Genomic DNA, 144,179 nt, shown 5'->3' with positions numbered 1-144,179 from the left:
GTTTTAAGATAAGCTCCTTTCGGACCCGATCTGATGAGAAATGAGTTCAAAATCAATGTAAATTCGAGGTGGGGTAATATCAGCTGGGATGAACTCCCTCAAGTAGAGGAGGTCGGCAATGCGTCAGACAATGAGAGCGCGGAGGACGAACATCGTGGAAATCAGTTCAAACGGTGTCTTTATCTATGAAAAGTGAGGTCACTTTTTAAGACCATTGTGGCTGAGGAGTTTGAATAATTGAAGATATTAGTCGCAAAACGAATTTTCGAGAAAGCTACTTGAAATAGAATCTCATCCCTGGGAATAAGCCAAGCCCCATCGACCTAACCTATATCTATGGGTACGGTCCAAGGTTTACGCGTCTATTTACGGAAACGCCGCAGCCGATTAAATTATTACTTGCCTTCCGAAACTGTACGTTCCGGATTCTGCTCGCACATACCCGGTTTATATACCGTATTTGTACCTAGTTTCTCTTACGATAGCGGCGTAGCGACATGAACTCGGATACGATTTTGTCTCCTGCGAATTCGAGAACAGGTCGACGGTCTATTTTTACATGTTGACATATTTACATGTCTCCTGACATTTCATTTAACTTTAAATTACCCGCAGCGTTTGAAAATTGAAACAATTTTGAAGGTGCTAGAAACAAGCGTCCTGAATTTATCATTAGATACCCGTAAATTATTCCACCTGGGCACCACGATGTCCAAGTGAAGTTGTAAAAAAATTAATAAAATAGTATTGTAATTAGCCGAAGGGTTTAAAGTATGATCCCGTAATTTTTATAACGTCATTTTACTCCTTTCAGACCGTGAAAGCCGAAACTCGGCGGAATTACTAAATCCTGTCCGCAAAGCCACGAAATAGGGATCTTCTACAAAGGATGCAGTCCGGGCGTTGCGTCGCGACGCCAAGTCGCGCGTATCGGCGTCGAGACGCCGTGGCACTCGTGACGGAAATACCTCAGGGCTACCCTTTAACGAAATGGTTCAACGATCCGGCAGGACTCGTCTCCACCTTGCGGAATGCACCGCCAAGACATTTCCGTCAAGACATTCGTTTGATGGAAGGCATGCATAATCGTAGATTAAAAGAGGTGTCTCACACTTTTGAACAAATAATCGCCAACGAGCCGTAAAATGTCCCTCGTTCCCGAACCTTCAAATGAAATTCATCCCAAAATAACCATTCCATCAACTTTTCAAAAAGATATTTCGTGCACAGCAATACACGTCCTTTACCGACGTTTCTCCATAACGCCTTCCCCATACTTCACTTTAGCGTCAAATATCTTATTTAAGAGCACTGCAAAGCAAGGTACGAGTAAGGACCTTAAATCCCACCGACAATACAGTCCCTAGTTAAAATTCAGGTATACATAATCGCGCAAAAACTGGAAACTATCTAACCAACTTACCTTATAATTAATACAAAGTTGTGGAAGATAACGCATGTCAACCATTTTTTCTTTGTAATCATACGTAATACAATACCGGGTCACCGTGCCACGTGATTTCAAAGGTCATAGACCCTGTCCGAGAGAAGTCAACCTTACCACCCACGTATACGTCGCCACTATATCAGGGGAAGAGAACCCCAAAACGCGCCTCGGCACGTGGTGCGGGTTCGTTTCGTCCAGAGTGCGCAATGGCTTAACGCGGACCGCAGCGCGTTAATCCGAAATCCAAGTCGAAGGCGACGAACCCGGGGGTTCCCACGGGTCGGTAAGCGCGAGTCGGATCGCGTCGGTAAAGCAGTCCGTCTGGCGCAGAGTCGGCAGGGGTCGGGGTCGGGGTCGGGGTGTCGCGAGGTGTCGGGTGCCCGGTCCTGCGCGGCGCGCGCAGCCTCCCGGCCCTCCCCCCTCTCCCCGGCAGGGCGCCGCAGACCGGCGCGCACCCCTCGCGCAGCCCTCGCCGGTAGTGCGAGCCAGGCCGCCGCCATAGCCGCTCCCGGGCGAACCGAGAAACCGGAAATCGCTCCCGGCACGCGTCCTCTCGGTTCGAACGCTTCGCCGGAAGCGCCCGTCGCGCCTCCTGGCGGGCCACGGTGCTCCGACCAGCGTTCCGGTCGTTCGCGATTCCGGCGCGCCGATCTCGCGCCCTACGCCTCTCGGGAACGACGCCGGCCGGTACGCGCTTCCGGCTCCGGTCTCGGCCGATCGGAAGTCGCGCCCGACACGTGCCGCCCTTCTCAGGGTCAAGGCCGGGGCTCGCAGGAGGCGGTGCACCCGTCTAGTCGAGAGGGAGAGGGGTTAGGAACGCGGAGAGAGGTATACGAGCGCGCTCTCATTGGCCAGAGGCCTTCGACCCGGCACGCGAAAAACACTCCACGTCGTCGGTTAACTTTCCGGTGGACGAGATGCCAGTCCCTGTTGCCAGCCCCATGCCGACACGTCGCGGAGGCGAGAGCTCGCTCCTGAGGTCCGGCCGCGCCGACGGCTGCAGTGAGAGTGCCAGCCGGAGCTACGCGTAAGTGCGCCGCGCCGCGCCGTGCTCGGCCACGACCGGAGCCATTTTCTCAACCCCAACGACGGAAGCTCCTGGTGGACGAGAGCTTCCAAGAGAACTTCCTCGAGCTCCCAGAAGAAGGGTCCGTTTGCTGTCCTCGCGCCTCTTGGATACCGCAGTGAATCGCGGAGAGGGTCCTCGTCGGACGGAACTCCTGCCGGAAGCTGAAGATCGACGCTCTCTGGATTTTGAAAGAACGTGAGTGGTGGAGGTATTATTTACTTTTTGCTTCGGGACTAAGCCCGACTGTCTTCGGACTAAAGGAACGGACCTGAGGAGGTGTTAGGTTCCGACCTAACCGTCACTATTATAATATTAATTCTTAGATTAGTATACATATCTAGGGCCTGGGTAGATGTGTTTTGCGACGTGCAACCCCAATGAATGGTTGCATACCATAATTGACTCATTTATTAGAACACAGGTATGAATTCAAGGACGTTATGTATATAACTATCGTAACCGTCTTAGACTTCGTTTTCGTCCTTGCGAAACGAGCTGACAGATGTTGTTTATTTCTCGAAGTATAATTCCTACACGTATAATTTTATCGTAAAAATTGGGAAAAAATGGGTCAATGCGAACCTTCCGAACTTCGGTAAACTGCCAAGGAAACTTTGAGGCTAAGGGTTGATTCGCCAGTTCAAACGCGCAAACCACATTTTTCACATTTCTCACATCTTTTAAATTTATCTAACTTTAACTTTACGAGTTGAACGACCTACGTCGCGTATACGCCGTAAATAACAATCACCGTAGAAAGGGAAAATATCGACCCACTGTCATTACCTTCATGAGCTGAACATTTTCTAACACGAGAACACTACAAGGATTTGATTTTCATTTAGTTTTATAATTCTATCAACTCAATATTCTTAACTATCCGACTTTTTAATTTCAACATTTCCCTCAATTCCTTCCACGAATAAAAGCAATCAAGATGTAGAATTTTTCTTTCCAATATTAAATTCTTCTATCCAAAAGTAGTTTATCTTCCGCATAAGTATCTTTTTAACGCAGCCACATTTCGCAAAACTGCATAATTTATTAAAAATTAATTGATTACGAAGAAATGAATAATTTTTTATAAAACTGCTAAGATAACTTCTCTTGACTGTAAAAGACATTGATGACAATTCGACCCTTATCTACTTACCGCTTACTCTATTAAGTAATCCATTTATCAACGTATTCCCTAGTCGATTAATCTTTTATGACCGATACGAAAATAATTCATATTACCGACGTGTTTTCTTTATTAAATTCTACGCTAAATATCCCTAAATATATATGTGCACTGTACACGTATATGTACCGTGGAGGTAAAGTGTAGTAACCAATATTGGCAAAAGTTAGATTCATGATGATTTATTAGACTCCACGATATGGATATACATAAATACTTAAACAAAAATTGGTAACCAGCCTCTGCAACGCTCTACTTTTCTGTCTTTCGGTGAAATTGACTCTCTCTCTCTCTCTCCCTCTTTTGATGGGACAGTCCGCGCTTTGGGCGACCAGGTAATTTCGCGGTATTTTCGAACGGAATTTCTTGTTAGAGGGGACGCGAGGTCAAATTACATTCGGATGAAAGATGAAAGCCAACGACGGGCGCACGCCGGTGGCAAGACTCGTTCGGGCGTGAGTACACTCGCGCGCACACCTGCGCACACGTGCGTGTCAATCTGCTTTTCGATAATGTCGCATCCCATCTTTTGATTTGTATCTTTAACAGCGTCTCACGCCTGCCCACCCTCGAAAGGGATGAAAGAGGAAAACGCGACCGGACGTCCGACAACTTCGATTACCTCGAATGTAATAAGCAGGTTGCTTGCAGAATTGCATTTGGCTCGAAACTCTGCCGAGTTTCTTGGTGTAATGGAGTTTTGCTTGATCATGCGTGCGCTTTTTGATAATATCGCGTTCCGTCTGTTAATTTGTATCTTTAACTCCGATTTACGTCTGCCCATCCTCGAAAGGTGAAAATGTGACCAGAAGTACGACGACTTCGATTACCTCGTATTTAATAAACATGTTTCTTGCATAATAGAACTTAGAACATCTAATTGTAGGCTTTAATGGGTTTGAGGTAGTACAAAGACAGGTACCGGAGTTGAAATTTTGATCCTACTTGGAACCTCTAATTGTAGACCTTAAATAAGTTCCGAGATAATGCACAAAGGGATAACTTCTGTACAATGAAAGTCCCACTTTAAACTTTAAAAGTTGCGGAGATGCCAATCTCTTCTGTTTACAGACAGTAGGACTTAATCCGTATTAATTCGGGCACAAGAGCAAAAGGAGGACTGAATAAGCGAAACGGAATATCAGAACTGAGCTTACTTGGATTACCCAATTCCAAAGTGGGTCCAAAACTTTACCTCGGACAGTCAACCATTCCTTTCATGGAAACTAAAGAGGATGTTCAAATCGTCCTCGTTGAAAAAAAAAAAAAAGGAAAAAATCCGATATATCTATTCGATGCAATTTGTCCTCGCTTCCCCTTAAAAATTCGCTGCGTTTGTGATCCAGACAGTGGGTCGTAAAAATGGCGGATGCCCTCCTCTTTTCCGTGTAATGGGAGCGCGCTAACGTCATACGTATATAATAAAACGCACACGGGGATGCGCACACGCACTCGGCCAGAGGGTCTGGTCCGGGCGATCGGCGAAATCCGGTGGGATCGATACTAGCGATATATTTACGAGCTAAAACACCATAAACGGCAGACCCGCCTCCTCTCGCGTCGAAGTTTAATCGGGATAACGGAGACGCGAGATATATAGCGAAGTTGCGCGGCTCGTCGAGCTTTACCGTCGTCGGATAGCGTCGGCCTTCCGGTTTATTCCTGGAGTAGAGTCGATACGCCAAGTACTCGCGTTAACTCGCGCCCGCGTGGGAATTAAGCCCGTCGTCTACGGCGACGGCGACGACGTACGTGCGCGCGTCGATATTTCGCCACAAAAGACCGTCGAGGCGTGTATATGACAAAAAGTGAGGCTTTTTTCCCAACGAGAAGCTCGAAGTTCCCTAGCCCCCCTCTCCGTTGCTCCCTACCTCGAGCGAGTTTTCAACGTTATTCCTCTGAAATGGAAGAAATTCGAGCGCGAGTAATTTGCTTACTTTAGACGGATTCTGTACCGGCGGGAGGGGGATGGATTTTGCGTGGATTTCCCTGCTTTCGGCGTTTTCCTTTTCCTTCTCGGTTCGCTTTTATTACACTTCTTTTTTTCTTCTTTTTTCTTCTTTATTCTGTACAGAGCGCCTCAAAGGTAAAGGCAATTTCTGGATGTGTCTGAAAAGGCATTAAGAATTCGAGGTAACTTTAACGCCGCGTCTTTTGACGCGGACGCGCCTTGCCATCGATTAGGGGAATTTAATGTTAATGCGGAATGATTTCCGATGCCGCGAATGGGGTTGACGGACGACGGGAGTCGAATGAAAGTCTTCGATATGGGGGTTGGCGCGGCCATTTAATCGCTCCATTTTGCGGTTAATTGGATACGCGTTTTTACGGGGCGTTTAACGATTGAGCTAAAGAATGGTTAATACTCGTAAACGGAAGTTTCTGGGCGACGACAGAGAAGAATAACATTAAATGTGTCTTTTTATTTGACAATTTATCCCGCGAAAGGGGAATAACCCTGCAAAATTCATGTTACGATATTTCAATCACCCAACGAGTAAAAACGTTTGATGTCTCATTAATTCCCGATTTTCCAACTTTATCACAGCAGAGAATGCTAACGAGATTATTTTGAACACTCGAAACGTAGGGCTGTTTACCCGAGTCTAAATTTTGATCTCACTTGGAACGTCTAATTGTAAGGGTTTTAAATAAATGTTGAGGTATCATAAAGCCCTACTTTCGATCTTAAAAGTGACGGTTACTTCATTTCTCTTCATGCAGGCCCAAAAATAGGAGTTAATTCGCATTAAATTCGAGGTCTCGAAAATAGTACTTAATTTGAAATACATCCGACAGTGGGCTGACTTTGATAATGCAAATTCTAAGGGTTAAAATTTCGGCTCGGATAACAGCCGCATCTGATACCGCATCCGATACCCACCGCTCGTCTCGATTCCGGAGGTGGTAAAATTCACGGACGCGGAACCCGTCGTAAGCCCCTGCACTCGTGTGCGGAATACGTCGCAGAGCGGAGGAGAAGCTCCCCATAAAGCTCGTCGTCGAGCGGGCCCTCTCGTATTCGCTTATCGGCGGTGCCGTCTCTTATCGGGAAGGGATTCGGCGGGTCAATGCAGGGCGATCGGGACTCCGGGAAAAGTTCCACCCTGAGAAGTCACCCCCCTCGTGTAAACGCGAAACTGAAGCAGAAGAGGAAAAGCCCGGAGCAAGACGATGATCGGAAACGCGCGACGCGGGAAGGACGCGGCGGAGACGCAGCTGAACGGACGCGGCGCACCGCCCGAGACAAATAGTCCCCTTGTAGCGGGCGGCCACCCCCGTTTCCGCACCTTTCGGATTTACCGCCCTGTGTACAGTGCATAAATCGAGCAGGGCTCGAGGACAACGGCTCTGGGCACTTCGATTCCCGCGACCGACCGATTCGGATTTACGAGAGGATCTCTCTCGGTACCTTTGTGTACGTACTGCATGTACGCGGCCCATTCCGGTGGCTTCCTCGTATTACGCTCTACCGCGCGGAAGGGTGCAACTGTTGCGGCGAAAAGTTTCACGATTGAAGATCACTTGGACGGCACCAAAGCGTAAAGGAAGTAAGCGCGAACGGAAGTAACGGCGTGACCGATGAGAGGGAAATGGGGAATGTCGTAAGGATTTATTTAGGATTTTTAAGAAAGACGCCCGTATGCGCGATCACTTATCGCAGCCAGATTATAGAACGGGGGTCCATTAGAATCTTTCATCTGTTTTTTTTTCTTTTTTTTTTCCTTTCCTTAATTAGATTCTTTTCGTGCAGTCGGTCGAACGATGGAGGTCTCTAGGGTCACGGAGAATCTTCTCATAATCGTCACCCTTAAAAGGGGGAAAAGAAACCGTGGCCGGAAGTCGAGCGATCCCCCCGCGATAAGCGTACCGTGAAATCCCGTTCCGTAATCCCGGGGGAGCGTTTTCGGAGCGGCCCCTCTCGGCGGGGAGCAAAGTGGCTTCCGAAAATCGGATCCACCTGGGGGCGACCTCGTCAAATTCCGGGATTCGATCCCCGCGACCTAATAAGCGGCGGGCTCGCCATTCCCTGGGTTTCCCCTCCCCGGGGCATTTATCTCCTCCCCCCCTCGGCCTCAACATTGGCCCTTTTACGGCCAAATACCCGGAGAAGGACCTCGCGGAAGGACCTCCGCCCTTAATTAGTCCTCTCCCGTCCATTCTCCTCGCCTCCACCTTCCTCGTCTCCTACGTCCCCGTCTCTCTCGGAAGTTTATCCGTTCCTCCCTCGACTTTAAGGGGGAACCGTTTTGGCCCTCCTAATGGCGCCTCCTCGGAGGCGCGAAACTGCCGTCGATTGTTTCGCGATTTACAGGGAGGTACGTACTTAACCTCCTCGGATTTACCCCTCCGGGGGTCCATTCGCAGCCATCGGACCTAACCGAATCGTCTTTCGAATTTCACCAGGATAATTCCCAGCGAAACTTCGGATTTCTGACGAGCTATCTCCTCTCGCTCGGCTCGAATCGCCGAATTATACTTGTGGACCGGAGATGGAGGTTTTACTGTTTCGTCGCTTCCATTAGGTCGAGTCGTTTCCCCCTCGGCGGTCGCTTTGACGAAAAAATTCCACCCTTTATTCGGCCCATCAATCGATCGAATTGCGAGGGATCGAAGACTCGATCAACGCGTTCGCGCGATTCGAAATCTTCCCCGATACCGATGAATATGCAAGCGCCCGTTGAAAGTTTCGAGCACCCTGCAATTTCCCTCCAATTCTCCACTCGCAATCTGTTCGGGTCCGTCTGTGGAACTTTACTCGTATAATGATCAGTGCTCGACTTGTTAGGACGTAACCCTTTGACTGGTCCTAGGAAAGTCGGGTTCCCTCTCGCGCAGGGAATAGACGTAGAAAACACGGGGAACATGATGGAATAATGCGGGATTCCGATAAATATGGAGATTTCCTTATTCTATCGAGGAATATTTTCTATAATTTATACATAGGTCGGGAGCAATTCTACGCCACTGTTTCTTCGAGGAAATTAATAAATTAACGAAGATGGTGCGTGGCCACCAGGCGTGATGGAAGTGAGACTTCGATTTTTAATTTTTTATCTCACTTCGAGTGCCGTTAATTAACCGATTGTGAGACGCACTGGCGTTAACAAAAACTTCTCTAAATTAACCGGATGCCAATACGAAGATGGATATAGACGGTAATTAATGATGAAAATTTTTAAATAATCGTTCCACTTTTCGTTACGCTTTCATTTCTTAACTTGTTACCTGTAAAAAATTATGACATGTGAAAATATATTGAATTCACTCTTTTTTTTTTTTTTAATTGTAAGAGGTTAATACGCAAACTTATCCCACCGTGGGGTATGGAGTGTCACTTTAAAAAATACGAACGATGGACTAGTGTCAAATAAAAATGATGTAAAAATTTACGGAGAGAGGTGGATTTTTTTTTTAATTTTGGACCCCTTCCCTGTGGTGACCCGTCTCAATTGAAAGGTCCCCCGCACCCCTGGGCGGTATATATGTCCTCGATAAATAAGCAAGGAGTACCGAGTCCATTGTTCTCGGTAACGGAGGCACCGCGCACGTAACGAGACGCCTTTCTCTCCCCTGTTCTCCTTTCTCTCCCTCGAAAGATCCTCCCTCGCGTCCAGAAGAAACGAGATCGTCCCCGATGTTGTCTCGGCTTTCGGGACGCAGCTTCCGGTTACGGGAAAGCTCCTCGGCCATCTTGGCCCTCCGGAAGGCGGCACTTCCGCGCGGATTTAACACGGCGATACTTTAGCGGGCAAACAAGGCCGCGACGTGCTGCTTTCTCACGGAGAACATTTACCTGGGGTTCATTTTTTTTTCTCTCGCTCTTTTCACCGGTTCCTTTCCGGGACGAGATTTTTATCCGAGTCGACTCGGGTGTCCTCGTCCTTTTATCTTGTCCTTATTCTAATCGGTTCTTCCTTTGTATCTGCATTTATATCGAGTGCTCGGTTCAGAAGAACAAGACCGAGGATATATCTCAGACAGCAAATAATTATATTAATGAACGAAATGTGTTAGGAATTTTTTGAGTACCGATATTCGATTCTATTCGTCTGAATTTCTGTTCGGGCTGTATGCATATTTTTATTGAGATCGTAACTCGTGCGTCGAAGAAGCTTAATAATTGTTTCCAAGTGATAGCTCTCGTGACCAAAATGATATTAAAGTAGATACGCCGAGAGCTATTAAAATTGTCGGTATTCCAGCGATATACATACAGAGATTCCGGGAAAGATGGGGCTTTTATATCCCGATTACCCGGAGATATTGCAGCCATTTTCTTTGACCTGATTCCCGGGCAATATTGGAGATTTAGAAACCGATCGGGAAAATCGATCTCACCGATGATTTAACTCGCAAGTAAATCCAAGAAATTCGCAACGCGACAAGTAAGTGCCAAGGGGCTTACACATCGGGGAACAAATACGATCGGGTTGGGCGGAAAGACCGGTGATAACTGCGATAAATCTGCACCGAGACTTTCCGGTTCTTTCTCTCTTAGGGGCGCCTCGACGCATAATTTCCCGACCCTGAAAGTAGGACGCAGCCCGCCTTCGACTCCGGGGAAACACATATTTTTCGAGACTTTTTGATCGGCCCGTTCGGCTATGTATGTCGGGCAGGACCGGCTGCGGAATTAACGCCAGTCCATCAAACGCGCGGAGAAAAGTGTACGACGAAACTCGTGATTGATCACTCGCAGAGGGGCCCTCGAGAGTGCCTTCGCTGAGGAGCAAATAGTCCAGTAGAGAAGGTGCTCGTTGCGCCAGACGTGGAAACGACCGACCGATGGAATATTTTAATGTTAACCCACGATTACAACGAACGGTCCTGACTAATTCAGTTAACATTATACTTTGCGTTTAACGACCCTATATTATCCACGCGGCTCAGAAAACGCATATATAATCATGTACGTACATTGGGGAAAAAAAAAAAAAAACTGAACCAAAGAACCGTTTCTTTAAATAGTACCAAAGAAATATTTCCCTCATTTAATCAGTAATTATTTGACTGAAATAAATTCAAATAAATTGATACAATTCTGAAGAAATCTCGCATCCGATTTATTCGAGTTTATTTGAGACTGGTGATTATCCCTCGAATTAACAAAATATTCCTTTGGGATTATTCAAAAATATGTTTTTCTGGTTTAAGGACACTGCTTTTTTCTCAGTTTACCTATGCTTGAAGAAAGTCATTTTGGTAAACTGAACTTTTTTCTAAGGGCGCCTATATCGAGAACCATGGAATATAATTATAAACTGCGGATCTGTAGGTGAATTTTATTCTTCATAAATGGCATAATTCCGATATGAAATCGGTATACAGAGAGGCTATCCTATGATTCCATGGCTATACTTGTTTTCGAGGGGGATGGAATAATAGTGAGGTAAATCGCAACTGAGACGATATTTTTAGAGAAAATCCGGATCCCTAGATAACGCACGAATTCCCCCAGAGGTATGGGAGTGAAATACGGTGGGGTAGATTATTAACTAATAAATAACGAATGGGCTGCAAGCCGTTAGAATTAATGAGCTGCGTGCCGGGGCTGACTCGCGTTAAGTAAGTGCACATTTACGGTGCTTTCTTCGATGAGGAAAGAAAGAGAGCCTGAGAAAGTAAATAAAGTGGTCCCTTTTTCTCGCTCGGGGGGGGGGTTTGCGCTTTCGCCCGGACGGAAATTACAGCACGGCGGGGGAGGTCACGATAAAGGATGAAAAATGGAGATATTCGACGGAAATTCGGACTCGCGGAGTTCCCTTATGGTTTGTTTGTCGGTTCCCGGACCTTACTCAAAAGTTTGCGCGTTCGTTCTTTCGCCGCGTTTTCAAATTCTCTCTGCAAAGTGCTCTTGGAAAACAAACCGGTGTGGTACATTTTCGGATTATTTTTTGCTCATTTTCTTGAGTCTCCTCAGACGTTACCAGCGGCGCGACTGTTAAAAGCCTTTAAGTGGAACAACCGTAACGTAGGTCAGGCATATGTTACGCGCAGCTTGCCGGAATCTTAAACAGCAAGGGGAAACTTCGCTGAGGCGACTCACTTAGGCAAATGCAGTTTCCTAATAGGTTTGTTATTTAGAAGCGTTTCACGAGACGCGAGGAACCCCGGAGAATACGTAACAACTGTACTAATAAAAAGGTGCCTCGTCGATACATCCGCGACAACGCGGATTAGAATTTTGTGATTACGTAGGTACAGGAGTTCGCGTTTTCGGTTTCATGAACGGTCCCCAAATGTCCTGAGAAGGAATAAGTAATCAACGTGACCTTGGTCCTGAAGGTCTTTTCAAGTCGATCCTTTTTCAAGCTTCGAGTTAGCTTAAAGCGAAACACTTGATGGAGGCATCGAGTTTAGTTAGTTTAGTTTTTTGTTTTAGGTTTTTAGTTTACGGGAAAATATAACTTAAGAATGAATATTTTTGGAGAGATCCAGAAGGTGCGAAATGCAATGCGCTGATCAAAACGAAGAAATGTTTAAATGCAAAGCGTCACGGAGGAACAACAAACTTTCTCGTTTAATATCGACAGGTGGGTGTTTGTTTAAAGTTTCGGTTATTCTAGCTATAGGTACGTTAAGGGACTTTTAAGATATCTCGATTTTTCAAAGCGAATGTCAGAAACTCTTGATAACGTTATCACGGTAACTTTGACTGTTTCTTTTTTCTTTTTCTTTTTCTTTTTTGCAGTTGATTACGGGAGTTACATTGGTCGGCCGACGTTTGAGAAAGCGTTACTCTCTGCCGGAGCACGGTGAGGCTTCAAAGTCAATAGGCAACTTCATATTCAGGCCCGGAGTTCCTCCCAAGATATATTCTAGGAAGGAATCATGCTCGGTCTTCCGACTAGTTCGGCGCCGTCGGTGGTCTCGATTCCCAGAGATTTTCCCAGCTTGAATGCGTTTTCCCGAGGCGTGTAGGTAATGGCCCGGGGATTTATGGCGGAGCCACTCTGATGGATGGCACCCCGGAACAAACCTGCAAACTCGGTGACACATCCGACATGACCGCGTACCCAATTGCGCCGACCAGGCCGGTGCTCACCAGAAATGGGCAAAACTTAGCTCGGCAAGTTTGCTTTATCGACTTGTTTCGCCGTCGCTCCCGATCGCGATTAACAAATGGCCGACGCTGACCGATATATCCCGATCGTGGATTGAAACCAACATTTATATAGCCATCGTGTACCAAAGTCGTTGAGCATATACAGAATTACCTTCGATGATTTCTCTGTGCACGATTACCATAAGTTCTGCCCTCGATCAATCTACTCAGCGGGTGTTGGGAATAAATTAGTGAAAAGTTTGTGGAATAAGAGAAAGCGTCGCACCGAAGCGGATCTCGCGTGACGGCATTTGAAATGGATGCCAAGACCCGGGAAGGACGAGACTACTCTTTTTATGGCCCTTTCTTCGTCCTTCCCTCGAGGCATCGGAGAAAGCACGCGATGCCGGGCGGATACTCTGTCGGCACTTTCACCGAAGATAGTTACTCTCTTGGGACCATCTCCAAAATGTATTATATCGTCCTTACCCCATCGCCGCGAGCGTTGGTCCTCGGTCCTGCGTTTCTACGATATTAATAAACCCCAGAAAATTCTAGCCGCTGAATGGCTTACTTAATTAAAGAAAGAGGACCAACCTGTTGAACACTATTAAATAAAAAAAAATATATATATACTGCGACGAAATTTACCGGTCCTTTAAATTAGTATATGGAATCGAGAATTTACATCCCTCGCCAAAAGAACTGCAAAGCCTAAAAGTCAAAGCTGGGCATGTCTGATAACCGCGTATGTTGATTAGTACAATGGCGTCTTTTATCGCTTAAAGTAAGGGGTAAGACCTGACTCGTTTGTTTCATTTCTGTGCTGTAAGTTTTTGGCAAGCAGTGCACATTGACGCGACTTAGAAATTCATTTTTTTTTTTTCTTTTATCCAGTCTGAAAAATCGGAAACAAGGAACGGAAGGAACCGGTCCCGGGGAGTCAATAGTGAGCGAAAAGTGATTTCCAAAGGAAAATCCTAGTCATAGGCTCGAGTTTGTAGTCGAATGCGAGGCACATGACATCGCTCTCAACCAAGAAGTCAGGACCGTGGAAATCGTCGTTTCCGCTGCCGGCAACAAAGCCTCGTGAATCCAGAACATGACGGCTCTCCTGCCGTCCTTGTTCAGATCCAGTGTGCAAACGTTCGAGAGACAATCGTCGTCTTCGTTCGACGGAACTAGCACCGATGCAAACGGCTTTGTCCTGGGGAGGGTCGTAAAATCCCCGGGTTCATGGTTCGGGACGCTGCGGAACCTTGAAGAGTGTTAAAAGTGATTGAACTAAGCTATATGCATGGGAGTGAAATTTCGTAGATCCTGCTTTTCTCGCATTTTCTCCCCTGTCGATAGCGTCGATCGAACGATACCTATGAGGGGATTTTATTTTCGAGAGAGCACAAATTCTTGGATATGATAGCCGAAATTTCTCGGGTTTGACATTAGGTCCATGACGTTATTATCTCCTATTAAGTAGAGCGGATTTTTTATGGAGGATTTGGTTTCACGATGGCAATGTCAATTGTTGGAGTAAATTTGTCGATATAGACTGAGAAAATGTATATGCAATTTCTTTAAGGTGAATACATGGTTGTTTCGATTTCGCGGATTATTGTTGGGATGATTATTAAAAATTATAATTGAGGGATATTTTCGGGCATTCTTCTGGAAGTCATTGTCCCTTTCTCTAAGTAGATTCATTGGAATGTTATGGTCGAAAGTCCTTTTAATCTTAAATGATCCTTCGAGCCTATTTTTGTCCCTCCTATTCTCTTGCTCCTCCACCTGACATTCCCCATCTAGCACTTTTCGCTCCACTTGGAAAATAATCCGTTTTTGGATGGATCTCCGGTGTAGTTTATCGGCCCTCGTGACAGCTCGTCTTCGGAGAGATCCTCTCATTTCTCATCGTTCGAATTGTCGTATAGATTGAAATTCAATCCGAACCTTTGGCGCGATCGCTGCGAATCGATATTCGGGGTGGACTGCCGAGGACAAATGTCCTTCATCCCTGCTGATTCTGGTATAAAAGGTCCTGCTCGGGATATACCTTTGCAGACATAATGGAATGCTTATTCGAAGTGGACTTGTGTTAATAATTTCCAAGGCAACTATATGCAAAGTACATGAAAACACCGTATCGTCAAATTGTCTAAATCCATTGATAATCAATATCTAATTTCTTTAAGAAATGAAGATAAACATTTCTTAGAAACCGTCGTAAGGGTTGAGATTTGAACTTTCTTGCAATCTAATCAATTTATTTAAACCTGCCGATTTACCACATTTATTTACGGTTAATGTCTCACGGGATTATAAGCTAGCTGTACATCCTTTCCGATTCGCCTTGAACCGATTAAGAAGTTCTTATTTTATTATTACTTCACAGAGATACTACCTGTGCTATATGTATACTATTTTCATAAAATCATGGAAACATCAAGCCGAAAAATTAGTCATAGATCATTCAATTTCCTCCGCTCCTTCAGATGCTTTTATTGAAAGAGTGTATAGTAGTCTCCTAGGATGTCCTTGTACAAGTTGGCCCCGAAGTAGATTCTATCTTTCCACAAATCCTTCTCCATCTCTAATTTTGGGTTGATGTTGAGGTAATTATCCTCTTTGCCGAGAGGTTCCCAATTGACTGTCACATCATCATCGAGCTTCGACGTCGGGTTCCTGTCGAAGGGCTTTTCAAATTAATTATTCTCCAGGAATTCTTCCTCCTCGCGTAACATAGGAAAGTACTTACCCGTCCTTAGCGAAGTTCGTCCAAAGTTTCGTCAGGATGTTCGTCATCTTATCCTGCACACTTCCCGGCTCCGGTATATTCATGCCGATATTCGTATAAAACTCGAAGCTCAACTCGTCCCCGTACGTGGCTCCTGTATCTGCGACATGATAATTATAGAGTCTCACGAAGAACATTTAACTCCATTTTTCGAAGTCAGAGCAAAGAGTTGTCTAAATTCATATCTAGGAAAAGAAAAAAAAAAAAGAACTCACCTCCGGAAACATTGAAAAGTGTCCTCATCAAATTGTACGGTGACTCGAATGTGAAAATATACTCGTAAACCGGATAAGTGTTGCGATATGAAATGATTTTTAGAGGAAATATAATCCCGTGAGTGAACCCCATGTCAGTCACCAGCTGAAAATTTGGTAAAATATCAGATTGTCTGCAGAATTATCGAACATGAAAATAATCTTATAAATCGAAGGGAATTTCACCATTACGTTAACGTACATAAATGATCTTATTTCAAAATTACAAGACGAAGGATTATATTACATTAAAAAAAAAAAATACGCCTTGTATATTATTCTTATTATATTGCGTCGAAAACCCTTAAATGAAGCACTTCACACGTAGAAAGCTGCGATGAAGCTTGCGTGCATTCAAGGTTAATTGAGTGTGTGTGTGTATATATATGCATTCAAGTATGACACGGGATGTTCATGAATATGCAGCACTTCCTTTCGAGTACGTTTAATATGTGCAGCGAGTTCGTCGACGCGGTGCATGGTTTATACCTACTTGATCGAAGCCATTGTCGTTATCGGTACTGATATCTTTTCCGTTAAGATAGAAATTCCTCAAGGACTCACTGACTTCCTTGATTCGGGCGGGATCGGTAATATTCAGAGGCCACGGGATGAACTCCTCAAAATGCTGGTTTACGTAGTCAGTATATCTAGACAATCCTGTAATAAATTAATTGGCAGATATTTCGTGAATGAAAAATCGGGGTTTAGGCACCCTGTCATTTGATAGAGATTAAATTGTTTGTTTACTGCTTGTGAATATCTTTCCTTCGTTGAGCACCATTCCCCCGATCAAAGGAACGTCGGCGATTTTTCCTGATTTCAGGATCTGCCAAGGATCGTCTGGTAAAAATACGTCTTGTCCAACGTCCGGCTCCACGGAAGGAACGAAGGGGAAAATTTTGCCGTTCGAGGTTTTCTGACAATGTGAAAAGGCATCAGATCATTTCTTTGTTGTCGTTTAGTTGCCTTTTTACGTAATCTTGTTATGCTATTTGACTCGAGACTTTTGAGTGCAGTTGAATCATAAATGGAAGATCCGGTTTGTGCATCTACTTCAAGATCAGAACGACATTCAGGCAGCAATGCATGGCGGCGGAAGTTCCTTCACAGTTGCAGCAGATTTTTGCAACGAAACGAACCACGCCTTAATGAACAATTTTAATTATTTCCAGAAAACATTCTCAGCATGAAATTTTTCCGTGAACGTATGGATAAATATAAAGAGCGTTTATGGGAAAAAAAAATGGCGAAGGACGTTTCGAGCAGGGAGAAACGGCGAAAACCTCGGCTCATGGAAGTTCGTGCCCTGTTTAGTCCTGGAAACGGGCATACCTTCGGGTCCAGCAGTCCTTGGCAGGCAAGGACAATATCCGTGGAAGGAACCTCGACGAGTTTGCTGAGAAGTTCGGTACTGTCGGTGGCCTCGATTCCCAGAGCGTTTGCCAGGCGGAAAACATCCTCTCGGGGCGTGTGGGAAAGGGTCCAAGGATTTACGGCCGAGCCGCTCTGCAGAATGGCACCCTTGAAGAGACCTGCGGAGCCCCTCCAGGTTACCGGCGCCCCTCGGAGGAAGGACCCTCCCCTTCGACCTTACCTTCGGACATGGGGGAGAGAAGGTGGTACATGACCGAGGCCCCACCGGCACCCTGGCCTGCGATCGTCACCCTGTGGGCACATCCTCCGAAGTGCACTATGTTGTCCCTGACCCACTTCAGCGCCATCACCTGGTCCTTGAGACCGGCGTTTCCTGGCGCGACCTTGTCGCCGGTGTTCAGGAATCCTGGAGATTGCAGATCGAAATCAGCCGACCTGGAGCTAAGACTTGCGATACAAAAAATTTGTATTTATCTCGAACAAGAAAAAAAAAGACATTCTTTTTCTCGAAAGATGAAATTTCACGAACATCGCGTTCATCCTTAGCGCCTCCATAATCACATGTTAAAGTTTCAGGATAATTCGGTGCACCCAATTTGGAGGAAAGTTTTTGACGTTTTTATATATATAGAATGACCCTTTTGTATCACCTTACGACCTCCACGTTTACGTGGTTTGAGACGATTCGGTTATTCCCAATTCAGAGAAAAATGTCATAATCGACATCCTTCTAACGCCACTTTCGTATCACCTTGAGGTCTGTAGTAGGACCTCCGTTGTATTGAAATTACCATTATTTCGATTATCTCGTACACATTTAAGATCTACAATTTGTTTCTAAGGAAGATGAACATTTCGATTAGGGTACCCAGAACGCCGAGGCGAAAGTTTAGAGTGACGAGCACCACGTCGTGCTCCACCAGGAAGTCCGGCCCATACAAGAGGTCGTCAGCTGAGCCTCGGGTGAAAACTCCCCCGTAGATCCAGACTATAACGGCCCTTTTGGCATCCTTATTGAGATCCGGGGTGTACACGTTCAGGAAGAGGCAATCTTCGTCTCCCACGACCATCTGCTTTATCAAACAATAGCTCATGCAGCTGGACCCGTGTTTCGTGGCGTCGTGCACCCCTGTCCAAGGCTCAGCGGGTTGCGGGTCCTTTTTTAAATGAAAAGGAGACATTCAATTAGAATTAATTGAAAGATCAGGAACAAAGCTATTTTTTATACTGCGCATCCCACGCCGCAGATCTGTCGGGCCTGCAATTAAAGAGGAAATTTGAAAAAGACTTCCTGGAGGAGGGGTACCTGGAACTTGTTAATCCCCACGTTGGGCTTTGCATAGGGAATGCCTTTGAAGCTGTAGTAGGGCACATCGTGCCAATTTGTTTTCGTCCTGAGCCCTCTCAGGGTCCCCTGAGGGATGTCCAGCAGGACCTCCTCTGTGGCCAACGTCGTCTGGACAGACCACCAGACCAACAGGACTTGCACCAGCCACATTTTCACTGTTTCCAATGTCAGGCTGTTACCTTCATTTTATACCGACCCGTGAGCAATCTCGCAAACGATAATGACAGGAAGTTATGAAATGGACATCTCGCGTGACGTCCACTCTGATTTTTTCTTCAAACGGCCGGAATGCATTAATGGTCTGTTAAAACTGGTCCGTTTTTTAAATTCGGAAATTAATTTATCCAGGACAGCTGATAGCGTTTAGATGGTAGTGAGCTGTGTTAAGCATCGGATTTCTTTCGTTGTCTTTAATTAACTGTAAATCGGAAGCGAGAAAATTGGACTCGGAACTAATGGCAAGCGTGACGGTACTTCGGATTTGTCGCTCCTAATTAAATTTTCTTTTTTTTTTCAGATTTTACGAGAGTCACGACGAATAACTCCTCGGGAGTTTCCCGTTCATTTCTTACCGGCGTCGCTTATGTTTGACGGTCGACGAATTCAATGGATGAAAAATGTACCGCCTGCTTGACATACTTTCCTAGAATAATGTATTCCGATATTTGCAATGAGCTCGCCTCGCAGTCCTCGTTATTTAAGGTGCGCGATAACGCCGTGACGGAGATTGACAAAACCCGGAGAGTCAATAATTGGAAATATAAATTATTTTTCTCCGAAAACCGTAAGAAGTTCGGAAATAAGACACGGAAAATAGTAGTCAGGGGAATTGAATCGTACTGGACTTTAATAAACAATTTTATCTACAGGTGCATATGGAATTACTAGTAAAAAATTGCCAAAGTCTTGAATTTTCTAAGCGACGCGTTTAATGAACCGAAACCGTGAACTCTCAAACAATAACAAGTTTTCAGTCTCAATTATGTTAAAGGAAACGTTGATTTTTTATAGGAGATTGTATATTTTCTACACTTGATAACGTGTCGGTTGCAAAGTCACGTTTCATATTGTATCATAATGATAATGGACCTCCCATTGTGAACACAACGTTTATGCGCTATTATGCGGAAGTCGGTAATAATCTTCAACAATTTCCCGGCCACTGGTATTTCAATAATATTGACAAAACAAATTACAGTGATTTATGAAAATTCCCATGTCAATTAGATATCCCCTCTTGACGTTACCGCAGCCATTTTCTCCGTAATTTCTGTTCGAACGTACTCTTATAGAGTACGAAATTTGGAATAGTTTGTGTTAAAAAGTGTTGGTTGCACGAGGGATTTTTAATGTCTTAGAGACGATGTTAAAAAGTTCTGCAATAGATGATAATATGATTGTCTGTTAATGGATCTTGAATAATGCGAGATTCTTCGGCTTCTCGAGCAGAAAGGGGAGTTAAGCTCCCCTGATTAGGCGAAGAGGAAATAATGAATATGAGAGTGCGAGGGAAGGCCAGGAATAAATAAATTAATTAAAATAGAGGCGCATACGTGTATATACATCGCGGTCAACTCGGGGCAAGTTTCTTGACCTCGCGAAGTAAACCACTCTTAATTTCCCGAAGAGGGGAACTTCTTCGAGTTCGTCCAACTCGGTCAGCGATCCCGGGAATGACAGAGAAGTGGGGAGGGAAGGATAGGGAGGATAACGATGTCGTCAAAATTCCTTGAGAGAGGGTGGAACTGGGTTCTCGTCGTGACCGCAAGGTGGAATCCGAGCCGTTTATAAAGAGCCGCGAAAATCCTATATCTTCACGGCCGAATTTAACTAATCTCCTAAATCATTTAAAATGGTGCAAAGAACTTCATAACATTTTATTCAGCCGCGGACTACAAGAAATGGAGGGTAAAAAATATCTCAATGAAAAATCAATATGCACCACTAACAGGGTTGAACGCAAGGTGGAATCCCGATCCGTTTCCAAAAAAAAAAAGAAACAACGCGAAAATCCTATACCTACACGCCCGAATTTCTTTAATAGTTTCTTAAATCATTTCGAAGGGTGCAAAGATCTCCGTAACATTTTATTCCGTCGCAGATTCCTTGAAACAGGGGGTGAAAAATGTTTCAACCAGAAATCAGGGCGCACCATTATGACAGGGTCATTCGGTTTATTATTCACGGCGGGAAATTACCCCAAATTCGGCCCCTTAAATTTAGACTCGCCTTGGAAATAAAGTGAGCCCTCGAAAGGCAATTTCCACGGACGGCGCGGGCCCAAAATTGTCGAACCACAATTTATACGCCCGACCGGCACGGTTGTAATTTCGGCGAGCAGAAAGACCGTGAATTTATCGTTGCGGCTCGATGGCGACGTGTTATAGGCCCGATGGAAATCCGGTGAAACTCGACAACATATATATGTATATACATATACATGTATCCTTTTTTTTTGTTTCATCTGCAGGCTCGTATCAGAGATTTGTACGTGGCGGGAACAAAATCAAATCCCCTCCCCCCCAAGCGAGGGTTGGGGTCGGATAACGAGATGGAAAAACTCGCGAAAGGTGCTCAAAACTGGGTGCGTATTTTTTTCCTTGTTTATTTATTTTTTTTAACTTTTTCTTCCGAGATAGTTTGTTGACGGACCGCTTTGTTGACGGCGAATCGACGTTACGATAAGGGAGGTTAACCTTTAAGAGGCGATAGATAAAAGTGAGGAGGGGATATCGGGCTCAAATGAGCGGGGGAATTTTCCGCGGCCTCGAGGGCAGGAATCTCCCTTTCTCGGATTTTCGTTATTTCTTCCTCCACTTGGCAGTCTCTCTTCCACCGTCGACATGAAAGGAGCCACCCCCGGTATACTCGCGTCTCGATGCGAGAGCCAAGAGTCGTTTGAAGTCTCGCCTCGAAGCTGCTCTCGGCATTATGTAAATCTCGCGATAATTTGGAACATTCCTCCCCCGTTTTGCGCCCTCCACCCTCTTTCCCCCTCTTTCTCGCGAGCGGCCGCCCGTGCAGCGCGGTATTACACGAGGAGAGAAGGAGAGATAGATAAGGCAGATAGGGGGGTTGAGAGAGTACGTACGTGTGTCGGAAAGAGAGAGATCCCCTTCTGTACTCGAAAGTGCGTGGACGCGTCTCAGAAAATTCCGAAAGGATTCCCTCGGGCTCCCGCGGAATTCCGAGACGCTTTTCAGGATGTCCGATAGAAATTCCTCGTCGTCGCAAACCGCTCCCGAGAGTCCGGCCTGGTGCGGTTTCCGCCCCGTTGGCACATGAATATTTTTAAATTTGAACCTGCCTTTGCCAGGAATTTATGCATTTTTCAGGGGGGTTTGCGACCCCCCTTCTGGCGCCTGGCTGGGTGGGATTAAAAGTTTTCGGATTAAAAAGAAAAACAAAAACGAAGAATGGGAATAATGGAAGCAGGTGTTCTCGATTAATGGGAATTTTGAGGTAGCCCTGAATTTATGAGATATTTGTTTATCCACTTCGGGGCTTGACGATTTTTCTCCGTGAGTGATGTCCTCTTTGAACGTTTAGGAATTTTTCAGAAAGGGCAGGCTCCGATAAATATTCTTCCGCGAATCGTGGTAGTCTCTTTGGGGTCTCTCTGGTCTTTGATGGCCAGCTGAACCGCTGATAGTGTCCTACAAAGTTGCTCGTAGAGCCGCTGATAGCGCATCGTTGCACTTTCGCGATGTGCAGTGCGGTCAGCTGTGCGCCGAGGCTTTCGGTTCGACCAAGAAGAAACGTCATTTCACGGAGCATTTTCCACGGCTCTAAACGGATTTCCGGGGAGCGCTTTTCAGAATCTGGGTTAATAATTTCCCCTTGTAATCCCCCCCTCAGGCGGTGATACCGAATACGTGGTCTGTAAGCTCACCGGAGCGGTCCACCTCGGTAATTTTACCTCGGGTAAACAGTTCCGCTTTTTGCCCCGGCATTAGACGGAGTCCCTCCACTTCTTTCCCACCTTGTAATCGTACCCTCGCTTCCCCCTTGGAATTCCGCCGTTGCCTTCGCTCCCCCTCTCCGGGCGATCTTCATAATTTTCCGCCCCTGTTGATTATCTGAAATTCCGCTCTGATTCCCTAGGGCCCTCTTGCTCGCGATAACTTTTTCTCCCATCCCTTATCCGCTGACAGTCCCTGATGTGCCGACTCACCCCTTCACGAAATATCCGTACGCTGTAATAAGGGAATTTTCTTGCGCCCTGGCTCGAGGCTACGACCACCCATTTGGGAAACGAGTGGTACTCCCCGAGAAGATCTTCACTGACTGATTCCGAATTTCTTAATTATGGGGAAATCGTTTGTTCAGGTACCGTCCCTTTTTGCATGTACCTGTAAACATTGTTAAATAAATTAATGGATATATATGTGGTACTCGGAAACGCACCGGGGTCAAATAAGGGATCAAATACCAAAAATATCGCATTACACCTGTGAACCATTGAACCCTCCGGGACTGTGCCGAACCAGCCAGCAAATACACCGGTGGTACACCGTTGGTACACTCCGGTACACCGCTGGTACACCCGTTACACACCTGTGGTGCACCTTTGGTACACCCTTGACGCACCTGTGGTGCACCTGCGGCGCGTCAGGTCGCTCGTCAGCAAGTACCCCCAAAAGGCTCCGGCTTGGCCCTGAAGTGGACATCCACCCCCACCGAGGGAGGATCCAACATTCGAATCCTGATGGTCTAATTTCGTTTCGGGAACCCGACGAACCCCAAAGCCTGCCGTTGACGCCTCGACTCGCGTGTCAAAGTCGGGCCGAATTCGGCGACCCGAGAAATGGAAAGCTCTCGGGGAAAATTCCTCATCCCTCCCCCTGGAACACCTGACGGGCTTCTCAAAGAGAGAGGAACGCCGGAGATTATCGCCGGGGGGAGTTCCAATTTAAGCCTTTTCGAGGCCCACCCTTCCGGATGGCGAGGCGCGGCGATCCTCCTTGGTGATAACCGCATTGACGCTTCTTGAGGAATCTGCAATGATAAATCTTCCCTGGGGGGCACATCTATTTAGACGAGTTTTCATTTTCACATTTCGGTACTTGTACATACCTATGTATGATATATTATACGCGTAACGTTTACCAGTGGATAATTGAGGGTGATAAATCATTCCCACATAACGCAGTTACGTAAGGATAATGTGATCGTTAGACGTGTACGTAAAATTTAAATTATTGTTATTTAATATCACTTGTACCTGTTGAATAATTTTATTTTTGTATATCGTGTTATTTCAAGGTTATGTGACTGTAAAATAAGAAGCTTGGGGGGTTTGATGTACGGAATAAGTAGGCAGAAATTGTGTAGAAATAATTTCGTGAATTTTCGCTTTACGTTGCTGCCGAGGGTCGGTGGGTGATTGACGACATTCGCCGATTTCGATCATTCACCGTATCGGGTAGAAGGTGCAACTTCGGTGATAGATGTTGTACTTAGGAACGATAAAGTTCGTATAAATGTATATCCAGTTTGACCTTGTTTCCACACCTATTTGAGCACCTCGTGCAAAAGTGCGCAAATACGAGTCGCTCCAAAGGAAAACTCGGGAATAAGGCCAAACTGGATGTGTACCTTCGGGAACTTGTTTAATTGTTTTTAAGTGCCGAATGGGTTTTCAAATACCTTCCCTTAAGTTACGGTACGGCTATCCGCGAAGGAAGAAGGAAAATTCACCGTCACTTAACATGTAACGAAATAAACGAGAAAAAAAAAACATGGTGAGGGAATATTCCATGACGACGTTTTGTTGTGGCGCGAACCGGAACTGTGTACAATAACGTTTCTATTCGAACCCGATAGTCGACGTTGGACCGGAAGTCGATGCCACGCTACAATGGAAATTCTTGAGTTGAATTGGATCTGTATCGAATGATACCATTGCAAAAGGTCAAGCCAATTGGAGGCTTTAAGGAAAGCCCCTCATCCTCGCACTCCAATTGTGCCAATAACACGCGTCGGGCGCGTCGTCGTGTCGCACCCCCGCTCCTCTTTTTTTCTCACCCTTCTTTTTTTTTTACTCCCTTTTATTCCGGCCAATCAGTTTCCGCCATTCGATCCCCCCCGCCGATTGAGCGGCGTCGCGACTCGCGATCACCGACGATTCACGTGCCATTCGTCGAGGGGCTTCGAGGGTGACTCTCCGTCGTGCCATTTTATCGGCACCACCTCCTCTCACTATCTTTCTGGATTGCCTCAAAGTGCTATCAAACACTCTCCCCCGTTTCTACGAAGCGGATACTCTTTTAACCGCGGAAGTCGAAAGAAATATGAACTGCAAGTTATTATTTTGCCAGTCCTATGAAATTATTGAGCGTGTATTCATACCACAAAACGTTGTAGGGAATTTATTTACACAAAAAATTGCCTCAAAGTGCTGTCGAACACATAATATCTTTCAAAGCGAGGTACGAGTGCGGACCCTTGCGTTGAAAAAGATGGAAACGCGTTTTAACGCGAAAAATGGAAGGACATCGGCCACCAGACGTTTCCGTCATTTCCCGAAAAAGGGCTCCACCCGTTTCGCACTTCACACATTTCAATGGGTTCACCCTGGTCATGAATATAACGCGGAATCGGGTTTGCATAGCGAGGCTCTCTCCGCGTTCGAAGTGGACCGACAAATTTGGTTTGTCCAGCGTTTCCCCCGCGTTAGGTTTGGTGCGGAACGTCGCACCGGGTTAGGTTAGGCCACGCTCTATTAAGGGGTTTCGCTCGAAACTATCCAAGAGGGAGAGAGAGAGAGTCGTCGATCCGTTCCCGCTTCCGTTGGGCCTCTATTCCGTGATAACGTTTGACTCTCCTTCGCACTTTCGGGATCCTTTCTAATCGACCGTCTCGATCCATTAATCGACGTCTCGGCCAGACTTCGGGGGCGAACGTCGACTCGTCGATCCCCTTCTCGCAAGTTTCGGGGAAAGCATACGATCTTCCGTTCCATCTAGTCGTTCCGACCTTCCCCTTTCTTCCCATCCCCTGAAAAAGGGTTCCAAACCCCTTAGATTAGATTTTGGGGCTGATGACTCGTCCGTGTCTGTTCCATTTTCGGCCCTTTTCTCCTGGATTCTCCGTCTCATCCAGAAGGAATACTAATTCGCATTAACCCAGGTACTTTTCCTGATAACTTCGAGAGCCGATGACACCAACAGTGATTAGCATGGAATTTTTAAACTAAATCAAGGACTAGCGAAATTCCCGTTGCACCAGCAAAAATTAGGCTAACCGAAGTTCAAAATCCGACATCAAAAAATTACTAAATAATGGATTTTGATTTGCGGTTAACTTAGCTATTTGTCGGTGCATATGGAATTGCACTAATTCAAGATTAATCAATCACGGATAAGAAATTTCACCTTAATCACGGTTAGTGCAATTAGCCCTAAACCTCCCACCGTTTTTAAATGGTATTAGCATAAATTGTCTATACATTGAATATTAAGGATTTTACCCCTCACGTCGATGGCCCCTTAGACCTCATAATTAGTAAAATTTCAATACTAGCGATGAAACGGCAGTCGTTATTTTTTTTTTCGTGTTTTATTTCCCTATTTATTCTGTTCACCGCTATTCCCAGAGAACAAATATTGTGATAATTCCCTGGAAGAGAGCGGCTTTCCTCGAACACCATTCCTCGGTGAGAATCTACCGACGTGAGAATAAAAGGAAGTCGGACAGCAAAAACGGACGCGAGTAACTAAATCTCTCTCAGGGTTTTAGACATTTCCCCGACAAGCTTCCCTCGGGAGGACCTCCCGATCCTCTCGAGGAGTTCCGTCGACAGCCCTCGTCGAGAGGGGGTCTCGTTCGACGTCGCCCTCCCCCCAACGGAGCGACGGAGAGGAACAGTAGGTGAAAACAATACGTCAGGCTAACCGAACGCGACGGCTCAATGCCCTCGTTATTCAGCCTGTCTGCCCCGTGTCTCGTTTGCCCCTCGCAACCCTTGCTCTTTCCCCTCACGGCTCTCGAGCGGCCTTCGAGCCCCTCGAGTTGGCATCCGTCAATGGTCCGCGATGCGGCCACGTCGGTTTTCCAACTTTTCCGCGGCGTAGGGGATCCACGGCCCCGTGGTCGCGCGTTTACTTCCCTATAAGTGGAGCTCCCGAACTGGGCCGTAAAGAGGGAGAAAATGTTGCGATATTGCCCGACCAACCACCACAGGGAATCCGCAAGGGATCCGGATCCGAATAACCTAGAACCTTGGACCACGAACACGCACGAGTATCTCTACCCCAGCACGGGTGGGTACCACAAATCGTCAAAGTGCACGAGGTTCGATCGAATAACACCTAGACACACGCATCGTTTATACATAGATTTTATTTTTGGACAGGTATAAAGGTAATTAGCAATATATTCCTTATCATAAGTAACCTAGGATGAAGGAGAACGGGAACGTCAATCGACGGCCTTGTTCCAGCAGGCACTGCCAGAATGTACAGCAAAAGGGTACTTGGATAACGGTGCGGTTAAGCCCCATCTCCTGTTAATCGAACTCCGATGAGCGATCCGTGTTCTATTCGCGCTTACATTTAAATCCCCCACGAGGTACAAAATCCTCGCAAAGTTCGCGGGATACTTCTCCGTTTCTCTGCCGGTCTCTCTCTTGGGGCGCGAGTGGAGACCCAGAAGTAGTGACTGGATCCTCTTTATGTTGCAGGTGGCCGTGAGCTGCGCTAATCGGAAGATGGCGCCGTCGACGCAGGCCGCAGCAGGTCTCGAGGAGTGCGCGAAGTGCTCGGTCCGGCCGGGGGCCGGGAAATGAGCGCTCGGGGGCCGTGAGGTCGCGGGCCGTCGGCGAGGCGTCCGGGGCGAGGGGCGAGGGGACAATGGGCGAGGACGGAAGGTGGCTCGTCCCCTGGGACCGCGGGGTCCAGGGGTGACGCGACCCGCGGGGGGCAGGTGGGGCGGGAGGAGCCGGGCTGAATGAGGCCCCCCTCGGGGCGGCTCGGGCGCCGGTGACGCGCGGCCCTCGGCGGACGTCGGTCGACGCGATCTACTACCGCGGCGCGGGGGGCGGTCCGCCCTCGGCCGGTCTCGGCTACTTCCGGCCGGCGCACGAAGCGCTCACCGACAGACTGGATCACCTCCGCGGGATGTCCTCGGGCGCCAAGCGGCTGGTGCAGTCGCTCCGGGGCCGCAGCGGGGGTAGGAGCGGCGGCGGCGGCGGCGGCCGGACCGACGGCGACGGGGGCGGGGGCGGCGGCGGGCCCACCACCAGCGCTACCCGTCTCTGCCACTACGATAGCGGCCACGAGCTCGACGAGATCTCCGTCGTAGGCGGCGCCAGAGGGAACGAGGGGCTCACCACTCCCACCACCCCCTGCCACTGTAGCATCCTGAAATACGACAGCAGACAGACGCTCTACAGCATCGCCGGCTCCGTGCCCCCCGCGCCGGCAGCCCCCCTCCACAGGAGCGTCCCTGCCGGTGAGTCTTATTTTCACACGTCTTCCGCCCTTGCCGATTTTACCCTTAACGCCTTCACTGCCAAAACAAATTACGAGGATACCACTGAGGCGGTTACCGGTCACTGGTTGACCACCGTGACAGGCAACGCGTTAACATCGGGGAAACGTAGCTACGCGTTAAGGCGTTGTAGAATTCCATCGCAATTCCAAGCGGATTCTGTAGAAACCTCACATGCGGCTCGCCGAGAGACAATAACGCAATCAGCGTCACTGTCGGTGACCATTCTCCACCTAGAAACCCGGTCGTTGCTACCGTTTTAAACTCGGATTTTAAAAAAATTCCCAGATACTGATGGGACCTTGGGAATTATCTAATGACTTCAGGGATTCATATTTTGCATAATTAAAAAAAAAAAAAGGTAAAATTAGAGATTTCATTAACTATGCACAGGTGGTATACATTTAGAGTGTACCTCCCTTTGGACGTGTTAGGCAGAACATTGATGGTCAAATCGAGTTTAGTTCCAGCAATGGACTCTTTTGACACAGCGAGGAAGTTTTTACGGAGGAACGCGGAGCCCCTTGTCACCTAGGAACTTACGCAACCGTTTATCTCCCGTAATCGCGAGTTGGACCGAAAGTAGGTAGGAGGGAACGAGAAAAAACGGATATCTCCTCGCACGGTCCCCGTGCACGCAAATACGAAACAAGGTCTTCGGGCAGTCGCGACGCTGCCAAGCGCGGGGGTGAAGTCTCGCCAAGTTGGGGATAAGTTGGCCCAAGTTGCGCGCCAAGTTCCACCGGGGCGACGGAACGCAGAACGCGAGAGCTCGGGGGTGAGAGAGAGGGGAGGGGCGGCACGGTCGATTAGGGTTCTCAGCGCGAAACTGGCGTATCGCTGCCATTTCTCTTCGGCACTCCGCCAGCCTTGAGAGCGAGCAAGCGACGGGGGCAAGAAGGACGGAGCGAGGCGGAAGAAGGAAGAGAGAAAAAGAGGGGAAGCTCGAAAATGCTCTTAGATATATAGACTCGTGGATTAATCGCTGAGACACGCTACGCCGAAAGTGGCGCGCGGTTCGCATTATCAGCCCCCGTTAACGCCCCCCCTTTTTCTCAATCTCTCTCGAAAAATCTCGGCTTGGGAGTCCTTTTGACGTTCAATTTGTTTTCCCAAGCCGGTTCGATTTTTTAATTTTTATCCGAGAGATTAGGCCCCCAGAAATGTTGGGATCTCCCGAAAGCTGCCGAGCAACTCGAGGGGGGATCCGAGAAGTACCGAGGGCAGGGTATTACGTTGTTTCGGGCGTGAAACGACGGTAACTCACCTTTCCCGGGTGAACCTCCCCTGCGGGTCCCTTGTCGGAATCCCTCCGAGGTACCAGGACCACGCGCTCGGCTCCGACTCCCGAGTGGGAATAAAGGGCGCAGGTCCCGCGCGGCCTTTTATAGGAGCCCGGTGCCCGCGAGCGGCCCGCGGCGGACCAATCAGGAGCGCGCTCCCTCGGCGGCCCATGTGGGGGGAGGGTCCCTCGTAGGGTCCCGACTTCGCGGCAAGCGTGGGCTCTCACTACCCCCTCGGCCGCCGGCGACGTCGGACCTCCGTTACGCGCTACGAGCAGCGCCGGTCTCCGGCACCGTGAACGCTTTCATGAATATCATTAATACATCGAAATGAATATGCACCGCGCGCGGGCCCTGCGTTGCCGGGATGCGTTCCACGGCGCAGTCGAGGCAGCAACCGCCGGTCGGGGAGTTTGCGGACGCCGAACTCTGCTCCGGGCGAGGCAAGTGTCGCGTCGCCACTCTGGGGAACGACCTGACCGAGAGAACGGCGGACCGCTGCGGCCATATATCCAGACGAGTGATAGGTTAGTTAGATTAACTGCAAATATCTAAATGCGCATTGGGAGTATAATAGACCTGACAGTGACGACAGTCTGAGTACTCGGACTAATATTCACTGTTCGAAACGCTGAAAGCGAAACAGCGCTTTAAGGTGTATGAAAATGTCATATATATAAATAAACATTAATTTTATTATATATTATATTATATTATATTTTATTATATATTATATTTAAACCTAAGACCAGTAATCAGTGAGTCGGTCGATCAGTACTCGATAGACATGAAGTTTCGGAATACACATTTAGAAGTGGTGTAACGTGTTTTGCATGTTTTAACGTCTGCACTTAGCACGTCAAATCCAAAGTTAATGTTACGTCTATTCTGCGTTCACTGAATTACCGCTGAAATTGGTGAGATGAACGTCGATTGTAAATTCACCATTACATATTCGTGATAAGCGACTACGTATTCAGTGTGTTAGTAAAAATCTCTAGAATAAACTAAACTCGCAATCGTCATATAAATGTTACACTCTGAACATTAAAGGGAATCATTCATAAATCGCTGATTATTCTTTAGATTATCGTAAAACGACGCGTTACGTTGAAATGCACATTTAATCTCGATTAGGAACAAACGCCTCGAAAACTGACGCTCAAAGTATTTCATATAAACCTTGTATTTAATGTAGAAAAAAATGATCCGTGCGCGATTAACGTTCAGTTTTTTCGTTTTCATTGAGGAGCGTAAGAGGAAAGTCGGTAAACCAGGAAAATTGGTAGCCAGAGAACGATCGGAACTTTCGGATCGACCTGACGTGTATATCTATATCTACAACTCGTGACAGGAAACACAGACATCCAATATAGACCCGCGTTCGATAAGCAAATATATGTATGTATATATATACATATATACACGGATCCATCTCCTGATTAGGCGATTTCCTGAATCCACGGCGAGGCGTTCGCGACAATAGTCGTTAGCTGGATGTTCCGCAGTATTTCGGGGACGCGGGTCAGCGGCGTCGCGACGCCACACCCGGCGAGAGAATAACCTAACGACGCGCGTTGTCTCCGGGCGGCGCGTGATCGAGTCCGCGGACACGAGTGCAACTTCCCGATGAATGGGATGCACCAGGCGCATCCAGGGTCTCCCTATTCAGGGCCCCGAGTGCTCCCTCGTTAGGCGAATCCGCGAATCTGCGAACAAGCCGCTGAAACTCGATCAAACCCCTGTAGACGGGCGGAGGGCTTTCGGGATCCGCATTTTCCGTAATTTCTCCGGAGCTTCGGGGGATTTGTTAAATTCCCGGCCGCAAAATTGATTCTACCCTCGCGGGCGCGCCCACGTGGGCGAAGCCCGGGGAGCAGGGAGGACTTTAAATGAGTAGTTGGACGCGCACAAAGGAAAGCTTATATGAGATGTTCCTTACAGAGATTGGGCCCCTGTGAACCTTTGTAATGCCCGCGAGGACGAGCCCTCCCTGAATATGTAAGTGACTCCCTGACGTTTAGTTAGGGCGAACTCTAAAAGGGGGAGTTTTACGCCATTTCCGGCCGCTCGTTACGGGTAAGTAAAAAATTCGCGGTTCCGGGCGGCTTGCAGGAGGGAGGTCGCTTTGGGCTCTTGTAACGAAGCGTTATTTATCCACTGCCAAAAAGGTACAGAGAGGGACGTGAATGCCTTCTCGTGGTTCACTGACGGCGTCAGATCTGCGGGGAAGGCATTCGTGTCCGACCGTGCACCTACCCCTGAATGTGCAATTCTTTTTTTTTTTTGAGGGGGAGAATTTGGTACGAGGGGCGAGTTCGCGGGAAAATGAAAAATTGAAAACTTCTGGTTTCGACTGAAAAATTCTCGCGGTTTCGGCACGCGTGACGGTGCATCGCATCGGGGGAGTTTTTCGGACGTATCTCGGTTGGGCCGCGCCGGAATAGATTGCATCCCCTGCTTGGGGGTGGTGTCGACGTAGCTTCCTCCATCTCCATGTTGGAGGAAGCTGTGTTGCTGCATTCTCGAGATACCCCCATACATGCAGGTTTCCCTCCGAGCCGTAAACGCGGATAATCTGTAAATAATAACGAAGCTGCGAGCTACCTTGAAAATTGTGCCTCCACCAAGATGGGAGAAGAAAATCACTAGCGATCGCGGTGCGGTACAAGATTTATCGTCCAATCGGAAACTCACCCTCGGACGAGACGACGAATCCCGGGGTTGACGTTCGAGGGATGAAACCTACGTATGCGCCGATTGCTCTTCTCCGGTTCAATACTGGGCAAATTGAAGGGGGCTTCGATCGATTGGTCGCGCCCTATAATAAGCGTTGTATAAATCCCTTCGATATCACCGCTAGACGGTTAAATTGAAACTTGAGCCGGAAGGTAAAATGAAATTTAACAAAAATTTATGCCGAAGTGCCTGCGTTCGGTGTGTTAAAATAACGACCCAAGAGTCAACTTGTCGCGACGTTTAATAAGCATCACACCCTACTCGGTAAAAATTGCAAGATTTAAAAATAAGAATCGCGCGGTTCTGAAACCACATCCATCGTTTAGAATAACGTATAGAAATAGAGATTCAAGTTTGGCTTAAAATACGTACGAATATTTGTTAATAATTATTAGTAATCTCCTTTCATTATGCTAAAGAATATACCTATACGTGGTTATGGGATATGCATAACTTTGATTTTTACGTGTCGCCGTTTTTTTTTTGTTTTTTTTTATAAGCAGCCTATAAATTCCTTCCGTGTTGCCGCTTAGAATTGAAATTGGAACTTGAATCGGAGAGTGAAACGAAATTTAGCCAGAAATTTATGTTCAACCACAAGAGTCGATACATCAGCGCTCTGACAATTAGTCGATGAAGAGTCAACTCACTGACTAAGTAGCGCCTTTATTTTCGCCTAATCGGGTGGTGCGTAACCAGAGGTAATTGTGCTTTTCGGTTTTCCGGGCCAACTGGAACCGTTTTGGTGTTCGCCGAGCACGTTAAATAGATAGATGCGCCCACCCGGTGCATTTGCTCTCGTTGTTACCCGTGAATGAAAACATCAGCGAGGATGCGTTAATTAGCGGTACTTGCGGATCGCGCGTGAAAGGACGCCCACTGGTTGAAACAGTGCTTGGTTTTAAACTGCGTAGGCCATTGCACCGACCAGTTTTTTCAGGGCTCGTTATTTTTTCATTATTTCTACGAGCTTGATTTACTTACCTGGGAGCGGTTCGCCGCCCATTCGGCCAAATATAAATAACATCTCGGAATAATGCATCCGGACACACGTGATGGTACTTTTTATTACCCTCCCGAAATCCACAAAAATGTCCGTATAAAAATGTCATAACTGAAATTATTCACCGAATGAACGAAACGTTCCTACATCGGAAGACTGGAAAAGCCTAGAAATGACATAAAGGTTATGTATCCCCTCTGAGACGCGATAGGTAATTCTCCTCGTTCGATCTTTCTGTCTTTTTATTGCCAAATTATCGGTATGTAAAATATGCCAAATATTTTGTATTATGTCATCGATGGATTTGACACATTAATTTGTCTTTTAATGCCGATTCAGCCTTAACGGGCGATTTAATTGGCGCCCTAGGTGTCCCTGTTATCGACGACGGGACTATTAGGGATCTTTAATCAGCATTTAATCCGCGTGCGTTATCACGCTAATCAGGTCGGCCCGATTCGCCTCAAGCCATTTGGAGATATCATCGAACCTCGAACCGGCCGAAGATCCGATTCCGGTACGATCCGAATGCCAGATTATCTTCCGTGCCCGGTTCTCAGGGGTTACCGACACTACCGATATTATCGCAATCGATCCGACGATTTGGGTTAATCCACGGTATCACCGTAGAAGTTTAGTTACGGTGATAACGCGACGGCCAATCCGACGCCCAGCACCGGGACGCTCGTGCCCATAAGCTGTCCCATCCTGTCCGGATTGGGTCGTCGTCGGGACTTGAGTAGGTGTTATCGAATGATTGTGCGGCGTGCGATAATTAGGTACTCACAGGTACCGCCTAAATGCGCGAGGTCAACGTAACCGGGTCCCATAGATCCTTTAAGTAATAATTGTCAACGTAACACCGTACGTCTTTTTCCTCTTTTTCGAATAATTGAATTACGAAGACGTACTAGTGGATGAATTTGGTAGATTTCGGAGTAAATGTCAACGTCATTTCGAATTTTACTTTCGAGTTCAATAAGAGCGTTTCTTACGTGTTTTCATGTTAATTTCGAAGGTACTTCTCATCAGATGTGAAGATTTTTAAATAAAATTTTGAATGGAGCCTTTTCACCTCGAGTTTATATAGAAACACGCAACATATTAAGGGCGTTACATTCATTCTGAACATTTTATAATTCGATGCGTACATCGAAACGGTACCAAGGGTGCTCGAGATTATTAAAGTAACACCGTAATTATTTTTCTCATACACTTAATTACGAAGACACACGGGATGACGTTTGTAAACTTCGGAGTAAGCGACAACGTCATTAGAAATATTATTTTCGAGGGTTTCTTACGTGTAATATTAATTTCGAAGGAAGTCCTTATCAGAACTCAAGACTTTTAAATAGAATTTTGAAAGGGGCGTATTCACCTCGAGTGCATATAGAAAATTCACGTAGCATAAGAAGTGTACTACATTTATTCTGAACATTTTATAATTCAATGCTTACATCGCAATGCCGTATCCGCGGGTGGGTACGCGAACTTGTACATTTAAGCACTGGAGGGGTACTTGTACCGCCGACACGGCCAAACTTACCCGAAGTTTCGCGAGCAAGTCGCGAATGGAAAAACGGGCGAGTCGGCGGCTGCAGGAGTCACACCTTTTGTTACGGGATAATTAAAAGATAATTAACCGGAGTCCGTTCTTTTCTCCGCTGACTATCGTACCGCAGTGCGGCCTGCTTCTCTTTCTTTCCCCCGCAGTCGGTGCCCCCTCCGTTCCACCCCCACCCCCCCTCGTCTCTTTTTTCCGTGCTATTTTATCCCCTCTCATTAGGGTGCTTTCGGTTTCTGCTTCCTCCCTCTCTGTAGAGAGAGCTTACTTTTTCTCTTGCCTCTTCTACTTTCCCCCGATCCCGAAAAAAACTAGCCTCTCTCTATTCCCTCGTCTCTGTCGGCCAACAGACGAGTAATTAGTCGACAATTAGGAGAATCCACGCGTTCACTTCCGAAATGCACCCGCGGCGGATTATTTTCCATCGCGAAACTCGCGTACTACCTGATAACGATTCTCGCGGTGGCGACTCCGATAACGCTCACTTCAGGAACTGAGATCTCGACGCTAATCAAAATCTCACATATCGAATTGTGATCTACTTCGTTACGGATCGAACCTATCAGAGAAAGTCGATTGCGAATTAAAATCAAATGATTCTTAGACGTACAATATTTCTGTAAATATTGCGATAGAATCAATATTGGAGTAAACGGGGATTATTCCTCGATGGTCTGACATATCGGAAGATATCGAGATCTCGTCACCGTTTCTAATTTACTATGCAAGCGCTTTTAACAGATATCGATATCGGTGGTACGATTCGAACCTGCAAGGTATGGCTTCTTTTTTCTGTTTTTTTTTTTTTTTTCGTGAATTGCTAAAATGTTCTTTATTCATTTCGGACGGTCTCGGGTCGGTGCTCTCCCGCTCGTAGTTTTGTATAAATTCTTCGGGTTCGCGATTAAATAAATATCGAGCGTGGAGTCCCCCCGGCAGAGTGCAGCCCGTGCTGCGCCAAAGTGCATAGCCGATGCAAGCTCGCAACTCCTATGAACTTTGAGAGACGGGGGGAGAGCGCCTCTGGCCGAGAGAGAGCGTTCCACCGCGACGTTAAATTCGGAATCCAGTGACGTCAGCCGATCCCCGCGTCATTCGGCGAGACTCGGAGGGAAATATTGCGCCGGGCATTTCACGCGACGCGCCGGCGCTCGAGAAAAGTGCACCCTTCCTTTGGGGTCGGAAAAAAACGCACCCCCGCCGCGTCGGCGCGGCCGCGCGGAGGGGGAGTGACGCGTGCACCGGGACGCTTCCTTTTTATTTATACGTCTCGCATCGATACCCGCGACTATTTTTCATATTTAACCACGGGCTCGGCTACTCTCGTTTCGATCGCTCCTCTCTTTCTCTCCGTTTTTTTTTTCTTTCACGAGAGAAAAAAGAATCCTGCGGAAACTCGGCGGTTCCGCGCGCGGATTGAGGAACGTCAACGTTCGTGCGCAAAGCGAATCTCGGTGACGAGTTTCGGATTTTTTCGGCCGGTGCTTTCGTATCGGAAGTATTGGGAAATATTAAGAAGACGGCCCCTCGAATAAATAAATATATAAATAAATATATTATACATTGTAATTCGCCCCAGGAAAGAGGAGGAAATTAATCGAGAGATCGGCAACTGGCCGAAGAGAGGTTTCCAGGGGACGCTATTTTCTCAGAAAATTCTATCCTTCGTGAGATCGATCACATTTAGTCTTTTAACAATGTTGATTAATCCACGTGATAAGCTTTCACTCGAATAATTGCACATACATATTGTTGGCTGAGTTAGATTTCTTTCAATCAACCGACTTTAGTCCTCGGTGCATTACCTAAATATCGAGGATCGGTGTGAACAAATGAAGGAAATAATCATTTTGAAAACTGTAAAGAAGTTCATGGGGAGTTATCAGTAATTTGCCGGAAATGGTATCTTTCGGGCGTTGATTATTTTTATCAGTGCTGATTAAACGACGTCCACTTTCCTCGCGGAATGCTTTCTGGGGGTAGAACTCTCCGCCCGGTTTCGAAAGTAATTTTTCACGGGAGTTTTATTCAGCCGCGGGTTGTTCCGCGAGCAATGAGACACCCATCCGGTCGCAGGGCAAGAGGAATCTCCCCAGGAGTTTGACGCGAGCTCGATTTATTTCTCGTTTCGGGGGATGCAGCCCTCACGGGAGATATCACTCTTTCGCTAGGCGCCGACACTTCCGGGTGCCGCGAGGCGGAAATGCCGCCGAGCCGACTCGATTCGATGGGAGTAGTCACTTCCGGTCCCGCTAAACTTTGCCTGGAATAACGTTTCTGTTTTTTCTTTCTATTGTCCCGGAGACTGGAAACTATCGAGAGGTGGTTTGCCTGATATCGAACGGGCCATTTAGAGTGTACCACTAAATTACTCACTGGAGCAGACGCGATATCTAGACAAATTTATTTACGACAATCTCCTAGATAATCCTGGAATTATCCTTAATCACTTTTCCTTTTCATGATCCACCCATGTCAATTTCCTACAATTCTTTCAAATCCACCGGGAAAATAGATTAGTTTACTGAAAGGAATACAAACTGTTGACATGAATATCGTTGCCTGAATCATATATATTTGCAATGAAGAATTATATTGCTGAGGAGAAACATTGACGTTGGTTTAAACGAATTTTGTTTACTCAATCTGACATTTCTTTGATCGCAGGATTTTGTCGCAGCAGTCCATGCCGTTTTGAGTCAACTTACTTTTCTTTTCTCAGCGTAAGGTTAAATGATTATCAGAGGGGTTTAAGATATTTATTATATTATTATTTAATATTGGGTGGTTTTAAAAAAAAGTTACGTACAACGTCGACGGTAATTAATGCTTTGTTAATCACGTGTTTTCCTTTGTGCGAATTCCTGGTACACCTTGCCTGCTGGAAACCGAGTAATTCGGGGAGTTTCGCAGGATATAGGGTGGATGCGCAATGTTATGGAAATCCTAGTTGAATATTGTCCGCTCGGCTATTCAGAGATTTAAATACAACGGTCACCGGTGTCCTCCCTGTTCTACGGCAGAGTTGGCCATACGAACACCGGTGTTCGCCTTGACAAGGAATATGTTAAGAGTTGCTTGTTCGCGATGATACGTTCTCGCCGGATTACGCACAAACGATGCGTCCCGGTCCCACCGGCGTACACCGGAAAATTTATCAAACCCCGAAAAACTCTGCAAATAAATCTCCTCTCGCTGTAATAAATCGCAAAATTACCCTCTCCCGGTGAAATCGAATCACGTTATCATTTACACCGGCCAAAGGGGGATTTTTCGCCGCGCTCCTGTAAACGCGCCTGTCAAGTAATTTCGAATAAATTTCATTCCGCCATAATAAATTGCAGCATGAGGATCTCGGGGTCCGGAAAATCCATATAGAATTTACGCCGACGAGTTTAAACGGCGATTTTTCGGGGGAGGGTTTCCGCGTCGGGAATTCGCATAACCCGGTTGACCGAAATCACGATTCGTTTTCGACGCTCCTGGGAAAGTAGAGGGAATTCGTTAAGCCTGGGGAACGTCGCGACGCCGGCTCTCCCCAGGTCCCGGTTCGTTTACATTAATCTGCCGTCGTGTGGCACCTCGGCGTCCCGGATTCACCGACCCCGACGCCGTCCGCAACGGCGGCGACGGCCGCCCCAGCGTCGTCGCAATTTCCTCCCCGAGGCGTCCTCGCGGCCCGACCCCGGACGGGCGGCGTCTTCCGCCCCCTCGCACGCGAATTAATTTTACCCCCGGAATTTCATTTCACCCCGACGCTCGGCGTCGCCGCGCCACGCGGCCCCACGTTTTCACTCGGGGCCCTTTAGCAAAAGTGCAGGCGTTTGAGACACATCTTCGACTATCGATGACGTTCCTTGTGACAATTCTTTTTTTTTTTTTTAAACACTGTCTTCACATGCGGTGATTATCTAAAATAAAGAGGAGAAAATCATGGTAGAATTACTTTGTCTTGGAAAATGAGAATGATTATAGACTACGTGCGTGTACACTAAAAATGTACGTTTGCATGAGTTCGCATGCATGGGTTTTGAATTTTGTGATATTTTGTCGTAAATTGTTTATATTAGGTTCTTAAATTAGAAAACGGGTATATTAAATACATTTATGCACGTACTGGAAATTTAGTATACAGTATTTGAATGAAATTCTAATACGTCTGATACATTTATTATAGTTCTACAGTATTAACTGGGTAGATAAGAAAAAAGAATGTACGTGTCGCCATTCTCAGAGGTGGTATTTTAAAGGGAGGGAATTAGGTCCTTTCTCGAAGAATTATATAAATTATATCTTTGAAATTATTACGCAGCGAGATTTCTTTTTCATGTTCAGTTATTACCGGGATTCTCTCTAGTTCGAAACTTCAATTCGGATCCCAAGGTAATAATACCGTGTAATTACTATCGGGGATTTACTGTCGAAAGGAGGGTGGAGGGTAATTATCGCCGAACAGTTCTTGATCTTTAACGGCCCCTTGAACGGTGCAATTCGTAAATGTATATAAGTTCACCTCGCGGTACGATAAAGTTCTCAGCGTGGAGGCAACAGGTAGAAACCGAAAGTGAAATCCCAATTCGGAAAAAGGATACTACTAGAAGGTAAAAATTGTTGGTAACTACCAATTGATCTAAAATCATAAAGATTCTTATACAAATATGAGTTGTTTAATTAACAGCATTAATTATCACTATTACGTATAAAATTATCATTATTATTGGAAAAATTATAAGCTCCAAATTAGAAATACCCCATATCTGTCTTCTCTCTTAACATTGAATTATTTCTTTATCGCGTTTCAATAATAATTTAATTTAATTACGTTTTCAACGATATACATTTCAGTCCCGGATTAAGTTATCTAATTATGTTATCGAAGTGAACACACGTCCCAGGGGAGATGTCGTTCCTCGACCTCGAAATCCGCTCAAAGTTCCTTGTCGTACGTACTGTAAAGCTGGATTAGCTTGCATTACATCGCGACACGAGCCTCTTTGTAAGTTGGCCCGTCCAAAGGGGTAATAAAGTCAGGGTACGATAATATTATCATTGCGCGTGCGGCAAGTTAGCCGATAAGTAGCCAGACCGGAAGCTCATGGGCTTCCCGAAGGTACCCGGAAATTTATACGGCAGAAGGGCGGAGGGTTATAAATGTTGCATTACCCCCTCGACATCCCCCTGTCCTGCCTTCGCAACCCCCGAAATTCTCTTATCCATTCGCAGGCCTTCTTGGGCCGAGTTTATTCCCCGATTTCCTTCCGCGTACTTTCTACTCCAAAACTTCGTAACTCCATTTTCTCGCCTTGTTAAGCGTTAGACCCTTTCGACCCCCTAATCCCTGTACGACTGTACACGACCGAGTACTACATGAGTACTTTATAAATGTCACAAGGACACTCATAAATTATATTGAATGAAATATTACAAAGAATTCAATTTGTTATGCCTGTATAGTATCCTGAATTATACGCACCTTTGATTGGGAAGATTTTTTCATTTCGCGAGGAGAAATGGAGTAAATCCTGGTTGCAAGGATTCTTGTTCCGTTATGTAGGTACGACTCGACGGCGACGAGTCGCTCGTGAAACTTCATTAAGTTAAATAACAATAGGTCCCGACGTTCGATAGACTCCGAAGTATGCGTAATCTCCGGCTGAATGGCACGATATTGAATTCCTAATTCTGCTTTCCTTCAAATCGAGTTTCCGCGTCTCCGCGTAATAAAAAGCTCCGTCGCGAACAATTTCCCCGCCTCGACGGCTTCGCCCCGTAACGAATGAATCGAGTTTATTTATCGTGGCCGTTGTTTGATCCCGTTCCCGGGGCGGCATCGACCCTACATAAATCCCGGGTACCTCTCCCTGACGACACTTCGGTAAATTCCGAAAGCTCGATCTCGCGAGAGCCTACTTCGTCGCCTTTAACGCTGCATCGGTCCCTCTGCATCGCGAGTCGCTTCGACGGTTGGAAATCGTTAAAAATAAATTCATCCTCGAGAGAGAGTACTCATTTCCCTTTACCTCTCTGTACCCATCTGCGTGATTAATTCCCGATATTACACCGATATCGTAACCAGAGAAAAACATGTGCAGGCACTGCACGGTGGGACAGGTGGATCTGGTGGATTTATAACAGCCATCCTGCAATGACACTCTCCGAAGCAAAAGTATCATACAAATGAGAAATAAAAGGAATCAACGACGGAAGAATCAAACAAGTAAAATCGTAATAAATTCTTAGTAACCCTCAGGGGAAGGATCGCCATCGAGCTACTTAGAAATAAAAAATAAACCCGCAGGGAATTGACCAAGCAGATTCCGCCAATATGGCGGCCGCCATCTTGCCGTAACATTCTCAAAAACGAGATTACCTGCGATTCTTTTTGCAGTTTCAAATTCGGTCTTCCTTCGGGGTCCTTTTCGACACTTTTGCAGGAGTGATCTCGCGCGTCTTTTTTTTTCCCCCTTTTCTTCCTTTTCGGTGCGAGACAAGATACCGAAACAGGGGAAGCCCGGAAGTCACGGGCGTCTTCCGTTGCGCCGACGCCGACGTCAACGAAGACGCCGACGCCGGCGGGTAAGGCAGGATGTGCACTGGCATTCTGCCACGCTACATTCGACATTACCGACAGATTCGCCATGAGATTCCACGCTGTGATTGGCCGGCGGCCAGGACGCATCAGCATCCCTTCCTCGGTCCTGGCATTCGGCCGGGGTGCGGCGTCCGCATTCGGGGCGGTACGTGCGATCGCGTCCCCCGCTATCGGCTCGTATCTGCTCTCGCAGTTTCGGCCCCGGGGGAGATCTTAACTTATTTCAAAATACACCGAGCCCGGGTCCAAGCCCGATAAGCCACCCACCGAGCATATTTATATTGCGCTCGCGTTTATTCCGGGCATCGCCGATATACGGGGCATAAAGGAAATATCCCGGCCGCCTCTAACGCGCCGGGAAATTTTTGCATATTCTGCCCAACATTCCCTGGAATAGTTATTCCTCGGAATAATTAAAATCCTTAACATTGAAAATATTTCCCGGTTACATGCCTAGAGGTTCAAATCCATGATAAGGGCACTGGTCTGTAGATACGATACGTCGATCCTGTAATCTCGTTTTTAAATATACGTTGATTTACAATTGTTTCGAGACGTATCCCTTGACCACCGTGATGTAATTTGTATAGTATATTACGCAAAAGGCGCAGGAATATTAGATCCGATACATCTCCCTCTGTAGTTATTTACAAGACTCTGAAATCTGAATTCCTGAAACATATTCGCGGGACGTATCGAATACTTTTTCTAGACAATTGACATGTACTCTTTGTATATTCGAGGTGTTACGGAACTTGTGGGCACCCTTCCTCCCGTTTAATAACACTTTCACTCGTCGTATGTGTACGTTATGCATGTATACATGTGATTTCCCGTACGTGTTACCTTAGATGTACATGCATGCGTTTATGTTCTGTATGTGCATCCGAAGTAATACGTGCGTTGTATGTGTGTAGGCTTGATTTAATGCGTATATAGGTGCGTCGGGTGCAGCCGCCGAATCCTCGCCCTTCGACAAACCACCCCCTGGATTCCTCCTCCTTGACCGGCGTCAATCCGTTTCGCCAATCGGGATACGTCGAATGGATCCCCCTTCCCTTTCCCCCGCAGGACCCCCGCAGGACCCCCCACAGGATCTCCCCGCGGAATGTCAGCTTTCGAAGGGATCTGCGTACCGAGATTGCCTGATTCCGGATATTTCATTAGTCCAACCTAACGAGTCGATACTCCATTCTATGCGAAATCCGCCCTCTACGGAATTCACGGTTACACCCTTTCCGCCATTAGCTTTTTTTTTCCCACGATGCATCCGCATTGTTTCCCTGCTGTATACGCACTGCGGTTGCAGCTCGCCGCAGCACAATCGCGCGGAATGGGCCCCTTTCAGAAGCCGAACAATTATATGGATCGAGGGTTTCAAAAATAGGGCGCATCCAGTTTGGACAAAAATAAGAGGGCATTGTATGGTTTCGTCGGTTTATAATTGTTGGTTTTCATCTCGATTCGACGCTATCGATCGATGGCTGATTTTTAATTTAAATATGAATATCGTATCGATGTGTCTGTACCGTAACCGTAGACGCAAAGCCATTTTGATATATCCTGAGTAACGCAGCTCATAATTTTTCCTGGATTCAGGGATTTATTATCGATGTCCCGAAAATATTCCTTATTACGTGGAGCTGAACATGTTTAGTTAATTTATTGACATTTCGGAGCCTTTAATAGGGCTTGAAATTAATTTTGCAGATATTAAGATACCCTAGATGGGAGTAATATCGTAAATGTACAGAAGACATTTAGAGTTTATATTCTCAGAGGCCTGTATTTCTTTTTGAAAATTTCCATTCTCTTATCTCGAGGTCCAGAATCCCCTTTTTAAAATTTACATTCTCTCGTCTCGAGTCTCAGAATTCCCTGGTAGTTTCGGGATTTGGAACCCTCTAAACAGGAGGCACTCCCGCTGAATTTGGTACTAGCACCATAAATTCGGACGCATTAGCAATATACACCCCAAGAAAACTATGCGCCTGCTAGAATCCGCGGATGAGCCGTATTTCTGAGCGATTTACGAGCGCGGGAGGATTCAGGAGCGAATATTTATGGATTATGTGAACATTCGCTCTCGAGCGCTCGGGACGGAGCGAAATGAAATTTGAAGCCCTTCGCGTCGGAATTCATTGATGTCCGCCATCGTAAAACTACTCGTTACGCGACCAGCCATCGATCAATTTTGTATTATATTTTCCGCGTCGCCACGGAAAACGCCGATCCGCGTCAAGCGTTTTTCCCCGAGAACACGTCGACGTCAAAATCCCGCGTTCGAACGTTCAAATGTTCAGAATATAATGCATTTTTGCGATTCCCGAAGAGATTGAATCCTACCAGCCAGCTTAAAGCGTCAGGGAAAAAAAATCAGCCGCAGGACTTGCAAGCCCTCCATCAAATTTACCTTACGATAGATTACGGTTCACTCGTATACCTACTTCTTTTTTCTTTCTCTTTATACATATGTTATCTATGGAAAACACGACCTAATCTACAGTACTTCTCCGACCCCTCTCAATATCCTCACGGGATATATTAATTCCTAAAATAGTACAAGCCGCTTTAATATTAAAGCCGTTAATTAAGGGGGTATTTATCTCCTCTATTCGTCGTAATCCACGATTGCAATACGCCATTCAGTGTAGCGCCCCATTCATTGCGCACGGTTGAGGTTAATTACAGTAAAAGAGGAGGGCTGGAAGAGGGAAGTCCTCGCAGGGGCGCGGGATATATTCGCGGTATATTTATTCGAGTCTCGCGATAACAAATGACTCCCGACACCCCCGTTTCTCGAGGGTTTTATCGAATCTCTCGACAAACGAGGGGGGCGAAACTTCGCGGCGATTCCTCGCGAACGCTGAGCGGAAAATAAAACAGCCGAGGAGTCCGAGTCGAACTAGAGTTCTTCGCTGGGGTATCATCCCCCTTCCCCGTCCTCGGACTTATCCGTTATAAAGCGTTATATCCGTACCGAGGTACTTTTAGCCACCGACTTGCCCTCTCGAAGAGTCTATTCAATTTCCCTGCTTTCGGTTCCCTAGGGTGCAGGAGCTCTCCCGACCGGCCAATCCTGTTTAACCTTCTACCTCCCTACTGAATTTGACTGACCACGTATCGATTATTTGAAACTGTGCGCAAATGTAATTTAAAATATTTTTTATTAACCATTGTTATTCCTTTTTTAATGCAATAGGACGGCTAGCCTTTTCTCACCTTCCATTCCGCTATGAAATTAGTCTGATCGCGTATTTTTCAATATCGCGTGCAAATGTATGAAATATTTATTTTTTATTCATTGGTTTTATCTTTTTACAGAGGGGTGAATAATATGTCAATTTAGTCTTATTCAATGGAGAAATTACATAGGAAGTTTTTGAAATGTTTTAAAAATGTTTCGCAGTAAGTAGGTTGAGTCTCTCTGCAACGCGTAGAATTATATCATATTTTTGCGGTGAATTAGTGAATAAGGGCGGATTTTACACAAGGAAAGAAAAAAAGAAATGTACCGTGCCTCGCAGGTGTAATTAATCCTCAGAGGCGGATTGTAAAACTATTCTGGTTTATATGTGTGTATGCTTGGAGCTCCATTTGCGGTGCACGTGCGTAATTTAATATAACATTGGTCGCAAATTCAGTCGTCGCCTGCGGGGGTGGAAGGGAGGTAAAGCTGAAAGGAAATACCTGCACCGGAGGAGATTTCTTAAACGAATCCCCATTCAGCCTCATTTCGAAAAGCTGATCTCATTATCCTGGGCATGAAAGGGGGTCGTATCTTGGATATAACGAACGGAAGCGGCCGATATTAAATTTCTACGGTGAATCTCGTAAGGCGATGCAAGCCTCCCAAATACATCTAATTTTTCATTCCCCTAGGAGGCCATCTCAAAGTGGCCATCTTTACAACGATGCAAATGCGAATAAAAGGTAGGGTACGTTAAGAAGAAAAATTCAAAATGGCAGAAATATACGGGGGAAGAGAAACATTGAAGAAACGGGCGAGTTTCGGGGGAAAGGGGTGAAAAAAAATGGCCGCGGACATTTATGGACCGTAATATGCACCTGGCGCGTCCACCCTGAAATGCTGAAATAATTATCTAAGTACGCCTAAGTGCGCATTAGGAATTTTGCGAATCACAGATCTCACGTGCTCATCAGAATCCGCCCTCGAATCCCTCGGGAAATCCTGCGGTTACGGTTTTGCACGGTTTCCCTCCCTTTCCGGGCTCTGAGCTCGTCTCCTGCTATTTCGACTTTCCCAAACTATTCTACGCTCGCTAATGGAAAGGATCCATAAACGTCCCGCCATTTTCTAGTCCACTTTGCGGAACGATCGAAGATTCGACCGAAAGGGTTACCCGTGGGATGCTTCTGCGAGGGGGGAGACGTTCTTTGAAAAGTTCCATTTCTTTTTTGCGCGCGAGCCTGGGCAGAAAGAAGAAAGTAAAACGGGGGTGCAACGGCCAACGGAGCGAAGGAATTAATGATAGGAACTTTCCTTAGTCCTCCGTCGGCTCCGCGAGTTTGTATCCCCCGACTAATTGCAAGTACTTATTATTTTAATCAAGGGGGATTTTCGTCCTCCCCGTGGGGGTTGGAAGGGAAATGCTGAAGCAGCATTGGTCCCTTGGAATGACTACCTATAAATAATAGGCACTCTTTTAATCGCTCGCTGTTATCGATCTCATCGATTTGGCTTTATTTGCAATATTTTGACATTTGAATATATTATAAATACCGCGCCGGCTCCGGGAAAAATATTCCTAGAATTTCATGTTAGACTATAACTGTAATTATGGGAGTAATTACGTGGAGAAATTAACCGGGATTATTTCCTCGCATTATCATAATTGCTATCTGAAAGCCAGTAATTGCAAATAATCGGGATCCACGTTGCTATTTGCGAAGTCGCTGGGATTTAATAAAAATTACGCCTTAGTTAAATATTAATTCGTCCGGGAGTGCTAAAGTGACATTCCTTGTAAACGATTCCAGCGGTCTTAAGCATCCCCTTTGCCAGGATGGATTCTCTGAAGGGTGGCTGGGAAAAGTTCCTCGAGTTGTCTCGGCTTATCCCGAGGTCAAGCTCGACGGACGAGACAGACTACCCTGAAGGATTTTATAAATGTAAGACTACGCTGCCAAGAGAATTTTATGAACGTATCGACAAGCCGGTCAAGGGTGCCGATCGGAATCGATAATCGAAGCTTTCCTCCGCGAAGTGCAAATCGCGAGCGATCGGCCCATAAATATTTATCGCAGGGGTTGAGATCGGTTTCGAGGAGGCGGGGTAGGGTGGAAAACGAAGTCTTAGGCGTTTTCTTTGGTTACCAACCGTGGGAAAGGGTTTCTTTGGGTGAAACGTACCGTCTCGTGGCATTCGTTACGGACTCGGTGGATTACCTCGCATTTTTCCCGGGGATTGAAATCATTTTTCTCGTTTAAACCGGCTTTTAAACCGCCGGGGGAAGAGGTCGGCGTCCTCGAGGACAGACTTCGCAGCTCTTTGCGTTTACCGAGCGCCGCAAATATAAGTGCCTGTAATCCGTCCCATTGCTTATTACCGCGTTTAATTTTCTACTTATCAATGTTACGCGTTAAGTGCACTGAAATCGGAAAGCGCAACCAAGCTCTTCCGGGTTGAATTTACACGACTCGGCGAATTAAACATGGAGATGAGATTGACGCGAGCCAACTTCGATTAATTCACATGACACTTTTGGCAATTTTGCTCATCCAATCGGGTGACGGTTCCCATCGGTTGAGCGATACCGGCTTGCCGAGCAAATGATTTGGTTAGAGATTTCGCCCGAACAAATGCGCCGAGCCGATATCCAGTGTTATCCGACTAATGGCAACGGGAAAAAGCGACCGGGCAAAAAGTGCGATCGGATTTTCCGGCGGGAGTATCGCGATTAAATCATGCCCGGAGAGAATCCCCGATGAAGGAACGCGGAAAATGGACTATTAAATGACATTGATCGGGTTAATCAAAAAGCGGCGATCTCTTCCGTACCGAAGTCCTTTTTGAATACCTAAATCTAATTAAATCCTTCCCAATTTCTCCTTTCCCTTTATTCCTTCTCAATATCTCGACTATTAATCCCGATAGAAGCGTCATTTCTCGGAGTCTCGTCGTCTGTCCTTCGCTCTCTGTTTATCCATTGTTACGCGCCCCGAAAGTGGAGTGGATCCGCTTTTAGTCAGACAAGACGCGCGGCGGAACGAAGTTATCTTTCGCGGCGACGCCGAACCGCGGCAAGACGTCCCTTCGTATTTTCTCTTGGCCAAATATCAATATTTAAGGTCTACGTCGTCGTAACGTATCGGCGCCGTAAAGTAAACGGAACAACGGCGCCGGAATTTCATATTCTTAAATGAGTTATAAAACAGCGAGGCTCTCGTTACGGGGACGGCAAGGAACGACAATACGTCGCAACAGAAATAGAATAAATTTCTAAGAGAATGTTGTAACAATTTATTCGTGCTTTACGTTACACATAATCCGAATCAAAGTTCATTGAAGGTATTCACCTCTTAGAGAGGTGAAACTGTGTATTTTTTTAATACTTAAAACGGGAACAACCATATCCCGCGACTGAATATCGACTATGCACCCTGTCGTGCCGTCGAACGCCGCCGTGCTGATAAGCGACTGATTATTCAACCGTCACGCCGAACACGGCCTAATGCCGCTTTACGTCCCGGCTGCGCTCCGTTAACGGCGCAGTAGACCTTTATTCGTATCACGCTTGAGTCACGTCGAATGAGGCGAACGTGCACGGCGTTATCTAAACAGCATCGATACGCTTCAAAATCACTTCATGGATAATCCGAGGCGTTTTCACCGGAAAATCAAATGCCATTCAGCCTCCACGTTTCCTCGATAAATGGACTCGATCCAGCAAGGAAATTAACGAACTAATCACTTCTTCATCATCCGAATGTCGTATTCTCATTAAATACTGCATTATTCCAAAAGTCGAATAATTTCATTACCTTACTAGAAAAGGACAAAATTCATATATGCTCGCTACGAAGGGATTTTTTTCGATATTCAACCCCTAAGAAAGTGAAAGGGGGTAAAATGTATCTTTAGAAATTTCTACTAGCACATCTCGCGAATGGAGCCCCGACGGGGCGTGCCATAAAACCTCGTGTTACAGATTTTTCGGTAGCAACCCCTTCTTCGAAGGATTTTACCCGTTCCCCCCGAGAGTCCAAGGTACAAAGGACGTCCCTCTCCGCCCGGAAGTTGGGACAGCCCGACCGTTATGGAACGGACTTCCCTGATTGGTCCGTTCGCCCCCTCCCCTCCCCCCTATCCATCCATCTCTCGCCGCAGGTGCATTAAACGGGGGCGGCTCATTGGCCCTTAGCCAATGCATAAATTACCCCGGTTGGCGGGAAGACCGGCGCGACGATTTCTGGCGCGCACGTAAAACATAAATGAAACGGCGCAGTGGCTTATCCGATTACAACCGAGCCCGATGTCGGCCCTTTCCTCCCCTCCCCTGCCGGCCTGCGTCACGTGGTACCCCCACCCCTCTTAGTCGTCTACGTGTGTTTCGCGCTTTACTGCTAAATGAATTCCGGTTATACGAGCGGGACCCTCCGCGCCCTCCTCGCCCTCCCCTCGCGCGCCCACTGCCCCTCGGATCGCGCGGCGCGTTTACGACTCCCCCCCCTCCCCACCTACCCTGCCTTACTCCGCGCCCCTCTCGTCCCACTCTTCAGTACCCGCCGCGCGCTCGCGCCCTTCGGGTGGGCTAAGCGTGCGCGCGCGACCATTAAATTACGCAGAGGACCCGGATAGAGGAACGTTTATGGGAAGAATTTCTTCGTTTTGCCATTCGCATCCCGAGGCCCGGAGAAGATTTCTATGTAGGGCGCACCTACTTACGGAACGAGTTTAAAGCGCGTTCGTAGCGGATTGCTGGATGAAAAGCGACAAAGTCGACTGCTCGAGCTTGTAATTATTTTTTTTTGCGTTTGTTTCTTTCTGTTTTACTCGTCGAGATGTATTGTACCTTGATTTAAAGAGCAATTATTCCTGGATACTTTTGTGTTTTGACTTTTTTTCTCACCTCCCAGGCCCCTTTATTTTTTATATCGGGGACGCCGCGGGTATTTCGGTCTTACGTTTTTGTACCGTTTCCTTTACTTTACCATCCCCGGCGTCGGCCGGGAGTCATCCGGCGAGAACAAGGCCCTTTATTTACGGGATGTGCCGCCACCGGAGACGCCTCGGCCATTTTTCATCCGAGGCTCTTGCGGGTCGAGCAATTTTGAGCTTCCGCGTTTCCGTGCCTTTCCGGAGTGTCAGAAATGCGCGGGCGACGCGGCTTTTGGGACACTTTTGAGGGACGCGGAATTCTTGTAAATTTCCAGCGAACATATTGAAGTTTTTATAACGCGGAAATTATGACGCGTTCGTAATTTGGGTATCACAAAGGGGAGAGAAAAGAACGGGGTGAGGGACGCTTCGCCTCGTTAGAAATACTTTAATGACGTAATCGAGGTTTTTTCCCTCTGAAAATTACTCGTCAAAGGGTTTCGGCGGTGCCTCCCGCGACCTGGCTCGAGGAGGCATGCATGAGATTTTTCCCCCGAAATCGAGGGAGCGGGCTCCCTCTTTTCCGTCTTTCCCGGCACCGCGGAACAACGAGTGGGAAAAGGACGCGACTACCCTAACCCACGCGAGAGAGAGCGAGACGGAAAGAAAGCGGGGGAGAATCGCCGAGTGCAATGTGGAGGAGTCGAGTGCCTCGTAATGAGCACGACGGTGGCTTAATTTTTCAATTACACTTTGAGCGGATTTTCAGTTTCCCCTTATCGCGTCGGGCCTGAATTCCAATCTTCCCCAGGGAATAGCGAATGTTTTATACGGAATATGAATATATACAAAATACGTACAATATTCAGTAAAATCGAACAGCTGTTAGAATTCACGTTTCATACGCGACAAAAATTCTGAAAAATTCAATACGACTCTATATGGAAAAGAGAACAATAATGTTTGGTAATACTTCGTGAAACTGCGGTTTCTCCTTGTGAACATGAAAATCTATTGTGAGAAGATTTCTCTTCGAGGCCGTGGTTACGATTTTTTTTAAATGTACATTACCTCAAGTAGGACGACTATTTTTATACCATAACTTTCCCTTCTCAACTTGGAAAAATGAAATCGCCCCGCTGTGCGTCACTTACAATGGGGCCGGAATTTGCCGCGGAACAAATTCCCGGGGATTTACGAGGTGCGCGGCCTGCTTAGTCCTGGGGTTGTAAATTCAAATTCAAAAAGCCGCAGCGATCGCGAAAAGTCACCGAGTCGTTCGCGGACGAGAGGATGGCCTCTTAAGCCGGTGCTTAGGGGCTATTTCCAGGGGTCGACGAGCATACAAACGACCCTTTAAGGCTCGAGCGCACTTCCGTCACGCCGAGACGCGAATTCGCCCTTTAAGAAGTCGATCGGTCTATCGCGGAGAAATCTGCCGAGTCGCCTCTTCCGCCCCCCTCTGATAAGAGAACTCGAGGCCCAATCGATAATACGAAGGAAAATATTCCGGTTCACTTGGACGGCGAAACGTCCCGTCGGAAATAAAACGCCGACACTCCTCCTCCACTTCCGGCGGATTAAAAATATTTTTACACGCCATTCGAACGATTTCAAAGGGGCGACTGTCGATGCGGATTAATTGCCACGTTTTAATATTTCCTGGTGTACGTTGCTAGAATTTAGTACACAGACCCTTCGCGATCGTAGACTCTTGGAAAGAGGACAAATTGGGAGGATGTTTCGAATCGATAACGAGAGGAAAGTCTTGGTCCAGGACTTCTTCCTCGGGGTAAAAAACGCATCTAACAAGACGAAGAGTACATACTCGTTAATGGAGACCTGGACAATCTGTCGCTCCTTGGTTAACTTCGGAAGAAGGCGCAGAAAAACAGCCGAGTTAAGGTAAACCGATCTAAGTGGTCCGGCAAATAGAGTAAAATCAGACGTAACGATGTGTGTGCTTGTTGTGACGGAGTGGAGCGTCTTTTAACAAAGTCGAGAGCGATCGAGATTCCTCCGAAATCGTACCCGATGACAGAGAGAGGGCTGAATAACGAGTGGAGGTGAAATAGGATTTCTCGGGCGGGCGATAAGGGAGCCGGGCTTTTTATTCGTAAGTGCCAGAAAAATTGGCCCCCTTTTGACGGGGAGCGGGGCCGAAAGATAAAAGGAGAAGCGAATCGGATTAACGAGCCAATCGGTTAGACTCGATTGGATCCAACAGTCTCCCGGTGTCGCGGGATTATGAGCGAAAGGTTCCGGAAAAAGGGGGAAAAAAATTTGACGGAGTCGAGTTTTTCGGATGAACGAAGTTCCGGGACACGAGGACCTCGCCAAGGGGGTTCTCAACTGTCGGGGATTAGTTTGTTCGAGTTCGCTATCGAGCTGCGAGGCGAACTTCCGGGAAGGCGATCTCGTTGTCCGGGGCTGTCCGTGATATCCGCGTTATCAGAAAAGTCCGCGCGGAGGAGAAGGTGTCGGAGTCGAAGCGATAAGGGGATCGAGGGGCTAAAAAGGAAGCAAACCACGTAGTCGAGGAGGACCTCGAGGAGTGACGCAGGACGAGAGGACAAGCCCATCGAGGATGTCCTGCCGACTTCGAACCTGTCCCGAGGAGGGACCGGGAGTGGCCGATATAGTGACGATGAAATCAGCGGAGGGGATTTGTGATAAAAAGTGATAGAGCGAAGAGCTGTCACGGAGAACCAAGGGAAAAACGGGGAAAATAGGGAAAACACGGAAACTGCTTAGCCGGGCGGCGGTTTTTACCGTCGGACATGGCAGACGATCCTGGACATTTTTGGAGAACCCTTGACGTTTTCTTTCCCGCTCGGTAATGGGGAAATCTTGCCTTCCAATTTTACCGATAATAAGGTGGGTAATGAAATAACCAGTTGGGAATTTGATATTTCCATCTGGCTTTATTAGCCGAGGAATGAGGGAGGAGAATATTGAGTTCTACCCTGAAGGGATTCATTTTGTAAATTTTAACTTCCCCTCCGGGAATCTCTGATGAAGTTGAGATTGTTTGGAAGCATGAAAATCTGCTTTTAAGGATTTAGATGAGACTTAATTTATCGTAAATTATTGCACAGATTTTGGGAAAGAGATAAATAACATTTTGTTGCGAGGTATTCGCGCTCTTGACAGGACGGGACAGTTTTTCCCTAAGGGAAAGGACAAATGGTTTATTAAGTCCTGGGAATAGTCCCTTCGGAAGAACTCCATATTAAAAGCGGAAAGGGACTCGTTTGAACGTTTTCAATGGTCTCGAAATCCTGCTCGAAATTCCCTTCCCAAAGGGATGTCCACATCTCATTTAAAGCGACTATTCAGTCTCTTCCATTTCTCCCCGTCGTCTCGTCTCGTTGCACCTTCCGGCTATTAAACGTAACGAGAATTTAGGCAAAACTTAGAATAAGTAATCTCGAGGTGAATGGATCGAGGAACCGAAGAGCCTGTCCTCGACAAGTAATTAAATGCCTTTTTACGAACACCGATTAAATTCCCAGGTACTCGAGACCAAAATCTCCACCGAAACTGAAATTAATTAAAAAAAAATAAATAAATAAAACACTATAATAAAGATCTTCATAAACTGTGATATTCCCATTTTCTTAATTTTTAGGAATGATCAATGGGAACTTTACGTATTTCTAGTCTACATGAAAGAGCATAATGTCATATGAAAATAAGAAATCAAAATGTAATTGACTGCATGACAAACATCATTTAGAAAACACTAATTACATGCGCGGAATTCGAAATCGCAGGTTTTCGCTTAGGAGGAAATTAATGGAAAAAAAATATTCATATTATATATTCCCGTATATTTAATTTTTATTTAGGAACGATGGAAACGCGACGGATATTGAACCTTTGGAACAAGTATAGAGGCTTAAAGGAACAAGGAAACGAGGTGTAATTGGCAATCCGCTAGTGCACGGATAACGGCGGCTCGAATATTAATAAGCGAGTTCTCCCTCGACGACTCATCCCGATTTTAATCCCAAGGGGGACTAGGGGGATAAGTCCCCTGGGAGTGAATTCCGGAAACACTTTGAGCATTCCGTTTCTCCTCCTTGGTTTCCTTTCACGGTTTATCCAGAAATCGGTGAAGGTGTCGCTGGTTCCATAATTTAGTGCCTCGAAGCCTGCTAAGAAGACCTTTGACGTGAGAACAAAACCTTTGTTTCCCCTCCAATTTGTCATCTAAAACTTACTAAATGGTGCTACGCCCATTAAATTATTATAGAATCCTCCATTAACTCACACATTACCGTTATTCTATGAATACAATAATCGGAAATAAAGTGGCTCTCTTTTTTTTTTTTAATTACTAGGAATATTTTCACGTCGTGAATATTAAATTTCACTGGTGACAAATTTATGATTGGTAATTAAATGCAGTGATTTTGGCCGAGAATAGGGTGATTCGAATTATCTTGTGAGTTCGTCGCATTTCCGACTGTCTTGACTCATCCTTGACTCGACGTTGACAATCTGTCCCAGGAGCTGACGAAGATGTAACTAAGTTATTACTATTATTACTACGGCGTAGAGTCGGAGTCTAAGTCAGTTAATAGTTAGCCGGTTTCTATTAGATTCGATTACGGTAATTGGATGGAACTTCTCCGAATAGAGGGCATATCATTACCGGAAGCATATTTCCAGGGACGCCGTATATCCACGTGCTCCATCAGTGAAAAAAGTTCCTTTCCGTGCATCCAGGGCGTACGGGAGAGACATTTAAATTCTTCCACTGGATGGAGACGGTAGTCAAATTAGAGGGAGGAAATATGTTAAATAGTGAGAGGGACAATAGAGGATGGAACAAACTTCTCCCATCTGTGAGGAGGGCACGATCTCAACTTTAACGCAGTTTCGTACTTGGATGACGATATTTATAAAGTTGAAGGAACCCTGAAAGTGAAGAAATTAATCCAGAGAATGAATTTCTTGAAAGTGTCCCACATATTTTTTTTTTTTATCAGATTACGGAATTAAACTACGATGGATTTTCCCGAACGCCTGTTATTATCTAAATGTGAACTTTTCATTTCTACGATAAAATTACCAGATCGTTGTTAATCGTGAAACTTCAGATATTAAATTCGCTTAAAAAAGAAGTGAAAAGATATGTATAAAAAATCCCTTACCTCGGTGGTAATGCCAAAACAACCGAAACCGCCGTGACTATTCTCAGTACGTTTTCGGTACCTGGGTAACGAAAAAGTTTTTCTATTTTGCATCCGAGGTTATCGGGTGAAAAATCCTCGAGCAAATTTCCAGGAACCACTCTGGGGAAGCTCTTAAAACGACCGTGGAGTGACTGTGGTCCTGCTTTTTCCGTGTACAAAGCGACTACATCGAAGCCATTAAAACCGGCTCGCCGGAGTCTCTTTGTCGGGACTTCGGATCATTTTTTGGAGCTTCTGGCGCAGAGCTTTTGACGTGTCGAGGATACGCTCCAAACGGCATACGGACCACAAACGTGGCTAACTGAATTTCCACTTTTATTGTAATATTTATTTTAGCGTCACTTTTCATCTGAAACTGTACTAACTCGGTACATCTTACCTAAGTACGAATTCAAAGAAAAATGCAGGGAACAAAATTTAAACTTTCTGAATTCTTGATACGGAAGACGTACATATCAAAGAAAAGTAATGTACTCGAAGAATGAATTTCTGACATTTTTTTGAATTTCATCTCTCTTCTCTCTACATGACTAGAGGGGAAATTTTTTCAATTTAAAATTCTTCGGAATGGACTCCATTGGTCTACCCTTTTCCTTTAAAGTACTTGGCGCACGGAGTGGGACACCATTAAAAGTGGCTGACACGGAGTCTCTTTGTCGAGGAGTTTGAATTATTTTTTAGAGCGCTCGGTACAGCAGTCGACACCCAGAACCCGAATGACAGGCGTCGCAATTTTAATTTTCGCCCCAATACGCCGAGCTGATGCGAAAATATAATAACCCGAGAGAGCGACGTCATTAATTAGAGTGTGACGACAGTAGCCGGCAGTGCAAACAAAATGAACCCCGGCAAAATTGGAGAAAGGGGAAAAAAGTTATTTGAACAAGTGAGAGGGAAAATAAGTGGAGCTAACGAACTTCTCCACTCTATACATAAAGAATTCTTCATTTTCCCCGTTGAAGAGAGCACTTAGCTTTACAACAATGTTAGCTCAAAATCCGTATTACACATTAAGTAAGATTTTCGCGTAAGATAAATGAAATTAACGAAATAGAGAAATAAAGAAGGAATAAATCCACGATATTAGCTCTTTAAAAAAAACTCTAGGGCACGATGTTTCTTTTTTTTTTTTTTAATATACAGATATTTGAATATGACCGACATTCTGGTTTTCATACCGCGTAAAATAGATCTCACGTATACCAGAGCTTGCCGTTAAAATTCGCTATGTGCAAAACGACTACAGGGCAGCTATTAAACGCGGCTGGCAGAGCTATTTCTGCCCGGGATTTTGGATTACGTTTCTAGGCTTGTGATTGGTCTTTGACATATCAAGCGAACTCTCTTGGATTTAATAATCATTGACATTGAAATCGATTACGCTGGAAAAGCGTTGTGCTGACCCTGCAAAGTTCCTTTTTGAACCACAAAAATCCGTTCTGCAGTACCGAAACCCTCTCAACAAACTAAACTAATCATCAACTATATACCATCAACGGCTGCCATAAAAATAAAAAAATTAACAAATCCCCTAAGTCCACATTATATCATTTTTAAACTCGATCCGACTTTATGACGCAGTTACGTACACACGATTAGTTCCTCGTTTATTAAATCCTGCAAATCGGATTCTCCGAATGTGTCCTTTTTATCTTGAAGTAAGCGAGGTGTGAAACGACTGGAGCTATTAAAATCGACTCGTGTCTCTTACTCGTACTTGTCACGATTTTTTGAAGCCTCGGGTGCGGGGCTTTCGACGCGCCGAAAGGCGATCTACAGGCGTCGCGATATTAATTTTCGAGCCGATACACCTCACTGGCGTGAAAATATAATAACCCGACAGCGGCGTTATTAATAAGGGGTGCGACGGGGTAGTAGTTACCGGCACGAGCAAAATGAACGACGGTTGACTCGCTCGGCCGGAATTTCGAGAGCCAAAGTCATTTTTTCCCGCCGATAGACGCTCCCCTGGGAGTCTTTAATTAAATCGAAATAATTGCGGGAATTTTTTCTACGCATTACCTGCACACGTTCCTATTTCTCCATCGACATCCGCGTGACATGGACAACTATTTCATTTCACTTTACGCATCCATGCTCCATCTTCACTGATAAACAGAAAGAAAAAAGAAAGTAAGATGAAATTGATTTTCCTTGAATTAAAAAGACGTTTAGATATCGTAAGTAGGTTTTCATGATGTGTTCTGTCAATGCATTTCATCCATATCCGCGATGTTTTGAAAAATGTTGGCCGTGTATATGTACGTTGCATTCCCGTGCACTCTTACGATTACACATTTGATAGAGAGGAACATTTTCCGAGCATTTCCCGGAGATCGTTCGAGGAACGATAAAAATATCTTGGCGAGAATGCAGGATGTACAAACTCACCCAGGAAAATGACTCCCTCGGGATGTTTGACGGAAGATCGGTTGAACTGTTCCCTAATCGCGCGGTGCTGGAAAAGCCGCTTTCTCGGCTTATTCTTCCAGAGAATGGGGAAGGCTTTCAACCTCGAAATCTACGGCAATTGCCCAGGCGTTTAAATGGCCAATTTGTTAGAGAGATCTTCAGTCTCGGTCAAGGATAATGCCAAAATGGCGGCCGCGCAAGTACGACGTGTCGTGGCAATCTCTCTAACTTCACGGACTTTGTGAACTTTTTTCTCTCATTTCTCTCCTAGTTGCGTCTTTCATGAGGGTTCAGGTGTTTAAAAATTAGAAGACCAAGCGTTTCCTTAATTATCCTCATACGTCAGGCTTATGCTGGAAGAGAAAGAAGAGGCGAAACACAAAATACGGGACTTACGCTACGTCTCGAGCGCCGCCATGTTGGATCTTCGTTAACCGCGAAATCGTTGCTGCGAAAACGAATCATTTCGGGGAAATCGTCCAATTAAGTTTTCTTCTTCGTCTTGCTGTTTCTTTTCCCTCTTCTCATCGCTTCTAGGAAAGGTGAAAAACGAGGTTGGGGATCGGGGGACAGATTTAGTACGACTTCCCGATCTATGGGGAAAACTCCACCGTCGCGCGTGAACATCGTTAAGATCAGTTGTTTCCGAATTATGGTTACCATCACGGTACCGGAACGTTTTCGAGGTTCCCATTTATAGGACATCCATTGAAAAGGCGAAAATACGATAGCCGGTAACAAAGTTTCATGATTTCCGAGAATTTCCGACACGAGGCAGCTGCGACCTGCTCTTGAAGTCGAGGATCGAAACGATTCCTTCGAGTTTAACCCTTTAATTACGAAACGCCACTATAGTAGTTTCTCCCTAATTGCCGTTTTTTTACGAAGCGTCACTATAATGGCCTCCTTCATTCCCATATATCCAAAGTGACGAATAAATATCATATTAATATAAAATATAAGCACTTTTCCGAGAACGTCGAAAAATTTCGGAATATTTCAATTCCTTACTTAAAGTGACATTTATTTATTATATTGTTCGCCCTCAAAATGACGTGGACCAATTGTTTCGAGGTATATATTTTCGCCAATTAATGCTAACTTATTTCGTAAATGACCCACGGTACGCACCCTGTGTAAGCGGTTGTTCGCTCGATGTAATTAAATGTAAGCATATTATGTAAATAATTTAAACAAATGTTTCCTTATGACCGAGGAATCTTTACTTGATTCGACTAAATATCGCCGCTTGTAGATGATATTTATTTGTAAATAAATAGGATCAATTAATTATAATTAAATAATTTATCGGTGGGTCCGTATGCATCTCAAATATTGTGTCGAAGAGTACATGCACTTTTCTCGGTGCGTTGTCAGGGGCCTTTTAATCGGGCGATTGATCGTCCGAGTAAACAGGATTCTGCAGCGTTTCGGTGCAGCAAGTTTGCGGATTAATCCATGCTCGGTGTACAATGTGGTTTAACGTTCGTCCTTGCCATAAAGTGTCGAATTCGATGGAACTGGCAAACGAGGAAATTTTACCGACGGCCTCTAATTTGCATTTCAACGCGGATTGCCTCTCGGTTAAATCTAATAAAGCCCGATGCTGCACCGTAGCGCTCCTGCAAGTTGGTTTCTTCATTCCGGCGGAATTCTTTCCAAAATTGCGGTTTGCCGTGTTTAGTAACGAATTTATCATATTTAATTCCTGACCGCCATACTAAACAGTTTGACTTGTAATACCGAGATAAAATACGCGCCTCCGTTAAACTCAAAGCACGAAAGTGCATTCCGTCACGATGCATCTCTCAAACTGCATTTTCGGTATAAATCCGACCGGTATTTACGACCACGTTCAACAATTCCAATTAATCGAACTTTCACCCATGGACCAGCACACTTTCCAAAAGTGACGAGATCTAAATTCCAAAATGCCTAACGTCGTCGAATAAAAAAGAAACCTTACATAATATAAGTATAGTATAAGCCTTATTTTTTATTTTTCAGTCGAGACATCTCGATATTCCCAGTTGCACCCTTGTTGCTAACATTTTTGCAAGAAAAGAAAAAAGTGTTGAAATCCACCCGCTAATCAACAGATTTTACAAAACGGTGATAGAATTTAAATTCCAAAATTCCTACCAGTGTAAAATTTTTAAAAATCATGTCATGTACGTCTTGTATTTAAATTGTTTTTTTTTTTTCTTTACTTATTTTATGTCGAGGCATATTCGCCGGTGCATCCTTTCTTGTTGATGTTATTTCAGGCGAAAAAGTAGATTTCCTGGCGCTTGTATCGGTTGGGGGAAAAAAGACAAAGCGAAATCGACAGGGTGAGTTTAACCTTGCGCCTCGATAAAAATGGCCGTTCGATTTATCCGGCCTGGAAACGAGGGGTTCTTTAACGGGGCTGCGTTGGCTCGTCGCGTTAATAATTGCAATAAGAGCAAGGCCGTCGACCGGCCGTATAGTCCGTTATACGAAATTGCGCGCGTTAATCGCGGAGGAAAGTATGGCGCCACATTCGCCCGCCGAAATGAAAGCTTTAATGTTTGATAACAAGGCGCCTCGCGAATTTGTACCATCTAGAGCATTCCGGACTCCGATTAAAGATACACCCCATAATCGAGAACGGCTTCTTTACGAGAAATACAAATAGCCTAACTGCAAAACGAACGAGGAAAAAGCCACTAACAGATTTCCATCTCCGCTGAATTAAATTATCAATTTTAAATTAATATCGCAGAGGTTGATTTTTTGTAACCGATATCGACATTTTGGTACACCCTCGCTTTCCTCGCCTTGCGTTTACTTATATCCTAAACGAAAATTCAATTATTCTGAGAAAATAGGGATACCGAAATCTGCATTCTCGGATAAATGGAAATGGAGGACTGTACCGGTGGAGTAAAAAATTATCTCAGGGGAACGAACACTCGAATTACCCCGAAATTAATAACGAACTTCGCTGAATGTGCTGTTTGGAGACTGGAAAAAAAAATGCAGTGTTAACCACTGGTCGGGCGAAATGGCGCGGAATGGGAAAAAAAATCCTGTTTTCAACGGAGAGTCAACAGCGGGTTTAATTATTCCCGTCCACGGGGTGAAGGGACGACTCGGGTATTCCCAAAACCACGGATGGACGTTTTCACCCGGGCCACCGAATTTCGGGAAATTTTATCAGCCCCTAATGGATCGACTCGTTGCCGTTAATCTCGCAGGAACAACAGCTTGCAGCGGCTTAAAAGCTTCGGAACAGTCGCGAAATCGCAATCGACACCTTTTCAAATCGACTTTCCTGTAGAGTTTACGGCTTCGAGTGTCGCGATACCTTCTCGTGTTATCATATGCTTAGGATGGCGTAATAATAACAGAGATGCCGGATAAAAGGTAAATTCAAAATCACCGCAAATTAGTAGTTGTACGACGTCGATTTTCTTGATTCCCTGTATTTTTTAGAATTTCGACTGCGCCTCTTTGCACATCTTTTCGCAATTTACGCAATAAACGTTGTTGAGTTAACATATATCTGAAGATAAGCAAGATTCGGGCGCAATGCGTTTACTGTTCAACTTTTCATACGAAGAATTATTTGAAAGGAAGAACAATGAATAAAATAAGGCACGATCATTTAATTTGATTGACGTGGAAGGTGTGCTCGCGAAAAGTGTATTTAAAATGAAAGTAGCGAGGAATTGAACGGCCACCGATTTAACACGACAAAAAATTAGCTTTAAAACTTCATATAGTTAAGCGGAATGATTATATTTTGCGAATGGAAGTTAGTTGGAAGAGCAGGAGCGCATCGGATGCGAGGGAACTTGTCCGGGAAACTTCCGTCCTTTAATCCTACGAAATGAGGAAAGGGAACGTCGGGGAAAGGTGCCAATCTGGCCGGGGCGATAAAATTAAAGTTTTTATTTTTATTTCATTATCGCGGTAGCAGGTGATGTTAGTACTGGTAAAAATGAAAGTGCTCGTAAAGTAGCAATAAGTCAGGCGCATGACGCGAAAGGGAAGCGCACTTCGAGACGGGAATCGGGCCGCCCGCGAATGTACTGACCGGATAAACTCCCGTCCTTTAATCCCCCGAAATGAAGAAAAGGGGCGACGGGGAAGGACAGAGGTCTCGGTCGGGTAAGAAGATTCACCGCAAACGTTAAACCCCCGCTGGGACGGTAATTCCTGGCGTCGCCCCCGTCGAGACAAGGAGAGGTCCTGGGCGTGCCAGGAAAGACAATTTCAGGCCGGGATGTCGCGATTCCGCAAACCGTCGATTTCGCGTCGATCGTGAAATCCTGGCAAGTACCGAATACAAGGGACGTGGAATAAGTAACGCCCAAGGACCACTTAATTCCGCCCGCCGACCGTAAACGGCGACCTAATTGATCCCAAAAAGTAAAACAAGTCATTGCCTGAAATATATCTCAGCAGTGTTGTACTCTACAATTTGTGCAAGCCGACTCAAAGTTCTCCCTGCAAGTCAATTAAAGAAAGGTTGGAATTGTATAAGTAGGGTAATTGCGCGAGAACTTCACCCCCGGGTGTACCATAAATTCAATTAATACCGTGGAAAAGTATACGATCTGACCGCGTAAAACTGAAACTGCGGGTAAAATGTACCGCGTATAAAAAGAGCCGCATAAAGAGGCAGCACATAAATCGAAGGACAAGAGTGCCTGTAAGGATTCAACCACAAGCGTCAAATGTACAGCCAAGTAGGGGGTAAAAGTGGCGCGATAAATTGTTGTAGAAATTGGAAAGGGGTAAAATTGTAACGGTAATGAGAAGGCATTCGCCGGAGGAGGGGAAATTCGAAAGTTGGACGTTCGTTGTTTCCTGTAATTTCAATGTCGTGCCGTTCCTCGTTCGGGAAGTAGATAAGACGGGGTGGATCCGAAAGGCAGAAGGGAAGGTAGGGATCTCGAATTTACGACTTCGGCCTTTCGGTGGAGCTCGGTGAGTGACTTCTCCTCGGAATTGTCTGGGTTACCGAGACGAGGACGAACTTCCTCGACCTGGTCCGCTTTCCGAAGCCGGCCACGTTGCTACCCTCTCGGCTCTGCTCGAATTCTCGCCGGCTATCCGAGCGGAAGGGTGGCGATAGCTCGCTTAGCTGCCGGGGGATGGATTAAAGATTCACCTCGCGTGCCTCCCTCTTGACGACGTACTCCTCGAAGGTCTTAACCTTCGATCGATTGTCTTCCCGCGATGTCGCGAGGAATTCCATCTCCCGTCTTTCTCGCGCAATTCTCGCTTGTCCGTAAAACGCGACCGGCCGTTTCAGAAATGCCCCGTGATTGGGGAAGAAACTCGTTTCAGTGGCTTGACCATGCCGGAACTTGAACGAATTTCTTAATAATAGTTTATTTTATTTAATGCGATACGGGCTCTCTCGAGTAGTGCATCTTTTTCTTGAATTGTAACTCCTCGGTTAAGCGATCCCCACTTTTCTAAAAAATATGTAACCACCGTAGAAATATCTAACGATCTGGAAATGCAGAGGATTAATCGTACAGTTTCACTATTTTCATTGACACAGATTTTTAAGAAAATATGAAAACTAATTTGAAATCATGTCAAAGCGACAACCTGGGACTCGGTCATAGCATTTCGATTCTTCCGTTTCTGACTCCTCGACGAAGTAATTTCCACTTTTCTCCAAGATATACGGTTACCTTAGAAATGCCTCACGATTCGGAAAACCAGCGAATTGATCATCCAGTTTCGCTATCTTGACTGCCGTAGGACTGTAAGAAAAATTTTTAAATAATTTGAAATTATCCAAACCGATAGCCGCAGACCCAGTCAGAGCGTTTCGGTTCTTGACGGCGTCACTTCCTCCGTTTCCGCTCCAGCCGGCGAGGCGAGTCCGCTTCGACCACAAATCACGTCAAAGGATTTTTTCGTTGGTCCAGAAACTCCTATTGGCACTAACGGCAACGATTCGAAGGGGCAGCTTTGTCCCGTTTTGAATCGCATCACGGGATCGCACCGCCGAGCTCCGTTTCATCGAGTATCGACCTCGTCCTACGACTGGGGATGGATCGATACCAGTCCCTCCTCCTTTTGCATTTCTTTTTTTATTATTCCCCGCCGCGTCGCAATCTATATTTTTCCAGCCACTGCATTTTTTCATACCGCCGCGTCGCCGACGTCACTACACTGACGCGAAACTGTCGTAGTCAAGGTAATGGGTCAAAATGGGGACGCTCCCTTTAAGTCAATATTTATCAGGGGACGTCCCATAAATCTATCTAATGGACTGTATAAAGTATGTTCTCTAAAGAACTTTTAAAAAGCCGAGGGAAAAAATATTCTCCAATTTACCCCTAAGAGACCGGATAGAAACAATTCCCTGGATCTTTTTTACCGTAAAAAATAAGACGTTATACTGGTAATTACGTTAAGTAGATTTGAGGAAAAAAGTGCAGGCAGGAGGTTGGGATGTTGAGAAAATAATGAAAAAACCGTAACGGGAGATCCGAGCAGTTGACAACGACGTCGAGTCGTTTACGTTGCCTCGTTATAAAGCGCATCGTTATAACGTCGCTTTAAGCCAGGTCCTAGACTTTGTTTAATCAGGCGTAATTCGTTTTGGCATCTCGACTATACTCCCCGGTAGAAAATTTCTGTTCGCCTTTGCTCCTGCTTTGTGCCACCGTCTGGGCCGATCGATAAGTAATTTCGAAGATAAATCCACTTCTCGTAGCTTGCCCGATAAAATATTACATTTGCACGGGGTCCCCAAGATCGAACTCTTTATTCCTCGCTCGGAATCCCACAAGACACTCCGAAGGGAGCTTTTCTAACCCGTGCAAAGGAAAAATCAAAAGCTAGAAAAAGAACTTTTAGCCCCTTCCATCTCGGTCCTGATATCCCGAATAAGCCTAAATTTATAATAAACCGTTTTAGCGGCGGTTTTAACGCCCTTTTTTCAGTCCGAATGAAAGTTCAAAGTCACTCGCGACGAAAGTCGCGATAATCGGAAATCCGGAATGATAACGACCGGACAAGTAAAACTCGAACACCTTCAACTTTCCGCAAATTACCCACCGAAATAGGACATTTCGTAGCAACTTAGACCTTGTCTGGCGGAAGTTCTCGGACGCCGTGCAAGAAAATCGCTCGAAATGGTGCGGTGAACGAGTTCCGAACGAGTTCCGAACGAGACCGCCGCGAATTCAAACGCTGCGCCGCTTCGTTTCGAGCCCGGATGGTCTTTTTCCTCGTCTAGACCGATACATCCGAGGAGTAATATCATCGAACGTCGACATCGCTCGTAACCAACGACTAGAAGACATCTATTGCCTTCCGTCTGCTCCGTTTCTTTTTCCCTTCCCTCCGGCTAGCCGCGCACATGCCGCGACACATAAGGAGGACGATTTCCCCGGAAGACGGAACGACTGAAATGAGATACGAAAAAGGAAGAAGGAAAGACCTCCCCCTTTTAGACATTCCATATCAAAGGAGAAATAATTGTATTCCTAGAGATTAATTCAATATATCGGCATAAAATAGGTGGGCATATTTATTCCGAGATAAGGAAATACCCTGTATCATTCAGTGTTACGATAATTTGTCGATAAAATTCAGATGAACATTAAATACCTTACCTTGCAAAAAGGAATCTTGAATAGTGCTCTCCGGATCAATTCGGGGAACATTTAACTCCCAACTGCGAGAGATTTATTAACTATTAATCGTATTTATTGTCGTAGGCAGGCTAATGTGGGCTTTTTGAAACGGACTTTCAGTATTTATTTCTTGTCCCGGGCGAACGATGTACCTCGGGGTAATTCTTTCCCGATGGTTGTATCTGAAGCGGCATAATTTTATGCCGAAGTTTTATCTCGAGTGAAGGAATTAATTCATGAGACAATGATAACGCACCACCGTGGATTCAGCTCGCCGAGAAATATTCACGACCTCGGGTAAAGCTGACCGGAATATCGCTCCCGGTGCTTTGACCAGATCATTACGTGCCACGCAATGTACCGATCGCCGAGTACGTACGTTACCCCGTATTACGCATTTGCTCTGTACACCGAGGGACACGTCGGGTCTTCGCCGTGTATTCGATATGCCGACTACGGGAGGCTGGGTAAACTTTGTCCGTCCAGTGTGTCTATTGTTCCAGGAGGTACCAGAATGTCTCCCCTGCCGTGATCACCCGGGTCCAGTTTACTAATATTTTCCCTCGCCCTTCATGGATCACATTTCAATTCAATGTTTCTATTCTCTTATCACTCAGTCCCCTTGACTAAATAAATCAATCCACCCTAGAATCCGCAAAAAACCTAAATACTTGTAAATTACTGTATTTAACAAATCGCTACTAAAATTCGAGAAAACCACAATCAAACAGCTAAAAATAAAAACCGTGCAAGTCAGAGCCTAACATAAACCGTTTAGTGTAATGTGAAGAGATAGGCAATCGCTATTCAATCTTGGTATAAAAAATACCTGTGAATTACCTCCTTCATTCCCCTCCATTCCATAGTCTCCTTCCATTATAAAACTATAAACGTGATTATCCAATGCACACAAATTTTAATTTTTACCTGCTGCAATATCTTTTTGCGAGCAGCGCATCACTCGATCAGCTGATCGGTTGGATAGTACGTAATCAGGTACTTGAACGGGATTCCACGAGGCCGAATCACCTCCGAAGTCCTTAAGTCGAATCTCTGTTTACACGCGCTGTTTACAGCGGTCCTTTGTCATTTTGACGAGGTCGAAATCGAGAACGTCAACGACAACAGCACAGACACTTATCAGCCCGGCAGCCGTACGGTTGCGACATCAGTGATAGGCACCTGCAAAGCGTACGGTCGGGCCTAATCAACCGGTAAGACAAACGACGTTCGCTCCCTGCAGAATTCACGGCCCGTGTCGACTCTAAACCGAGCGGCTTACGCCTCGTGCATCTACGTGCCTATATTCCGTCAACACGCGTGAACATCGCGGTTGAAACGAGCATTCGCGTTATGTCGGGCATAACGGAGACCGGCCGGAAAGTGAGTTTTCGGACTCCGATAAGCGGTAATTGACCACTATCCTTTGTTAGAAGTGAGATTTCACGTACTCGTAATGAGGTTTATTTAGCCATCTGCAGAGCGTCTTGTGTGCATATAGAACAGTTAGGAGGAAGGTGAGAGATTTATAGGATGTTCCAAAGTGAACACCCAGGTAGATAGTGGATGCGATTCCCGGTACAATTGATGTAAACTGTGTAATATTTCTCTAACGTGCATAATTCCCATGGCGTGTCTTTTTCAAATGGAGCTAGAGAGAGCGTTTAGCAATTTGTGTCTCGGAGGTGCGCGACTGCTAAACGGATAGGTTGTATTTGAAATTTTATACCATGAAAACGACGCATTTTGGAAACATTTCTTTTTCACCTTTATCACCTGAATTTCTGCCTGTTTACGATAAAAAAATTCTTTTTTTTAATTTTAGTACCGGAGCACTTTGTATATTTATGAATTTTCTCAATTTCTTTTTTTTTTGTTTTTTGAGGGTTAATCGGATCGTTCAGTGGGCTTGCATAGATAATGATCGAAAGTGTTATTGTCTTTGGCTTGTGGAAATAAATTATGAATGATATATTTCCAGGCGTCGCGACGCCAGGTGGCCACGTGGGCATCGGCAGCGACCGGCTGAGCGAGGGCTCGGTGACGGCCCTGGTGTACACCGGCGAGCGGCTTCGAGAAAGGGCCGATAGGGCCGACAGAAGCGATAGGGTCTCCAGAGCCGGAGATGGCAGGGGACCTGGGCGGGATCGAGAAGAGGACTCGAAGAGTGTGGAGAACATCTCCAGGAGTGGCATTCCCTCCAGGCAGAGTCTTCTGGATCTCGTCAGCAGCAAGCTCATGGGGCGGCACACGCCCACCCATCACTACTACCATCAGCAGCAGCAGGTCAGTACGTAAAGATAAAAGGAGACATTAGCGACCGAAAGTGAGTCTTTTCCCTATCTACTTCCGAAATTCGGGGAAAAGAACTGCAAAAAGCCACAATAATCGCTCAGCGCATTGGAATCAACATTTAAGATGGTGAATACAGGGAAAACGTCCACCTACCTTCGAGGCTCTAAGTGGTCGATCGTATCGTTCGTGGAGGCTACTCTTCGATTTGCTTCATCGGTTCTCTATCGCAAATATATAATATATATATGAATACTTACTGAAGGGATCTCCGCACTCAAATCGGAAATTCCATACCAAATTATCAAATAACAAAGAAAAAATTCAAAAAACAGGAACATAAAACCAGACAACTACACAGTTAAGAAATTTCGCTTTCTACATTTAATATACATCGGCACTTCTACTCTCTCAAAAATGAAAGACATTTTAACTTCATTGACCCCTTACCTCAAATGAACCGTCCCCTGATAAATAATCACCTTCTTTCCCATCAAAAGCCATACTTTCCTTCCAATCAGGCCTTAAAAAATGATATAAAAAAAATGCTCTCCCCGAAACGCGTCTCCGCACCTGCTCCTCTTTTTTCTCTGATATTCGCGGTTTATCGCCCGAGCCCGGCCGCCGTTCCGGCGCGGAATCACCGTGTAGGCAAGTCCTATGGCCAGGGATAAAAGGGCCGAAACCAGATCCGGCACTAAGCAGCCTATACAAGGCATAAGGGCGTTGGATGCCGAAAGAGCCAATGACAGACTCAGCTCTGATGCAAAAAGAGATGTTTTCAATTTTCACCAGCACTTTGAGAATCCGAGATATATTTATAAATACCAAAATTCACATCAATCACATTTCTATGCATTTGTGCTATTCACTTGGAAATCAGCGAAAACGATTTCTTTCTTTATGAGCCTATCACATTTGATTTCATAAGAGAAACAACAATGCGATTCGGTAGGAAATCACATTCGACCTTAAAATCGTCCGACGATTTCCAATGATTTTCAGCTGATCTCCACTTTATTTCCACTTCCGTTTCAAGCTTTAAGATCCATGAGACCATAAGTGAATACCCCCTTGGGTCTTGTATAAGAATGCCTAGCGCCGCCCTGAGCGAAACAATCGAAATAGCCGAAACAAACGAGACGAGCGGCCTGAGGCGGGAAATCGGGGAAGGTGGAAATTGGTGAACAGGTAGCGGGGGTTGGTTCAGGTGTACTCCGTGTCGCAGCGCTTCTTCAGCTCGTCGCGAGACTCCCTGCACGCGGCTTACGTGAACCGCGGGGCGAGCGAGCTCGACCTGAGTCGCAAGTCGAGGCGCAAGGACCACCTGAGGGGCAGGTTCAAGCTGCCCAACGCCATCGCCCTGGCCTCCTCGCGCGACCAGTCGCACCTGCACACGCCGGTCTCCATCAACCATCTCAACAGCAACAGCAGCTGCAACGGGACCGAAACGTTAGTACCCTCCGTTCCCGCGAACGATCTTTCTTTCATTTGGTTCATTGGGCCACATTTCGCCACGTTCGGGTGCGTTTCAGAAAACGTTTCAGTCGAGTAAACCGAGCGTTAATTCACTTGGTCCCAAACTTGTTTGGTTCGGTCAACTAATGTGTTTTGGTTGAATCGTTGGTTGGAAGGTAACTTGGTCAATGAACCCCAACATTTGTGGTAATTGTGCCGAATTAATATAGACTTTGGGACGTTCTACCGGAAAATTTCAGGGTAATCGAGGAAATGATTTTTGACAATTTTGTATGAATTTGGCGGATTCGAGGAAATATTTTTTCTCCGGGTATTTATGGTTTTTGGTGATGAATTGAAAATAGGGTAATTGTTGGGGCAAGGATGTATGAAAGGGTTTTATATCGGCGTTGGTAACGTCTGTCTGCATATGACTCGGTAGTTCCAGTTTACGATTTGCCATTACGCGACTTATCGATACGCACGGGGCGTCGTGGTTGGAGGAAGTTCCATATCGAAAGTACCTCGCGACGGGGTCGTTAATACGGAATTATGTATCACGTCAGTCGTAATTCGTAATTATCCGAAATTGGAAGTTTGGGAATGCCTCGTTTAGGGTTGATATCACTGGTATTTTCCGCGCATGGAGGCCGTTAGGAGGAAATCGCCCCGGAGCACGGCTCCTACAGGTTCGCGATCCATATTTTCCGCCGTGATTATGAAGTTCCGTCGGGATGTAGCTTCCGTAGAAATGGGAGAAGAGCAATGGTGGGAAGCTCGCCTGTAATTTCCCATGGCATTTCAGAAGGTATACAGCCCAGCAGCAGCAACAGCAACGGGGCAGTCGAGGATATCCCGGTCAGCCAGGATCGCGAGGGTTTCGCACGGGGGCTCCCAATTGGTCCTTCGTCTTCGATCCAGCGGGAAGACTCTGCTACTATTGGTCCATGGTGGTGTCACTTGCCTTCCTCTACAACTTTTGGGTCATCATCTATAGGTTCGCCTTCCAGGAGATTAACGGTCGGTCCTTTTCCTCCCTTGAGACGAATCGCGCACCCTCGTTGGCTCCCCTGATAACGATAGCGGCGCGAGGCTTTTCTAAATTCGACTTTCAATTTCCCCGAGCAAACAGACTCGAATCGACCTCCTCCTCGGCCAACACGGATCGCTACAACATTGCGGAGTCGGTGTATCTTCCCTACAATCGCGTTTACTTCTTCCGTTTCTTTGCGCGGTCCGACTCGAGAACCGCAACTCCGTTTTTCTCTTCCCTCCGGATGCGACGTTACGAATTATGAGCATTTCAATTTCGTGAGATCATTTCCGATTAAACCGTCCCCTTGGAAGCTTTCGGACATCGATACGTCAGTTAACCTCACGGAATGTAGATATCCGATTAAAGCTCTCGGTCGACGGTATTAAGATTTTCCTACGTATCTCCGATCTAAATTCGAGTCTGTAAAAGCTTCGGCGGAGCTTTCAAGAATTCTTTATATTTGCATCGAATGCTTTTATGTTAAACCATTGTGTAAACATAGAGAATTCAGTGATCGTACTCTAATCGGTGTACTTTGATGCTGTTATCATCATCCGCGACGAATTCTTTCTTCCTACCAGTTGCTCGTGACGTTGGACTAGAGATAGAAGTACATAGCGCAATAACAGTAACAATAAGAGAACAACTGCACATTGTCGCACAGGCGAGACTCTCGTGGTGTGGTTCTGCTTGGACTATCTGTCGGACCTGCTCTACTTGGTCGACATAGTCTTTCACTTTCGTACCGGGTACCTCGAGGACGGCGTTCTGCAAACCGACGCCACCAAATTGAGGCATCACTACATGAACAGCACCACGTTTTACATAGACTGCCTGTGCCTGCTGCCCCTCGACTTTTTATACTTATCTATAGGGTTCAACAGTATACTGCGAAGTTTTAGGCTCGTTAAAATTTACCGGTGAGTTTGAGTTTACTTACCTCCTCGTATCTAGCGCGACGTGCCGCCGACATATTCAATCGCACGCGATAAAGAGATCCACATAAAAGGAAACTTTGCACATTAATAGAATAATCAATGGGACCTGTTGAATATATTTTCTGCCTCCAACGTGGCCCGATACGTAGCTTTTTCACTTCTAGGGTGCAGTCAGAGGACGTTTGACTTGATACATTGTTCCTTTGAAGTTCTATGAAATTTACATGATGCTCTTTTTATGAGCTTACATGACAGGGAAATAACAGTACTTGGAACATATCATTTTGAGTATCCATGCTAAATTCATTGTAAATTACAGCTTTTTGGTAGTTTGATATTTGCATTACAGTCATTAGAATTTTTAGGTGAAAAGAGATTTAATGCGAAAACGCGGCGTGGTTAGTAATCGCGGTAATTGTAGACATTTCTTGAATACCTTGCATTGTGTCGGTAATTTATATGTACGGCCCGCGTTTCCGAATACTTTGTCTTGTAGCGTGTAGGAGACGACAAAAGTCGAATAGAGGAGGGGAGAAAAAAAATTGTATCGAGAGCATGTAAGAAACTAGACAGTGTAGACATTTTCTTGGGTCCAATTTGGGCGCAGGTTCTGGGCGTTCATGGACCGGACCGAGCGACACACGAACTATCCGAATTTATTTCGCTCCACGTCACTGATACATTACTTGCTGGTGATCTTTCACTGGAACGGGTGCCTCTATCACATTATTTATAAGAACAACGGTTTCGGGAGCAAGAATTGGGTCTTCGCCGACTCGGAGACGGCGGACGTTGTCAAGCAGTATCTGCAGAGCTATTACTGGTGCACGCTGGCTCTGACGACCATCGGCGACTTGCCCAGGTGAAAATACACCTCCATGATAAATTTGCAATCTTCTTAAAATTTGCACGAAAGCCCTTTCCAACAAGTATTCGTTATTAATTTTTTCTTTTTTTTTTGTACTTATCGAAATCTGATATCCTTCACTTTCGGGTATTTTCGAAGCATTATAAATATTCTAATAGTAGTACAGAACGTCACAGTCATCTTATCAACCTTGTCCGTAAAGGGAGATTTTAGAAATATGCCGAAAAGATTTATTTGCACATTTTAAAATCTTTCAATTTATTCTTTCGGAGTAACCAAAGTATTTTATTCATTTATCATGACGAGGTCTTTATGTGCTTTTCAGACCGAGAAGCAAAAGTGAATACTTGTTCGTGATAGCTCAGCTGCTTTTTGGTCTGCTCCTGTTCGCCACGGTGCTTGGCCACGTGGCTAACATCGTCACTTCCGTCAGCGCGGCCCGGAAGGAGTTTCAGGGTAAGTGAACTTTCGGAACCATTGCACGTGTAGACTATAAATGTACGTACGGATCCTTCGAGGACCTCTTCAGAAGGCTCACTTCCTCAATTGGGAAGTTGGTTTTATAGGAAGAGGGCGCGTAAGCCCACTTGGTTCAATTTGGCACCAATTGTCTTGTTAGCGTTCAGAGTGACAAATATCATAATATCTACTTTTCGCCGAAAAGTCTTGCAAAAAAGTCACTTTGGCTGAATTAATGTCCGGAACTCATGAAATTGGTGCTATCCAATGATAACGTCATAATCAGTATTCCTCTTTTAATTGTCCTCTTCGTGCCAGGTTCCATTCATAATGGTGTACTATCTCGCGAAAGCTTTGTTATATAATATCTCGGGATTTTTCGAGTCGCTAGAAATTTCCATTACGGCGTGATTAGATCGCTCGTAAAAAGTAGAATCTACCTCGCTGTAATCGGAGGTATGATTTACCTAAACTAAAATGATAACGCCGCTATTTCGTTGATGAATTTTATTAGGCCTTTCCCAAGTGATTAAAGTAAAGCAATGGATTGATACGAAAATGGCAGTAAATCAAACGACGATTATTGGAGGCTGCAGACAGAAGAGAGGGATAAAGGGATACATCCCCTGTGTCCGCATAATCAGCGACGAGTTTGTCGCCTATCAGTTTCAAACAGAACCAATGGCAACAATAATTCGATTATGTTAAAATGACAGCCTCGATTGAAGCGCAGCCAAAATGTGTGGGTTACTCCAACCGCAGGATAAATGGAAACTATGAAATAATCATTTTTCCTTTAACTTTCGATTTCCTTTAATACCATTGATTAAAGTGTTGGATACTTCCCAACAGTTGCCTAATTATCGTCAGGCGTGTCAAACTCGACAAGTCGCGGCCAGGGATCTCGTCGAATCTTTCGTCTGAAATTTCGATTACGCTCTCCTTTATACGCTGTTTAATTAAATCATGAAGATACCGATTTCCGATATATAGGCTCGACCGCAACAGGCGGAAACGCGGAAGCGCCCAACTTTTCATACATTCGCAAAAGTCATCGGGCCAGTGGAAACCATCGATTCGAAATTTCATTAATAGGTCCCGAAGTTTTCTCGGGAAGTTTCGCTCCCACGAGTCGACTTGGGAGCTTTAAAGCTCGACAGGAATCGTCGTTCCGACCGTGCGACACGTTCGGCGATCTTTCCGAGCTCCTATCACCAAAGTTCGATACAAGTGGATACCGTAACTCGCGATCGGAGAAATACAATTTGACGAGTGTTATTGTTCTCGTTTCAAATATCCAATAATATATCGTTAATAGTTTACGAGTTTTCGGGAACGACACATACGAAGTTCTTCTCAAACTTCCATCGTCGACGTTAGAAACAGACAGAAGTGGATGTCGAAAGGTATGATCGAGGAATACCGCTTAACAAGTGTCACCGTTTACGTATCAGATAAACCATAATACATTATTCATATCTATGCAATATTAATAATATATAATTACAAGCGAATATCGTAACTCCTGATCGAAGAAATGCAATTCCTCCCAAATAACCTGGAAAGTATTTCAATTTTTCATCAATAGTCGAAGAACTGCAGACGTTCTTATATTAATCCTCGTTTTATCTCCCCTAATTTCTTCCCTCGTACCGATAATTCCCCTGAATGTGTATCGCGTATAAAGATCAAAATTTTTTAATCACTTTCCGTAGATAGGCCGCAATTCAGCCCGTTTCCCAAGCCGCCTCCATTTCCATCAATTTCCCCCGAAGAGCGGGAGAATCGATACCGCGTTTACGTCTCGACGCCTCGGCAATCACAGACTACTCCGTGGCGCGATAAACGTTATCACGGGAACGGCCGACTCGGATGGTTAATCGAATAATGGGTAAAAGAACATAATAACGGACGATCGTTGTTCCTACTCCATTATCGAGGCTCCATTATGTCCCTATCGAAACGCGAGCGCACTTTATTCGCGCGACAAGGATGCCGATGCCGGTAATTGCGATTGGAGCTGATAACGCGGGGCACGTTAAAAAGAAAAATGCCAGAAAAATTGGAAAATATGGCCGAATTGACAGTCCGCGCGAAACGTCGTTGCATAAGAGTCATCTCTATATGGGCATCGATTTATCGAAGCTGCGAAGCAGATGGTTGATTAGAGATAAATTCGGAAATTCGTGGGAAAAGAAAAGAAAAGGTCGGTTCGTCGAGCCGCGAAGAGCGAGAAACTTAGTCGTCCTCGTTAACAAGGCGGAGCAAATTCATTAAAGCCCTCGTAAATCATAGCTCAGGGTGACGGCATGGACTCCGAGTCCCAAAGGGAGGCGAAAGCCGAAAAGCTAAGGGAAACTTGGGCCGAAACGAGCGACCCTTGTGCGGTAACTCTTTAATTCCCCGGGAACTAATGGCGTTAGTCTGTTCGCGCCGCCATCTTGCGAAATCAATTCGCGAAAGACGCGCTCGAGGGGCCTCGTCTTCGTCGTCGTAGAATTTTTTGCGGGTTTCCGTATCCTCCCCTGGCATCTATTTGAGGTGGGGCAATTTCGAGGACTTTGAAAGTTTCCCGTTAAAAGCGTTAATTAATAAAGTTTACCGGGGAGTTGGTTAACGCGTTTAACGCCGAAACGAGTGACGAGTAAGCTCTTGTAATGCGGTTGCTCGTTATTAATGACCACCATGGCACTTAAACGGGTTATATACCAAGGGTCTTGAATTTATCCGGAGAAAGTGGTCGAGTCTGCTTCTTTAATTAGCTTTGCCCTTGTGACACGGTAATTCCTTTGTAATTAACGGAATATAATTTACGGATTCGTGGTTAAGCCTGATTTTTGAGGGGAAAAAGAGTATCTCGCGAATATCCGAAGATCCAAAATTTCGAACGAGTCCCGACCTGTTTGGGTTAGAATTTTGAAAAGTAAGGTTTATTTATAAAACAAAGCTTAACTTAGCAAATTACCTCGCAATTACCTCGAAAAGTCGGAATTACAGAGGTTAACGATTTCGACTCGTCCGCGTAATTAACGACGTGATGAAACTCTGTAGTGTCACGTATCCGAAGGCTACACGGACTTAAACGTTTAGGTCGTTCCACAAGAGTTAAGAAAAATTGCCTCCAAGCCAATTCTTATCACCGAGAAAAAGGTCACTCTGAAAAGGGACCGTCCTTTTACGTTCGTCGGTCCAATTTACTCGGGGCTCGATTTCCGGCGAGTTGCGAAGCTGGCTAGTTCTTCGGGTCGCTCGGTGTACCTTCTCTGCGGTTTATATAATTATGTATATATAACGTATATACTCCTATACGTATGCGCCAGATAAAACATTTTATTTTCAATCAACACCGACCGGGAAAAATGCATCTGGGTGGCGCGACACTGGATGACAGCTCGTTTAATTTCTCCGCGGTTACGGACAATACCGGCAATGCCGGCTATGTCGACGCCGCGCGTCGCGACGCTCGGGACGCTCAAAAACACGCTGACCAATACCTGGCTAGGAATAACGACGGGGGGATGTCCACGATCGCAATTTTGTTACAGTCAGCGCCGTTTCGTGTCAATTCCCTCCGCGTCGTTCGGGATCCCATTTTAACCCGTTCCCCGAGATCCACGTTGCGCTTACAATTATTAATACCCATAAATATCTGAGAAATAAAACTACCGTCATTAAGTTCACCCCTTGAAATATTCCAGAAAAGTATCTAACAATTCTCGGAATAAAATCGACCCTGATGTATATATCCGATAGAAATGTCCCATCGAAACGTCACCGAGATTTCCCAATATCTTTCAATCTGTCTTTATTTTACAGTAATTGTATCCATGACAAATCATTCAGTAATCCGCTACATCATCCCGAGGGTATTAATTCCATACGGATCACGTAATAAAATGTATTGGGTTGGCAAGTTAATGATTGCGGATTTTGTGAATAAATTCTTCTTATTTAAAATCCCCAATCACTTAATTGCCAACCCAATAGAAGGCGGATGACACTTGTACAAGGAATCCCGTGAACATTCGAATATCGCGAAATTGCACTCGATGCTTCCAATCGCGACAGCTTCCGCTTGGGTAACTCGAAGTGCATCGTATGCAGGGAATAAATTCCCGAGTCGAGTTGCATATCCAGGAGCGAAGTTCTCGGGGGCGCATGCCCCCTTTAAGTACTCGGAATAATTTCCCCTCGCGGCAGTTGCATTGAAGGAGTCGGCTGGGGGAGAGGGGGTTTAACGTTGAAATAGCGATCCCTCGGTAAGGCAACCATCCACCGAGCTCGATGCATTTAACCTGTCCTATCTATGCGGAAGCAGGCGTACACTCGAAGACGAGTTAAGCCGGCTAAATTATCCGTTGTTATTGCTGCGTCTTGCGCCAACCCTGCAGTCCGCCGATGCAATCCGTTTACACGTATTACGCGTATCCGCGATTATACTCGGTTACTCGTTTGTCTTCCGACCGGCTACGCAGCTGAACCTATCGCTGTAATTATGCCCGCTGGACGTATTGGATTGCTCGAGATATCCTTTGCTACGTCTACGAGTACCGGATGCTGCTCAAGAGCAGCCGACGGAGATGCATTGATTTTGCAGGCAACCGAGGAAATGCATACCGATGTCGCATTGAAGGGAACGAAATACGCATACACCGTTGGAAATGTTACGAAATTTCGGGCCTTTTTGATATACGAAGCCGAATTTTATGACATTTTGTCGGACGTTCTTTCAATCGGCTTGCGATGTTAAAAAGTATGCATATTAAGTACTTCGAGGGTGTTACGAATTTATTACACCGTGTCTGAACGAAACATCGAACGCACGTTTCAAGGATTTATTACAGCTTTCAATGGTGCGATGCGTTATTTGAAATGAAAACGAAATCGTGTCGCCAGGGGGAAAAAAAAGTGTTCAGAGTGTTTAAAAATGAATTTCACGGATTGATCTTGCTGGATCTTCGGCAAGTGATTTGCTAATCAATTTTTCGGTATCGTTGATCGGCTCCACTCGTTCCTTCTCGCTATTCCGACGTCTTATGGATCTTATGACATGTGATCCATGGAACTTCTCTAATAGAAAACTTACTTTGACCACGTCCTTATTGATACGTGCCGAAAAGGTCGTCGAATTTCGATTACGTTGGCCAGGATGCAAAAGTTGGCCGGTCCTCCTTGCAGGAGGCGCGGGGGAGGAAAATAGGAGAGACTTATCGACGAAATCTTCCTGCCGAGGGACCTTTTCAGCCCGAAAGAGATTCCGAACACGCGCCGCCACTTCGAAAGAAATTCGCCCCGACCGAGTCCGAGTACGAGTCGCGGCCTCGGAGTGCCTCGGGTACTCGAATGTCCATTATTCCGAGTCCTTCCGAGAGACTCACCGAGTTTCCTCGCCTCGGCAAATCCGCCTACGTACATCCTCTTCCTGCCGTCCCTCGCTCCGGACCTACCCCAAGGTTCCACCTGCGACCCCGTTCGTTAAAGATATTTCTCTGGCCGATATGTCGCCGTAAAAATTTTACGACAAACCGCGTCCTTAAATATTCCTCGACGTAACAATTTGGATACGCGATAAAGATGCCCTGAACCCTTTCGCTGGAGGCCGCAAATACGCATAGATTAGCATACGCATACTCCCTCTTTCATTATAACGATTGTTTATTGCGTGTTTATTTGAAGTTTTGATATCGCACATGACGAGTAATGGTCAAAAATGAGCAATAAATGTCCGAGCCAGGAAATACGGTCTCCGTGTATTAATACACCGATCAAATGAATTCATTGAACCAAAGAAATGTACCTAAGGGATATTTGGTTAATTCAAAGAATTTCATTGAAGTAAACTCAGATAAATGGTCGTAATTCGGGGAAAATGTTGCATCCGATTTATTTTCGGGATTGTTTGAGTCAAATAATTATTATTTGAATTGGTAGAATATTTCTTTGATTCGATGACAGTCTTTTTATCAGGGTAGAGACGTCGGAGTACCCGGTGGATGGTTTTTGCATGGAAAGGGTTTAAAGATTGAGTCCGTGTTTAAAATGTTAATCGCGTAAATATGGAACGAGGGGCTCTATGGGTGTCACTGGACGTCGTTGGAGGGTGTCTCGTTTCTCTCGGAATATATCGAATATGTTCAATACGAGCGTCGACTGCAAGTGATGTGTCTGATAAACGACAAGTAGGCAATCCGCGGTCCGGCGACACAGTTCCATTACTGGGCCAACAAAATGTCCGCCGGCGTTTCGAGCCTCCTCTTTACAGCACAATCGTTTTGCGAGCCAACAGTTATTTCGCAGATGCCGCGCAAAAGGATTCGATATTTCGAAAACACGTTCCGGCAGAAGCGCGGATGGTATTCATTCGTTCGAGTGTCCGTCCCGTCTGCAAAAGTCATATCCGCGTATATGAAATTTCAACCGCGGTGCGCTGCACTCTGTGCACTCGTATAAAATATACAATCTGCTATACATTGGAATAAAACCGATACTTTTAACAGTTCGGACGTGACCGCGAATGCCACTCTTTATTCGGAACCTCGCTGTCCGTTTCCCTCCACCGGGGAGCTGATTTCCATTTCCTTTTCATTCTTATTTTAAAGTGAAACTTCTCATACGATAATACATATATATTTGCATGTTTTAATAGATGCCCGTTTCCAAAAATGGATCGCTTCTTTTAACATTCGGTTACGTATCATTAATAAATAAGGATTAACATAAAAGTTTCACTTCCAACGCGCGCCGTGCGCCGATTTTCCATTTCTCGTTTTCTTCCTCATTCTCCCCTCTTTCTCTCCTTTTTTCTTTCTCTCCCCTCCAACTCTTCCCTTCTTTCCCTCTCTCTCGCTCTCGCGGATTCTCCCGACTCGACGCTTCCGTCGCGGATCCAAATACGAGGCGACGTGAAGCGTCAGTCTCGGCCTACTTCTGTCCGGGACAGCTCCTGCCACCCACCGCCGACTTCCACCGGCTACGAGTGCACCTCGCCGACAGAGTTTCCTAATTTAGTCTCCACCCTGGCCAGGAGGTGCCACCCTTTGTCAACCTCCCCGTTTCTTCTGCCCCCAAGAGCAGCATCTCGTCAGATATCCCCCGCGAGGCTGCACTCCGAGCCCCACGTCGAACCCTGAGGGACACTCGTTTGTTTCAATTCATCGAAATCATTCCACCGACAAGTTCCAAAAACCTACCCATGGAGTAGTGCAAGGAAACACTTCCACCCCACAATCCCCTCTTAAGGTTCGCAAAGCGAAACAATAATGCAGAATGTGATGTTTTTAATTTTAATGCGATAAAGACTAGCGGACCCGCTGGCAGATAATAATTATTAATTGCAAAATTTCATCGAGGAGGCGCTCTCGGCACTAGATCGGAAGAAATCTGAAAATCTTGGACTCCTAATGTGGGGACAATTTTAATACGTAGCGATGTGTCCCTTTGTACATACTATTTCGTGGGGCTACCCTTAACTCGAAAATATTGGGAAATTTAGCAGACTGAAATGACGCGGAAAAAGAGAGTCTAAGTCGGGCCCGCGTATCAGCCGGAAGTTTGACAGTCGAATGGCGGATATCGAAACTCGGTACGGAAAATCGACGATCGAACTTCGGAGTTAGAGAAAGAGAGGAAAGAACTATATAGGAGGGGAGAAAGAAAACGGACTTTTCGAGGGTAAAAACGAGCGAAAGAAATACGCTTCGCGTAAGTTCAACCCTCGGCTAGTTCAGATTGGAATCTTGCGAGAGTAGGACCCTTCGGGCCCTTTTTCTGAAATTTCAAAAAAAAAAACGAACTTATTCTTGACTCTTAGACTGTCGAGGATTTTTACGAATTCCGGGGAGACGTAAGAAAATAAGAAAAAAATCGTAAATTCGGTTCCCGATTTTCGAAGGGGTGCGTCGAGCTGAAGGGGTAAACGACCCATGGAAAAATTTAACGAGACCCGATCCCTGGCGGTTCGAGGACCGTTTTACAGGGTTTGCGCGAAATTCGCGGGATTTGCCGAAGTCTTGAAAATAAACTCCCTCCCTCGAGGACGCGATCGAATTGTCTGCTCTCTCGACTTCCGAACGGAGCTTTGTGCGACCCCTCGATTTTCACCCCATTCGAAATCTAATCGAATTACAGGGGTGTGTTGGAAATTCTTTGGCGAGTGTTTTCGAGAATACGGGAAAGAAAATAGCCCCGGTTGAAATTGAACGGCAGACGACTCTTGGGTCAAATACAAACTTTATTCGGATAAATTGTCTGGCGGGATATTGATTATTTCGAGTTTGCTTTATTTTACACCTACTCGAAATATATTAAAGTTCCTTTAAATAATGACTGTAGATTACTTCCTCTCCATGGTTTACTTCGGTCCAGGTGCTTCTTAGTGGTAAGATAGTGACGACAGATGCGAGGGTGGACTACTCAGGGAGTAAACGATGCAACAGTACACTGCAATTACCACTGCAAATGCAGTGGCCGTGAACACCGCTTCCTCGTACTCTGACGAAACGAATTAAAAGTAATTTCACGATCCACTATATTTCTTTCATCCCAGGAATATCGTCGCAATCCTTACTCTCACTGTACTCGGCATCCTCCTCGCCATCTTCTCCTATCAAAGTGTTGGATGAGTTTCGACTTCCCCCGGAACGAGCTGACAATTCTGCGATTAGAAAAATTAACCACCCCGTTACGATATATCTCGGCACGATTAATTTCCAATTTGCCTCCAGATTTTCATAAAATGGTCATAAAGAGTAGCTTTCGAATTACCTTCCCCCCGGTCCGTGTCCTCGGCATTCCCCGTGGAAGCCATGCAGCCAGGACCTCCGGAAGTCCAGGACAATGCGCCGAAAGAGGGAGATCCGGGGACAATTAGTATCCCCTGAATACTAATTCTTCGATGGAACTCCCCGGGCTGATTCCGTCCCGTCTCGTTTCATCTTATTGCGGGGATAATTGCGTGAGAAGAAAGGAGGAGCAGGGAGGAAAGAGGCTCCTTCTTCGCGTCCTGGGAACAGACTTCCCGAATCAAAGGCTAATAGCACGCTATTGCCGGTGTCTCGACAAAGCGCTTTATCGAGAAATCGAAGCTAGTCCGAGGCAGCGACTTCCACCGGATTATCGGCCGATCGATCGGCATCTTCGATCTCGATCTCGGGATCCTGCGCAGTCGGGTCCCCCAATTGTCCCGATTGTTGGTCCTCTGGAGTCTCCTGCTGAATCGGCGACTCTTGGGGTGCTTCACTAACCGTGTCCTCGATCTCTCGGTTCCCGATCGATCGATCATCTACGGGATCCTCGCCGGCGTTCCGATCTTCCTGCTGAGAGCTCTCCGAGGATTTCCCTCCTCTGGATCCTGGACTTGGCGAAATCTCGATCGCGGCCGATTCCGATTGTTCGACTTCGGCTGGTTTCACGAGCTCCTTGGCATCCGGTCCCTCATTCGCTGAGTCGGCGGAACGAAAGCAAATTTCCTGAATTCGTTCCTCGGAAGCCTTCCTCTCTCTCGCGCGCACAAAGAAGAGGCGCGCCGACCAGCCGGCACCCACCGGATATTCAAAGGATTTCCGCTTTTATTAGAAGGGAAGATCCTTTTATTAAATGGAAAGTCGCGCCAGCGCGCTGATATATGAATGTGGGTGAATGTATGCACGCGTACTGGACATCGCGGTGTATGATTTAATTAATGGCGAGATTTATCTTTTGGAAAAGCCCTAGGCCGAACAAATGAAGTGTACGACTCGACAAAAAAATGCGTTCTCTTCCAACATCGAGCGACTTCACATTTTTCCCTGAATTTTCAAATAATTTTATTCCTATATGACGCTTTGACATTTTTTTTCCCCCAACTTCTTTCTCCTACGATTTACCCTGTACATGTACGAGTATATTTTTTTAAATTGCATCCAGCGGTGATAGAGCGATAATTATTTTGCTAAGGATATTGTAGGTTAAAAAGATACGTAAATGACGTAATACTGTCTCGCTTAATTTCGGCCATTTTATCGGAAAGCTGCTCGTAAACGAAGCACACCGAAGGGATCGTTACACAGGAGGCGAGGATATTTATTCATAAGCAGATTAATAAGCGCGATAAGGGGGCACGGCCGATCGCGCGCAGCATCCGGTTTATGGTCCATCCGAGGACGTTATCAAGGGAATCCCTTTCGGGCCAAACCTTTGGCACGTAAACGAGCTCGTCTCGCCAAGTACGCGTCCTTTTTGCAATTGTCCTCCGGAGTGCATCCTATGACGGGCATCTTTCGAGACGAGGGTCCCTACGGAAAGAAAGTCGATACTTGGGTCAAGGCTGCAGCCCTAAAGTGCACCTCGAGTGCGCATTCGGGGGAAGAAAATGTGACAAGCGCGATTAACCCGCAAATGGGGCGCCGCGAAAAGGCAGGGGACTCGAAAAATCGCGAGAAAATGGTTTCCAAGGAAAAGGGAACACGGAATTATTTTCGAAGCCTGGCTTCGATTTGGGTCAGACTTCTTTTCAGAGAAATTCGATTTTCGGATACGTCGATTATTTGTTGAATGATATTCAGAGTTAAATCAACGAGATGAAGCTTTTCCGCTAAAGAGGCCACTTATATTAATGATAATTTAAAAATGACCGCGTAAATTTAATGGAGAAATATGACGTGATGGGTGACATTTTCATTTGTATTCGATGATGCACCGCTATTGACTATAAATTGATCCGATTGTTAATATAGACTTGTAGTTGTGTGGTCGGTAAAACTTTAACATAGCATTGAAACGCCAGAACCCGAGATAAACTTATCATGGGAAGGGAGTTAATTAATTGCGAAGATTATAGTTTCCAGATTTATGCGAAAATTCAGCGACGTACTTGGTAATAATATCTAGGCGATACATCCAATGTGCATTCACTCGAAAATGCAACGCAGCCGCCAGCAGTATATGTTATATTATTGACGTTATTATTAATGTCCCTCTCGTGGTAATTAATATAATCGCGATAATTTGGAAACTCGTCCATCTGGTGGTAAAGTCTCCCACGGCTATCTAAATTATCTGACGGCCTAATCGATTGTTGAATTTTTAAAATTCCAGCAGGTGATGATACTCAATTTACGATTTAGCAAAATGTCTTATCGCTGATCCAAACCACTCTTAAATCTCTTCAAAATCACTTGGCATTATTTCAAGCACCTATCAGCGCAAGAAATCGAAAAGAGAGTAAATTTGTTAGATAAGAAGTAAAAACCTTGGAAACTAATATTTCTCGAGTCGCAGACTCCAGTAAATCTCCTGATAGGTTTTCATCTTATCTCAAGACCCATTTCCGAAGCAGTCCTTCGAGTCGTTCTTTATTCCCTTCACCATGCGCCTCCACGTTACATTATCGCAGACCTTTTTCAGACAGCAGTTTTCCGACTATTTCCTCGGCATCTACTTCAATAGAAGAGGCGATAAGCACGTAAAATCGACCATGGAAAACAATTATCGGCATAAATACACAAGATGAGTGTTTCATTCAAAGCAGTCCTTGCTCGAGTCGGTCTTTGTGTCCTTCGCTAAGCGCCTCCACTTTGCGTTATCACAAGCCTTTTTTGGACCACAGTTATCGGGCAATTTCATCGGCATCTACTCCATTAGAAGAGTCGGTGAGCACGCGAAATCGACTACAGGAAAAAAAATATCGGCATAAATACACACGATAAGTGTTGGATCTGTTTCGAGGCTCCCTCGGCACTTGGAAGTACACTCCAGATCCACTGTTGACTTATCAGTAGATTTTCCACTTTCCTTCGTCAGAGTGTCTGCCGATCGGCCATCGGTCTCAAGGGCCTCTTCTTCGATCTCCGCCTTTTTAGACATTTTTATTTTTGCCCTGACTTTTTTTGTCTCCGAACTCGTTACATTTCCAACATTTCGCTGAGTCGAATGCCTTGGAAACTAATGAGAATTTACGATGTTATTCCGGCTTTCGTATCAATTTTTCTAATAACGATAAGATATCAACGATGCAGTGCTATTGAATTTCAACTCCCTCCCCTTTTGAAGTAATAAATAATAAACCGCTTGCAATCATGAATCAACCGTTTTTTCATGAGATTCTCCTGTGTCAAAAAAGAAGAGTAATAATTCTTTTTATTACAGAAAGACATTTTTTAAAGTACCGGATATAAAAATGTCCTTACGGCCATGAACGCGTCATTTTTCCTGTTGATTGTGGGACTGATTAAAAATAAAGTGCAGATTAAGTTTCTGACATAATAAGGGGAATCAAATTTTTACGACCACGGCCGTAAAAAAGTTGACCCTAACCTAACGCAGTTAAAGAAAAGTGCGGAAGCGCAAAAGCCGGCAGTGCATTTTTCGCGTCGATGTAAAGACCCGGGGATGAAAAGGGGACACCGAGATCTTTAAAACGTGGAGAAGCACTTAGCTGTTAAAGGAAGAAAGCGCACCTTGCAACTAGTCCTGCCTCTTTTTTATGTTCCTCTCTCCTCAATCTGTCAAAGTGAAATCTACGACTGGAGTGGTTGCAAATAATCATTAATAATTACAGACCGATCACGTCTCAAATCTTGCTCCGATAACGACAAGGTGAATATTCCGATAATTCCGACTAACCTAAAATTGACATCCCCATTGACTGACATTTCAAAACCAGTCAAATTCCCTCAAAGCTACCGACCGTTTCGAGGTACAGGCAAACTCCAATCGTCTCCCCTTTGCTTTGCGACAAAATGAATTGTATCTTAGAGGCATTTTATGGGTCCGTAAAAAGGTCCTTAAGTATCAGAAAAGATATAAAAAAAAGACACTAATTGCGGCGCCGCTTAACGGTACACCATCGGTTTGCGGACGAGGCAACGGCTGGGAAGAAAAATGGAAAAGTAACGACTCGAGAGGTGAAAGAGTAATTAGGGGGATTCCGTTAACTCGAGTTTAAGCTCGGATTAACTTCGGACCGGATCGATCGGCCGGAGCCGATCGAGCTCCGAGTACTTATTTCATTCCCTTAATTGCAACGAGTTTAGGAGTCACCCCCGAGGAGGTACCCAGAGGGTGCAGGGGTATCGGTGTGGCATTTTTGCGGGCATAAAGCCGAGAAAAGCTATTTACGAGGTTATTTACTCGGCGGCGAAGGTAATGCAGGTAACGTCAATGTGCAAAAAGAGGAATCGCGACTTTAGCACCTGGAAAATGAATCAACTCGACCGGAGCAATTTCAGATGCGACGACGTTTACGCCGAATGAAACTTTAATTATATTTATTTATTGCGCCGAGAAATTATATATTCGGAGGGATTAAAAATGAACGGGAACGCGGATTTCGAATTTTGTGGAGGCATTTCGCTAGCCCCGAATAAGGCGGGCATTCGGTGGCGGAAAATATTTCCGGAATTAGCGCATTCCCGCGCGATATTCCGAAAGGTATTCTGAACCGACATATTTGTTTATTTCGGAAATTGGAGCACTCTCGCGCGATATTTGGCAAGGTATTCGAAATGAGCATATTTGTTCTGAAAAGGTATTGTGAAACGGTACTTTTATGCCGAAGAAAGGTCGCCGTGTTTTAATTTTGGGGGGATTTAAAAATCCTGGGGAACTTACTCGCTGATTCTTCTTTTACGGAGCCAAAATTGAGGTGTCAACTTTTCGACGACTTTCCGGAAATCCGCGACCGTCAGGAAAGTACTATAACTTTAAACTGCGGACGTGAACAGATTCTTTCTGATTTAAATTGATTTGTCGAAAATAACTCGAAAATTTAGATGAACGATTTCGTGACACTTAATGGCCGACAAAATTCATGGCGACTCTTTTTAAAGAAAAAAGACTGAGAAACAAGACGGAGACGAAACGAGCGGCATTGCAGGAGTTCTGTAATGCATTTACAGATTTGCATTAATTAACCAACATCTTTACTACTTATTATTTATAAGAATCTTCAATCGCGTTATAAAATTTCATTCTTATAAAAAAGAATTTGCTCAGACAATAAATGATCTCTGATTGGAAAGTATCATAGATTAAAAAAAAACCGTAAAAAGAAGAGTATCATAAAATGTTCCTCTTCAAATGTATAACTATTCGTCGTAGACAAGGTATAGTTAAAAAGGTAACAAGTACTTGGATAAATGATCTCTCAAAATGGTGAATCGATTTTACTATAACATTATTAGAGATTAAATGAACTCGATTTTATTATCTACACCCTTTCGAGAGAAATCTGTATTCCGGTATTTTTTAATAATATCACGGGCGTAATTTAAATCCTGTTAATAATTCCTGGCATAGCTGTGATACGTGTTACCTTAATTTTCGTGGCCCCGCTTATATCGGCGAATTCCAACGCCCGTTCAAAAATATTCCCCGGACAAAAGTAATCATTATTTACCCCCGCGATTTCGAAAATCGATAAGCCGATATATCGCGGACCGCTTCTGCGCCGCCGACTAAATAACGCGCGTACCTCGTGCAATATTTCATTATCCGTCAGTGCGGAATCGTCGATACGATTGGGAGTGTTAAGCGGATCGTCCTGGAAGAATAATACTTCCGGGGCGAACCAATTTTGATAATTGCACATGGAAGTGCATTTCTCCCTCTTAAATACGGTAGTGTATCAATTGTTCCAAAAGTTCATTCCATCGTGCAAAAGTGCACAATTAATCATCACCACGTCATACTTGGTCTCAGTCTGCTCTAATGAAAAAAAATGTACAAACACTGTGCCACCAAAAATCTGCAATGCCTAAAACTCTAAAATTTCTCTTTCCGCGAATTTCGAGATATTCCAAGAAATCCTGTTGGGCCATATTGCAGAAATAATGGGAAATCAATTTCGACGATAAGCGTGCCTGATAGGCGCTCACTTGGGAACTCCCTTAATCCAAGCAAATTCTGGAAATGCAATATTGCCGACCTCGCTTCCAGTCGACGCCTCCCGGATGTATCGACTGGGGTCGTTTGATAAAGCATCATTAATGGATGAACGCGTGATTATCGATGCGGTTTGCGCTAATTGAGGCGACTCGCCTATCAGCGTCTTCGTCAGGCCGAATCGATCGACTCGAATGTTTCCAACGGAACCAATCGATGCTCGATCGAGGGCTCGCATTAACGGCGGTGAACGTCAACGCTGACGTTAACGTTAACGGGCCGGTTAACCCAGGATTCCTAAAGACGGCGTTAATTGTTCGATAATCGGGTTCCAGTTTCGACGCGGAAACGAGAAACTGAAACAGGAGGTCCAGTGGGTACCTACTTTCGAAATTACGCATTTCCATGTGTAGCTTCGCCTAACTACCGCCGCGCTACTCGATTACAATGATTATGCTCATCGTGAACGCCTAGCTTTGCGCTAATGAAATACCAATTAAATTTCCAATTCGGAATAGTCCGAGTTTAGGGCTCATCGCGATGTCGATCGAGCTCTGACTCAAACAAAGGTTGATCGTGAAATAATCTATCAAGTTAGAAATTCAGTCTTCTTCAAATCCGAAAAGTCGTCTGTAAATGTCTATACAGTTTTTTCCATCGAGGACCAGGAATTATTTTGAGATGCAGTTTATGGGAAAAAAATAAATAAATACGCAGATCATAACCTGTCTTAACGAGAATACGCCAGACCTGCAATTTTTAAAATGTCTCCGATAAAACGTTGTAAAGTCCGACACTTGTTCGTATATTTATAAATATTGGGTACTAGTTTAATTAATTATATAAAATTTGCTATTTTTTTTTATACAGTTTTCATACGTAATTGTATAGAATGAAATGTTATAATTCCTGTATAACCTACCTTAGCAAACATAGACTGGGTCTGCGTAGCAGTAATTTAATGTTATATAAATTCAAGACGTTACATTGAAATTGTATAAATATTAAATGGATGGTACGGTTTCATTTCCCGGGATTGATGGAAACCACTCGTGGGATTGAAAGGAAAATGCGACTGAATTTCCGGAGATCGCGGAAACTTCGGCTGCACCTGCTTACGTACAGTATTGACGTTATATCCCCTTGTCGTTTTATTCTCAGCTTATTACGACGTCGTGGAGCCCGTTATCGGCGTCGGCTGTCGGTCGTTCGATAAACAAATCGAATCAAATGCCTATAAATGAAATTTCTACGGGTAGAACGGCGCCGGCGGATGGAAAAACCCCGGATCGACGCGTTATCGATAACGCGCCGTTGTAGTACCTGTCCTCGACAAGATGACATTCCCCGGTAGGAAGCGAAACGAGATTCCCCACACGGATAAAAGGATCCGGCAGAAATTACCATATATACATTGCGCCCCGAAGCAAACCCCGAAAAACGTATATCAGGACCGTCCGATAAAATCAGAATTTTCGAAGATGAAGGATCTTTCCCCTCGAAAGTACTTCGGAGAGAAAAGTAAAAAATCAACCCACGAAGTGATTTGCATTTTTGTAACATTAATTTATTTTTTCAGAAAAAGTAGATAGCCCAGCGCAATTTCGCCGCGGGCGAATAGACGTGACGTGAAAATATGAAAATTTAGCGGGAAACTTGATGAGATAAATTTCAGGGAATTATCTTTTATTTGTCAAATGATCCTCCGTTTATTTTACGCCGATGTGGACCGTTCGTCCCCTGAGTGCGAATCCGTGTTTTTCAAGATAACGCGATATATCATGTGTGTTTAATGGCGGCGTAGGTTTTTTGAGTCGGCAGATTTTTTCAACCCGGGGATTTTTTTCACCGCATCTCGGGTGACCTGGCGGATATGCAGCAACGGGGATAAGTATAAAGCCTGCGGTGCTCGTTATCGATGCGACAAGTTCGTCGACAAGGCGAGCGGGTTAAATATTCACGGAAGGTACATCGAGGGAGGGTAAGGAGGAGCTTTGAAGTCTAGTTGCACGATCCACGTGTAGGGCTCTATCTCTCCCATAGAGGGGTAAAAAATAACGAAACGAAGTCGCCGGTGGAAATTTGTCGACGCATTCTTAGAAGTTCGAGCCAACGAAGGCTGCCAAATCTGAGGAGAACTCGGAGAAGAGGATTTCCTTTTACAGAAAAGACGTTCGATAGTACGACTTCTGTACGCTCTTCATAATAAATAAAATACATAGGAAATGACTAAGCTTCCAATAATATGTAGGAAAATTTCAAGAATTCGATACTCGCGTAAAGTTCTTATCAAGAAATATTTTTATCCCGTATTAAGCCACTCATGTTAACCAGTTAGGGTTCACCAGTCATATACTTAAAAGAAATCGTAAAAACTGTAAATCTGTCAAAATTTCTTCTCTTTACATATAAAACCGTTTGAAAAGGAATATGCAGATGCGCCGGGAAATTCAAGGCTGCCTCGAAATCCTGCGAGAAATTCGCGCCGTGTTAAAGCCCATCATTTCGCACCGCGAAACGCGACTTAGACGGAGGGATTCGCCGGAGACGAACGGCGAAGACGAGACCTTAAAAGTCGAGGGAACAATCCGGGAAATGTCGGGAAAGGGTCGTCGAACGGGGTTTTAACGACACTGCGACGCCGAGAGTGTCGCAGAACGGCGATGCACTGCGACTGCATTATATTATTCAGGGGCTTAGAGGAGGGTCGCAGTTTCGCGGCGGCCGCGGCGGCCATGCGTCGCGACGCCCGCGGAATTTTGCCGAAATGCCGGCCGTGTCGCCGTGAAATTTTCACGAGCGACAAACACGCCGGAAAACTTTCTCCCCCCTTCCCTGGGGTTTTCTCTCGTTTTCGCCCCGATTCCCAGGCCGAGTCGCCCCCCGCAGGGAAGCACGGCCGCATGCGGAACTCCGGACGCGGCCGAATTGGTCGGAATTAACGATAAATCGATAAACCGCCGAACCTATCTCCCCGTGAAACAATCGGCCGAAAAATAGAGGAGCTTCGGCTAGCCGTGGCTTTCGAAATTTACCTCGCGATCCTTCCTCCAGCTTCCGTTGTCTCCGGGAGGCTTTTGTTGTAAAGCTCGATACGTTCCTGATTTTTTGCCGATTTTGTTGTTTCATGACTAAGGGCCCGGGTAGAGTATTTCAGCAGTTTTTTCGTTCGTTGTCGAGCTCGTTACGTTCTTGATTTCGCGTAAACCCTTTCAGTAAATAATTAAAGTTCGGACGAAGTTGCAGTTTGTTATAAAGCTGGTTAAGTTCTTGCTTTCGTATCATTTATTTTATTGTAAATGATTAGGGACTGCATCATTGTTGGTTTCTTTTCGTTCGTGAAACTCGTAATGTGCTTGACTTTAAGTAATTTTTTTTATAAACGGTTCATTTGGTATAAACGACGATGATTAAGAATATGAACAACGCATGTTTGGTTTACGTTATCGGTCGTTATAGAGCATGCTACACCCTTGATATTATATAACTCATTCTTTTCATTAATAATTACGGTTCCGGACGTTGAGAGGGTTGCGGATTTTTAAACGAAGTCCGCAATGTTTGTCACCGTTTGATATTGTTCGATAACGTAACTTATTACGAAGAAACGAGGCTGGAAAGAGGTTTTCAGCGAGATGAAAGCGTTTCTTTCGTTTGACACCAGTCGCAGTCGTTAATTGATAAAACTCTCGGCAACATTAATTAACTGCCAGGCGTTCCAACGTGATTGGAAAGACCATATCAGATTCATATTTTCTTACCGCGGCAATATCCATCAGAAATGCCTCGTCGCTAATCCCGAACAAAAAACACACTTTAGCCCCTATTTAAAAGACATGCAAATGAAAGAATTTTCAAAAAATGCGGGAACCCACATTTTCCGTGTCTAAACATTCATTTGTTTTCTTTTGTTTCTCTCCCCCGAAACCTAAACAAACCCGATTCGTATTCGGGGAATTCTAAGCGAGGGAAAACTCGCTCTTTACCGAGTAGCTCGCCGCAGTTGCTCCGTGCAATTGCTCGCTGCAGTTGCACTCTCGATAACCGGTGCGCAAAACCAGCGGAAAGTTTATTGGGCAAACATTGACGTACCACGAAAAGTCGCGCAAGTATACGCAGAACCCAATGTACAACCGGCGAGGGCTCGTTGATCCGAGGCAACGTGAATAATGCAGAAGCCGAAGCCACCGGCACAGTGGTGTTTACCTTGTCTGGTTAATTTCATAAAATCAACACAAGCTTCCTTCCTTGGTAGGCGAAATACCCTCTCTTATTCGCCAAACCGACCGTCGAATTGCCCTAAGATAATCTCGTAGGGGGAGGAGGTGGTCGCATAACACACGGTAATACATCCGATGCAATCCACTGCAGGATGCAGTTTCAGGTTGCACCGACCGTCTCGCAGCTCTCCATAAATACGCGCACTCGTGTGGTTTACTTGAAAACTCACAAAGTGTCCCTCCTAATAAGCGGTAATGAAGGGAAAAAAGGTTGGATGCCCTTTTTTTAAATAAATGAAAATGATATGATTATACTGCGCATTATGCTATGTGTTACGTTATATTTATTAAACTCGTATAAGATGAAAAAGTTTGTATAAGTATTGAATTTATATGTATATATATATGTACATATAATATTAATGATGTCGATTCTTATGATGTTAAGAAATGTCGAGAGAACATCAAATTGACATTCTGAAGTCGTGAAAATATATTTTTAGAACTGTAGAATTGTTTCGCCAGTTACGGAAACCCCCGCGATATTAAAAACAATTACGTCCCTTATTAGTCATTGCAAAATCGAAATTATCAGAATTAAAAGAATTCCGTGCTTGTTATTCGGTGCAAGAATTCCTGTGGCGGTTTCTCTTTTATGGCCTGAAACACTAATTTCTACATGTCGAAAGAAACCTCCACTTTTTTCAACCGGACTAAAGTTAACTATCAAACAACTCTCTTTACGTTTTCCCCTTTCACGTTGGTATAAACTCAGGTATTAAAAACGGTACTTGTTCTCATGGTACACGCTACATACGACGCATTTCTCCCTCGCACGAGGTGTCGGTCGTAATGAGCCCTCGCGAGGGAAAGGAAACTGTAACAACCCCTACTGACAAATTCAAGGGGCCGAAAGGGGTGAAAAAAGTCTCGGCCGTTTTTATTCATTGCAGAGGTGAACGACTTCTCTCTCGACGCGGCTGAATTTTTTACAGGACCCCCCCGTAAGTCTGCTTGAAAATGCCACCTCGCACCTTGCGCGATGAAAGTGAAAACAGAGAAGAACCCGACGCATGGAAGCTTTCAAAAAGCTCCGTACTTCCGTACGTTCCTGTACACCCCGTACGTTCTCGAGAGTGACTCGCGGAGGAAACATAAAGGGAGAAACCTCCCTGATATGGGACGATTTTTTTTTATCATTAAGAGAGTCTCGAGACGACTGCATGCGCTAACTGAATTTCCCGCCGTTTCCCAAAATCTACACAAAGCGCCTTCTAACACTTCGACAAGCGCACCTTAGCATCGAGAAACAATCGACAAAGAAAGTCGCATAACGCGAATGAATTCTTTCAGAAAACATTCAAAGAATACCGTCCCCATTTGTAACCTTTTTGAGCTTTGCCCATCAGATTCGGAGCTGGTGTTCTTAACATTTATTGACAACGAACCTTGATGGAAATATCAAATAATAATATATATTAGATACACGTGGTTGGCTCTTTTATTTTACCAGGCATTGTTCGTTTATAACGATTGCCTTCCCCATAGAAGGTTTAATTACAAGGAATAATACCGCCCGATAATGGGGGAACGGTGGCTCTGGCATTGTTCTTTCCCTTTTACATCCGAGTACAGTTCGAATGGCAAGGGGAGCAAGGTGTGCAACTCCGTGAGCTCATGTGGCATCGGTATTCAGCCGAGAAGCTCGAGCCCGAAGCAATGTCGCAGGACGGTCTTCTTGTTCTGTTTAGTGCCGACATTGACGTCAGTACCGCGGAAAGCCGCATCCATGTTTACGCGTTTCGCTCCAACTTAGGGGATATCAAAGCACAGTCTTCCTCTCCTCGAAAGACCCCCTGCCCCGGAGAAAACGCCCCCTGTTCCTTCCTGCTACCGTAGAGCTCGACAACCTCCACCATCTTTCCCAGCAAAAGCGACCCGCTGTGGATTTTCCTTAATTTTTTCCCTTTCATCTGAACCCCTGCTAAACCCTTAGGTAAATTTACACATAAGCTCCGGTGTTTCGCGAAACGTCGGTCCTGCGATCTCTTTGAGACTCGTTTGATGGGTCATGAGCTCGAAGGTATCTCTAAACGATATCCTGCATGAAGGGTGGAATTCTAAATATCCCTGCATGAAGGGTGGAATTCTAAATATCCCTGCATAAGGAATCAGGGCAATGAACAAAATTGACAATTGTCTTTTATAAAAAGAAAATAAAAGATGGCAAGTGCCGCACGAGTTTAAAGCTTTTCCTGGGAAGACATTCCGCATCAAACACAAAATCCTAAATAACACGGACATGATAACCGTCAATAATATTTATGACGAAGGGCAATATTGGCTGTTAAGGCATCATTATAAACAGATATCTTCTTGAGAGGAGAGATATTGCAAAATCCGGAATTACAACAATTTTGTATCCTCAAGAAAACGTGTGTAATATGTGGAAAATGGGTAAAATATGCAACGCCCGAAGCGCCATCCCTTATTCTTAAGGTGAGGTCGCTCGAAGACGCCGCGATCGCGGAATAAAGGATTTTCCTTAATAAAGGAGTTCCGCCATAGAAATTGAAGCTTTGTAGGTTGTCCGGGCCTGAGAGCCAAGGACTCCACAATCCTGGTCGTCCCGGGGCGACTCCATCGGTCTTCATTTTCCTGTGATCGATCGCCTAGTTTTTTGGCCCCCGACTTGGTCTCCCACCCCTGTCTTTTCCTTCCACCCTTCCACCCTCTTCCCCACTCTTTCTTCCTCCCACTCCCCTCCCTTCCCGCGAAAAACGCGATTTACGGAGCCGAACTTCCGTTTCTCTCCCGATTCCACGGTTTCCGTTTCACTTGACACTTTTCCGTGTCTTCCCCCTCGAATCTTGACGAGGGATGATTTCGCTCGGCCGATTACCCCCCCCTGTGAGTTGGAACTTCGATTCTTATCTGTCGGCCGGAAAAACTCTCATCATCCCGAAACCACCCCTTTTCGGCGTTTCGGAAAAATCGAGCCGCCCTCTTTGAGGCGGCCTTTTGTTCGAGGCGTGGCCCTCGGCCAAGAAAAGGCGGTGTTTCGTTTCAACTTTATCGACTTCCTACCCGAAACGGCCGGCATTTATATTCGCCGTGTTGGCTTTGTTGCGCGAGAATTCAGAGAAATCGCTCGGAAGAGGACGCCAGGACGGGTTCCACGGGGATGGATGTTTTCGGCCTTTGAAACGTCGAGGGATGTTATTCGCACGTATTGTCGCCACTTCTGCTCGGGATATCGTCTGAGATATTAGGAGGGAATGTGTCCTTTAAGTCGTTCCGAGGCGCACGTTTCGGGCGGCTCTCCATTTAACGGCACGCCGTTAAACTAAGGTGGTACCTTAATATCAAGGGGCTGTTCGGAACACTGGGGTCGGGGAGAAATTCTTCTTTCGGTTATTTATAAGCTTTCTGACCACGTTCATCTACGCAATTAATTTTCAGGAATTATGATTTGAATGTTAAGCCATAACGTTAAAGGGCCTCGATGTCGTAATAGGTAAACTCGGAAGCGCAAAGATTAAATATTGGTCATTTGCTTAGAGTAACAGTTGGAGATTTAATATTAGCTTTATCGAGATGAAGGTGTGTAAAATATATTGTAAATATTGATATTGGCACGTTTGAATTGGAAATTTGAAATTCTCGGATACTGTACAGAAAGGGACCTAAATTTCTGATCTGCGTGCCGGACTACCCCCTTAATAAGACCTCTTGACAAGGCGGCACCTCGATTATGTCTTCCTTCCTCTTCCCGGGACGAGTGACCTAAGCATCCCGACCATTAAGAGCGAGCGAGAGGACAGAGATTGAAATTTAGCAGGATCCGCCAGAAGCTGAGTGGTAATTCCGAATCGTAATATGTTATTTGCCGTTCTCGCGCTGCGAATCTCCGGCGACATTACCTCCACCGGAGGATCCCCTTAACAATCCACTCACAAGGGAAGAATCTCGATCCCGTGATTTTCTCCCACCCTCGAAAATCCTATATTCACTTTAAAATTATAAATCCTCCGGCATTTACATAAAACAAAGCATAAACGATAAAAATCCCGAGTTCAAACCTTTTAAAATGCACCTCTTACGATTTTATCGTAATCACAACCTGTTCAGGATACGTACTGTTACATGAAGGAATGCACAAATGATATAAAGCACACATTAAAAAGTTTCAACAATTCTATCATAATTACACTCTATGCAAGTATACATATCAGTCACCCGTAATTACCGTTTCCTCCCGGGTTTCAATTAGAATTGTATTTAGAATACATGTTTTGAATTCCCGACACGGATCCTGTAAAGGATTATTGCCCCCAATTATCCTCGTAATTTCGTCGTTTCGCGCAAAGCACGAGTTCCGTTCGAAAATCGGTGTACCCACACCCGGGGAGGAGTCCCTCGTCGGAATATGTCGCTCCGGGTCGTTATCCCAGGTTCGATATCCGAGGTCAAGCGACTTTCGTGATCCCGGTCGAAGGAAACCCCTCGATTCCCTCCGTTAAGACGAGCCGGACAAGAGAGCCTTCCCTCGGGAGGTCGTCCAGGGAATATCCTCGGGACCCTCGAGATTTTCCCCGTCCACCGGCGTTCCGTCGTCCGGCCGGCCAGTCGTTTTCTCGTTCCGTCGTTTCCTCGATTTCGGGTCAAAGGTCGTGACCCGAATCCTCCCGAATCCTGCCGAATCCTGGACCCATTTCGGGAGGCACGTCCCGGGTCTGGGCTTTTATTTCCTCGCCGACCGACTCGAGGTTTACGGCCAGGGCCGACCGCAACGGATATATCGATAACCGATCGATCAGCTTCTCTCGTCACCCCCTTTTTACCTCCCGACATCTCCTCCCGGCTTGTCCGAAGCATGACGGGTTAAATTAATCGCTTCCGGCTCGAAACTTCAAGGACTATTAATTAAAACGCGTATTGGTATAAAGTGTCGAGTATCGATGGCCGATCGATCGGCTTTCGTTGTAACTTCTCCTTGGTACCGAATGGTTGGGTCTTTACGATTCCTCTGAGTACAATGATTTAACTCCTTCTTCGGTACATCCTGTCTCCCCTCGTGTTTCCCCAGCGATTGAGCAATTCCCTGAGACAGGCATCTACACATCTCCGGGACTAAAAGGGTGTAACTCACCGCTCTCTGTTTTTGGTAAACCGTGGTAAATCGATCGAGTCTTGCGGCGAGGGCCACCATGAGCACCTCGTATTCCTGCCTTGTATTTCACGTAGACACCTGCATTCGTGGGAAGGGACGTAAAGCGAGGCGCTATTCGAAGCGCGATCTCGTCAATGTCGCCGCAACCACCGCCTCCATCCCCGTCTTCGTCGCATCCACCACCTCCACCACCTTCACCATCGCCGAGGACCATTTGACGCGAGAGAAGCCATTACGGAAAATTGAACGCCATTGAAGGGTGACCGCTGTGCGCCCGGCGACCGTCGGTGGGTGGAAGTGGGTGGCGGTGGGTGGAAGTGGGCGGAGGTGGGTGGAAACGGGTGGCGCAAACGGGGCATATTTTGCTTTTAGCTAAATGAAAACCAGCCCCGTCGGTCGGTAAGGTCGGGAACTGGACTAGCGAGGGCGTCCGGAGATCATCGGCGCCTCGTCGCCTTCCTAAGATTATCCAGAAGCTAAGAGTACCTAGAACGCGACACCTACGGGGGTCCACGCTTAACGAAAGTGTCCTCCTCAGTTTCTTCGCCGACGAGGAGGAATGAAATTGCCGCTATCGGGGTGAGTGGGTCCAGTCCACTTAAAACGAGTACCGGTGTTAAATCACGGGTCATGTAGATTGCGCTGCAGCGAATTATTAACTGGAACTTTATCTCGTATCGGGACAAGCTCGGGGGAAAGTGAGCTTTCCCCTCCGAGTTGGGAAATATCGCCCACAAAAGTACTTTTTTAAACCTCCGAAATGGATTTTGCGGACTCGTTCTGTTAGTCGTGCCACTTGCATTTTTTTTTGTACTCTCAAATATCGAAATAACATAATCGAATAAAAAGCAAGTTCTGGAGAATACATTTAAAACGAGAAATTTTTGCACATCAGACGTGCTATATTAAAACGTGTATGTGACCGTTGTCATGTTGCATGTTAATGTAAAATTAGATTGTACCTCATGGAGAATTGAGAAATTCCGATAACCGGCGTTGCGTTTACGTAGTAGCCAGAATATGGAGAAATTTGTATGAAAGGAAAGAAATGCGTTCACGTCTATATGAGAGATAAATTATGTGCGGTGTCTTTGAGGTAAGAGTGGGATTTTCTGACGCACTGTTCTCCGTAGACATCCTGTGAATTTAAAAAATGAATCCCTTGTCATATGACGACGATGACGACCCGGAAAGTTTTACGCGCATCCACCGGAAGAATCGTAATCCAAGAACGTAATTCCTGTCCAGATCCCACGGGAAGACTCGTTCATCTAAGCCTTTCTCGAGCAAGGATTTACACGAAAACGCGGAAATAAACGTTCACGTATCCAGAATACCGCGGGGGACTGGAAAACCTATAAACAACCATGAAGGAGCATGGACAACGGCGCAGGACCTCGCTTGCGAAAATGTACACCTTGACCAAGGAGATTTACGAATGGGACTGTTAAACCTGAAGAAGAACTCGTTGAATTCGAGGATAAGTCATGGTTGAGGAAAAGGGAACAAGAACGTATACGAGTGTTTATGTGTATCGCGAGTAGGCGCGCCTCCGCGTTTTACGACTTAATGCATCGTTTCTGCTCCACCTACCCGGGCGGAATCGACGAAATGGGAATGTGCCCTCCGAATCGCACTTTGTCATTTACGATTACGAACGAGGGGGCAGAAATTATCACCCCGGGCTGCCCCTCTCTGAGAGAGAAAAATGCACCCCGCCATTCGTAAATTACTCCAGCAGGGTGGGTCTACATTTTGAGGGCAATTTATATCAAAAAGCCTTCAGGAAGTAATGGATGATTGGAATAAATCGAGTTGCATCCGTAATTAGTCACGCGACATTTTTCATGGGATTTTACATTAAGGAAAGGAATCATAATATGTGGGAAAGTAATATTTCTTCCGGCATTTCTCACCGTTACACGCGGGATTTCTCGCATTTTATGTGTGGAATCCCTGGTAGTATTTTCAGCGCCTAGTGTACGGTGGTCATTCTGTTTTCGTATTCCATGGAAGCGAGTGTCTTGGGAAAAAATCCGACACCGAGATTTACAACCTTCTCTCACGTTCGCGGCTTTCCTCGATTTTCCGTACTTTTGCTATATTCGATGCAAACGAATGCCACTACTTCTGCGGATTTCTTTCCAGAGATCACGTTCTGTGCATAACGTGGAAATGAGGCTTAAGCGGTAAACACGGATGCACCGATAGGGTTGATTAGAGTTTGCACTTGCTCCGGGAAATACATTAACGTGGCCTCGAATTTACGAGTTTTTACCCTCCGCAGCCATTGTGGTAGGCCACAGTTTATGGTGATTCCGAAGTTCAGGACGATGAAAGTAGATTAAATTCTCAAAAATGTGTACTCAGGGGAATTACCAAAATCGAAAATACCTCGAATGAAGTAACTTGAACCACGGCATATTTTGTAGAGTGAAATGTAAAGCTGAAGTAGTATAATTTAATTAATAAACAAATGCCTCATAAATGCCTACAGACCGCTGAAATGTAGCAGTTGGTATATCAAATTACTAATTTGCATTATTTCGAATATGTGGCATTCGGGAATATCGATTCCGTGAACCATTCGCGAGCAATAAAATAATTTCTGACGATATTTCTTGGAAATATTAAATCGAAATCGACGAGGCGACTAAAGTGCGCCGTCAATTTTTTTAACACCGACTCCTTCAAACCGTTGTCTATTTTTCAATATGGCGATTAATAATGGTATCGTTAGTTTTATATGCACAGTACGTAGAGCGTAACGAGAATCTCGGATGGCTCGCATGATTAATGTATGAGAAAAACAGTCTGGTTATGAATAATTCAAAGATACCTTTCGAGCTGCGAGATTAGGAAGGGGCCGAACCGTCGAGACGAAAGACGCCATCTCGAAGAATGTCGCATAAATGGAAAGAGTCTCTGTACAATACAAAGATAACTCGATCTTCCTGGCATGAGTACGGACTAAAACCGAAACTGGACAAATTATCTCCAGTATTACAACTTCAGGAATAATTTGCTGTAATATCAATCATCGGTAATTGCTATTTATATTCGTTGCATAAAATTATTTGACGCTACTTCGCAAGATAGAGAATCGCTTTTAATCTGTTGTAGTATATCGCGACAACTCAACGCATGCACTTGGTAGTAGTTAAAGTCGACATATGGTCAGAAACTCCATATTAATGAAAGTCAACGTACGATTAAACAGCTATTCACATTGGCAAATAAAAATACAATATAAATAAAAAATGGTGGAAAATCCCCGCTTTTTTCGAGTGGAATTAAAGAACTGCATTCACTACAACGTCACGCCACGAAATGTCTGAAACAGTGGCCTTGTTCGAGTTACAACCCAACTACACATCGCCATTCGGACACTCCACGGCAGTGAAAGTGAATACATGGTCAGACAGCCCCAGCTATTTCTACGGACCAGCGAATAAAAATAAACTATAAATACAAAAGTAATGAAAAATGCCCGCTTCTTTCGAGTACGTCTAAAGAGCTGCATTCACTGCAACATCACGCCACGAAATGTCCGGAACAATAGCTTTGCTTGAGATACCACCCGACCATAATATCCTCCGTCAAACACTTCACGACAGTAAAAGTCAACGTATGGTTAGACAGCCCAGGTACTCCGACACCCCGAGAAATAAGAATAAAATAGAAATAATAAAATGATGGAAAATCCCCGCTTCTTCCGAGTGCATTTAAAGAACTGCATTCACAGCAACGTCACGTCACGAAATGTCCGGAGCAATAGCCTTGCTCGAGTTACAACCCGGCCACAATATCGTCAAGCAGCCCGAGGGCTCCTACCGGACGCGGCCAATTTCCGAGCATATTTAACCCCTGGCCACGAATTCCGCCCCGGGTAGCCTTTCCCTCGAAGGGAGGAAAGACTTTACTTTCCGGGCAAACTCGACACGGTAATTTCAGGGCTCGGTTCGGCAACTGCGACTGCAAAGTCCCCGCTTGCGAGACCGGGTTGGCCGAACCCGAGAGAGGGCCTCGGCGCCGCCCCGTGAGCGTGAAATTAATTACCGGGTCCTCGCGGGCTGTTGACACGGTTAGGATCTTGTTTCTATTTTTACTCAGCAGCCTGGCCGCGGCTTAATAATAGCGACGGGGAATTGGCTCCTTTTCCACGAAGGAATGGCCGTCCTTTGTGGGCAACCGCGGTACGCAGTTTCGACCGTAAAGGGACCGTAAAGAGCCCGCAAACCTCGCGAACCTCCCTCCTCGCGTTCCTTACTTGACTCGCAAATGGATTCCAATCTTGAACGGTACGAGCTATACCTGACGCCTCCATCCCTGGTCAAGATGTACCTCGTAGCAAATTGAGGAATTCACAAAAACATTGAACTTTGCATTTATAGTAGCCGGAAATTTTCTGCATGCCGTGCTACACAGGGTGGGGAGGTCTTTTAAAAAACTATGCAAACGAGTTCGCTTCCATTTTACATGTATTCTGTATTTATATCCGATATTTCCTCCGGAGATGAAAGTTCATCAGGATGTGGAAAAGTTTTTAATCTCGAATATCTTATTGTTCCCCTGTAAACGTCGTATTCGGCGTGCGCGCATTAGATGCGTTCGCGAGTACCCGAGGGAGACGAGGACGATATTACGAACAATGTAAATTCGTTGTAAATTAATCCGGATTTGGTTGTTATCGGTGGCTCCATCGGTGTAATCCGATGGACCCCTCGACGTGGTCTCGCACATGGACGATCGCACGAGCATTTGCATTAGACCATTAGTGCGACACACTCAACGAAAGCTACGTTTGGATTTAAGCGATCCGCCGTCGTATTCTCGTACCGCCATGAGCATAATAAAACCAGTACTCTTCTATTCATTTTTATTTATCCAATACTGGCATACATAGACGTACATAAAATACATGGAAAAGATTCTGGATACATTGTCTTTTGAGTGACATCGAAATGTATCCATATTAAAAGGATGCGAAAGTGATATCCGAGGAGTCAATCGTTCATGAAACTTTTCTCTGAACTAAGTGTACCGAATTATTTCAAATTTACAATGTGAATATGGAGGCTAGTAGGAAGATCCTAATACCCATACAATTTCATTTTTCATGTGAGATTTCACAACCATCTATAAATAATTTTCTTTAAAATCGAAATTCCATTTGTCAGGACCTTCTTTATAGCCTCCATATTCACGTTGTAAAATTCGAAACGATTCCGTATATCCCTCTTTGACGTCACTTTCGCATCACGTTAGATATCCGTACCAAAATTAGATACACCTTTTCAATCTATTTTTTATTTCAAAACCATGAGCCTCCGAGCTCGGCCGATTTTTCCGGAGCTCTTCGCGGGGCTATTTATCTTCCGGGTCGTTGCAGACGTTATTCCGCACCTCTTCGGTGAAGGATACTTCCTCCCATCGATCCTCCATAAAAAATGCATCAAACAAACTCGTCGCTCGCGAGCCGCGCTCTCGGGTGCAGGACTTTGTTGGACTTTTATGGATGGCGCTCGAACCGTCCTGTCGGATTGGACGCGCGTAATACTTTACTTTATTACCTGTAAAAAATGCCGACCCAGGGTGGGTTTTTTTCTTTGAGTCCGACAGACCGTTGGCCAGTAACTGCGCCGGCGATCTTCTTCGAGAGGAAACGAGAGAAAGAGAGAGCGAGAGAAACATGCGCTCCCCGGCGACGTTATAAAAAATGCATTAAACAAATCCATCACATGGCCGCCACGCTCGATACGCACTTTACTTAATCGCGCGCGTTGATTGGACGAGAGATTGATGCTGTTAATGTATTGTGTCCCGTATTTCGAACCAGCACCCAACCTCTGCAATTATTTTCATATACTTGTTCGTAGTTTCACAATTTTTGGCTATTTATTTGCAGTTTTTCTTGGTTTCTATCTCGGGCTCGGAAATTCCTCCATGCATAAAATAAATAGATATTTCTTGCCCGCTTTTTATCGGATCCGATCGTCGTAAATGTCCAAGCATTAATAATAGCCATGCGGAAAATTGGGGGAAGGCGAGATGCGATAAAGGAAGGAAAAGAATTTCCTTTTAAGACTGGCGCATAACGATAACCAATACAGACGAGGATTTATTGTCACCTAGCCGGAACAATAAAGTTTACCCAGCCGCGAGTATCGTGTTATCTTCAATGTGTTATCCTAACGTGCGATGGTATCCTGTCCTCGCAAGAAATTCGATAGTTGGATTGAATTGCACGTGACTTTCCGATATGTGAGTAAACTGACAAAGTTGCAAGTAAAAGCGTACATTATTCATTGTACAAGTAATCATTAAAAACACCAGAATTGAGAAAGGAATCGTTAAGGGGGATGGAAACGACCCTTGGAGATTTTACATTTTTTGGTTTCTTCTTTTCTACGGTTATCTGTGAAGGAAAATTAAACGAACTTCGTGATTTTCCGAATTGCTGCCGTGGATTATTAATCTCCGGTGGAGAACACCTTGAACGTTATTCATGCACCGATGGGCTAGCCAGTACCTTTGGAGGGAATTCAGGTGTACACGTAATTATCGATCAGACCAATAGATGCAGGTGCAAGGACGCGTACTTGCAGCTGGATGCGTACATCGGATTTGCTCCCTTTAGTAAATCATTATCGACGGGACGAATGGGATCTGCTGCGGGGGCAAATAATTGCGAATCAGGTGCTACCCTGCCGTACCAATTAAGGATTAAGACAAATAATTGCGAATCAGGTGCCACCCTGTCGTACCAATTACGGATTAAGCGCCATTGCTCCTCGATTAGCGTCCAAATAAATGACCGCCAAATTTTAGATTTGCGTTGCAATCTCCCAAAGTCGAAACAAGTAACACAACTCCAATTAAAGAGCACACTTAATTACGATCTATTAATACAATCTAATACAAAGTACAATCTATTAATATGTACATTGAAATACTCATTGCGCAATTACTCCTATTAAAGAGGCGTCTAATTATAAAAATCGAAAAACCGAGAACTTCCGGCCTTATCATACCTCGGTACTTTCCAAGGTGGTTTATTTTTCTCTTATTGGGATGGTGCGGGGAAATAGAAAAAGGGAGGCGCGATAGTCGGAGGGAACGCACTCCTGGAACTATCGGTAGTCCTGAGTTTGTCCGGAATCGATTCGGAGCGAAGATAACGAGTGCGATAGCTGCGGGGAGGGAAATTTCAGTGGATTTACGAGGGGCCGCTGTAAAAGAGCAATTTTGTTTCGCCGCGGAAGGAAGGTTCGTGGGATATCGTGCAGAGATCGACCAAAGCGAGCACCGCGCCATCTGGTGTCGACTTATCGCCCACATTTTTCATTCGCCCGTCCCCTCGGTGTATCTTCCCTTTTTCTTTTTTTTTTCTTTTTTCCGGGGTTTTACAAAAAATGCAACGAAGGGTGGCTCGTACACGGTGATAGACGTCTCGCGGAATAGTCTCCGCTTAGGTAAACGCTTTACGGAACGGCGCTACGCTGACACGTGGTGGGACCTCCATGATAAGAGAGATTTCGCCTTTTCCCTTTTATCAAAAGTGTCGATCACCATTTCCCGGGTACGAGCGTTCACGTTAGTCCACTAAACGACACTATTTCTTCCATCCCATTTCCCGCATAAATTCTCAAAGTTCCCGTCAAGAACACCCGAAGTATTCCCTTATCGCTCGATAATTTACTTAAAATATATACTCCTTATTTTCCCTGAACAATTACTTATTCGACACACAATTTGAAACGTCACTGCAACATCGGAATATCGGATATCTCCTAATAACTGGCAATATCAATATTTCAACATTTCCCGCGGCTCTTGATGATATACTTTGACGAGTACGATGAATGCTCTGAGAAAAATCGTATTAATAAATACCATGAACAAATCGCAGCCTCTATCATTTGCACGGGATTTTCTTTCCCTGGTAAATTATCATATCGACGTTTTTGAATTGACAAAAATTATTAAACGCAAGTTGAGGGCGAATGCGGGATTTGACGGTTTTTAGTATATGGATTTTCTGTTATTACTATATATTAATATGAGCATATTACGTGTGATTACAGCTAAACTCGACGGCGTGAAGACATACATGAGGATGCGGAGGGTGCCAAATCATCTCCAGGTAAAGGTGATCAAATGGTTCGACTATCTATGGCTGACACAGAAATGCTCCGACGAGGAGAAAGCAGTCAGCTGTCTTCCCGGTGAGTCCGCCAACCAAACTATTTCTTCTCAAGTTCATCGAGAATATGCATATCGAATATGTGCGCGTTTCAAAGAGCCGACGATGCTAGCGTGGGGTCCTTTGAATCGAAGCCACCACGTGAAACTCTGGCCTCTTCCTGCCATCTCATTTTCGATTTCACTTTTACGCAAGTTGTCACAGATGCACACCGTGGCTGCAACACGTGGCTGGCGGGAAACTTTTTACGTCAAAAGTTGACATATTCATCCCCATATAAAATGATGTCACTTTTACCTAACTTGTCATTCTGGAGTAGATAAAAAGTATGTAACATGAAAAGATGTAACTTGATGTCGTCTAATTCGATTAATCCTATCGAACGTTTAATTGTTCTTTCTACGGTATTTATTATTTTCGTTGTGCTCTTGAATCCTTGTTTTAATTGACGTCTTCTCGTGGTTTTTGTATTTTTTAGAATTTTTGTATGTCCTGTGCCACTCAGGACATGAGAACTCCCTCTGGGTTATACTCAAGCAACGCGACTCAAGATAAATCGCCACGTTAAAAGTTTTCTATCAGTGTCACCGAAGATTCATTAGATAGCGGAGAAACGAGCTCCGTAAAAAGTACCCTCCATTGAAGCGACCGAGTGGAAATCGCCATATAAGTCTCCAATATGGCGGATTGCATTCTTCTTGAAGAAAGTGGACGGATAGTGGGTCTTCAAACCGCGGTTGTACACGCTTACGACGATCCACCGACTCCCTTCTTACGACCATCATAAAATCGCGGAGACACGATGTAAAAGTGCATAACGCCATTAGAAACGAGCAATTACGGGGAATGCCTGGGGATTTATTACGCTCCCCTTATACCCCTTGGCTCTTATATGGCGAACCGTTGACCTGCCTTGAAAGAATCCGCCATTCAACGTGCCAACGTAAATGGAAAAAATTGTTCAACGCTACCTTCCGAAGTACCCACAAAAGAGAAGTTATTCTATAACCTAATACACAGCCCCGTCTCTGTCTACGATATTAAATTGCATAAAACAAAATGTTTAAAAAGTTTCTATCCGTTTCAAACCCACACACTTTGAGAGCGACATAATGATCCTTTAATTCGTCTACTAGATATTCGATTACGTGTAAATAATGTATAGATCCATGGGAATTATTTTAAATAATGAAAGCTGAAAATTGTGGGAATAATTCGTAGGGAATACCATTTATTATATTTTTTAATCAAGCTTTCATATGGCAGATCCATTGGAGGTGTCACTTGCACATCTCGGAAGAAATACCTGCACGAATTTCCCAAGAGGGTTCGATAACAAATTGCACGAATCCTTTTCCCTTTGTGGATCAAACCCGACGTTAAACGGCCGCGTCCAGGGCACGTATCCATCGTCCATCTCCCGTCCGTTAAAGACGGCTCCGATCCATTTCTCATGTTCTAGAGCCCAGGTACATCGAAGTGCGTCTCTGCGAGAGCTTTTATTAGATTTCGCTCTTCTCTCACCCGTCATTACTTCAACGGGAAAGGTTGAAAAATTATTCCACTCGGGGAAACGACGCACCCCTCGCCTTCTTCGCCGTTGCGACTTGGACTTTCTACTTTACTACGTCATACGTCTACGTTCTACGTTACTGCGTCAGTAATCCCAGTTAATTATTATTATTTGAAGAGAAATGAAAGTAATACAAATAAGAACTAAAAGTAATTATGCCAAAACAAACCAGTACCGAACACGTGAGAGCATTGAATGGAATTATTTTTATTAAAAATAATTAATAACAGCTGAAAATGGTTTCAACTTAGAGGTTCCAGTTCCAACGCGTTTAACGACCATGTAACGATTTTTCTTTTCTAATCTCGAACAACATCGTCGGGAAAACGAGAAAGAAAATTGAAGAAAATCTCCGAGGAAATCGTCGCTCGATAATGACGGAAGCAACGAGGAGCACAACGACTCGGCTGTCGTGAATTTTTAATTTCTTCAGTTATAAATTCTTTAGGAAGCTGCTTAAGAATCCCTGCTTCGCAGCTCGAGCTTCTCCCTTGGCCGTCGTTACACGCTTTTCAGTTTGAAACTTTCAAACTGGAGAAATAACGCGCTTACGGCCCTCACGTTTATAGGCCTATTCATCTGCAGTCGCACCTAGCTCTCTGACTACTTTTATCCGAGTTTCCTCCTCCCAGGTTCCTTGAACCTTCGGGAAGCCTCCCTTTCCCTTTGTTAATGAAAAAATCTGAAGCAATTACTCTTTGAACTAAATCCGAAGGAGGCAAAACTTCCTGCCTCGTATTTTGCAAAAAACGAAAAAGCTGAAGATATTGAGCGTTCGGGTAATTAATCGAAATTCCTGCTAACAATCGATTTTTACCTTTTTTAAACGTCCGTGTTCTAGCTACCTTCTTATTTCTTCTTCTCTTATATTACAGTTAAATTAACATGCACGTGCAGTGTGCTGTTAAAAAAAATAATTATAATTTTATAACATTTTTCTTGGAAGTTTTATTCAGACGTGGTGTACTAATTTTATAACAAATTTTCAAATACAATGTATAACATGTATTATAAATGTAGTAAATATATGTCATAAATTTATAATATATGTTATGGAAAAAATTTGCAAACGATGCGTACTAAATGCCTTTCGGGTATCAAATTTATAATCTTTCTCCGCAATTTCACAAGATTACAACACGATGTTATAAAATTGTAAATTTACTTAGAATTCTATATTGAATGTACACTAATTCACTATCAAGACATCAAATTTATATTTTTACTGCAACCTTATGTACTAAAAGTGTATGAACTTAATGAATTTTTTTAACAGGGTGATTTTAGGACACATTTTATTACCTTTGTGGAATACTGATAGTTTGGGGATAGGGGACGAATTGGAGTTTCAGGGTTAGAAAACCTTTTTCAAAGTTATAGATTTTAGGTCACATTGCGAGTGGGTCTTTCTACGGGAAAGCGGGTGATTTTGCACCCTCCATAAGGCCAGGGTGTGACTGTCGTTTACTGCATTTCTCTCTCTGACACGTCAGCGCCACCTAAACGAAGCACGATTGGCTCGTGGCTTTGTCGTTCGGAGAATTTCAAACAATTTCACGTAGGTGTATTCGATTTACGCCCCTCTGGAATTAGTAATTACACGCGTTAAGCGATTCTCGAATCTGACGTTACTATCGTCCCCAGACGCGTGGCTTTGCGTCGCTCTTTGCTCCATTTAATTGTTCGTCCTGAAAACTGAAACCACGAATTTAATTTACTTTCGGTCGCTCTTTCCCATTGGAATTCCGAAAAAAAAAAATTGCGCGCAGAATGTCGTACTTTTATCTCCACTTTGAAAGTAAAAATTAAAAAGACGTAAATTTCACCCGAAGATGCATCCGTTCTTCATTATGTTAATTTCTCTCGGAAATGGTGAATGGAGATGAAAGAAACGGGGTACGTATTTAAATGAGCTTAATATTCTCACCAAGCGAGCGTGTCTCCGTGAAGGTGGAAGGCAGGCTTCGACTTCCGGCATGTCGAATAGGAAACCCGGAAATCCGGAGATCTCGAACAAATTCCGCCATGCGAGCGAGCTTTTCAGAATCCAGAATAAAGAATCCGATTTGTCGGCGAAGGAAGCCCCCCGGAATCGGCCCCCTCGTTGATCGACTTTTATTCGATATTCTTGAGACGTCGGTCTCGGGACGTCATTTTACCGAGTTCCTGACGAATGCCTCCGACGAAGCGGAGACACTTTTCCCAAAGTACGCCGGAAGAGAGATTTTTCGTAGAGAAATGGGAAAGTGGTGGAAGAAGAGGGATCTCGTGTAAAAATTCTAATAAAGCCTCTAACCTAATTTTAGAATTCTCCCACTGAAGGAAGAAATTTTCTCCAAATTACGGTAGAAATGAAATTTTTTACCCGCGGAAAGAGAGAGCTCTAGAAGAACGAATCGCGTGTTAGATTCCTAATACGGCATTATTTAATTTTTCTCAGTATGTTATAATATTATTCTACGAAATAGCATTAAAAATATTAATAAACTATGGAAACGGAGGAAGAGAGTGTGGACCAAGTTGGACAGTTTATTATTCGGTTTATTCCCAGATGGACACTTCTGTACTCCCTTGGAGGATATCTACTGCGGATGAAGCGAACGACGTGTAAAGCGTTTTCTAGCCTCCTCGATCTTCGTCCTCCGCGGAAATAATTTTCAATTTCTTTCCCCGTGGAAACTAAGAAAAAGGGGAAAAAAGCTGCTCCGTGTTGGGGAAAGCCTTCAAAGATGCGCTTCCCGTAAAATATTAGGGTGTATCTAGGGTGCTCCCCGAGAGATAATAGAGTGTATATCTAGGATACTTCCTATAAAATAATACCTATTATACCCTAGGTTGATGATACATCAACAAACGCTTCCAGAACAATGAAAATAATTCCTCACTCCATCATAGGCGTACATTGTTGTCTAGATAATCACCACAATTCTAACGCTGCTTTCAACCGTTAGCATCTATGTTATTATTCTTCTTATAAATTAATCATCATTGGCCATGTTCTAGGGGTCTTTTACCTCGATCACAATTTCCGCAACGAGTTTTTGGACTTTTGTATTTATTTATGAGGTATCGAAATATCTGTATTTCAATTTTCGGGTGCAGCGGTGCTCGGTATGAACTGCAATCCCATCCTGCGCCTTCCCATTTCGCAGAGACATGGTTTCGGGTTTTCGAGGCATTTTGTCTCGTGTACTGTCCCCCGTATACCGGAAACAGAAAAAGGAAGAAGAAAAACCTCCTGGAAATACCCCTCGAATATCGCGGACGACTTCGAAGGGTATAAAGGAAATATCGATAACACCTTAATCCTTGGGAAACCTGGCAAACGATCGAAATCGAAATCGGCAATGTTTCTATATGTACTTTAGCGAAAAAAATATTACGCATCGAAAACTAAATGCAACCTGGAAATGGTCCCTCCAGAATCTATACAGGATGAGTCAGAATACCTACGAATGTTATTAAATGTTTTCTGGAAATATTCCAATTTCATACATGTACATCCGGGATTATGTTCGGAGATATTGGATCATTTTTCCGGTATTTCCATTTTTATGTGGCTTCTGTTTCGGCAGAGTGCATACGTTTTTTCGAGTGCGGCACATCTGCATTTTGCGAACCCTCGTTTGCGTTAATGTAATATCCTGTCCTGTCACTCCTGTAAAACATTTGTCACGTACCTGTCGGTCTCGCAAAAACCTCCATGTTTTTCCCTCGAAAGTGCTCGTCGCCATTCGTATTATTAAAAAAAAATATATATAGAAGAGACCCTGCAGCTCGGAAATTAAATTCGATTCGTCCAACTATTTTTAGCAGTCACTAGAACATGGTCCTTCGTTGAGACAATATGTGGCCATCATATAATCAGCCAATATAAACTGTTAAAAAAATGTATATAAAATTCGCTATCATGAATACAGTGTGAACAGTTATTACGAAATTAAAAATCACGAAATTTCGTGGATTTTTCTTGCAAGGGAGTGTTTGTAAAAAAGGCCAAGTATTCCCGTAATTGAGGCGGAAAGAATCAATTTTTTGAGAATCCTCCTCTGACGTTCTCTCTGTTCCCTCAAGTTTAAGATCAAAACTTAGGATACAAAGCGAATCAGGACTCTCCAAACTCGACTACGACAAAATTCTGCTACAACTCCGCAGGTGACTTTATATGAAACAACAGTAGTCGGATCTGCGCTCTGAAACTCCCTGCTTGTTCCGCTTCCTGCGACTTTACAAGTTTCCTTTTTACGGCATTTTGTAAATTTTAAAGCGGCTCAAAACTGCGTTCAGAGTAAATCCAGTCCCCGAGGAGAATAGAGCACTGCTCGCAAAATATCGTTCTACGTTGCGAAGCTTATGTCGTGAAGTTAATAATTACTTTGGAATTAAATAAGAAATGTATTCAATCTATATAGACTATGTGTAGCAATCAGAATACGTAATTAGACTTTCTCCAGATTAGTTGACTGAATAGAAAATATTAAAACAATGATTGGTAGGAATTTTGCAAAATGAATTATCTTGAAAAATATTCTGAAACTAAGGACATGAAGGAACTTTCCTGCAGGATCGACGTTTCCTAGACGAGTCACGGCTTTTCCGTGAGCAAAGACCAAAAGACGGGCTGAAACTTAATTTACCTTCTACCTGAAGTCCATTTTAGTTTCAAAAGGCGAGTGAGCAGCGAAGATTGACGTCTCCCGTTTCGCCGAAGCTTGAAACGCTAAACTTAATAACAAAGGACGTCATTGTTACAAGTATACGCCTTTTCCACCTCTGATGTTAAACTCGAAACTTCCATAAGTTTCCCTTAAATTAGGAGAAAATTATTGATACTTCTCAACTTACCGAAATAATTAGGGGTAGATATTATTAACGTTTAAAATTGAATTAACCACCATCGCCACTTTTGCAGACAAGCTGAAAGCGGAAATCGCCATAAACGTCCATCTCGACACGCTGAGGAGAGTAGAAATCTTCCAAAACACGGAGGCTGGGTTCCTGTGCGAGCTCGTCCTCAGACTGCGACCCGTACTCTTCTCACCTGGTGACTACATCTGCCGCAAAGGTGAATAAAAAATAATCCGATACCGCATTCGCCATCTCACAGCTGGCCATACATCGACCCTAACTCCTGCGCCTCATGGCAGTAGTGCAAGTGCCGATGCAGGCCTGACACAAACGGCAAAGCATCCCCGGAATTAATTTTTTCTTTTTTTAAATGTTCTTACTTTTTCATCGGACCGCTCGCTACAGCAGCATGCTAAACAAACTACACAGCTCACCAATGATTAATCACCAGTGAACCTTCTTTGCGAATTTTTTACACGCGTTAGTGCATCCGCAGTAGTCACTGGCTGCCTTATTACCCGTTCATCCCCTCTGACTTGCACTCTGGATGCACATTAATTCCGCAGTAAGCCATCGTCCCAACTAATCGGCTAATTGATTCCACCTAACTATACGGACGCGGGGTTATACCTCATGAAATATTAATTTGCCCGATCGATCGCGGTAGAAACGCGCGATGCTTCCGCTTGGCCGCTCCTCTTGGCAGAACGGAAACTCGGACCCTCGCCAAGGAGAACAAACAATTTTTATTCCTCGGACGTACGTTAAGTTACGTTACGTCGCCGTTGGCACCGGACGCCGTCTCTGTGCACGGTGCATTACGCGGGTGCATCTCAGCCCCTACGGCCCTTGCAGCTGCGGATGCAGCTGCTGTCCAATGGACGATTACTCGGCCGACGTCCCGACGCATCCGCCGTTTAAGCCCCTAGATGCACCCGAGGTGCACCCCCGACTTGTGCAACTACCGGAGCCGAGTATTCATGAACCGCTCCACCCTCCAAGGTTCCTCCCTACAAGTTGCTCCGCACTTTGCGTCGCATCCTCTACTTATCATTAATCCGCCTCTTGCATAAAATGTATGGAAAAACGCATTAGAACGCATGGGTCTTCTTAACGATACCTGATGGTGACGTCGCGGTGCATTTTAGACGATTAAAGAAAATAACTAATTACCTATTGCACTTTCCTTGCGTTCACGTACAAGGGATTCATTCCAGAAGGTAATAAGAAGTCAGTACTTTGAAAGGACCACGTGATAATCAGATCACTTTATAGTTCATACTAAGACATTCGATGAAAATTCAGGGGATGTCTACACTTTTTATACAGAATTCGAACGATATTCAGAAGTTTCCTCGATTCCCTTGTCGATATTATTATTTACTTGCTTTATTGTCTGGATTAATTTCAGAAAGTAATCAGAAGGTTAGGCTTCGAAAGGACCACGTGGTAAAAAGATTGTTTAAATATCCTTAAAGAGGAACCGTATTTGTTACATTTGCATAATCTGACATTGGATGAAATTTAATATCTTTAGATATAGGCTTTTTTTTTATTCAGTATTTGAACGATATGCGGAAGTTTCGAAACCTCAACTCCGTTTCCGATAGGAAAAGCAATGGCAGCCGAAATTCATTCGGACGTGCCGAAGCATCCATCGTTTAACCCCAACATGATGCACGTGAGGTGCATCTACAGCGCAGGTTACTGTAAAGGGTTGTGCCGTCTTAGAATATTCTACTCGAGTACGTCCGTCCAAGTCAAATCGCCCTCTACATCGCGTTCTCCCCCTTCGCTGCCTTTATTTATACGTACACATATGCACGTATTCGATGCGCCAATACATCACATAAAACGGGTTGAATAGCAAGCAGTATCGTATTTTCTGCTCGTTTGTAAAATTTATAAGAACGAACTGGCAGAAACATTAACACGTGCACGTCCGCATCAGGAAAGCATTTCTCCGACATTTTCGCAATTCCGACACACATCACATAACAGATCCTGACAGGAATTTACTCTGATCATTTGGTGAAAAACAATATGAATGTGCAATTTTTATAAACTAAAGGACATGTAACTGTATATCAAAGTACAAAAGAGTTTTCTTGTAAATGATGTGAAAATAATATGGGGAGAAAATGCGAAGCTTTCACGTTCAGTCAATGTTTCGTCGATATTTGTCGTCAAAATTTAATCATCGGTCGTCTGATTACAGGTGAGGTGGGAAAGGAGATGTACATAGTGAATAGGGGTCGGCTCCAGGTGGTGGCGGACAACGGCAAGACGGTCCTCGCCACTCTGAAGGCGGGCTCGTACTTCGGCGAAATCAGCATTCTCAATATGGGGACTGCAGGTAAAGAGTGCGGTAAATATTCCAAGCAGCCCAGGGCCAAAGTGGCGGAGAGATACCCAAAGTGTTACACGATCACGTATCACGTTTTCACGTTCCCACGGTATGGGCAGAGCTGCCACTTTAATTCGCGGCAGCCTCTTTCATCTCGCTGTCGAATATATCCGAGCGACGAGGGAGAGAGCGGCGACGCCGGGCGTCGCGGCACCGGGACCACTCGGTTTTCGATTTATTTTTGGAATCTAGGACGAAGCCCCCGGTTATCGAGCTTAAGGGTCCTCAAAAGCGACCCCTTGCCCTGTAATTTACCGACGTCTTACTTTCCCGACATTATGCTAAACCGGTCACAGGAAATGCCGACCCTTTGACACCTGCATATTCGGGTCGGGATAATTAAATTTTTACTCGGGATAATTGCACTAGAGTGATCCTTTCATTTAATGAAGACATTCATACATGGGCGCCTATTCGGATTCCTCGTTACGTCAAAAAATGTACAGAACGCTTTGACATACTGTGGACGGATGTTAATTATTTTTAAATTATATTTAATTTAAGAATTATGCTATCTTCTTTCGACCATGTTTAATTACAGGCAATTTCTTGCTTTCCTGGATATAGTAAGGAAGTAACGTGTTGGTGTACCTACAGGATGTAACGTGAAATTTAAAGAAGCTTAAATTTGAAAGAAACACTTTTATTGAATTTGGTACGCATTGATTACCTGTGTTAGTATCTACTACATGGAACGTTAATAAGCCATGGGGTAATTAATTTAGAAGAGACAAGGAATTGTACACCATACACGATTAACAAAGTAGATCGTTAAACGAGGAGCACGGTCGACTCGTCGCAATCGCGATTTATTTGCTCTTCATTGTACGGAAGGGTCGTTCATTCGCATTGCCGTTAAAGCGCATAATTAAAGTGGCTTTTAACAATGATTGGATTGAAACGTTTACGAGCTCGAACGCGCGTTACACGACAGAAATGCCGTTCACGTAATCCAAGTAAGACTTCGCATTCGCGAGGCGCACGACGTAAGTCGATTTCGTTAACGTTAATGAGTACGACCAAACGGATATTTCGAAACCAACGGACGTTGGAGAAAAAATGAAGAAGACACCGGGGATTTCGTTATTCGGCGAAGCTGTACATTAAAACGTGTCGCTCTTGTAAATAAAAAAGAAAATGTAATTTACATTACCACTCTTAAAGCTCCGTTGTGAACTGCCGCGAGATACATGTTACGTAGCTACCTTAAAAAAATAAATTTTAGTACCCGTTACTAAATGTGCAGAAAGCGGGAGAACGAGCAAATTTAAATCACGCCCTGGGAAACTAGAAAAAACGACGTAACTCGTTAACGCGAGGTGTTGCTCCGTTTATTCAAAGCTCTGTGCATTTCGCGGGAGTATAATTCAACGGTAACCGGGAAACGTTAGTTCCTTCAACCTCCTAATCGCGTAAATTAACAATAATTATATTCTTTTCGCAAAAGATGCACGAGAGACTGGGGAATTTTATTACAGCAGCAGGAAACAATTTGAATCGCTGAGAAATAATCCTTATGCTTATCCCAGGTTACTGAGGGCTCTTCTAAAATGAAGTCAGATCGGTGATAACGAAATCCCTGGTTGATAACAACGCTCCTCGACGCCCGGCATTCGTCAGAAATCGTCGCTGCGAAATATTCGAAGCCTTTTCGAAAGAATGAAATCCGCGCCGTGTTTGCTCTTTAGTCTGCCGTCCTCTCTACTGTTTCGATTTTTTTCCAATTTGTCACTATCTCTCTTATCTCTGCTTCCGAGACCACCACGAATTTCTTGATTCTCCCCCTCCGTCCATCTGCCTTTTTCTCTATTTCATTTTCTCTTTTTCCTTTTCTCTCTATCTGTCTCTCCCAGTGTTGTTTCGTTCGCTTCGTGACCGATGGACACGATTAATCCGAGGGCGTCCAATCGCACTTCCGGTCTCGCCGATGCCGCAACTTCCGCAAGGAGGTGACTTCAGGAACCCCCGATAATTTCCACGAGTTCCGCTAAATCCTCGACTCGGTAAAACCGAAGGAAGGAGAGAAAATGGCGGACTCTGTCACCGGTCTTTCGCGGCGAGGCCCGATCGGCCCTCGTGTCCAACGATCGATCGATCATTGTCTGTATCGATGTCGGCATCGATATCGGTATCTTTCACCCTTCCCGCTAAAATAGTACATCACTGGCAGTGTAGCTATAGATGACGATCGATCGACTCACGCCCTTTTTGCGCCCTCTTGCACCACGCTCGGTGATGCTACCTCACTTCGACACTTCACAATTTTGCATTAATTAAAACTTGTTAGTTTCTCCTACGAGACCATTCGCGGATTGCTCAATTTACTCTAAAATTAAGAAATGAATATTAGACCACGAAAATTCAATTGGGAAATATCGGTTGGTCCAATTGATCGGAATCGTATGCACCCCTCACCTGCTTGACGTTATCGGAAAAGGATTAGAGTAATAGTTGCATGGCTTAGAAGGGAGAATATGATGCATGTACCAAACTTTACTTCCGGGAATTTCATAATATAGTATTTTTTATGAGATAGGTGAACACTTCGGTACTTTTTTCATGAGCTCTTTTCCTTGTAACGGCAAAGAGGTAAGGGATGTCTTAATCGTTCTAATTAATTGAATGACTCGGTGTATCTAGTTCCGTGTTTTACTATCATTACGGTAATATGACATGAAAGAAAAGTTATTAGTCATTAAAAATAAGGTAAAATAACCAATCGCATGAGTGAGTCCAAGTCAACTCCGCGAATGCTCCTCGTTATCCCGATAATTATTATTAAGATTATTCTGGTTCCTTCACTTTGCACAATTTTTCGCTCTTTTCGGCCGAACCTCGCTCGTGCATAGGTTATTATTTATTAAAAGTGTTCTGCCTTCCTGCATCTCTAAAGACCCTATACAGACCCCTCGATCCGCATATCTCGGTGTGCGACCAGTGAATGAACCTACTTGCTCGTATCATTTTTACGATACGTTATCACACTTCCTAATTAATTAGTGCATAGCCGCAGCTTATCCCATCAGCCACTCTGTCTCCCCCTTTTGATCTGTCTTTTGACTCTTTGCGATTATTCGGATTTTTTCACCACACCCATGACACACCTTGTACTGTCTTTTTGCATCGTTCACGTAGTGTTGAAAGTAACCGCGCGTTAAACGATCCATTAAACAACAAAGGGCCGACCGCGTTTTCGTTCCCACTGGAAAACTCGAGTCCGGCTTGGGGATTGTTTGAAACTCGATAGCACCCTCGGACCCTGGGTCCACAGAATGCGTTTTTCCGCGGGAGATTCAAATCCGATCGCCCATTCGGGGGAGGGGTGAACGCCAGAGGGGTCGAAGTAGGATAAAAATTTGAGGGATACTCGCAAATCGAAAAAAAAAAATCTCCTCCCGCGTGCGCATCCATGTATGGACTCTGTCAATTGAGCTGGCGAATTATCGTGCTACGGGGCGCGCTTCGCCGAGCTTTCATTTTGCCAGCAGCGGCTTAATTCGCACATAAATACGTTCGAATGAGCCTCCCGTTCCGAAATTCGATGCGTTTTTTGTCTCCTTCGCCGCTATTTATGGAATCCCGTTAAGCCCGAATTTAATCGCCTCGCCTGGAACCAAATTTGCTAGACCGGCTCTTCTCGACCCGCGTACACCAGGAAGTGTATGAACCACGAAACATAGGAAGTTCCCTGTTCGTGGATACATTTTAATTTCGCAAACTGTGTTGCTCAACGTTACGGGGGAATTTTTTTGAAGGCACGTTTTAGGAGCGGGGAATTATGAAATTTGAATGAATAATCGTCGGCGGGGGGTCGGCATTGTTAGCATTTCCACCCTGGTGACTGCCACTCGTTTTACAATGTAAGCTGCTCAAGGGGGTATTTTTCGGAAAATTCGAAATTTCCTGGTGTCGAGGGATAAAATACGCGGGGGAATTCCTTTGGAACCCGTTGTCGGGAGCGTAGAGAATTTTGATAAAAGAGAGATTGAAAATTTACTCCCCGGAAATGTGAGCTTCTTATTTTCCGTCCGTCGGACCGCGGGTTATAATTACGTCGCCAAATTAAGGGTCGTAAATTCGTCCGCATCCCTGGGCGCAAATTTCAAGGATAATTTCCACGGGCATGTTTAGGGAATTTCTCTCATTATAAGTCGCATTACACTCGCGGTGTCCACTCGAAATAATCATTGCTCGCCGTGATTACGACTCGCGTTCTACGTGCTCGAAAACTTTGGACAACCGCGGGTGAACATTTCTCCAAAATGATGCGACGATGTAACCGACTTTCTTATCTTCGATTAATCAGAAATTAGCAATCTAAGGACGCGCGAGTACCATTGATAATGACGTCGGTAAATCAAGCGCCATCAGTTTGCCCGACGAACCCCTCGGTGCAAATTTCAAGGATAATTTCCACGAGGATGTTCAGAGAATTCGCTCATTATGAGTTGCATTACACATGTGGGATCCTCTCGAAGTAATCATAAACCCGCCACGGTTTCCCATACAAACACATTTCATTTTTTGATGTGCGCATAGAGTTCCAAATAACCTTAACAAATTTTTATACAATCTTGGAGAAAAGTTTTCCCTAAAAAATTTAACGATAATCGGATTTTATATTTTCGGTAAATCAGAATCGAGAAAATTCAGAACGAGTGCCAGTGATAATGGGCGTGGGCAGAGTAGGCACCATAAATTCCCAAGGACCCCCTAGGCGCAAATTTCGAGGATAATTTTTTGTTGTGCTCATAGAGTTCCAAATAACCTCAACAAATTTTTATACAATCTCGGAGAAAAGCTTGCCCTAAAAAATCTAACTATAATCGGATTTTATATTTTCGGTAAATCAGAATCGAGAAAATTCAGAACGAGTGCCAGTGATAATGGGCGTGGGCAGAGGAAGCACCATAAATTCCCAAGGACCCCCTAGGCGCAAATTTCGAGGATAATTCCCATAGGAACGTTCAGGGAAGTTCTCCCATTATGAGTCGCGTTACGCGTACGGTATCCATTCGAAATAACCCGTTATTGTTTTGCGTGCATATGACACGCGTTCCGCGTGCTCGGGAACTTTTAATATCTCGAATAACACAGCCGTGCCGACCTACCCCAACCACGGAAATAGGAGGGGCGAATATCGCGAAAGTACTTAAAATTCATTTGGCCGTATGCGAGCGATTGTCCGGGACATGCCGATCGTTAATGAGCATTATTAATTCTATAGGAGTGAATTACCCGCGGTGCAACGGCCACGCTCGAAACGTCCAAAACCCCGGATAAACGAATTCCACGGCGTCACTCGTACATCGCGCAATTATCCGGACATTTGCTTTGTGCCGTCAAACTGGAGCAAATCGCCTTCCGCCTGCAATGTCAATAAATAACTCCGCGATAACGAGGAGAAAAAAAAGTCGGCGTTAAGGGCTAAATTGCCGTCAAAGTGCCTGCAAACGAGCATAAAGGAAATTAATTATCGTTGCAGTTGATTTCATCGTCCTAACTTTTTCGCCTCTTTTCGGGGATTTTGAAAAAATAAGCTCCCGATAAAAGAAGTCCACGAAGGGTTAGGGAACTTTTTCTTGTCTCGATAATTTCATTTCATTTAATGAAGGCGATTTCATTTCCGACTCGGGGCTGATATCCCGGTTAATCGCGATGATAAGGGGTATCGCGTATCGCTACCAGGTCAGACGATCGGAAAGTTTAATCGAGAAGTGGGATTCTGGTGATCTGAGAATAGGGAGGATCTCTTTCACGATGAGGAGAAAATAGAAATGCGGGGTCGGCGGGAGGGAATTAAAAGACTTTGATAAAAATGGACGCCTGCGAGGAGGAAGAGCGGCGGGTAGCTTGGAGCGGCCCGATAACAAATAACCGGCTACTATTGTAACAGGTAATCGCCGGACAGCCAGTGTACGATCAGTTGGCTATTCCGACCTCTTCGTGCTCAGCAAAAAGGACATGTGGGACGTTCTGAAGGAGTATCCTGCAGCCAGGGTACGGCTGGAGGCCATTGCCGTCAAAAGGCTGGAAAAGTACAAGAGAGCTCCCCTCGAGAAAGGTCAGTTACCCTACATTATCTAATTCAAAATAAAATAGATCATAAACTTTCGACGGAATGATTATTGATAAACAAATCCAACGCAAAAAATGCGTTACACTTGCCGTTTTTTTATTACCAATTTCCCCGGAACGATCATCGTCACGTGAAACCTACCTTGAAAAGTGAACGTTTTTTAATCGAACTTTGGGTCGTACTACGAATGACCGTGGGATATAAACGTCAATAATGGACACGCTAAAGATGATTTAAAAACATATTTTTTAATGTAAACAAAAATTTACAACCAGGGTATTATTATTTTAAAACCTGAGAGATTAAAAACGTTATTCTCACCTTACTATTGAACGGTAATGGTAATTCCTGAATGGTACGATAAAAATCTTGGGGAACGCCAGTACGTGAGAAAGCTTTGGCATTTTTCACGTAATTGTACCCGGGAAAAATCGACGGAACCTCAACTCATGGCTCGAGGAAATTCCGTGAAAGTGTTCGAGTACGCATGGAGGGAAGTTGCCGAATCGACACTTCGGGGCAGTACAAGCTCCAGGTAATGTACTTAACTGCCCACTCGAGAAAGGAAAGTTTTAGCTGCACCCTGTAGTAAGTACCCGCCAGGGTATAACCACATCCTTGGTGTAGCTACGAATTCGAGTTCCCATACGACCAAGTTGGATTACGTCGGTGTCTTGCCTCGATTATAGTACTTCATAAATCCGGCGCGCTTGGCAAGGGACAGTTTCTAACTTCACGCCCAACTAGTAATTTTCCGATTAAATAATGTTAAATGAAGTTAAACTAAGTTGAGCTAAAATATATTAAACAGCGCGGAAAGTATTGCAATTACATAGTAATATTAATAAAATAATCGGTTCATCCTCTGGATAGTTTAACGAGGGAGATTTGAGATCGTAAAAGGGATGACTTCGAAAGTGAATATTTATAACGAAAAATGTCACGGGGCTGGTCATTGATGTTTTGCAATATTTATTGTTATAAGTACATTGCAACCGGAGTATACTTCCCTCTATGAATGGGAAAGGTCTCGCGTTATCACTGACATGACACACATCATCAAACCTGAATTGCATTTCTCGTTCCGATTACCATTCAGAATGTGTATAACCGCGGAAACATATGGGAAAATATTCACATCATATGCAAGGCAACGCGCGCCCATAAAGAAGCCTATCTCATAACTGGATGGATGAGTACATCCGGAGAAAAAAAAGAAAAAGAGAGAAACATGTAATGCAAAACCGTTACGCGACGCCGCATAAATCCGACACTCCATCTCAAGGTCCGTTTACCCTCCGACGAATATTGCCGACAGATATTTACCCTTTCCTCGTTCATGTAAAACTCGGGGTTTATGGGGCTTCTTAAACTACGTGAGAACGTTGACTGAGAAAAAAAAAAAAGGAAAATCGAACCAAAGGCCATTTCAAGCTAAACGAATTACTTCGATATTACTGCCCAATAAGTTTGCCGACGTTTGTAAGTTCTCCCCGAGTTTTTACATATTTTTACATATTTTCACGGTTAATTTCGAGACTCGGGCCAAACTCGGGGAACCGAGTTTTGCTCGATAAGAGGCGCACCGTTCATGGGGGAAAATTTGTTTCAGGGCGGTGGAGGCGCGGCCCGCTTTATTCGCATTAAATCCCTAAGTTTACGGACTGTTAATTTTAACGTTATTCGAGACTTAGCCTACCCGGACTTTCGGCTTGGCCAGAATTTTTCCGGTGGCGGCCCGAGGGTGCGACTTCTCGCTCGTAAACGTTCTCTTCATAAACGCAGCGAACGATGCATCCAGGCCCTTCGTGCATATTCAACTATATGCCGGAGGTACGGGGCCATTTCAATTGCAAAAGAGTGCGATCCTACGCAAGCGGAGACGCGCCACCCGCAAGCACCATTAACGGGGACCGTAGGTGTCCCCGTTCGTTCGTTAGAATCCCCGTTAACGAAAACCCACAACTCGACTTCTTCGGAGGCGCCTTGTTCTGCCTCCATTAAAAATTGATGTCCGTTCCGGAAGCATTTCCGCATGCGGGGAATTTCTCGGCCGACTTCTGACTATATTAAACGAACAGTGGCAAAGAGTCAAGGGAGCAAGATGGCCGTAGATTTTGTCGCTCAAGTTTGAGAAAAACGTCAAAGGAACTTTGAAAGACGACCCCGTTAAAAAATATCCGTCGGACATGGGGGACGGAATATTTCTTGCGCACCCTGAGGACCTCCGGGTGTTGGTTGGAGATCTGCCATGAAAACCACCGACAATCGTTCGTCTTAATTAATTAGTCTCTTTGGACGTTCGACTCTGAGCGCAAAAAGACCGTCCGAGTATGTACTCCGAAGAACGTCCAGGGAATATCGCGATGGGACGTTTCAGTTCCACGTGGACTGTCCCAAAAACCGTCCTGGTCCCTCGCGTTTTGCTCCAAAGTTGGTCCGCTCCACCGGGTGTCTTATAGATCGTATATCATCCAACTGTGGACGGGGGAAATTGAGTTACTCAAATTATATGAGTTGTCCGATTCAATTATCGGGCTTGAAACGAAGATAAACGTTACATCGGGTGCTCACCATCGCCACCGTTCTCGTTGCTTTTATGGATATGAAGACAGAAAATCCTACAAACCGCGAAATCCCCAACACGTGGAACAAAAGACCATTTCACAAAATTATTTCCAACCAAATTCAAATGTTCCCGTCTATCCTGTTTCAAATTGATGTTGATTTCCTGTAAAATGCTGACAAGGAGTGCAATCAACTCGAATCGAGCAACTGATATCCGCACTTCGGAAAATTCCAAATTCACAAAGTGTTTTACGGACTGCTGTTGATATCCCACCGGGTTGAAAACCAAACTCGCTATCGCTACAACCATAAAGCTACAAAATCTTACGAACCAAAAATTCACTAATCCTACCAAAATTTCACAAAATCCATTTCACAAAATCATTTCCAACAGAATTCGAATACTCCCAGCCACGCTGATCCATCGTGTCGATTTCCTGTAAAGCGCCGACAAGAAGTGCAGTCCCTTGAATCGAGCACCTGCTGTCGGGGCTTCAGGAAATTCATAATTCACCGAGTGTTTCACGAGCTGCCAATGATATCCCACCGGGCGTTTCCATCGGGACGTCGACGAATCCATCTACTGCCACGAAGGCGTCGATTCGCGCGATCCACCGACGATCCGGGGATCGACGTCGATCGACGTCGATCGAGTCCCGCGGCCGCAGCGGATTACATCCCTTGATCGTTTCCGCACAGGCGGGTGTCCATTCCGGACCCGAAAGGGATATTCCCTCCGAAATGCTTCGCGCCTCGCGGCGGCTATGACGTCTGCCTGTCCGTCCCATCAAACCAACCACGGACCATTGGGACTTCCGTTTGAGTCCTGAAAATCATTTTGCAGATTAGAAGTTGCCTAACACGATTTACATACCAAACCACAGGATGAGTAGATAAATGGAACCCTCGCGTGACGAGAGTACGCGCGGTGGTATGATAATCTCGCAATCATTTTCCTGATCAAGCGGAGGAAAGTCGGCGCGAGATTGCGTTTCCGCACCTCCGGCATAATCGAAGGACGGCGTTACATCGATAATCGAAATTGCGATCGAACCAAAGCCGGCGTGTAAGCGGATCTCGACGTTAACTGGCAGCGGCGCAGCGCTGCGTCGCATAATATACATGATAATGCCAGGAACCTGTGAAAATGTGCGCCCATCGGAAATCTGACAATGAACGCTCGCGGTAGAACGAATTAAAGAAATATCCGTGGAACACGAGACCGAACGAGTCCCGAACGAATAATCAATCTATATCGGACATAATTTCGATATCGAGGAGACGAAGATCACAGATGGAGCGGGTCTGCGTTATCGCAGAGACTTCAGGAGTTAAATAGAAACCCGGATCCTTTGTTGGCCCTTGATGTAGTTTGGGTAACAGGTCGAGAAGGAGAGGATAACAAAAATCACCAGGATCATCCATCGATATTTCCCCCAAGGGAAAAAAAGAGCCGTGTATACGGAATGGCAGGTATCGCGAGTAGGATAAAGAACGCACGTAGCTCGCTATATATCGCCATAAGATTAAGAGAAATGGAGAGACGATTCCACCTAGCGTACTAATTATCCAGCATCTTCGGTTATATACAACGGATGTACCCATGAATTAATGAAACGCGAGGTGAAAATTCGTTCCTTAGAACGAATTTTCTATAACTGCCTTCTTCGGAGATTATTCTTGCCCCAGGCAAGGGATGACAGATAAAAGGAATGATTTTCGCTGGGATTTCAGCCGCTATGGGGAGATGCCAGAGTACGCCGGGGCTGGTGGAGTCCCGGGGGCGTATCCCCCTGGAGGAGATGTGGATCGCGCCGATCGACATCCGGGGAGCCCATCCTTACTCGGTGGGACATTCCCTCTTCTCGCCCAGCCCTAGCCCCTTGACCGCGAGGGGACTTCAAACGGGAGGGAACAACGACAACATCGCCAGGAGTATGGACAGCCCCATGAGCGCCACCAGCAGCGGACAGAGCAGCGAGGACCCCACCGCCAAGGCGCCGCAATCCGCCGCCACTCAACTGTCAACCGGTAGACAGTCCTCTCATTCTGGTAAGACCGTCTAAGTGCGGCATCGTGCTCGCCAAAGTGCTCGACAAAGTCTCGGCAAAGTGCTCGCAGTCATCGGAGATGTCCTAGTAGCACGCGATGTCTGCATGGCATGTGTAAGACAACCCGAGACGGGGTGGACCGTTACGGTTACCTGAAACACCGAAAAGCTTCTATTATTTCAAACATTAGGGTGACTAGGGCTATCTAATACTTATTTCCTTTTTCGTTTCAAGCTTCCTCGAACCGTCTCTTCGGTTGTTGGCCGATACTTTTGGATTTTACCAGGGTTGCTTTGCATTTGGAGTAGGCGAAATGACGCCGTCTGTTCGCGCATCTCATCTGGATGTCGTTACGACCTCTAGATCTTTCCTTCTTTTATTCATACATCACCCGTAGATATCGTGCGACCCAAGATCGTTGCTACCATCTATCCCTACACTACATGTTATTTCCATTACGTGTCAAAGATTTGTCACGCCATCTGTACTTGCATCGCTTGTAGAGGCGATTTCCGATCCGGGATCCGTGGTGCCATCTATCGATGCATCGCATCAATTCCCTAGTCCGAGACCGTGGCGCCATCTCGTAACCGGAGAAATAACCGATGATCCGACCTCCAGCTTTCGAATCTTCTTCCGAAGTTGTTCGGAGTCCAACTGAAATTATTAAGATTTAAGATTAACATCTTGTCGAAATAAAACCGAAAGGGAACGCAGAGAAAACGAGGACAAGGTGGGATCGGATAACTCGTCAGGCCTGCGAATGCAAGATCCCAAAATCATTGACTCGACCGAAGTATCGGCGCCTGTACCTTGAACCTTTATACCGTTTCCTGTTAAAAAAATTCTAAATACCGCAATTGCTTGCTTATAGAGTGTACATGTACATGACATTTATACGCTACTCGGTAAGAAAATTGAAACACCTGAAAATCAGAACGCGTATCCAATGACTACGTGCATCTTCCAGCATAGTGAAAAGAGACTCTGACCGTCGGTCGCGGTCGTTAAAATATTTTTAAACCAAAGCAAAATCGGTATTTCTTTACATTACCCTAAACGACATCTGTTACTCTCCGATTTGCACGATTCTTATTCTCAAGTTTGCGATCTTTTTAGCAAGCGATGTATGTCTTCGAGCAAGTCGTACTCGATTAAGGTCTCGACACCCTACACGTATCGGCCACACACACAACCCAACAGCTGCATTTCATATTCCTACGCATATTACAAGCTTCGGATCCTCGACGTCTCGGTCTGCATACGCCACGAACGCCGATCCAGATTTCTATTTTGCAATCACATCTGCGTCAGCAGATCGATCACTTTAAACGAGCGACACGATGAGGCACAACATGGCGACGGGAATTTACCAACGAGGCTCGTCTGCGCCGCATCTACCGAAATTCCAGCCCCGATCTCTCGCATTTTATTTACCGAGTGGAAAAATAATTCCTACGAGACTTTCGCTAAACTCGAAGACAGAGGTCCGAGGCGGCGCAGCGGAGCTTCGGTTTCCTTCCCTCGAATAAATATGCGCTATCGGAGTCACGAGATTTGCAGGAGATCGCTCGATCTGACATTCAAATTTCTCGAGTGAAACACACTTAAACTGAATCTTAAGATCCTTGAAAGGAATTAAACAAGCGGAGGAAGAAACTGCCGTTTAGATCCCCTCTTTTTAGTTCCCTTCCGGCATATTCCGTTCAATGGGGTTGAATATACCAAGGATAAGTTTTAATACTGGGAACCATTGCATCTTATCGAATATCATCTACGAGCCTAATTAATTACGTCGGTAATTCCTACCGCGCGTGCCGTACATAAATCGGCGATTTCGGGTCAACAAGGAGGGATATTTAAATAATTAACTGAATAACTAAAAGACTGGCTGACAGAGATCAAAGGGCATTTTTCCCGTTAACGTTCCAGGGCAGCAATGCGCATTGCAGGGGACCTTTCGAATAATTCTGCTCGACCGTAAATTAATGCTTCGACGCGGTCGGTAACGTCGATTCGCCAACTGGCCACTGGCAATCGCTCGATTCTCGCGAATAAATTCACCGATGGGAAACGCGAACACGTTTTCTGGGTGGGGGTTCCCTTTTTAAGGGGTAGGTACAGTTGACAGTGACACGGCCAATGGCAATACGCCACTTTTATCAGGATTCTGGGGAAAAAGCATCGAGCAACGGGCAGGAGAAATAACGAATAATCGTTCCCGGACCACCCGCGCTGCGCTGTCGGTAAAACAGCTGCGGCCGTTAACCTCGATAGATACGATGGAAACTGTTAAACTCCTCTCTTCCTGGCATTTATCTGGTACTCCGATCGCGGAACGATTCCCGGTCGGGAACGGAAATAGTCGGCGATCGAACGTAAATCCCTTCTAAAAAAAAACGCCACCCTCGCCGGCAGGAATGGCACCGCGACGAAATCGAGATTTTTAAGTCGAACGAAACGTAAATCCTAACGATACATCTTGAATCCCTTCAAAATCCATGATTTTAAAACGATGCCCTGATCAGTTTAAGCGCGTTCGACGGGTAAATGAATTTCTGGATTGAAGCATGACCCGTAACATTCGAAGCGCATTTTATTCGCCCACACTAATATCCGATCTTATGGGTCGAAAGCGTGAGAGATACTTAAAACTCCACCCAATGGCCACTAAAAATGACACCGATCATTGGCTGGAATTAAATATCCTTCGCCTGTCGATTCAGACCGGGGACAAAAGAGGGTCGGTCCGGTAACGGAGCGTCGGCGACGCTTTTTAGGAAAGAGTCCCCTGCAGTGCCCAGAGAGCGTCACCGATTCCCCGTTAAACGTATCATACCCTTATCAAGGATCACCCTGGCCCAAACTAACCTGTCGATTCGTCGTTCCAGGTATGACGTGTAACAGCATGACGCAGCTGATGAGCGAGGGGGCAACGCCGTTGCTAGGGACGCACGAGGCGCTGCTGGCGGAGATCAAGTGGCTGAGGGAGCGACTGGTGTGCCTGGAGTCGGAGAACGCGGCGATGAGCGTGAAACTGAACCAACAGCAAGTGGAGGTGGAGCACCGGCTAGCGGAGATCGAGATGCAGATCTGCGGAGCGAGCTCGACGTCCAGCCAGGAGGACAACGAGCGGAACCGCGAGAGCATCATTTAACGAGAGACCACGCCGCGAGAGCGCGGCGACACGAAGATGGAGCGGGTGCGCAGCTACCTGGAGAACGCGGCGACAGCGGTGGCGGCAGCGCGGTCGACGAGGCCGCCGCGGGAGGACGAGGACCGTCTCCTGGAGGTGGAGGACCCGCGCTCGCCGGGGGCGCGCTCCAGGCAGAGCGACGACCGGTCCATCGGCAGCCTGAGCCAGCGGCTCTTCGAGAGCGACGACGGCGAGGACTCGGAGGACCTGCTGGGCGCGTGCAACGGGTACGCCTCGAGGAGAGGTAGCAAGTCGAACCTGCTGCTGTGCACGGAGTGCGACCTGGAGAACCGGACGGGCTCGTACTCGGGGTCGTACGCGGGCCCCGGGACGCCGGGCGGCGGGGCCTCGGAGCGGCGCGACGCCCGCAGCGCGTCCTGGAGCGGAACCTGGAGCGGGGGTGGGGGCGGAAGCGGGGCGTCGCGCGCCCGCCGCAGCCCCGTGGCCGAGGCCATGGTCAAGGTCGCCGCGCGCCACCGCGGCAGTCAGTGCGACCCCCTCTGCCCCGGCTGCTGCGAGCCCACCCCCTCGCGCACCCCCACGCGGACCCCCTCCAGGACGCCCGCCCGGACCCCCGCGCGCACCCCCGCCCGCACCCCCGCCCGCACTCCCGCCAGGACCCCCACTAGGCCGGAAGAGCGCAGGCGGGTCGACGCGCCCCCCGTCAAGATCCTCGCCAACGACCGCACCCTCGACCTCGACTCCGACGACGACGCCACCCCCGAGGAGGCCGAGGCCGGCCTCGCCACCATCGAGGAGGTCAAGGGCGACACCGCCTCCGAGAACGGGGAGAACGGCTCCAGGAAGCTCAACGGCAGGCCCCGCGCCAGATATCTCAATTACATGATCGTGCTACTTCTGTAAATATTAGGTAAATCCGACCTCGCGCCTGCCCCGGAAGCGGGGGTGCTCGGGGAAAGCCCCGAGGTCGAGGGGAGAACCCTGCGCCGGATGTCACTCCCGCCCGGGCGGAAGCGCGCTACGACCGACGCGTGGCGCTACTGCACGGAAACGACTGCCATTTGCTTCGAGCTCGCGCCCAACCGAGATTCCCATCTACGCGGAGATACTCGGCCCACTCTTCGTCCAATTAAGCTCGGGAGATTCGAGAGCCGCCCCTCGGACTTTTACTTTCGCCGCGTCTTGGACGGACCGATAGACCGGTCTCTTTCGTATTTCGTATTACGTAACCGTGCACGTTGAACGGTGTATTATTTATCTACGTAATGATTTAACCTCGAAGCGAGCTCCGTTGAGCTTAATTGGCTGACAACCACGCTCGTAATCGTTGCGAAACGGCGATGGTACGCATCCCGCGGAGTCAACGCTCGAGGCGAAGTCTAGTGCGCGGGGGAACGTGCACTCGAGGGACTTCGCCGCCATTTTGTTGCGTCGGGGAGGAAGAGCCAGCCCGGGGACCCCCGGGACGCCGGAAGTCCCCGGCGCTCCGCCGTCCCCGTTAAATCGGAGCCAGGAACGTCGCATGTAGCGTCGGAATTGTAAATATACTGCCAGACGATGCCGAGTTACGTCGTTAGGGATCTAGCTAGGTAGCTCAGGTGAACGAAGGATCAGGAGTTTCAGAGGAGACGACGAGAGGGACGCCCTGCCGTCGACGAAGCTCTCCGCGCGCGACTCTCGCTCGCCGTTCGGGACCAACTTAAGAAACCGAAAGAATCGCCATCCTACTTCGCCGCTATCACCCTCCGCACCCGGGTCGAGATGCCAGGGACCTCGAAGAAGCTCCACGAGCCCGGAAGACCCCCTGGAGGATGCAGGACCCGTCCCTGCTTGTCTTTGGTCCGGCGTGACCCTCATCTGCCCCCTTTGCGGAATTATTTCGATCGACGTTATCCGCGCGAGGTGAACGACGAGCGCTCCCAAATCGTCGCCGAGAATTCTCGATTTATTCGACGGGAAATTCTTCAAGATCAGAATTTCATCTCCATATTTGGGGGGAACTCCTCGCCGACGAATTAGCGACTTCGGCTCGTCCGTTCTTCTCTCGCTGTTTTACCAACCTCTTCCCCTTGTCCTGGGGGACGGGTGGAAAAAGAGACTTCACACCAAACACTGTCTTCGTTTGCGAATGGGAGAATAACTGAGATATTTTTCGCGTTCTTTGCCTTGATATCCGCCATCTTGTTGGGAGTCGGCGTCTACACTGAGAGAAAATAACATTAAATGTTACCACCCGAGTTGTGCTGTTGTATAGTAGGGGCCAGTCCCTGGAAAGGATACGATATACAACTATAGTTTCTGAAATTACGATTTGTAATATTATCCTTTCTTTCTATGGATTTATGTCGTACTTGTTTTAGGGACCGACGTCTATTTCAAAACCACGTTTCCTCAGCGTGGGCAGGGAGGTCGTTGAACTTTCGCGAACGCATCGACTGTGGGTGTTAATCAAAAAGTAATCTTCGCGAAAGGAGGATCGGACGTCGAAGAGCTTCGTACATTTTCTATGTCCCATGGGAAGTACTGGGAAACGTCTTGGACAGAGTTTTCTCCCATTTACAAACGAAACTGGCATGAGCAGTCACTATAGAACACTTGTGTACAGCCGAAAATGTAATGGTGCCAGTTCCTTGGTAGGGTACAGACGCATGTTTTTATATGGTAAAGTCCCCTCTTTTACAATGCAGTACTCGTCCTGGTTTAAAGAATACGTTAAGTAAGGGAACCAGACGAATTATTTCCTTTTTCGATAAATACTTCTCCCGATTCCACTGTCGAAACTTTGCGCCACGGTTCGCACGTTTCCACGTATATTAGATTTTACGCGGAAGGAATCTTTGAGTCAATCTTATTGTTATGGACTTAAGTCTGTCCCTTTTTCCACCTGTCCTTAAGTACGAAAGTCGCGGCCAGCGATCGTTTCTTTTTTTGCATCGATATGGAAGATACCTTCGTAGAGGGAACTCGCGAGCTCGCGCGGCACCAATTTCTACGTTGTAAACGTACGTCGAATCGGATTTCACGGACGTACTAGCGTAGGTGACGACTATACGACTACCGTAGCGAGTAAGGAATAATAACTGTTAAGTACTATCGGTATCCGGTACACGGTCCTTCCTCAAAGTAAGGGCGCAACGACCGATCGTGCCGTCGAGGGTCTTCGTTCCAAATGATTTCAGGGAGAAAGCCTGTAAAAAAAATTTAATTATCACAATTTTCTTACGTTCTCTTTCAAAATGCCAATACGAAACTAATGCTCAGGAACTGCATTGTCTTGAGGTATTATCTAAAACTAGTTATAGTTGACGCCGAAATAAGTAGACGTTTAAACTCGTGCAGGTCCTTACCTCCTTCCTCGTATCTAATTTTAGCGTTAAAAGACGTATTTTGTCCGTAATCTTTAAATGGTTTAAAGTCGTCCGTTAACTCTAGGAGTGTGGCATGAATACCAGACAATAGCTTCGGGAAATTGAGGAAAATTTGTATTCAAAAATCTAACTCGAAACGGAACGAGGGCCGAGTGATATTTCGACACCCGGGTCGTTACGCTCTCGTTTTAAGGTTGGCCGAATATTATCTACTGCCATGTTAATTTAGACTTCCCTTATACACCTACTAGGATTTGTATGCTAGGAACTTTTCCATTTTCCAGCGAATAAGCGGAGGTAGGATACGTCTCGGTCGGAATAACGGGCCACTCTTTTGCCTCTCGTGGCACATCTCTCTCGATAACTCGGAATGATTAATTTCGACCCTTAATCCCGTCGCAATCACTCGGAAATAACGCTTCGATTGTTGATCGATTAACGGACCGCGTCGATGGCGAAAATCAGAGACGCCGTAATTCGCTTTGCTCGAATTAACTCGAACACGACGCATCGATCGCTTATCAATGTCACGTTATAACGGATCATGTCAGTCAGTGATAAGCAGAGAGTCATGGCCATCGCTCGTTCTCTTTCCTCGGAATAACCGAAAAAAGGCCCATCGACGACGAGCAGCAAAAATTCGAGATCATTAATAATTGATCCGCGTTCATCGCCCGTCGTGTTCTTGTTAACGCAAGTAACCCGGAAATCAACGATGCCGATGTTTATGGACGAACCGTGTCACGGACAGAAATCGAAGATCAGTAATCAGTAATCCGAGATCACCGACTTCACGATATCCTCGTTGAAACAACCCGTTAAATCATCAACCAATAAACGGCCCGCCCTACGTTCGGAAATAGCGGAACAACGAGCTGTGCTAATTGTTCGCCATTGATCTCGTTATTCGAAGCAACTCGGAAATGCGTCTTTTACGAAATCAGAGATCAACGACTGGCGAGCTTTTTCAGCCCCTTCGGGTGTTCTGTTACTCGAAGTAACGCCGGACGTTACGGGAGCATTTAATTGAAAAAAAGCGCATTCGGTAGGTTCTCGTCTACGAGGATTGACAACACATTACGTTTGCACACACTGATAACACGTTGATCGTCTATGTATTTCTATGTATATTGTTGACGTACCGATTAATTGTAGTTCTCTCGCGTAGAAGTTCTCTAAAGGCCGAGCAACGTACGAGCGCGTCTTAAAGAAGGGACACCAAAATGTGCCTGGAGGAAATCCCATTTTATTGTTCGGTTTCTCGAGCTGAAAGGATTTTTAATTATTATTATTTAAGTTACGTAGATTGAGCAAATTTGGTTAAGTTCAGTCCTGCCAGTGGTGACGGAATTCACAGTGCCAAATTTAAGGACCATGCCTAGGACTTAATGGTGAGGGCAGTGGTTTCATTATCTATTCATTAAATTCATTACTTTTTCAGAGTTAAATATATTAAATATATTAGTGCGTCTTAAAGGGTAAGGACGAATCGCGGGCACCAATCTGCTTGAGTAGAGGAAGCCCTTAACGCCGACAAGGGCGATAACGACGTTACAACTCAGCCGATGGAGCAGAAATGATCTGCCAACCTCCCGGCAATTAGCAGTCTCGACTCGAGAATTTCAGTCTCAAGGGGAAACCTCCTCGCCGAGGTATTCCGAACTAAACTTAAAGGAATGTGCGGTTAACTTTACTGTAGCGTAGTCCTCCTTCCTTGTTACATGGCGAGCGTGAGATGCAACTTAGATTTCGATCGATTTTACCACACATTGAACGCTACTCAAATATTATAATAAATTCGATAGTTAATATTTTGGAAAATCTTCGTCGAGATATCCAACGAAAAATACTCGATGAAGATACTGATTATAGATTGCAAATCTGGTACTAGAGTATTTGGTATTATCCATTTTTAAAGTGCACACCTTAGGGGTACATTGAATCGTCTCTCGTTAAACATTGTTATCAGCTCGAAGAAAAAAACACCGTCTCAACTCGATGATGCGATCGTACGTTGCTTCCGCTTATTTCCACGATGATCGGAAAACCGTCGAAAATATAATGTGAGAACAATCGCGTCCATCGTCCATCCATCTAAAAAAGTGCCGAACAACGGCACAACGAGTAGGCTATCTTCATTGTCAACGAATTTCGGCTCCTTTTCTCCCCTTCGTCGATATCATCCCAATTGTTGTAAGTTTCAAGTTCGTCCCAAATTGTAATCATGAAATTGCGTCAGTTTCGATCGCGGCAGACAAGTTCAAGGGTAATTAGCGGTAATGAGGTAGTACGCTCGGCGAGCTGCAATCACGTAACACGGAAATCCCGATCGAAAGGGCGTCATATTTCACGGTTAATCGTTCGAGTGCAGTTCATTCCTGCGTTACTTGCAATTTATTAGATCGGTGCTGAACTTACGATATAAATGGATGAGGTAAAGACGAAAGGAACTGGATTTCATATTCGATTGGAGCAATGCCATGCGTTCCGAAGCATTCTTCGACAATCTTGCGCCGATTTATGTAGTTGACACCAAAAGAAGAGGTTGCCCTCGAGAAAAATTTACGTCCGATTTAACAGTTTAAACGGAAGAGGTGTAATAATCTGTAAGAATGCGGAATTCGAAACGGCGTGAGAATATTACAAGGCAAGGATATAGGGATTCCGATCGCGAAATCATTTCGTGTCGATAATTCGTGCCAAATGAAATTTCTAGTCTTCCCACGTGGTCTAATCCTCTGTTGCATAAACCGAGTGTTTCTTAGTTCTGGTAGTATTTTCGTTACGTTTGCGGAATATATTACATGAGACTTTTCTTACGTTCTCGATCTCATGGAAATATTATGCAATAGGGGGTTAACGCTCGCCATTTCTTCGTTGAACGAAATCTTCGCTCGTCTTCCTGTACAAACAAGACAACGCGATTACATGAACGAAAGTGCCACATCTACCGGATATTTAAGATCGAATTAAATGACCGACTGGTTCAAAAGAATCGAGATCGATAGAGGCAACTCGAAAGCCAAGCAAAAATCGCCTTTGTCGGCAAATCTTTCGGAACAGGAGAAATGGATTTTCTGAACGGCCTCGAAATTATTCCGGACACATTTCGATGCTTGATCCCGGAAATGCAATGATTTACAGAAATTCCCGGAAATTCCAAAATTCGGTATTAATCATATACCACCTCGGCAATTATTCCAGATTAATCAGATTTGAACCACCATATGAGCTCGAAAAAAATTATTAAAACCCGACTGAAAATTTCTAAAAAACGTTCAATATTCCAATTTCAACGGGAGTTCAAGTACGGTAAGAAAATCATTCCGAAATATTTGTCCTACTAAAGGGAGAGAATCAGCCAAAACGAGCCAGGCCTCCATCGTACTCGGAGAGGTTCTGAGTCTCTAGCCATCCTAAACGATTAGCCAAATCGTGTCAAGCCAAAGATGAAGAAGAAAAAAAAAATTAAGAGAAAGACAAGGCAGTCCCGCAGTTAGAGCCAGGGCGCGACTTAAATCAGCTGCGTGTTATCGCGCGCACTTTTTAGCGACTCCCGAATTCCAAGCACTACCGCATTCCATATCAAGAGATTTAAGTAATAACGTGTAGGCATTTTAACGAACTACCAATACCTGTACTTAATACGTATAGTTTATCGTAACGAGTCTTACGCCGCGAAAGGAATCACGAGGATTATGTCTGTAGCTTGTACCTAAGGAAGAGCCCCGTTAAAGAAAGGCACAGCACCCGGTACGTTTTATTCGGCGGACGCAAACGTGCGAGACGTTTCCAGGGCGGATAGCTCTCTCGTCGAGAAAGTGTCGAATTAAATTTCGTTATTTCGTTATCTCGTAATATCGTAATGCCGCAAGTCCCGTTCCAAGGGATCCAATAACGAGCCCGTGTCGGAGCGTACCGCGTACATCCAAGTATTACAAGGGTCGATCGATTTCCCGTTAGCTCTTATATATCTTCCCTTCTTTTTTTCCGAAATACTTCCCACGCCTATGAACAGGCCACATTTGCATGAACCTCATTCCATAAAATGATGTTCCTTAAATCCAACACCCGTAAAAAGAAATGGAATATTAATGTGCCAATTACAGACTACCAAGAATGCGTTTTAGATATTGGAATTATTTCCATAATTTATTTACTGGGCTGTTGACTCTGCCGGTTTTTGTTAAAAGTCCAATTAAGGGGTACACTTGAATTCGATCGATCTTCGGTTCAGATGTTTTTGGGATTCTGCTCGTCCGTCGAATTTTGCGACCAATCGGCGTATGGAAGATTCAGCGTGTATCGAAAACGTACGAAGCGTTGTGCCTAGGCTAGGAATCAAATTTACCAGATAATCGATTTATCATCGGCGAGTCGACGAAGTGACCGACCTTACTTCCGGCTAGGACGAAGGCCGTTCTTTCGTGCTCCTTTTTTTGAAATAACACTCATTGTGCGTCTCAATCCTACTCGTGTCTTCTTCTCTGTCCCCTTTGCAGATACGATAATTTCACTTGTTTCCGTCGAAATTTTGGACCCTTCTAGTAGTTAGTTATAAAGTTAACGCTACCGATAAAACGGACACAACGGTACCTTCAGGTGCAGTCGTGCCTATGAAAGAGAGGGAGAGAGAGAAAGGAAAAAAGAGAGAATGAGAGAGTGAGAGAGGGGGAGCGAATTGATTAAGCGCTCTCGATAAGGCTCTTACATGAATGGTCACTCAGGAATAAAATTATAATATATTAATGAATTACGATATTGAATATTAACATTTAATGAAAGACCTTTTGTAAATATGAATGATAATACAAATATGTATAAAAGACGAGATAATAATTATGATTCTCCCGCATAAAGATTGTACAGGCACGACGACGAGGGGGGAGAATTTCGTGGAGGAGCAGTCTCGCTGGCTCGAATTGCCTCCCATTTGGAACGCATAAGGACTCAGATAAGAAAGTTTATTAAAATATCTCATGATAAACGATGATTAAACATAAAGACATAACTGACCGTTTCTTCCGGTGCAATGAGAACTGGTCCGTTTGGTACGTTTCTAGAATGACCTGGTTAGTTATTTCCTTATCTACGTGATCATTGTTGAATATTTCGACTGCAGCAAATTTGGGAATGAAGTCAAAAAGGGACTGAGAAAGGTCAAGAGCTTAAGGTAAAGCTTTCTTACGGCTACTTGTAAAGTAAGTCTCACTCGCCCCTTTTCTCGTGTATTTTTGGTCCATTAGGGTAATCCGACCCTCGAGGAGGTCCCAACTCAGAATCTCGAAATCTTGGTACGAGCTCAACAATTCGCTGGAAAAGTGTGGATCGAAGTCTGGAAACGGTGGAATAGGGTAAGTACTGGTACGTGGAAACGCAATTCGACAAAATTTAATACACTTGAAAGAATGAGTTTAACGTCGGAACATGCGGTGATTAATTAACGGAGGGAATGTGAATCGTGGATATTTAGCTCGACCGTAAATGGACCAATTCTAACCTGAAGGAATAAACTTTCCAGGAATTTCCACCGCGAGGAAGTGCATGATATACTTCTGCAGAGTATACCGCGTTGAAAATTCCGTACTCCAGGATTTACGACCCGAGAATTCCATTGTCACTGACCGACCAGTCCGGCCACAACGGTAATTTTGTTGCGATACCGAAAAATGTGCCTTCTCGAGCAGAAACACTTAAGAAACATTTCAAGTAGTGTTTCCTCGTAGAAAGTTCCAAATGTTGTAATATCTGCAAATTTTGGGAAAAATATTGCTCATCTTCGAGAGAGAAGAAAGTAAGTGAAAATGGTTAAAGATTATCTATCGTTACCGTCCATTTCAGCCATCTTGACGGCGAATCAATTTCAACAATGTCCCTTGTAGAAACCCTCAAGACAATTCATGGTGAGAGTGGAATCTATCTGGCAAGTTCTTCCCCTCCCGATGATTATGAATGGCTTGGAATAAAAATAAAGTTGCAGCCAACATTATAATAGGTTTCCGCACTGGTGAAGGCGGCTCGCAAACCCGTTTTACGGCGACATTCAAACCGTCCCCGAGGGTCTATTGTTGCCATTCCTAGTAACTCTTCCTCTTCCCCTCTTCTAATAGTCGCGTTTTGCAACACGAGAAAACATTTTCACAACGGACGAGAGCGTATTCCCTAAGATTTGTCTAACTGTACCCAGTACAAGAAATATCTAAGTAGAAATGGTCCTTGCATAAATGCTCCAGGTACGTATAAATGATTCGGGGTAATTTCGAGAACCGCTACATGAATTCCTATGCGGTTATCATTATTCTGCAGAGCATCACTCAAGGAAAAAATTTATTTCAATGGTACACTAACCTGTGATAAAAAGAGACCGGGCAATAACGATTTTAGTGAAGGAAGTCAACAAAAAAGCGTCCTTGCGAGAATCTTTTTGGCTAACGTTACTTAAACCGTTAAGTATATATCTAAACAATACATTCGATTAAAAAAAAAAATAATAATAATTGGCAATCAATTCAAAATTACTCCCGTGCGAAGTCGGATCAAGTCGCTAGTAAAAAAAAATAACAGAATTGAAAATTCAGTAATTTCACGTGATATGATTGGCAGTGCACTGTTTGGCAGTCTTATGATTGATGTCTGCATTAGTATTTCTTGCCGTGAGCAGTATGCATGGATTAGTAATTGGCGCGAAACTCTACCAAGTTCCTTGATTCAGGGTCATGACATTGAACCTGTAATCTCGGGCGACCTCGAAAACCCGAAACGCTGACGAGCCAATGCTTCCTCTCCGTACAAGCCGATTGCATTCAATAAAGCACCGATAGGTAAAACTGGAGCAGCAACAGGCTTGAGTAAACGTGAGATGAGCCTGCAACAATTCACGGCTTGAATTGCATCAAGCTGCAGAGAGCAGAGATAGACGGCCAAGGTGGGTGAACTTGCCACAGGAGCTCGCGTATAATTTCCAGACAGCCTGCGCGCAGCTTCTACGCAGACGTGCTTAACTGTACGCGAGGACAAGAGCGGTCCAACGAGATGTGATGAAACGGTTCCGAAAACTGTTACAACGAGATCAGGTTCCACTTCTTATCCGAACCGTCTTAGTGTTTAATAATTCTCAGAAATATTCCAGAGGATACGTCATGCACTTCTGTGATACTTTTACGCTCATTCTGAATGATCTAAGTCCATAACAGTGTTAATTTTAAAATGAATCCACAGGTTATCTCATCGACTCTGGAAACCGCGATTCTAACATGGCGTGAGCCCTCTCCCATTTTCTCTGCGCGAGATAGCCATTCGTCTCTTTATTTCACTTCAGAGGCGGGGTAGGGGAAAGCGGAAAAGGCTACGTCCTTTTTTGATCCTCCGAGTTACTACCAAATTTCGCCAATGAAATTCTTTATAGAATAATATATATTAGTATATACAATCTTTTATATTTCACGCGTGGAAAACGAATCCTTTAGGAAAAGGTAGTCAAGTAAGGTCTCTCTGTCGCACCAGGATCGGAAGTCGCGCGAGTAAGAGAGAGACGGAGAGGTCTCTGAGTAGACGTAGAAGGGGCACCGAATGAGGCGAACAGTCAGGAACGTCCCTCGAATAGGAATACCTCGTCGACACGCCTGTCGCCGTGTAACCGTAGCCTCGAACCCAAACACCCCGATATCGAAATGCAAGATTCTGAAACCGTTCGTCAACGTTCGAAACATCGAATTTCGGTTTACAATAAACGTAAAAATCGTCCTTGTCGTCGACTTTATGTCCGTCTGCGCCCTTTAAAGGCAATATTGCGATTAAAAGAACAGCTCTTCAAATACCGCGGTCACTTCTCGTGATCGATATGCAGGGTACACTGGGTGCGAGTCTACAGCCGGGAAGCCGTATGCGCATGTCACTTCGCTCGGACGATCTCTTTCTGTCGTGGCATCTGGAGGTGAGTGGTCGTACGTGTTTCTGCACAGGAAGATAATCCGAAAATTGACTGCCCAAGGAGATAGCATCGGGCCTCAGGTAGAGAAAATAACGGTTCGGGAAATATCAAGGAATAGTGATGTGCCAAACGTTCGAGAAAATCTCGGAGTTTCGGGGTGAAAATCGAGACTGGAAACTCGAGCGCATGGTGCGGCCTCGTATCGCCGTGCCGCGCCGCGCCGCGCCGCGCCGCGCCGGCCGCCACAGCCGACCGCGTGTCAATTTCGCCTGACGGGAGAAAAAGAACAGCCATAGCGGACAAATAAAAGACGATCCTTCGCGCTAACGTAAGCTACCCTCTTTGCCGCTAGGCTGGGCCGAGAAACGCTCGAAAATCGAAGTCAAGGACCTCGCGATCCAGTATGGCGGACGTGGAAATTGTCAAGAACTCGCAGTGTTGCTCCCGGTCAACGGGCCATCCACAAGATGGTGTCGATCGCTCTGAAAGGATTTCTTAGAATTTTCAACTTCGAGTGTCGGTTAAGATCGGCAAGTTAGGAGCCGAGGTGGACTTGGGATCGGAAGATGTCCAGGAATATCGCGACGACCAAAGTGCTCGAGTGCAAGTGCACCGGGGAAGAACGCGAATGCCTAGTGAAACCTAACCTGACAGTCGTAAAAATTGTGGTCCCGTGATCGCGCAAAGTCCTGGGGGAATACACGTCGTTGTCTTCCGTATGGTGCAACGAATGCACTTGGAATATAACGGAGTCAAAATTGAATTAATTACACGGTTTCTTCTGCGTGGGAAACGGTTGGTCGCCGCGATGTGGTTCCTTTGTTCCTTACGGCGCGATGAGGGGTGAACCGTTCCGAAAAGCCGACGGAAATAAAGATCTGGATGGAACAGCCGATCTAGTGTAGAAAACCTCGCATTCATCTCGGTTCATTGTGTATTGAGTCATCCTAGATACCGATATCTCACAGATCGCGATACACGTAACCTGTCGCGGTGAGATCGTAGCGCGCTCGTCGTGTACAAAATGGCTGCCGCGGTAACTTTCTCGAATATTCTTAAATTGCCACGTGGATATTGAACAATTGACCGTATAATCTTGCCGGTTTCCACCAGGTGAACGGTCGAGCGACCTTTGAAGGTCGCATAAGCGTGATAAGTTCGGCTCGGGAAAGTAGTACATTATGGGCAGTCGGTTTTTTTTCCAACCACAGCTGCTAACGGAATGTGATGTTTTGTACCTAATTAGGTGGATTCTTTGTTTCAGGTTAGACCAGAGTAATATCACCAGGCATTCACCATGGGAAAGGAAAAGATTCATATTAACATCGTCGTCATTGGACACGTAGATTCAGGAAAGTCCACCACTACTGGACATCTGATCTACAAATGTGGTGGTATCGACAAGCGTACCATCGAAAAGTTCGAGAAGGAGGCTCAGGAAGTGAGTAAAAATATTAATTTTTTCCTGTTGCTCGATAAATTGTAACTTGTCGTGAATATGGGAATTGTGATCAATAGTTATGACGGCCACTTTTCAGTGAATTTTATAAAAATGTATAACATCTGTCTGATAACAGTTGGACAATAGATTACCTTTGAAACTATTTCCTAAGTTTTGTTTTTAACTTACAGATGGGCAAAGGTTCCTTCAAGTATGCGTGGGTATTGGACAAGCTCAAGGCTGAGCGTGAACGTGGTATTACTATTGACATTGCCTTGTGGAAGTTTGAAACGGCTAAATACTATGTCACTATTATCGATGCGCCTGGACACAGAGACTTTATTAAAAACATGATTACTGGAACCTCACAAGCTGACTGCGCTGTACTCATTGTCGCCGCAGGTACCGGCGAGTTTGAAGCCGGTATCTCCAAGAATGGACAGACTCGTGAGCACGCTCTGCTCGCGTTTACCCTTGGCGTCAAGCAGCTGATCGTTGGTGTCAATAAAATGGACTCCACCGAGCCCCCATACTCGGAAACTCGATTCGAGGAAATTAAGAAGGAAGTGTCGTCATACATTAAGAAAATCGGTTACAACCCTGCTGCTGTAGCGTTTGTACCGATCTCAGGATGGCACGGAGATAACATGTTGGAATCCTCTTCCAAGATGCCTTGGTTCAAGGGATGGACCGTGGAACGAAAGGAAGGCAAGACGGAGGGCAAGTGCCTCATCGAAGCCCTCGATGCTATCTTGCCCCCTACCAGGCCTACCGACAAGCCTCTGCGTCTTCCTCTCCAGGTGAAACTCTTTCGATCTTACATCGATAAAATAATGGTTTAAGAAAGGAATTTCTGTTCTGAATGATGATACAAATTTTTTTCATTCGTGGTTTCCACTGGAGAACCTTCGAGTTCGCTGATAGCTTAATGCGTCTGATTCTAAATTTTAAATATTTCCCCTGAAACCTTCCTCTCGGTCAGCATTATAAACACTATGTTTATCCTTTTAGGACGTGTACAAGATCGGCGGTATCGGAACGGTACCGGTAGGTCGTGTGGAGACTGGCGTTCTGAAACCCGGTATGGTGGTTACGTTTGCCCCTGCTGCCCTGACCACCGAAGTGAAGTCGGTCGAGATGCATCACGAGGCCTTGGTGGAGGCCGTTCCCGGTGACAACGTAGGTTTCAACGTGAAAAACGTTGCCGTTAAGGATCTGCGTCGAGGATACGTAGCTGGTGATTCGAAAAACAATCCCCCCAGGGGAGCCGCTGACTTCACTGCACAGGTGACTAAAACTATCCGGTTTCTTTTTTGAAACTAGACTAAGCATATATATCAAGATCGATGTTAACATTCCTTTCTGTTCGTGTTTCAGGTAATCGTATTAAACCACCCTGGCCAAATTCAGGACGGGTACACGCCCGTGTTGGATTGTCACACGGCCCACATTGCTTGCAAGTTCGCCGAGATCAAGGAAAAGTGCGACCGTCGTACGGGAAAGAGTACCGAAGTCAACCCGAAGTCCATCAAGACCGGCGACGCCGCCATCGTGACCCTTGTGCCCACCAAGCCCATGTGCGTGGAGTCCTTCCAGGAGTTCCCACCCCTGGGACGATTCGCGGTGCGTGACATGCGTCAAACGGTGGCTGTCGGTGTAATCAAAGCGGTCACCTTCAAAGACGCGACGGGCAAGCTCACCAAGGCCGCCGAGAAGGCCCAGAAAAAGAAATAACTAGTTTCCGCGTACGCGAGCTCCCGGGTGGATGCCGGCGTATAGTAGTCGGGGTAGTTTGCTCTCTTTCCTCGCACGGTTACGGCGACCGAGCCAGGACGCACCTCGGGTCGCCACCAACGCCTCCGCTCGGCGGCCGACCCGCTTACCGGTCCTTCCTCGTCTCCAAGTGGCTGCTCTGGCGTCTCTTCCACCGAAAGGAGTTTCGGAGGAAAGGCGACACCGGCCTCCCACTACCCAGCCACGCCCTCCGACGTTTCCGATCCTCCGTTCGCCTCGGCGCCGATTGGGTGGCGAAAGATGGCAAACTACTACGTCTGTTATATACACCTGTCTCACAAGTACATGAACATCATAATTTAGCTCGGCTTAATTATATTTTCTAATTATTATACGGAAATAAATCCTATATCTGCGATACTCGAGAAACATCTCACTATTATTTCTTTGTTGTTATCACTATTAACTGCCGCCAGGTCGTCCCGATCACCGCTCTCTCCTCCGGAACGGGGCCGACATTGTTATAGCTGCTCCCTGAGTGACCTCTCGGGGGTACGGTCGATGATGTATTTTTTGCTCGAAGATTTTAAACTTTCATTCCGACGTATCGTACAAAGAAAACGCACAATGATAGAACCTCGCGATGTTCCATTTTTTATGAAACAACGGTTCTTTTTTATACCGTTTTTAAACGATCGATGGTGTACTAGGTCCGATGAGAGATGCGACTAGGAACATTTTTACTCGAAAGGCTGCAGCTTCATCGATGACTGGCTTTATTCATTTGGATTTCTGAACGAACGAATGTGTGGGAAGAATATTATTTCTATAATGGTTTGTTACTAGTAGCCAGTGGTAGGACGGGATGGTTATAAACAATTCATTGTGTACATACGTATAAGTAATGGTAATAACGAATAAAGAAAGCTGTGAGAACGATGACCTTCGTCTCTCGAATTTCTTTACACACGAAATCGATTTTATTTCGGCGAGGTGCATCGTTCGTGTTAAGAAAAATACTGGAGCGCTAATATTGTGAGAACAAATCATGGAATCGTTGACCATTGAGTACATGTATGACAATCTTGGGATACAATGCGACGATAATTCGTAGGTTACTAAGTCGCATAACAGTGTCGATCCACTCGGGTTCGTGAATTGATCTACGAAATAAACAATCTGAACAATTGCATTCCTGGATTCTTAAATTCTATCCACGACGTTCCTTTCTAGTGATTCAACTATAGCATGCTTGGTATAGTAAAAGACTATTCATCTTAAACTGAATTTATTGTAACGATATACATCCGAATTTTATATTAATTAAACATACCATGCATTAAATGTGCCACAAATTTCATTTATCCAAGCTCCTTATGTCTCAGTGAATTTATTAAATCGAAAAGCTTGCTTCGTTTTGTTTTTACTGAATCCTTGAATTCTGTATAGTCCAAGTGATTTACCGAATGCGATTTGGAAATAAGATCTGCAAAGCACAGAACAAATAATCCACAATCGTAGCCATTATCTTGTTGTGGACAGTCGCTTTCCACATAATTGTCTGCTTCTTTGTCGAGACTGTAACGTATGATCTTTTTGGAAAACAACCGAGCAATTCTTTGGTTCATTCCCTTAGATGAATCGAAATGGAAACACTTTTCTTCTCGACGAGAAAAGACCAATAGACTCCAATGAGAACCACCAACACTATCTTTGCTGGAACAGTCGTTCAAAGCAAAACATAAAATTTTGCATTGACTGATGTCAAGTGGATCTAAGAAGGCACTGTAATCCTCGGGTCCAGTCATCTTAAGTAATTGGGTTAATTCAGGGCTGATAAAAAATATATCCTTCGATGATGAAGTTCTGTTAAGATACTCAAAGTAAAATCCCAGAATGGTATCGTTAAGCCAACGTGGCCCTTGCAAAAGGTCCACATCTCTCTGCCGTATTAAGTAATCATAGTAGCTCAAGATCACTTCTTCCCTTTGATTACTGCATCTTGCCATTTTCTTCATTTGCTTCTATGCTCCCTAAAAAATTCATTGCAAACAAATGAAATATAGTTTCATAAAAAACAATTCTTTCAACTATATTTTATCATACAGACAGTCTAAAACACGTTAAATAATTAATTCAATGTTATTAGTACTGAATTAATTTAGCATATAGTACAAAGAATAAAATTTGTTCTCAATTATAAATTGTATTGCATATAACCTTATTTGTGTTGGTAAATTTTGACGGTAATTTTCTAATGTTATGCGTTAAACAATGCGTAAGTAATTTGTTTTTGGGCAAAAAAGAATTTGCTTCGCAAGTAAACATTTCGTCTTGATTGTGAACATCAGAACGATCAAAACTGGTCTCCTAACCTGAAAATTGTTGAAACTTCCGAACTAGTTGCGCTTGTTTCTCCATATAATAGACTGCGATTGACTATTCCCCAAATTCGTGCACTCTTTTATTCTTATTTATAAAGTTGTAAGAAAGTTGAGCATTTATTGTTCTAATCTTTTCACATATTTGTGTAAGAAAATAGGCACAATCTTACAATAAAGAAATACAACAGTACAGAGCAAAACGGATACATGAATTACCGTACGAAATTAGGTAAATAGAATGCCGGTAATTTGATATAACGATTTGTATTCAAATAATATTAAGGAATTAATATTTAGTCTAGTGTCAATAACAATGTTAATATTAAGAACTTTTAAAATTTCAGAAATAATGGTTGATGACCCTAACCTTCACCCTGTGCACTTTAATTCCGGTTTAGCGGCAATTGGTAAATATGTTAGTTTTTATTCATTATAAAATGTAATTTTGTATATTTGTTTAAACTACACCTAATAACTATATGTATTCATTTCTCACTGGTTTAAATTTATTCAATTTTTTCAAAAATATTAATCTGTAACTACAGAGATGAGTTGGGAGATTGCTCACTGGCAGGATCGTGCGATCGCATCCTGTGCTGCCCTCTGGTTTCGTACGTTAGC

At 45.2% G+C, this 144,179-nt stretch overlaps 5 protein-coding genes across 11 annotated transcripts; 2 read left to right on the top strand and 3 right to left on the bottom strand.

Moving 5' to 3' along the window:
- Nucleotides 1-14,992: 14,992 nt before the first annotated feature.
- On the bottom strand, nucleotides 14,993-18,668 carry LOC105698964 (esterase FE4). Its single transcript, XM_012423626.2, has 9 exons — nucleotides 18,477-18,668; nucleotides 18,039-18,327; nucleotides 17,391-17,576; nucleotides 17,129-17,328; nucleotides 16,544-16,712; nucleotides 16,287-16,453; nucleotides 15,755-15,899; nucleotides 15,501-15,639; nucleotides 14,993-15,427 (listed from the first exon to the last, which is right to left on the bottom strand). Exons 1-9 carry the CDS (start codon nucleotides 18,666-18,668, stop codon nucleotides 15,244-15,246), a joined length of 1,671 nt encoding a protein of 556 aa, XP_012279049.1. The 3' UTR covers nucleotides 14,993-15,243.
- An 8,969-nt stretch (nucleotides 18,669-27,637) lies between these two features.
- On the top strand, nucleotides 27,638-126,727 carry LOC105698954 (cyclic nucleotide-gated cation channel alpha-3). The gene is made up of 13 exons (XM_012423614.1): nucleotides 27,638-27,971; nucleotides 66,491-66,795; nucleotides 68,030-68,253; nucleotides 69,065-69,279; nucleotides 69,960-70,215; nucleotides 70,841-71,095; nucleotides 71,427-71,557; nucleotides 103,900-104,040; nucleotides 110,504-110,656; nucleotides 112,658-112,807; nucleotides 118,743-118,910; nucleotides 123,228-123,545; nucleotides 126,436-126,727. The coding sequence occupies exons 1-13, from the start codon at nucleotides 27,638-27,640 to the stop codon at nucleotides 126,699-126,701; spliced, it is 2,916 nt and encodes a 971-aa protein (XP_012279037.1). The 3' UTR covers nucleotides 126,702-126,727.
- LOC111673997 lies at nucleotides 79,789-85,340 on the bottom strand. Of its 4 annotated transcripts, XM_023432598.1 has the most exons (5): nucleotides 85,148-85,340; nucleotides 81,732-81,831; nucleotides 80,324-80,999; nucleotides 80,127-80,213; nucleotides 79,789-80,050 (listed from the first exon to the last, which is right to left on the bottom strand). In XM_023432598.1, the coding sequence occupies exons 3-5, from the start codon at nucleotides 80,364-80,366 to the stop codon at nucleotides 79,932-79,934; spliced, it is 249 nt and encodes an 82-aa protein (XP_023288366.1). In that variant the 5' UTR covers nucleotides 80,367-80,999; nucleotides 81,732-81,831; nucleotides 85,148-85,340; the 3' UTR covers nucleotides 79,789-79,931. The 4 variants fall into 4 exon arrangements, 3 of the variants coding, with proteins under 3 accessions (XP_023288366.1, XP_023288364.1, XP_023288365.1); XR_002762215.1 differs by having other exon boundaries at nucleotides 79,789-80,213; XM_023432596.1 differs by having other exon boundaries at nucleotides 79,789-80,999.
- Nucleotides 126,728-137,989: 11,262 nt separating the features above from the next.
- LOC105700590 (elongation factor 1-alpha) lies at nucleotides 137,990-142,114 on the top strand. The gene is made up of 5 exons (XM_012426579.2): nucleotides 137,990-138,079; nucleotides 139,264-139,440; nucleotides 139,632-140,240; nucleotides 140,452-140,727; nucleotides 140,818-142,114. Exons 2-5 carry the CDS (start codon nucleotides 139,297-139,299, stop codon nucleotides 141,172-141,174), a joined length of 1,386 nt encoding a protein of 461 aa, XP_012282002.1. The 5' UTR covers nucleotides 137,990-138,079; nucleotides 139,264-139,296; the 3' UTR covers nucleotides 141,175-142,114.
- A 331-nt stretch (nucleotides 142,115-142,445) lies between these two features.
- LOC105700597 (sentrin-specific protease 8-like) lies at nucleotides 142,446-144,178 on the bottom strand. 4 transcript variants are annotated; one of them, XM_012426612.1, is made up of 2 exons: nucleotides 144,127-144,178; nucleotides 142,446-143,207 (listed from the first exon to the last, which is right to left on the bottom strand). In XM_012426612.1, exon 2 carries the CDS (start codon nucleotides 143,190-143,192, stop codon nucleotides 142,536-142,538), a length of 657 nt encoding a protein of 218 aa, XP_012282035.1. In that variant the 5' UTR covers nucleotides 143,193-143,207; nucleotides 144,127-144,178; the 3' UTR covers nucleotides 142,446-142,535. The 4 variants fall into 4 exon arrangements, with proteins under 4 accessions (XP_012282035.1, XP_012282025.1, XP_012282015.1 ...); XM_012426602.1 differs by lacking the exon at nucleotides 144,127-144,178 and adding an exon at nucleotides 143,926-144,110; XM_012426592.2 differs by lacking the exon at nucleotides 144,127-144,178 and adding an exon at nucleotides 143,550-143,919.
- Nucleotide 144,179: the final 1 nt, after the last annotated feature.

This window comes from Orussus abietinus, unplaced genomic scaffold (assembly GCF_000612105.2).
Source record: "Orussus abietinus isolate OABI.00-Male unplaced genomic scaffold, Oabi_2.0 scaffold44, whole genome shotgun sequence".
NCBI lineage: Eukaryota > Metazoa > Arthropoda > Insecta > Hymenoptera > Orussidae > Orussus > Orussus abietinus.
The sequence above is the reverse complement of the archived record's forward strand: the minus strand, read 5'-3'. Positions and strand labels throughout refer to the sequence as shown.

Excerpts from the sequence above, each read along its gene's own strand:
- LOC105698964 (XM_012423626.2), bottom strand. The coding sequence starts at position 18,668 with ATGTGGCTGGTGCAAGTCCTGTTGGTCTGGTGGTCTGTCCAGACGACG. Across the intron at positions 15,640-15,754 it reads ACTTTTCAATGTTTCCGGAG|ATACAGGAGCCACGTACGGG; the intron begins GTGAGTTCTTTT and ends ATCATGTCGCAG. Across the intron at positions 15,428-15,500 it reads ACGAACTTCGCTAAGGACGG|GAACCCGACGTCGAAGCTCG; the intron begins GTAAGTACTTTC and ends GCCCTTCGACAG.
- LOC105698954 (XM_012423614.1), top strand. The coding sequence starts at position 27,638 with ATGTCCTCGGGCGCCAAGCGGCTGGTGCAGTCGCTCCGGGGCCGCAGC. Across the intron at positions 104,041-110,503 it reads AGCAGTCAGCTGTCTTCCCG|ACAAGCTGAAAGCGGAAATC; the intron begins GTGAGTCCGCCA and ends CCACTTTTGCAG. Across the intron at positions 123,546-126,435 it reads TAGACAGTCCTCTCATTCTG|GTATGACGTGTAACAGCATG; the intron begins GTAAGACCGTCT and ends TCGTCGTTCCAG.
- LOC111673997 (XM_023432596.1), bottom strand. The coding sequence starts at position 81,813 with ATGCCCGTCATAGGATGCACTCCGGAGGACAATTGCAAAAAGGACGCG. Across the intron at positions 81,000-81,731 it reads AGCTCGTTTACGTGCCAAAG|CGAATGAGGGACCGGATGCC; the intron begins GTTTGGCCCGAA and ends CCGCCGACTCAG.
- LOC105700590 (XM_012426579.2), top strand. The coding sequence starts at position 139,297 with ATGGGAAAGGAAAAGATTCATATTAACATCGTCGTCATTGGACACGTA. Across the intron at positions 139,441-139,631 it reads TCGAGAAGGAGGCTCAGGAA|ATGGGCAAAGGTTCCTTCAA; the intron begins GTGAGTAAAAAT and ends TTTAACTTACAG. Across the intron at positions 140,241-140,451 it reads CTCTGCGTCTTCCTCTCCAG|GACGTGTACAAGATCGGCGG; the intron begins GTGAAACTCTTT and ends TTATCCTTTTAG.
- LOC105700597 (XM_012426612.1), bottom strand. The coding sequence starts at position 143,192 with ATGAAGAAAATGGCAAGATGCAGTAATCAAAGGGAAGAAGTGATCTTG.